The sequence below is a fragment of the Oncorhynchus mykiss genome, chromosome 22 (genome assembly GCF_057628025.1).
Source record: "Oncorhynchus mykiss isolate SJ-2025 chromosome 22, ASM5762802v1, whole genome shotgun sequence".
NCBI classification, from domain to species: Eukaryota; Metazoa; Chordata; class Actinopteri; order Salmoniformes; family Salmonidae; genus Oncorhynchus; species Oncorhynchus mykiss.
Genome location: NC_143043.1, coordinates 9,308,257 through 9,452,435, shown reverse-complemented (window position 1 = coordinate 9,452,435; position 144,179 = coordinate 9,308,257). Strand labels below are relative to the sequence as shown.

Here is a 144,179-nt window from a genome sequence, read left to right as displayed (position 1 = left end):
CGGCCACTTCCAGAGCTTTCGAATCTCCGGAGCCCAGAATCAATAACCCGCCGTGTTACTCTGGGGAGCCCACTGAATGCCGCTCGTTCCTCACCCAGTGTGATATTGTGTTTTCTCTCCAGCCCAACACTTACTCCAGGAGCACTGCTCGTGTCGCCTACGTCATATCTCTCCTTATTGGACGGGCTCGTGAGTGGGGCACGGCAATCTGGGAGGCAAGGGCTGAGTGTACTAACCAGTATCAGGACTTTAAGGAGGAGATGATACGGGTTTTTGATCGATCTGTTTTTGGGGAGGAGGCTTCCAGGGCCCTGTCTTCCCTATGTCAAGGTAATCGATCCATAACAGACTACTCTATTGAGTTTCGCACTCTTGCTGCCTCCAGTGGCTGGAACGAGCCGGCTTTGCTCGCTCGTTTTCTGGAGGGTCTCCGCGCAGAGGTAAAGGATGAGATTCTCTCCCGGGAGGTCCCTTCCAGCGTGGATTCCCTGATTGAACTCGCTATTCGCATTGAGCGACGGGTTGATCTTCGTCACCGAGCTCGTGGAAAGGAGCTCGCGTTCTCCGTTGCCCCCCTCTCCGCATCACTACCATCTTCCTCTGCCGGCTCGGGAGCTGAGCCTATGCAGCTGGGAGGTATCCGCATCTCGACTAAGGAGAGGGAACGGAGAATCACCAACCGCCTCTGTCTCTATTGCGGTTCTGCTGGTCATTTTGTCACTTCATGTCCAGTAAAAGCCAGAGCTCATCAGTAAGCGGAGGGCTACTGGTGAGCGCTACTACTCCTGTCTCTCCTTCAAGATCCTGCACTACCTTGTCGGTCCATCTACGCTGGACCGGTTCGTCAGCTTCCTGCAGTGCCTTAATAGACTCTGGGGCGGAGGGCTGTTTTATGGACGAGACCTGGGCTCGGGAACATGACATTCCTCTCAGACAGTTAAGGGAGTCCACGGCCTTGTTCGCCCTGGATGGTAGTCCTCTCCCCAGGATTCAGCGTGAGACGCTACCTTTAACCCTCACTGTTTCTGGTAATCATAGCGAAACCATTTCTTTTTTGATTTTTCGTTCACCTTTTACACCTGTTGTTTTGGGCCATCCCTGGCTAGTTTGTCATAATCCTTCCATTAATTGGTCTAGTAATTCTATCCTCTCCTGGAACGTCTCTTGTCATGTGAAATGTTTAATGTCTGCTATCCCTCCTGTTTCCTCTGTCTCTTCTTCACAGGAGGAGCCTGGTGATTTGACAGGGGTGCCGGAGGAATATCACGATCTGCGCACGGTGTTCAGTCGGTCCAGGGCCACCTCTCTTCCTCCACACCGGTCGTATGATTGTAGTATTGATCTCCTTCCGGGAACCACTCCCCCCCGGGGTAGACTATACTCTCTGTCGGCTCCCGAACGTAAGGCTCTCGAGGATTATTTGTCTGTAGCTCTTGACGCCGGTACCATAGTCCCCTCCTCCTCTCCCGCCGGAGCGGGGTTTTTTTTTGTCAAGAAGAAGGACGGGTCTCTGCGCCCCTGCATAGATTATCGAGGGCTGAATGACATAACAGTTAAGAATCGTTATCCGCTTCCTCTTATGTCTTCAGCCTTCGAGATCCTGCAGGGAGCCAGGTTTTTCACAAAGTTGGACCTTCGTAACGCTTACCATCTCGTGCGCATCAGGGAGGGGGACGAGTGGAAGACGGCGTTTAACACTCCGTTAGGGCACTTTGAATACCGGGTTCTTCCTTTCGGCCTCGCTAACGCTCCAGCTGTCTTTCAGGCATTAGTCAATGATGTCCTGAGAGACATGCTGAACATCTTTGTTTTCGTTTACCTTGACGATATCCTGATTTTTTCACCGTCACTCCAGATTCATCTTCAGCACGTTCGACGTGTCCTCCAGCGCCTTTTAGAGAATTGTCTTTTTGTGAAGGCTGAGAAGTGCACTTTTCATGCCTCCTCCGTCACATTTCTCGGTTCTGTTATTTCCGCTGAAGGCATTAAGATGGATCCCGCTAAGGTCCAAGCTGTCATTGATTGGCCCGCCCCTAAGTCACGCGTCGAGCTGCAGCGCTTTCTCGGCTTCGCAAACTTCTATCGTCGTTTCATCCGTAATTTCGGTCAGGTGGCAGCTCCTCTCACAGCCCTTACTTCTGTCAAGACGTGCTTTAAGTGGTCCGTTTCCGCCCAGGGAGCTTTTGATCTCCTCAAGAATCGTTTTACATCCGCTCCTATCCTTGTTACACCTGACGTCTCTAGACAGTTCGTTGTCGAGGTTGACGCGTCAGAGGTGGGCGTGGGAGCCATTCTTTCTCAGCGCTCCCTCTCTGACGACAAGGTCCACCCATGCGCGTATTTTTCTCATCGCCTGTTGCCGTCGGAACGTAACTATGATGTGGGAAACCGCGAACTGCTCGCCATCCGGTTAGCCCTAGGCGAATGGCGACAGTGGTTGGAGGGGGCGACCGTTCCTTTTGTCGTTTGGACTGACCATAGGAACCTTGAGTACATCCGTTCTGCCAAACGACTTAATGCGCGTCAGGCGCGTTGGGCGCTGTTTTTCGCTCGTTTCGAGTTCGTGATTTCTTATCGTCCGGGCTCTAAGAACACCAAGCCTGATGCTTTATCTCGTCTCTTCAGTTCTTCAGTAGCCTCCACTGACCCCGAGGGGATTCTCCCTGAGGGGCGTGTTGTCGGGTTGACTGTCTGGGGAATTGAGAGGCAGGTAAAGCAAGCGCTCACTCACACTCCGTCGCCGCGCGCTTGTCCTAGGAACCTTCTTTTCGTTCCCGTTCCTACTCGTCTGGCCGTTCTTCAGTGGGCTCACTCTGCCAAGTTAGCCGGCCACCCTGGCGTTCGGGGTACGCTTGCTTCCATTCGCCAGCGTTTTTGGTGGCCCACCCGGGAGCATGACACGCGTCGTTTCGTGGCTGCTTGTTCGGTCTGCGCGCAGACTAAGTCCGGTAACTCCCCTCCTGCCGGCCGTCTCAGGCCGCTTCCCATTCCCTCTCGACCGTGGTCTCACATCGCCTTAGATTTTGTCACCGGACTGCCTTCGTCAGCGGGGAAGATTGTTATTCTTACGGTTGTCGATAGGTTCTCTAAGGCGGCTCATTTCATTCCCCTTGCTAAGCTTCCTTCTGCTAAAGAGACGGCACAAATCATCATCGAGAATGTTTTCAGAATTCATGGCCTTCCGTCAGACGTCGTTTCGGACAGAGGTCCGCAATTCACGTCTCAATTTTGGAGGGAGTTTTGCCGTTTGATTGGGGCTTCCGTCAGTCTCTCTTCCGGCTTTCACCCCCAGTCTAACGGTCAAGCAGAACGGGCCAATCAGACTATTGGTCGCATCTTACGCAGTCTTTCTTTTCGCAACCCTGCGTCTTGGTCAGAACAGCTCCCCTGGGCAGAATACGCCCACAACTCGCTTCCTTCGTCTGCGACCGGGCTATCTCCTTTTCAGAGTAGCCTCGGGTACCAGCCTCCGCTGTTCTCATCTCAGTTCGCCGAGTCCAGCGTCCCCTCCGCTCAGGCTTTTGTCCAACGTTGCGAGCGCACCTGGAAGAGGGTCAGGTCTGCACTTTGCCGTTATAGGACGCAGACTGTGAGGGCTGCTAATAAGCGTAGAACTAAGAGTCCTAGATATTGTCGCGGTCAGAGAGTTTGGCTCTCCACTCAGAACCTTCCCCTTAAGACGGCTTCTCGCAAGTTGACCCCGCGGTTCATTGGTCCGTTCCGTATTTCTCGGGTCATTAATCCTGTCGCAGTTCGACTTCTTCTTCCGCGATACCTTCGTCGCGTCCACCCGGTCTTCCATGTCTCCTGTATTAAGCCCGTTCTTCGCGCCCCCGCTCGTCTCCCCCCCCCCCCCCCATCCTTGTCGAGGGCGCACCCATCTACAGGGTCCGCAGGATTTTGGACATGCGTCCTCGGGGCCGTGGTCACCAGTACCTCGTTGATTGGGAGGGGTACGGTCCTGAGGAGAGGAGTTGGGTTCCCTCTCGGGACGTGCTGGACCGTGCGCTGATCGAGGATTTCCTCCGTTGCCGCCAGGTTTCCTCCTCGAGTGCGCCAGGAGGCGCTCGGTGAGTGGGGGGGTACTGTCATGTATTGTCATGTTGTGTCTTTCTGTCCTTTCCTTTCACCCTGTCTCCCTCTGCTGGTCGTATTAGGTTACCTTTTCTCCCCCGCTTTCCCCCAGCTGTTCCTTGTCTCCTCTTGACTACCTCGTCACCCCTTCTCCCACCTGTTCCCCTTTTCCCTCTGATTAGTCCCCTATATCTCTCTCTGTTTTTGTTCCTGTCCTTGTCGGATTCTTGTTTGTTGTGTTTCATGCCTGAGCCAGACTATCGTCATGTTTGCTGTAACCTTGTCCTGTCCTGTCGGAATCTGCCGGTCTATCTGAGCCTACCTATGTTTGGTTATTAAAGAAGCTCTGTTTAAGTTAGTTCGCTTTTGGGTCCTCATTCACTCACCGTAACACTGCCTCTGATTGAGAACCATACTAGGCCGAAAACATAGAAATGCCCCAAAACATAGAAAAACAAACATAGACTGCCCACCCAACTCACGCCCTGACCATACTAAATAAATACAAAACAACAGAAATAGAGGTCAGAACGTGACAGTACCCCCCCCCCAAAGGTGCGGACTCCGGCCGCAAAACCTTGACCTATAGGGGAGGGTCTGGGTGGGCGTCTGTCCGCGGTGGCGGCTCTGGCGCGGGACGCGGACCCCACTTCACCATTGTCTTAGTCCGCCTTATTGTCCGCCTCCCTGGCTTACTCACCATGGCCACCCCTCTCAATGACCCCACTGGACAGAGGGGCTGCTCGGGACAGAGGGGCAGCTCAGGACAGAGGTGAAGCAGCTGCTCGGGACAGAGGGACAACTGCTCGGGACAGAGGGGCGATAGCAGCTCGGGACAGAGGGGCGATAGCAGCTCGGGACAGAGGGGCGATAGCAGCTCGGGACAGAGGGGCGATAGCTGCTCGGGACAGAGGGGCGATAGCTGCTCGGGACAGAGGGGCAGCTGCTCGGGACAGAGGGGCAGCTGCTCGGGACAGAGGGGCAGCTGCTCGGGACAGAGGGACAGCTGCTCGGGACAGAGGGACAGCTGCTCGGGACAGAGGGACAGCTGCTCGGGACAGAGGGGCGGCAGCAGCTTGGGACAGAGGGGCGACAGCTGCTCTGGACAGAGGGGCAGCTGCTCGGGCGGCCCCTGGCTGACTGACGGCACTGGCGGCCCCTGGCTTACTGGCGGCCCCTGGCTGACTGGCGGCACTGGCGGCCCCTGGCTGACTGGCGGCACTGGCGGCCCCTGGCTGACTGGCGGCACTGGCGGCCCCTGGCTGACTGGCGGCACTGGCGGCCCCTGGCTGACGGGCGGCACTGGCGGCCCCTGGCTGACGGGCGGCACTGGCGGCTCCTGGCAGACGGGCGGCACTGGCGGCTCCTGGCAGACGGGCGGCACTGGCGGCTCCTGGCAGACGGGCGGCACTGGCGGCTCCTGGCAGACGGGCGGCGCTGGGCAGACGGGCAGCACTGGCGGCGCTGGGCAGACGGGCAGCACTGGCGGCGCTGGGCAGACGGGCAGCACTGGCGGCGCTGGGCAGACGGGCGGCACTGGCGGCGCTGGGCAGACGGGCGGCACTGGGCAGACGGGCGGCGTTGGCGGCGCTGGGCTGACGAGCGGCACTGGCGGCGCTGGAGAGGAGGAAGGCTCTGGAAGCGCCGGACTGAGTAGCTCTCGTAGCGCCGAACAGGCGGGAGACTCCGGCAGCACTGGAGAGGAGGAAGGCTCTGGTAGCGCCGGAGAGGCGGGAGACTCCGGCAGCGCTGGAGAGGAGAGAGCCCCTGCAAGGATGGGCCGGAGAGACAGCCTGGTACGGGGAGCTGCCACCGGAGGGCTGGTGCGTGGAGGTGGTGACGGATAGACCGGGCCGTGCAGGCGCACTGGAGCTCTTGAGCACCGAGCCTGCCCAACCTTACCCAACCTTACCCGGTTGAATGGTCCCGGTCGCCCTGCCAGTGCGGCGAGGTGGAATAGCCCGCACTGGGCTATGCAGGCGAACCGGGGACACCGTGCGCAAGGCTGGTGCCATGTAAGCCGGCCCAAGGAGACGCACTGGAGACCAGATGCGTAGAGCCGGCTTCATGGCACTTGGCTCGATGCCCACTCTAGACCGGCCGATACGCGGAGCTGGAATGTACCGCACCGGGCTGTGCACCCGCACTGGGGACACCGTGCGCTCCACAGCATAACACGGTGCCTGCCCGGTCTCTCTAGCCCCCCGGTAACCACAGGAAGTTGGCTCAGGTCTCCTACCTGGCGTAGCCATACTCCCTGTTAGCCCCCCCCCAAGAAATTTTTGGGGCTGACTCCCGGGCTTCCTTGCCAACCGAGTTCCCTCATATCGCCGGCTCCTCTCTCCGGCTGCCTCTGCTCTCCTCGCTGCCTCCACCTGTTCCCATGGAAGGCGATCCTTTCCCGCCAGGATCTCCTCCCATGTGTAGCAACCCTTGCCGTCCAACACATCATCCCAAGTCCATTCCTCCTTGTGCCGCTGTTGCCCGTTACCACGCCGCTTGGTCCTGTTGCGGTGGGTGATTCTGTAAGGGCGTTGTCTGTAGGAGGAAGAGAAGCGGACCAAAGCGCAGCGTGGTGGTTATTCATGTTTTACTAAATCACTACACATGAACAAACTAACAAAAACAAGAAATGTGAAAACGCAAAACAGTCCTATCCTGTGTTTGGTGTCACAGGATAGGACTGTTTTGCGTTTTCACATTTCTTGTTTTTGTTAGTTTGTTCATGTGTAGTGATTTAGTAAAACATGAATAACCACCACGCTGCGCTTTGGTCCGCTTCTCTTCCTCCTACAGACGAACGCCCTTACACAGTCATAGCTCTCAGGCACCTGCGCAAGCACATGGACACTCACTCAAACACTGTCCCAAGTACTCACAAATTACAATAGATACCTAGTTAGCGAGCTTGGTGAAACTTGTTAACATAAATCTTTATCTTGTCCACATTGTATCAAACTTATGGTTGCATAACAGCACATTGTGTAACATTACCACTTTTATATTGAACAATTTCGGAGCCAAGGACAACATACCTTGCTATGCCGAAGGTCAAGCAAAAGAGAACAAAAGGGGGGGTACGGAAAAACAGATAACCCGCGATGGGCCAAACCAAAATATACAAAACTTTTACAATCACATGTATGTACAATGTTGATATGAAAAAGTGTTTGTACACCAAATAATAACATTAGCTATGCAGCTGTAATTAAATAAAAAACACACTGAATAATAATTATTATTATCAAATTATTAACATTCCTTCTTGACCTGGCCTATTTGAATTGGTCCTTGTGTGCAACTTGGTGCATAATCTTGGGGAACAACTGCTACAATGACACAATCTTAAAAATATTCTTATTATAACCAGACTAGTAGAGTGATGTGTTGAGTTTTGTGTGAATTCCTTAGTGGGAAATCAAAGTGTTTGGAGTGGGTGAGTGACTGGCTGAGCAAGGACCTTTATTTAAAGCTTGTAAGTGAGACTTGCAAAGTTGCTCCGATGTGTTTCTGAGAGGGTGTCACATTAAATCTGTGTGAGGAAAGAAGGTATGTCTCATCAGTTCCTTGAGTAAATGTGGGTATATGAGGTATTTATTAGTTCCACCCTGTGTCACAGGAGGACTGGTATTTTATTAACTTCTTGCACTTCCTGCACGTCCGTGACAGAGTGTTTTTTTATCACTTCAAAATGTATGCCAAACAAAAACTATTGATATCAAATTAAAATGTCCCTTCGTTTTTTATGTGACCAATTTCTCCAAAAACTCTGCTTCAAAGTAACAATTAAATATCTGCTTCAAATTAAGATTCAAAAATGTCTGCAGAAAGAAGGTGGTGTCAGCTATGACACGAAACCTTGAGTCTGAACAAAACTATTATGGTTTTGGGGTATTATTCTACACACAGGCTATTATTGTAATGAGCTCCGCCCCCAAACAAGACCGCATTTGGTTAGTCCGGACAAGACCAAATCTGAAACAATCATAGATATCAATGTTTCACAAGTAAGGAGAGAGAGAGAGAGAGCGAGAGAGAGAGAGGTTCTCAATTTGCATTAATTATTTAGTAAATTGGATGCAACCAGCAAAGTTACATCTATATACAGATGATACAGTCATATATTCATGTGCTCCTTCTCTGGTTCGGGCTGTTTAAGAGCTCCAGACTGATTTTCAGTCACTGCAGGCCTCGTTTCAAAATTCATAAATTTTACAGGAGCTCGAACTCTGCCAGAGAAGGTTAGCATTGACACATCTGGTGGCTTATTCATTGAAAAAGTGTCATCCTACCAATACCTAGGTATATGGTTCGATGACAAGTTGTCCTTTTAAAGTTCATATGGATTATATTGTGTGGAAGCTTAAATTGGCTAGAAAGAAGTTTGTTCAGGCTACTTTTCAAACTGTAATTGATTATGGTGACATGTTGTATATACATGCAACCTACTCCGTCTTACAGAGTCTGGACTCTGTTTATCATGCATCCTTGCACTTTATTACAAATGCCAAGTCAATCACCCACCATTGCACCTTGTACCAAATGATAGGTTAGACCTCACTTTATGTGCGCAGAAAGCTACATTTGTATGTATACATCTACAAAGCCCTTTTGGGTAAACTCCCTCTTTACCTCTGTAGTCTGGTCTCCTTCACCAGTTACCATACCTGGTCTGCTAGGTGGTTGCTACTTAAAATCCCCAGGACATTCACAGTATTAGGCAAGACTGGCTTCTCTTCTTGCACACCAAAGGCATGGAATAGTCTACAATCCGTGCTTCATCTAGATTTCTTAGTACAAATGAATGAATTTAAAATATTGATGGGAGACTTGGTAACAGAGGAGTGTAAATGCTTTTTTTAGGCTGGATCATGTTGTTGTATGTTTTAATTCTGTAATGTATTGATGGTTGCTGCTGCCTTGGTCAGGTCTCCCTTGAAAAGAGACTGGGTCTCTGTAACGGTTTTCTTCCGTTGAAGGAGAGGAGGACCAAAATGCAGCGTGGTTAGTGTTCAACATATTTAATAAGGACAATAAACGTGAACACTACAAAATACAAAACAACAAATGTGAAAAAAACTAAACAGTCCTATCTGGTGCATAGACACAAAGACAGAAGACAACCACCCACAAAACCCAACACAAAACAGGCTACCTAAATATGGTTCCCAATCAGACTCAATGACTGATTGAGAACCATATCAGGCCAAACATAGAAATGGGAAAACTAGACACACAACATAGAATGTCCACTCAGCTCACGTCCTGACCAACACTAAAACAAAGAAAACACAAAAGAACTATGGTCAGAACGTGACAGTCTCAATGGGCTTTTCCTGGTTAAATAAAGGTTAAATAATAAAATAATGTTTTACGGTCTTGCTTTAACCACCAGACGCCAGAAAGAGAAAAAACGGTTATGATCTGAACATAACAGTATGCCAGTGGAAGGGAGGACAGTAGCAGGTGACCCAGCTGTGGTTGTGACTACTATGATTTCCCATTGTAGCCAATTCAATTGCAGTAATTTCTTTGAAACATTTTTGGTAATTCCTTTCCATATTTTCCACTGTCCAATGCACCAACAACCAGTGAAAAATTAAAGAAAACATCAAGGCCAACTGTATACTTTCCAGTGCATATGTGGCACTATGTGTCATGATCGTTATAATAACTTGACCACATCTTTATAAGCAAAACAAAACAAAACAAACCAATAAACGAACAGAACAAACTGCTACAATAGTGCTCAAGGGCAACTAAACATAGTCAAGATCCCACAAAGCACAATGGGGAAATGGCTGCCTAAACATGATCCCCAATCAGAGAAAACGATAAACAGCTGCCTCTGATTGGGAACCATACCAGGCCAACATAAATCATTAATCACCTAGATAACCCACCCTAGTCAATGTCACGCCCCAACCAACATAGAGAATAAACAGCTCTCTATGGTCAGGGCATGACACTGGGTGTGTGTCCGTTTGTGCGCACATCACAACAAAATAAAATCAATTTGTATTTGTCACATACGCCGAATACAACCTTACCGTGAAATGCTTACTTACACACTCTTTAACCAACAATGACATTTTAAGAAAATAGAGTTATTTACTAAATATTATTATTTACTAAATATACTAAAATAAAAAAATACAAATAATAATTATTTACTAAATATACCGGGATACCGGTATTGAGTCAATGTGCGGGGGTACAGGTTAGTCGAGGTAATTTGTACATGAAGGTAGGGGTAAAGTGACTATGCATAGATAATAAACAGCGAGAAGCAGCAGTGTAAAAACAAAGGGGGGGGGGGTCAATGCAAATAGCCCGGGAGGCCACGTGTGCATTTGAATGCGAGTGTGGATATATGCATGTGTACATGCGTACAAGCACCCGTGCGGCATCAGTCTCAGGCAAATAGGCATTGGGTGTAACAGAGTTGCCCCTCAGCGTCATTCAAACTTACTTTTGTGTTGTTGTTTATTTTGACTTTATTTTTTACTTTTATCTTTGACCATTATTCTGTTCCCTGCCCAGCAACTCCACTCCCGCTTGTCTCCAGTTCCACATCCCAACCTTCAGCCCATCCCAATTGTCACGACTTCCGCCGAGGTCGGTCCCTCTCCTTGTTCGGGCGGCGTTCGGCGGTCGATGTCACCGGTCTTCTAGCCATCGCCGATCCACCTTTCATTTTCCATTTGTTTTGTCTTGTTTTCCCGCACACCTGGTTTGCATTCCCTCATTACTCATTGCATATAACCCTCTGTTTCCCCCCATGTCTGTGTGTGGAATTGTTATGTGTAAATGTATGTGTACTCCAGGCTGGTTTGCACCGGGTTATTGTAACCTGTCTGTGTTTAGTTTTCTGAGTGCCGTGTTTTGTTTGCCTCAATAAAGAGCTCTGTTTGCTACCCATTTCTGCTCTCATGCGCCTGACTTCCCTGCAGCCAGTTACGCACTCCATTACACCAATTATCTCTGCTGTTCACCCTTTTCAGATTTATATGCACCATATTTCTTTCAAATATGTTTTGATGTTTAACATACAATTTGAACCTATCTTATGGAATAGAATCCAATGATAGCGAGTTGAAGATAAATACTTTTACTGAGAGTTTTAGTATATTAGCAATTGACTGATGAGTTCTCTCCAGATCTCCCAACAACACTACTTCTAGGGTAAATTTTAGATTAATTTTATGCTTTGTCAGCCATTCCTGAACTTGAGACCAAAAACAGACTAACTGAGGGCAATACCAGAACAAATGGTCTATTCATTCTGTATCCTCACAACAAAATCTGCTAAGCTGCAATGACTGTATGCCCACAAATATTCAACCTTTTGTTGGTGGCAAGAATTCTATACAATAGTTGTAGCTGAAAAGCATGACGTCTTGATTCTTGTGTTGTTTTATATATCAACTCATACACCCTGTGCCATGGAATCGGCACATCAAACATCTCTTCCCAGCTATTTTGTAATCTGTAAGACACAGCTGTCAACATCCTGGTCCTCAAATGAAACTGGTGTACTTTCCTATTTATGCTATTTTTGTTCCTCCACGATAACTCCATGAAAGGCATAACTGTACCATTCTCATTTACAATATAATTTAAAAACAAAATATCCTTTTCAAACAGATTTTCCATAAATACAGGTATTTTATAAACGAGCACATTTGAGTACAACTATTATATTTGTTGTAATATTTGTTCTATCTTATAAGGGGGATGACATTGAAATTGTAACCAGCATGTTTGAAAAAGAGAGATACTTTGAACAAGGTTTCATTTTCAATTAATCGAAAATTAAATATGGCAATCTGCACTAAGGCAAAAAGGACATTTTTAAACAATGGATGAGCTTTTCTTAGTCATCTACTTGAGAACCATTTTGGGTTCAAGTAAAACTTTTGTATAAATGAAGCTTTTAGAAAGAGGTTTAGTACTTTTATATTTAATAATCTCAACCCACCCAGTTCCTATTCATTATATAGATAGGCATGCTTTATCTTGTCTGGTTTAGCATCCCAGATAAAGCTAAATATTTTTTGCTCATATGATTTGAAAACGAATCATCAGAAGTAGTGGGCACCATAAGTAAGTGAGTAAACTGAGATGACTTAGGAGTTAATCAATGTAATTTCCCCATAAATAGACAGGTATTTTCATCTCCATGTTTGCAGGATCTTGTCTATTATTCTATTGAAATTCATTGTGGAGAGCTCATTTACATATTTTGTGATATGAATACCAAGTATGTACATGTTCCCTTTTGGCGAAGTCCAAGCCAAGTCTTTTTCACACACATGAATACGTGCACGCACCCGTGCACACACTATTCGTTCCAGATGGTTGACGATCACTCAAGGGCAAACTTTTCCTCTCTTTATTCTCCCCTACTCACTATGTCCTTACCTTTTCACTGCGCTCTTCAGCTATCTTGTCTCTAACAAATTCCCAGACTGTAAGTGGCCCGTCACTCAGTAATTACCCAGGCTCAACTTGACCTTTTGGAGGAATAACTCTGGGTTATCTCCTCCACTTCTTGTTTTGGACTTTTATTAATGGACTCAAGCAGAAAGCCTTTTCTTCCAATCCAAATGTCAACTGACATCATGAAACACTTAATGCAGCACTTTTATCCAGCTAAATGTCCTTGCAGGTGTACATACTGTGGTGAATATGTTATAGATGCTAGATGAGATATTAACTTCCCCTACAAATGAGTTGTCTGTTTTGGTGTGTAACCTTATGTTGTCGATGTGAAATAGGTAGCTAGTTAGCGGTACACTAGTTGCGTTCAATCGGTGACATCACACGATGTGAGACTTACAAATAGTTGTTTCCATTGCTCAGCAAGGGCCTTAGCTTTTGTGGCACAACTGGTAATGCTACATGATGTGTTCCGAAGGTCCCTGGTTTGATCCCAGGATAGGGTAAGAAGAGGGATGGAAGAAACACTGTTACACTTACATCTGGTTATTTTGTTGTCATCCTCAATGTGAATTTTGTTTGTATTTGGTGTAAGAATGGCTACTTCAGTTTTTTATATTTCTCATTGCCCGACCTGCTTACTTAAGAAGAGGGATGGAAGAAACACTGTTACACTTACATCGGAGTCTTGGAGCTCGAGGGTTACAAACAGGGGTTCAGGTCAATGGACGTACGTCTCCAGGATTTGTTTCTTTCCTATCAGTTTTTTTGCGGTGTACTTTTTGTGTCCAGTGACTAATGTATTGTTATCTGTGTATGAGGAGGAATAATAATGACGGTTTATGCCCTGCTATTGTTTTAATTTGGATTTTATTTTTGTACCCAAATATACTTTATTATTTTTGGTACAGTTATGCCCTGGTTCTTTTCATATTTGTGTGTACCATCAGGACCACCAATATCTAGTCAGGTCATGTGGGAAAATTCAGAGGGGCTGTCTTCACAAATCAGTCTGGATTTGGCCGTACAAGCTCAAGAAATATTGATTGGCAGTGATCAGGGTTGCAAAGGGAGGGTATATTCCTGAGAAACAGTGGGGCAAAAAAGTATTTAGTCAGTCACCAGTTGTGCAAGTTCTCCCACTTAAAAAGATGAGAGGCGCTTGTAATTTTCATCATAGGTACACTTCAACTATGACAGACAAAATGATAAAAAAAATCCAGAAAATCACATTGTAGGATTTTTAATGAATTTATTAGCAAATTATGGTGGAAAATAAGTATTTGGTCACCTACAAACAAGCAAGATTTCTGGCTCTCACAGACATGTAACTTCTTCTTTAAGAGGCTCCTCTGTCCTCCACTCGTTACCTGTATTAATGGCACCTGTTTGAACTTGTTATCAGTATAAAAGACAACTGTCCACAACCTCAAACAGTCACACTCCAAACTCCACTATGGCCAAGACCAAAGAGCTGTCAAAGGACACCAGAAACAAAATTGTAGACATGCACCAGGCTGGGAAGACTGAATCTGCAATAGGTAAGCAGCTTGGTTTGAAGAAATCAACTGTGGGAGCAATTATTAGGAAATTATAAGACATACAAGACCACTGATTATCTCCCTTGATCTGGGGCTCCATGCAAGATCTCACCCCGTGGGGTCAAAATGATCACAAGAACGGTGAGCAAAAATCCCAGAACCACACGGGGGGATCTAGTGAATGACCTGCAGAGAGCTGGGACCAATGTAACAAAGCCTACCAATGCAAGGGCATTGAAGATGAAACGTGGCTGGGTCTTTCAGCATGACAATGATCCCAAACACACCACCCGGGCAACGAAGGAGTGGCTTCGTGAGAAGCATTTCAAGGTCCTGGAGTGGCCTAGCCAGTCTCCAGATCTCAACCCCATAGAAAATCTTTGGAGGGAGTTGAAAGTCCGTGTTGCCCAGCAACAGCCCCAAAACATCACTGCTCTAGAGGAGATCTGCATGGAGGAATGGGCCAAAATACCAGCAACAGTGTGAAAACCTTGTGAAGACTTACAGAAAACGTTTGACCTCTGTCATTGCCAACAAAGGGTATATAACAGATTATTGAGATAAACTTTTGTTATTGACCAAATACTTATTTTCCACCATAATTTATAAATAAATTCATTAAAAATCCTACAATGTGATTTTCTGGATTTTTTTTCTCATTTTGTCTGTCATAGTTGCAGTGTACCTATGATGAAAATTACAGGCCTCTCTCATCTTTTTAAGTGGGAGAACTTGTACAATTGGTGGCTGACTAAATACTTTGTTGCCCCACTGTATGTCTAAGTTTACCAGTTAACTACCAGAGTTTATGTAACTTTCAAGGTTTTTTGGAACAACGTCATGTTTTTGTACAATAAGAGTGTATAGAATAAGATTATTTAAAAATGTAAAATAGAATGATATATCTGTAAAACATTATCCTTAATATGAACCTTCAACATAGTGAATACCATTGGTGTTTATTTTAGGGTTTCAGCAAGAAATATCCTTTATATGTATATTTTCAAAAATTACACACTTGTATTTATTTTAACATGTGTCTTTGTTGTAAATGTGTCTCAATATGTCTTTGTTGTAAATGTTATGCCCCCAAACTGATTGCAGCTGTGAAAAAAGTCAATAGTTGGGAGAGTTGCCATTGTTGATTAGATGCTTTTTCTTTTACTGATTTGCCTGTTTTCTCTTGAACCATATGAGCTATCCACCAAAAACTAATTGACAATATGGACACACATACTGTATACAAATATTATTCAAGTATAAATTACTAAAGTTACCATAGACTGCCTTAGATTACCTATGAATTAAAAAAATTACAGAACATTCCGGTACTAGCTTTGCAACCATAGTACTGATGCATAATGGAGAGGAAGTGGAAATGGTCCCTCTCTCTTTACTCAGCCTCAGGCAAACTCAAAAACACTTTTTTTCTATTCCGTCTTTCTCATTTGAGGCTTGAGTAACACATGCAAAACATCTGGTCTCTCTTGGTATATCATAAGACACATGATCGGTGAACGAGATCAATTGACCTTGAATCTTTAATGCTATAAAGATTTCATCTTAAATCTTTTGACCACTTCAACTTGTATCCATACATTTCCATGTGAAGTGGCACGTCCACGAGCTGCCTGTGTTGGAAGACATATTCCTTGTTTGTCGGGTCATCCCGATCCACGATAGCAGGCACCACTGACAGATAATGACGAGGCATCGCCTGCTTATTGAATAACGCTGCCATTGCTCGTGGCTAAGCAGGCTTGTGATCGTTCAAATTTAAATTGATGGATCATGACGGAAGGTGGAAAAATGGATTTGGTGTGTTGGGAGATGGGGCCCTCTGAAAAGAGATTTCCATAACAAATGTGACAGAAAACTCATGAAATTATGATAATGATTGTAGCGTAATGAAATCTGTATATATCAAATGAGCTTTATATCGCTGTGCTGTGGGCCAAGGATGGCTTCTGAGGAGCCTGGTTGAAAGAAGAGAAATTTAGTCTAAATTAAATCTGAGAGTAAGGGTTTAATTGGATAATTTTTTTAATAAGAAATGGATTTTTGATGCAAGTGAAATATAAATCTTACCTAAAAACCTCATCACGTAGATTCATAATATGTGTATATACTGTATTTTTTGAAAATGTAATCCATCCTACTTTGGATATGAATCAGTTCTTAAATCAGTATAATAAGAATATGATTTTCCAGACATGTGAGTATTATACATAATATACACTCCCAGGCAAGCTTATTAGGTATACCCATCTAGTACGTTGTCGGACCCCCCTTTTTCTCCAGAACAACCTGGATTCTTCAGGCATGGATTCTACAAGTCAGAAACATTCCACAGAGATGTTGGTCCATGCTGACGCGATAGCATCATGCAGTTGCTGCAGATTGGACGGCGGTACACCACCACCAGCCTGTACAGTTGGCACCAGGCAGGATGGGACCAAGGACTCATGCTGCCTAAGCCAAATCCTGACTCTGCCATCAGCGTGATGCAACAGGAACCGGGATTCGTAGTACCAGGCAACGCTTTTCCAGTCCTCAATTGTCCACTGTTGACGATCGCGTGCCCACTGTAGCCGCTTCTTCTTGTTTTTAGCTGATAGTTGTGGAACCCGATGTGGTTGTCTGCTGCAAGAGCCTATCAGTGACCAGGATCGACGAGTTTTGCATTCTGAGATGCCGTTCTGCACACCACTGTTGTATTACTTGTCTGTTTATGGCACGTCTTTTAGCGTGCACAATTCTCCTTCGGTCTCGCTCATCAACGAGCCGTTTTCACCCATAGGACTGCCACTGACAGGATGTTTTTGTTTTGTTGCACAATTCTCAAGAAGCTCTACAGTGTCGTGCGTGAAAAGCACAGGAGGGCTGCCGTTTCTGAGATACTGAATCCGGCATTCCCGGCATCGATGATCATATCACCCTCAATGTCACTTAGGTCACTTGTTTTGCCCATTCTAACCTTCAATCGAACAGTAACTGAATGACTCAATGCCTGTCTACCTGCTTCATATAGAAAAACACAACCATGTGACTCAGTTGCGGTACATTTTCTTGAACGGAGTGGTGTACCTAATAAACTACTGGTGAGTGTATATGTGGCACATTAAATGCATTATGTGTTCAGTGAAAATGTATTGTTACATGGTGTGTGTCAACACACGCTGCAGAGAGAGAGAGAGAGAGAGAGGATGGGAGCATGAAGAATGACAGGACAAATTCTTCCACTGAGTGACAGATCTCATAAAAAAAATTGTGTGTGATCTCCAGGGAAACCACAGCTTTGCAGGTGTCTTATAGAAAAAATGAGTGCTGGAGAGAGAGGGAGGGAGCAGAGGAAGAGAGACTATTTTTGTGATTTGCCGCATGGCTTCTGCTTTCTTTGTGATAAATATGGCCTTATCTGTGTATCTAATCGACCAATTTTTCTTTTTTGTTTAACCTGTATTTAGCTAGGAAAATCAGTTAAGAACAAATTCGTATTTACAATGACGGCCTGCTATACCATAATTACTCTCATTATTTTGGTCTTTACAATTTAATCATCATTACACAGTAAGTAACTGATGACCTGTTACACACTCTTTATTGTTTTATATTAATTCAAAGTATAGGTGCTATGTAACTGAACAAAAATATAAACACAACATGTAAAGTGTTGGTCCTGTGTTTCATGAGCTGAAATAAAAGATCACAGAAATGTTCCATACACACAAAATCCTTATTTCTCTCAAAATGTGTGCACAAATTTGTTTACATTCCAGTTAGTGAGCGTTTCGCCTTTGCCATGATAATCCATCCACCTGACATGTGTGACATATCAAGAATCTGATTAAACAGCGTGGTCTGCGTCTCGCACCGGAGCTCCCACCGAGAGTAGATGCCCACCCAGCGTGACAGCGCTCTGACCTTTATCGTTGTCTCTGATTGGGGATCATATATAAGTTGTCATTTTCTTTTTGGGTTTTGTGGGGTCTTGTTTTCTGTTTAGTGTCTGTGCCTGACAGAACTGTTCGCTTTCGCTTTGTTATTTTGTTTGAGTGTTTTTTGATAATAAAATCATGAACACTTTCCACGCTGCACTTTGGTCCACTCCTTTCGACGAGAGCCGTTACATCCACAGATATCTCAAGTTTTGGGGGAGCATGCAATTGGCATGCTGACTGCAGGAATGTCCAACAGAGCTGTTGCCAACCATTGTTTTAGAGAATTTGGCAGAACAGCCAACCGGCCGCACAACCGCAGACCATGTGTAACCATGCCAGCCCAGGACCTCCACATTCGGCTTCTTCACCTGCGGGATCGTCTAAGGAGCGGCGGGTGCTGCTGAGGAATATTTCTGTCTGTCATAAAGTACTTTTGGGGAAAAACTAATTCTGATTGGCTGGGCCTGGCTCCCCAGTGGGTGGGCCTATGCCCCCCAAGGCCCACCCATGGCTGCCCAGTCAGGTGAAATCCATAAATTAGGGCCTAATAAATGTATTTCAAATGACTGATTTTCTTCTATGAACTGTAACTCAGTATAATATTTGAAATTGTTGCATTTATATTTTTGTTCAGTATAGTTACACAAGTATGAGGAAAAATACATCAACAAAGAAGCAGTATTTAGTGTGTGACCTCCACCACCAAAATATTTCTTCCCACAGACTGGCACATCATGCACATAGCACATTTGGTACATAGGAGTACTTAGCTCCGTGCTTAGAATAAAAAAATAATTAAATTTTTCCTGAGACTGTATTCCCTGCTCATTATGCTATCATCAAAAGTAAGTGGAGCATATTTCAGCGAGATCGGTTTTAACCTCTCTAGGGTAGGGGGCAGCATTCGGAATTTTGGATGAAAGCATGCCCAAATTAAACGGCCTGCTACTCTGGCCCAGAAGAGATGTGCATATAACTGGTAGATTTGGATAGAAAACTCTAAAGTTTCCAAAATTGTTAAAATAGTGTCTGTGAGTATAACAGAACTGATTTGGCAGGCGAAAACATGAGAAAAATCCATTCAGGAAGTAGTTTGTTTTGTAGTTTTCTATTCAATGTCATTACAGTATCCATTGACTTAGGACTCCATTTGCGGTTCCTATGACTTCCACTAGATGTCAACAGTGTTTAGAAATCGTTTCAGGCTTGTATTCTTATAAATGAGGGAGTAAGACCAGTCTGAACGAGTGGACCCTAACATGATGCAGAGTTTTTTCAGATGCATGTGCATTTCTTGTTTACCTTTTATATTGACAATGTTATTGTCCGGTTGAAATATTATAGATCATTTAGGCAAAAAAAACCTGAGGATTGAATATAAACATCGTTTGACATGTTTCTATGAACTTTACAGATTCAATTATGATTTTTTGGTCTGATTGTTTTGACTGAGTTTGAGCCTGTGGATTACTGAAGAAAATGCGCTAACAAAACAAAAAGGTTTTTAATATAAAGAGACTTCATCGAACAAAAGGAACATTTATTGAGTAAATGAATGTCTTCTGATTGCCACCATATGAAGATCATCATACCTTAAGGGAACATTTTGACATATAGTTAGTGAGAAAGTCCACATTGCAAATGTAAACTAGACGTCCAACAATGTTTCTAAAATTTGCGGACGGCGTCGGGCCGTGCGGCAGGGCCGGATCTTCCAGGAAGTCATCAAACGAACTCTCGGACATTCGGTTTCCATTTTATACAATTTTCACATTTTGGTCATTTTTCCGCTCTCCCGGTATATCCCACAAGAGGGCGAATGGAATCATATTGCAAATGTACAAAACGTCACCAATCACGACGTGGCCTTATCTCCTAAACGGAAAAGATTTCGAAGACGAAACTTGGTGAGCATAGGTTTGGCATAATTGGCAGTTGGCCACGAACAAGATGGTGTCTAGGCCTCAACGGTTTTTGAGTTATGGCCATTTTTCTGGGATTAAAGGTCAATGTTACGAATCCCTTTTGGCCCGACAGTCTAGGGGGGATGGTAATGAGGCCCGTAACATAACTCATGCAATTTATAATAGTGACAAAGTAAAGTGAGAACGAAATAACCACGACAACTGAAATCTACCGTCAAACTCAGGGTTTATTGGAAAACACACGATAATGGGGGGAGCAGGAAAAGGGGCTGAGCTGGACCCAAGGAAAGAAACAATAAGCATTCAAAAACACCCCTAAGCTAGACTAGCCTACTTTAACAACAGCTAACTAACTAACCAAAAATACAGTGGGTGGTCCGCCCAGTTCTAACTAGGGTATTTAACAAAGTTTACCTACGGGTAGTGTATGCCCATGGGCGACTTGTCTTGGTTCCCCCTTTTCCCACCAGCAAACAAACAAACACCATAACCAAAAACAATACTCACAGGTGATGAAAGTGCTATGGAGGTGCTCAAACAAAAGATAGCTCAATACACAAAGAGAGTGAAACAGAGCGATCTACAGACATGGCATTTTCAGAGAGAGCTCTACAGCAAACAACTGACAGGGTTTTTAAACAAAGGGAAAGGAACGGTGATTGGGTAAGAAACAGGAGGAGGTGTGTCTTCTGATTGATGATTGATGACTGATTGGGGAGTGATGATTTTCACCTGTGAGGGGAGAAGGAGAGAAAAGAAACACACACACAGGATACACACACACAGGATACTTGTATCCGTAACAGTCAACAATGAAAATAGAGCAATAATATTTCCGCTTCACGTCAAAGTAAATGAACCTACGGTGTCAATAAAAAAAGAACAAGCCATTTATCTATCGTCCTTTAAGAGAAATCGTACAATGTCAAATTGGCGATGTTCAAACATATTTTAAAATATAAAATATTTAAAAAATATATATATATTTTTTTAAAGTTACAGATCCAGTCTTTTTAAAGTGTGCTTCGGAGCTCTGCGAGATTTCTGTGATTTTCTGAAATAACACACACTCACTAAACTCTCCGTAAATAAGTCAGTTCTTAACCTGTTGCGTCGAGCAATCCCGTATCCGGGAGCGTAATTATAGCCTCAAGCTCATTACCATAACGCAACGTTAACTATTCATGAAAATCGCAAACGAAATGAAATAAATATATTGGCTCACAAGCTTAGCCTTTTGTTAACAACACTGTCATCTCAGATTTGCAAAATATGCTTTTCAACCATAGCTACACAAGCATTTGTGTAAGAGTATAGCTAGCATAGCATTAAGCTTAGCATTCAGCAGGCAACATTTTCACAAAAACAAGAAAAGCATTCAAATAAAATAATTTACCTTTGAAGAACTTCGGATGTTTTCAATGAGGAGACTCTCAGTTAGATAGCAAATGTTCAGTTTTTCCAAAAATATTATTTGTGTAGGAGAAATCGCTCGGTTTTGTTCATCACGTTTGGCTAAGAAAAAACCCAGAAAATTCAGTCATTACAAAGCCGAAGTTTTTTCCAAATTAACTCCATAATATCGACAGAAACATGGCAAACGTTGTTTAGAATCAATCCTCAAGGTGTTTTTCACATATCTATTCGATGATAAGCCATTCCTGGCAGTTTGGTGTCTCCTCTGAAAAATGCACGCACCTGGAGATTACGCAATAGTTTCGACGGAGGACACCGAGCAGACACCTGGTAAATGTAGTCTCTTATGGTTAATTTTCCAATGATATGCCTACAAATACGTCACAATGCTGCAAACACCTTGGGGAAACGACAGAAAGTGTGGGCTCATTCCTTGCGCATTCACAGCCATATAAGGAGACATTGGAAAACAGCGCTTTCAAAATCTGGGGCATTTCCGGTTTGAAATTTTATCTTGGTTTCGCCTGTAGCATCAGTTCTGTGGCACTCACGGGTAATATCTTTGCAGATTTGGAAACGTCAGTGTTTTCTTTCCAAAGCTGTCCATATTTTCGTGAAAAAATATCGCGCATAAAACGGGAATGTTTTTTTTATCCAAAAATTAAAAGAGCTATATTAAAGAAGTTAAATCTGGAGTATTTCTTCTGTCTTATCCAGTGTCCTGTGTGAATTTAAGTATGCTCTCTCTTAATTCTCTCTTTCTTTCTTTCTCTCTCTCGGAGGACCTGAGCCATAGGGCCATGCCTCAGGACTACCTGGCATGATGACTCCTTGCTGTCCCCAGTCCACCTGGCCGTGCTGCTGCTCCAGTTTCAACTGTTCTGCCTGCGGCTATGGAACCCTTACCTGTTCACCGGATGTGCTAACTGTCCCAGACCTGCTGTTTTCAACTCTCTAGAGACAGCAGGAGCGGTAGAGATACTCTCAATGATCGACTATGAAAAGCCAACTGACATTTACTCCTGAGGTGCTGTGATTATTATTATTTGACCATGCTGGTCATTTATGAACATTTGAACATCTTGGCCATGTTCTGTTATCTGTTCTGTTATCTCCACCCGGCACAGCCAGAAGAGGACTGGTCCACCCCTCATAGCCTGGTTCCTCTCTAGGTTTCTTCCTAGGTTTTGGCCTTTCTAGGGAGTTTTTCCAAGCCACCATGCTTCTACACCTGCATTGCTTGCTGTTTGGGGTTTTAGGCTGGGTCTATGTTCAGCACTTTGATATACTGTATCAGCTGTTGTAAGAAGGGCTATATAAATACATTTCATTTGATTTGAACTGTAAAGTTTGGTGGAGGATGAATAATGGTCTGGGGCTGTTTTTCATGGTTCGGGCTTGGCCCCTTAGTTCAAGTGAAGGGAAATCTTAATTATACAGCATACACTGACATTCTAGACAATTCTATACTTCCAACATCTTGGCAACAGTTTAGGGAAGGCCCTTTCCTGTTTCATCATGACAATGCCCCTGTGCACAAAGCGAGGTCCATACAGGAATGGTTTATTGAGATTGGTGTGGAAGAACTTGACTGGCCTGCACAGAGCCCTGACCTCAACCCCATAGAACACCTTTGGGATGAATTGGAATGCCGACTGCGAGCCAGGCCATATTGCCCAATATCAGTGCTCTTGTGGCACTAATGCTCACCTGGCTGAATGGAAGAGTGGAGGCTGTTATGGCAGCAAAGGGGGGACTAACTCCATATTAAGGCCCATGATTTTGGAATGAGATGTTTGACAAGCAGGTGGTGACCACATACTTTTGGTCATGTAGTGTACATAGGGTTTATACATCACAGAGTCTTCATAAGCACATAGATGCTTCACACATTATCTACAAGTTTATGGCATACTGTATAACGGGTGAATAAAGGATGTAGGGCGCATCGAAGAGGAGTCTCTGGAGTAGAGGTCTTCACGGGTCTGGGTGGACCCAAATAGCAGAGACCTGGGCCCGATCTGACAATGCTGTTTGATTGAGTGGACCTGAATCCACCCGACCACGACTCTGCATAGCCTATAGCGTATTTATTTTACACTAATAACACTGCATTTATTGACATATAGAATGCCTAGCCGACATATAAAAACCTATTTGTTAACCAGAAGAGCAAAATTGCTGATAAAGATCAAATCGGGTCTAGGACGAGTTGGAGAGGTTTGTCCGTATTTTCAGAGCACGCCCCCATCCTAAGGTAAGTGCTGTGTGTGAAGAGGGTGGCTGTCATCAGTTGTGATAGTGTCCATTTCTCCATTTCTCAAGCACACCACAACCCTCAGCTCTTAAAAACTGCCTGTGACAACCATTGGCCTGTGGATTAATGCAGGGGTTTCCCGGTGATGAAGCACCTGGTGGGCCCAAATGTCAGAATAAACAAAACAACAAAAAAAAAATATATATATATATATATATATATATATATATATATACAGTTTCAGTCAAAAGTTGACACGCCAACTCATTCAAAGGTTTTTCTTTATTTTTACTATTTTCTACATTGTAAAATAGTAGTGAAGACATCAAAACTATGAAATAACACATGGAATCATGTAATAACCAAAAAAAAAGTTAAATAAATCAAAATATATTTTGTATGTGAGATTCTTCAAAGTAGCCATCCTTTGCCTCGATGACAGCTTTGCACAATGTTGGTATTCTCTCAACCATCTTCACCTGGAATGCTTTTCCAACAGTCTTGAAGGAGTTCCCACAAATGCTGAGCACTGAGCACACATAATAACCTATAATGACGAAGCGAAAACAGGTTTTTAGAACTTTTGGCAAACTTAGAAAACATAAAAAAACAAAATACATTTGTTACATAAGTTTTCAGACCCTTTTCTATGAGACTCGAAATTAAGCTCAGGTGCGTCCTGTTTCCATTAATCATCACTGAGATGTTTCTACAACTTGGTTGGAGTCCACCTGTGGTAAATTCATTTTATTGGACATGATTTCAAAAATATATATATTTTACCTTTCTTTAACTAGGCAAGTCAGTTAAGAACAAATTCTTATTTACAAAGACGGCCTTGGAACAGTGGGTTAACTGCCTTGTTCAGAGGCACAACAACAGATTTTTATCTTGTTAGCTCGGGGATTCGATCTAGCAAACTTTCAGTTACTGGCCCAATGCTGTAACCACTAGGCTATCTGCCACACCTGAGCTTGAGAGGCACACACCTGTCTATATAAGGTCCCACAGTTGACAGTGAATTTCAGAGCAAAATTCTGTCTGCAATAAAGCCTTTTTGTGGGAAAAACACATTCTGATTGGCCGGGACTGGCTCCCCAGTGGGTGGGCCAATGTCCTCCCTGGCTGTGCCCCTGCCCAGTCATGTGAAATCCGTAGATTAGGGCCTAACACATTCATTTCAATTGACTGATTTCCTTCTATGAACTGTAACTCAGTAAAATTTGTGAAATTGTTGCATGTTGTGTTTATATTCTTGTTCAGTTTAAATCTCTATTGTAGCCTAATACCTCTGAACAGCTCACATACAGAATCCATTTCTCAATTGTCTGAAGGCTTAAAAATCCTTCTTTAACTTGCCTCCTACACTTTATTTACACTGATTGAAGTGGATTTAACAAGTACAGTGCAGGTGTCCATAATGTTTTGTACACTCTGTGCAATATACACCATCTGTGTGTCGCTTCACTGTCCTGGGCTATTGTTTGTTTGAATTCAAGACCAGATTGATCTCAGTTCGTCAGTGTCTGAGCAGCCACTTATTTCAGTCATTTGTGTGGTATTAAAAAAAGATTCAGCTACTTCCTTCTGTCATGTAAATTCCGTAGAATTGCATGAAATGCATTTTTAAAAGGCAAACAAAATTTCAGGACCTTGGTAAAAAAAAAAATCCCCATGTGTGGAAATCCTATAAGCGACACTGCTTAACTGTAACGCATGCCACATCGCAAATTGGGGGGGGCTAGTTTGCAGACAGAATTAGCATGACAGTTTGTATTTTTACCATCATATCAAAAAGAGGAAGATCAAGGAGTGAGTAATGTAACAGATTTCAAGAGCTCATTTTAGACCCGAGAACATAGGAGCTGACCTTGACATACTTCTTGTTATAGCAGGTACGGTTTCGCCTACTGTGTCCTTTTCTCACATGTAACTAAAAAGCAACGAAAGTTCCTCCCATTTGACAGATGTGTGTTTCTCATAGCCTTTGGGAGATAATGTTTTACCTCTTGTCATTTGGTACTATGCAACTTATAGTTGACAACTTTATCTAACAGCAAAGTAATTTCCCTAACAACAATATATGGGTTACAAATAACTAAAACACTACCTTAATCTCAAGAAAGCAGATTTTACACAGGGTACCCACTGAAAGGTCTGTGCACAGCCCTGGCTGTAGGCTATCGCTGGTGGTGGAGTTGCTGGTGGGACTGCTGTGTTTGTGGGTGGCTGGGTGCGAGCAAGCATTTTGAACTGACATTTATTCTGTATCCGGTATTGTTTTTGATAAATTAGAGATAATAGTCAAGTTCACGTGTCACAGCATTAAGACAGGAGGTACCCAGCGATTGTGAGACAGCTAACTGTCCCCAGTTTTCTCTTTCACCAATTCTTATGTGGACATTGTCAGCACCCTTGACACGACTTCCCTAGAATGCTGAACCCCCCCCAGAGGCCGCTTCTTGGAGGACAGCCATTACCAACAGCACTCCTTGGGCCGACTGGACACCAGTCGGGGAGTGTTGAACAGCTCAGGACTTTTCATTCTTGGTTTTGTACCACAGACCTTTAGGGACATTCACATACTGGAGTAAAATACCAATTAAAATGTATCAGCCTCGTCTGGGTTACTTGCTCCCACCAGAATTAAATAACCTGTGTATTTAGTGAGAGTATTGCGTAAGAGTCCTAAACTCTATAAACTTGGTTGCTGACAGTATCAGGTATAGTGAGGTTAGCTGGTTAGTCGAGAGCCAGCGTGAGCATCGTGCGGTGACATCACCCAGCCTGACTTGAAGTAGTGTCGCCCCGTGGCTCTCGTTCAATTAAGAAGTCTGGTTTTGACTAGGGATAGATCTCAATTGCATACTCCTCACATCCTCTTATCTTTCTCCTTCTCAAAACCCATTGGATGAGAAAGCCAGAGATCACCCCCCTCTGACCTCCTCCAATGTGTTTTGAGGAGACGAGGATGCTAGGTTTTTTGACAAGAAGGAAAAGATGGCGGAATTGGACGCTGATGTGGATCATCTAATGGCGGTAGAATCATGAAGAATTGGACTATTGTCTAAAGGAATGGAGCAAAGTAGCATACAGTGGTGAGAATGTCCCTTGTTTTATAGGGTTATGGTTTGTTAATGAGGAACAGCTGATTGGTAATCCTATCTTGAAGAATCCATTTGAGATCTCAAAACTGTTGGAGAGCATAAGGGGTAAAGTGAAGGCTGTGAGGATCACGAGAGGCGGGCTTGTTAAGATCTTTTGTACTTCTGAGGATCAGGCTGAATGTGTTGCGTCTCAACCGATTTGAAAACTTTGACGTGCCGTGTGTGTCTCTTCAGGAACAGGGCAACGCCAAAGGGGGTAATATCTGGTCGATGTTGCAGAGATGAAAAATATTATTGGATGGATTGATGCATGTCGGATGACTCGTGTGGTGAATAAAGAAAAAGTGATGAGTATCTGTTATTTTGTTTTCTAATATGGAGTCTCTCCCTCAAGTGCAGTTGGTTGTATAAACTAGAGTGTAAGCATTTATCCAAAGACCAATGCAGTGGGATCACTGTAAAGCTTTTGGACATGTTCCAAGTGTTTACAGAAGGGGGAAGCCGAGATCATATGTGTTTTAAAAGTGATGAAAATGTGACATGTTGCAATTGTGGTGGGAAACATGAAGCCATGTTTTTGGAATGCCCAACAAGGGTGAAAGAGAATGAGGTGGCCAAAGTCAGGGCTGCCCAGAGCATTTCCATTTTCAGCAGCTGTTAAAAAGGTTGAGGGTTGAATGGTGCTCCTGAAGAGTCCATGATGGTGGATAGTCCTTCACTGCAGGCTGCTGAGGTTGCCTTTCCATATCAGGACCCAGTTATTTTAAAGGTGGACTTTGTGGCCTTTATAGCTATGGTGATTAATTGCACTGCCAAGGTGGAGAGGAAGTCCAGGAAAATAGAGATCGTTGATGCGGCAGAAAGGTTTCTGGGACTGAAAGACTTCACGGTGGAGGAGTTGCACAGAGTATTGTCACAAGCCGTACCACACTCTCAGGCCCTAGAACAGGCCTTGAGAAGAGAGATATGGAGATTTGAAGGATGGAAGAAGTGGGAGTTTTGTTTTTGTCAGTGTACTATTTTATTTGGGGTGGATTAAGTTCGTTTTCCCTATCACGTATAGATTTTATTTTAATATTTTTAACTCCGTCCAGTTGGTGGTGGCAATAAACCCACAGAAGAGAGGATGTGAGGAGTACGCAATTGAGATCTTCCTAAAGTCTTCAATCACAAAACAGACTGGGAAATCCTTGAGCACCCTATAATTTCCAAAAGATAGCATTGGCTCCTCGAGCGCTGCTGAGGTCAATGGGTCACATGGCCATCCCCACCAGATATTTTTGTGGTGTTAAGCAACATCTTCCACACTTGTAAATCAGGTATTGCGTGAATTCCGTAGACCAGCATAAACCATTCCGTTGACCCCTACAGAAGATTTGCAAAGTGCATTGGTGAATGGTATTTGCACATACCCATCACTGAGCTATAATAAGAACTAGACAACCTCCAACTGTTTTCATCGTAATCTACTCATGGTCGCATACGCCAATCTTGCTAGTTCCAGTTTTACTGGGACTACTCTGCCTGCGCACTAGTACCGGAGCAGTGCGTGCATGAGCAGCAACATCATCACAGGCATGAGCGCAGGAAGCTTTTGGCCATTCTGCCATTGTTTCTGGATGTGAATCTGTGTGGATGTGACAAGTTGGGGAGGGGAAATCTGCTTTTGCAGCACCACTGGTGGGGACCACAACCATGCACTCTAAACATACAAGTTGTATGCAAGTAACTTATTGAGGACTAAATCAAACTTACTCTAGCTAGCTCTATATGTGCACTTCAGGAGCCCTTGCATTTGTATATGTTCTATTCATCACAATGCAATCACAACAATGGATACTTGTTACACAATGAAACATTTGTGAAAGGTTTCTGCAAAAGTTCTGCAGTGACGATTTGCCTGTTAATAATTTGATCTGTGTCCCAACTAATCAATAAGGTTACCTAGTCTATAACATGTACACAAATTCAAAATTATACAGTATTTGATAAAAGTTTTATGTACAAGAAGTATAATATACAAACTCCAGGATTCTAGAAGATGATGACAACATGATATATTTACAGAGCCACTGACATGGTGAGTTATGGCAAACAAATATTAGGAGTGAAATCAGACATACTGCCTTTTCAACATGAGTACGGCACGAGGTCCTTTATCTCTGTTCTGCTATTCAAGAACAAGTGCTGCATCAGAGTAAAAAGGACAAGATAAAGAACCCCTTACAGAAGTGAAAGGTTGTGCACCCTGATGTAAACTACATGCTAATCTGCTTCTACACGTTATCAGTAAATAGTTCAATAAAGTTTTATACTTGTACTGGTCACCTGATTGTTTTCTTTCTTGTTCTACACAAATGCCATCAAGACCTCCAGTGGGGTCAGGTTACTTACCGACTGCTGCTGGTCCGGTGTCAGTTGATATAAGAGAATGGAGTTGGACGTTTAACATTGCAGCCCTGAGGGATTGGTGGAGGAGGAACTCCACTTCACATGACTACAGGAGATTGTTTAGTAACTCTCCGACCAATCATAATAGAGTGAAATTCCACAGATAATCTATTCATATGTAATAAATAACCAATTATGAGCAGATATTAAACAATGAAAATGTTTAAACTTCAAAACAGCCCGCCAACTAACCTGCCAGCTTCTACGAAACACACACAAAATGTAAAAATACAACAGCTAAAGGATTTGTGCATAAAAACTTTAATCCGTTCGGCTGGGTAGCAAACAGGCCAAATCAAGGGAAAATTGAGCAATGTCTGTTGTCCCTTCCAGAGATTTGACAGTTTGATGAGCTGAACTGGTGATGGCTCTTCTCTGTATCTGGGGGCATAGTGTCCATCAACAGGGCACGGATATGAGAAGCCAGAAGGAGGAGGAGTTAAGGGCTTCCCCAGGCATGCGTGTAAAAAATATACTGGATGGAAATTATAGTGAGCAGACTACGTCATTGTAAGTAAGACATTTGTGCAACTAGAAATATATCACACATCTAAACAGCTGAAGTTGGAAGTTTACATACACCTTAGCCAAATATATTTTCATAATTTTCACAATTCCTGAACTTTAATCCTAGTAAAACTTCACTGTCTTAGATCAGTTAGGATCACCACTTTATTGTAAGAATGTGAAATGTCAGAATAATATTAGAGGGAAGGATTTATTTCAGCTTTTATTTCTTTCATCACAATCCCAGTGGGTCACAAGTTTACATACACACAATTAGTATTTGGTAGCATTGCATTTAAATTGTTTAACTTGGGTCAAACGTTTTGGGTAGCCTTCCACAAGCTTCCCACAAGTTTGAAGAATTTTGGACATTCCTCCTGACAGAGCTGGTGTAACTGAGTCAGGTTTGTAAGGCCTCCTTGCTCGCACACGCTTTTTCAGTTCTGCCCAAAAATGTTCTATTGGGTTAAGGTCAGGGCTTTGTGATGGCCAGTCCAATACCTTGACTCTGTTGTCCTTAAGTCCTTTTGCCACAACTTTGGAAGTATACTTGGGATCACTGTCCATTTGGAAGACCCATTTGCGACCAAGCTTCAACTTCCTGGCTGATGTCTTGAGATGTTGCTTCAATATATCCACATAATTTTATTTTCTCATGATGCCATCTATTTTGTGAAGTGGACCAGTCCCACCTGCAGCAAAGCAACCCCACAACATGATGATGCCACCCCCGTGCTTCACGGTTGGGATGGTGTTCTTCAGTTTGCAAGCCTCCACCTTTTTCCTCCAAATATAACAAGGGTCATTATGACCAAACAGTTCTATCAGACCAGAGGACATTTCTCCAAAAAGTACGATCTTTCTCCACATGTGCAGTTGCAAACCGTAGTCTGGCTTTTTTTATGGCAGTGGCTTCTTCCTTGTTGAGCAGCCTTTCAGGTTATGTCAATATAGAACTCGTTTAACTGTGGATATAGATACTTTTGTACCTGTTTCCTCCAGCATCTTCACAAGGTCATTTGCTGTTGTTCTGGGATTGATTTGCACTTTTCGCACCAAAGTACGTTCATCTCTAGGAGACAGAATGCGTCTCCTTCCTGAGCGCTATGACGGCTGTGTGGTCCCATGGTGTTTTTAATTACGTACTATTGTTTAGATTAATGTGGTACCTTCAGGCGTTTGGAAATTGCTCCCAAGGATGAACCAGACTTGTGGAGGTCTACAATATGCGTTTGAAGGTAGGCCTTGAAATACATCCACAGGTACACCTCCAATTGACTCGAATGATGTCAATTAGCGAATCAGAGGCTTCTAACACCATGACATAATTTTCTGGCATTTTCCAAGCTGTTTAAAGGCACAGTCAACTTAGTGTAGGTAAACTTCTGACCAACTGAAATTGTGATACAGTGAAATAATCTGTCTATAAACAATTGTTGGAAAAAAATACTTGTGTCATGCACAAAGTAATGTCCTAACCGACTTGCAAAAACTATAGTTCGTTGACAAGAAATTTGTGGAGTGGTTGAAAAAGTTTTAATGACTCCAACCTAAGTATGTAAACTTCCGACTTAAACTGTATATCCACCATATCTACCATTATGAGCAAAAATCATGTTAAGAATCATCAGAGAATACTGAACACTTTTAACTTGATCAGGAGGGCTGCAATATCCACGTCCTGTAGAGTCTTATTACATACAGCCGGGAGGAATTATTGGATATAAGAGCAACGTCAACTTACCAACATTACGACCAGGAATACAACTTTCCTGAAGCGGATTCTCTGTTTGGACCACCACCCAGGACAATGGATCGGATCCCAGTAGGCGACCCAAAACAACGGCTCAGAAGGGGCAGACGGAGAGGGGCAGACGGAGAGGTCTACTGGTCAGGCTCCATAGACAGGCACATCGCTCACCGCTCCTGAGTATGCTACTCGCCAATGTCCAGTCTCTTGACTACAAGGTATACGAAATTCGAGCAAGGGTTCCCTTCCAGAGAGACGTCAGAGATTGTAACATTCTCTGTTTGTCACGATCGTCGTATGGAGTAGACCAAAGCGCAGTGTGGTTAGAATACATTCTTCTTTATTGAAGGAAGAACACGAAGAACACTTAAACAAAACGATAAGACGACCGTGACCGCTAACGAAACACTGAGCTAACGGGCAACATAACATAGACAATAACCCACGAAATACCCAAAGAAGATGGCTGCCTAAATATGGTTCCCAATCAGAGACAACGATTAACACCTGCCTCTAATTGAGAACCAATCTAGGCAACCTTTGGCATATATAAACACCTAGATGGTAAACAACCCCATAAACCTACAAAACCCTCAGACAGTACAAAAAACACATACATCACCTATGTCACACCCTGACCTAACCAAAACAATAAAGAAAACAAAGAATACTAAGGTCAGGGCGTGACACTGTTTCACTGAAACATGGCTCAATCGGGATATGTGATCAGAGTAGCTACAGCTACCTGGTTTCTTCAGGCATCACGCCGACAGCAACAAACATCTCTCTGGTAAGAAGAAGGGCGGGGGTGAATACCTTATGATTAACGAGTCGTGGTGTGATCATAACAACATACAGGAACTCAAGTCCTTTTGTTCACCTGACCTAAATTCCTTACAATCAAATGCCGACCACATTATCTACCAAGAGAATTCTCTTCGATTATAATCACAGCCGTGTATATCCCCCCAAGCAGACACATCAACGGCCCTGAAAGAACTCCATTTGATTCTATGTAAACGGGAAACAACATACAGTGAGGGAAAAAGTATTTGATCCCCTGCTGATTTAATGACTTGGAGAAAATCTGCAAAGAGGAAGTGGGACAAAATCCCTCCTGAGATGTGTGCAAAACTGGTAGCCAACTACAAGAAACATCTGACCTCTGTGATTGTCAACAAGGGTTTTGCCACCAAGTACTAAGTCATGTTTTGCAGAGGGGTCAAATACTTATTTCCCTCATTAAAATGCAAATCAATTTCTAACATTTTTGACATGCGTTTTTCAGGATTTTGTTGTTGTTATTCTGTCTCTCACTGTTCAATTAAACCTACCATTAAAATTATAGACGGATGATTTCTTTGTCAGTGGGCAAACGTACAAAATCAGCAGGGGATCAAATACTTTTTTCCCTCACTGTATCCTGAGGCTGCATTTATTGAACCTGGGGATTTTAACAAGGCTAATCTGAAAACATGGCTCCCTAAATTTTATCAGCATATCGAATGCTCGACCCGGGCTGGCAAAATTCTGGATCAATGCTACACTAACTTCCGCGACGATACAAAGCACTCCCTTGCCCTCCTTTCGGCAAATCTGACCACGACTCCATTTTGTTGCTCCCAGCCTATAGACAGAAACTAAAACAGGAAATGCCCTTGCTCAGGTCTGTTCAACGCTGGTCCGAACAATCTGATTCCACGCTTCAAAATTGCGTTGATCACGTGGACTGGGATATGTTCCGGATCGCCTCAGACAACAACATTGATGTATATGCGGATTCGGTGATCGAGTTTATTAGCAAGTGCATCGGTGATGTTGTACCCACAGTGACTATTAAAACCTTCCCAACCAGAAACCTGGATTGATGGCAGCATTCGAGTAAAACTGAAAGCGCGAACCACTGCTTTTAATCATGGCAAGGCAACTGGAAACATGACCGAGTACAAACAGTGTAGCTATTCCCTCTCCAAGGCAATCAAACAAGCTAAGCGTCAGTATAGAGACAAAGTAGAGTCGCAATTCAACGGCTCAGGCAGTGTCTACAGTGAATTGCGGATTACAAAAAGAAAACCAGCCCCGTCACGGACCAGGATGTCTTGCTCCCAGACAAACTAAACAACTTCTTTACTTCTTTGCTCGCTTTGAGGACAATACAGTGCCACTGACACGGCCCGCTACCAAAACCTGCGGGCTCTCCTTCACCGCAGCCAACGTAATTAAAACATTTAAACGTGTTAACCCTCGCAAGGCTGCCGGCCTAGACGGCATCCCTAGCAGCATCCTCAGAGCATGCACAGACCAGCTGGCTGGTGTGTTTATGGACATATTTAATCAACCCTTATCCCAGTCTGCCGTTCTCACATGCTTCAAGAGGGCGACCATTGTTCCTGTTCACAAGAAAGCTAAGGTAACTGAGCTAACTGAGCTAAATGACTCACTTCCGTCAACATTAAGTGCTTTGAGAGACTAGTCAAGGATCATATCACCTCCTCCCTACCTGACACCCTAGACCCACTCCAATTTGCTTACCACCAAAATACGTCCACAGACGACGCAATCACACTGCCCTAACCCATCTGGACAAGAAGAATACCTATGTAAGAATGCTGTTCAGCGATTACAGCTCAGCATTTAACACCATAGTACCCTCCAAACTCGTTATTAAGTTCGAGACCCTGGGTATCGACCCCACCCTGTGGAACTGGGTCATGGACTTTCTGAAGGGGCGCCCCCAGGTGGTGAAGGTAGGAAACAACATCTCCACCCCGCTGATCCTCAACGCTGGGGCCCCACAAGGGTGCGTTCTCAGCCTTCTCCTGTACTCCCTGTTCACCCATGACTGCGTGGCCATGGCAACTCAATCATCAAGTTTGCAGACGACACTACAGTGGTAGGCTTGATTACCAACAACGACGATACGGCCTACAGGGAGGAGGTTTGGGCCCTCGAAGTGTGGTGTCAGGAAAATAACCTCACACTCAATGTCAACAAAACAAAGGAGATGATCGTGGACTTCAGGAAACAGCAGAGGCAGCACCCCCTTATACACATTGACGGGACAGTAGTGGAAAAGGTTTAAGTTCCTCAGTGTACACATCACGGACAAACTGAAATGGTCCACCCACACAGACAGCGTGGTGAAGAAGGAGCAACAGCGCCTCTTCAACCTCAGGAGGCTATAGAAATTTGGCTTGTTAACAAAAACACTCACAAACTTTTACAGATGCACAATCGAGAGCATCCTGTCGGGCTGTATCACCGCCTGGTACGCAACTGCACTGCCATCAACTGCAAGGCTCTCCAGAGGGTGGTCCCGTCTGCACAACGCATCACCAGGGGCAAACTACCTGCCCTCCAGGACACCTACACCACCCGATGTCACAGGAAGGTCAAAAAGATTGTCAAGGACAACAACCACCGAGCCATTGCCTTTTCACCCCATTATCATCCAGAAGGCGAGGTCAGTACAGGTGCATTAAAGCTGGGACCGAGAGACTGAAAAACAACTTCTATCGCAAAGCCATCAGACTGTTAAACAGCCATCACTAACATTGAGTAGCTGCTGCCAACATACTGACTCAAATCACTAGCCACTTTAATAATAAAAAATGGGATGTAATAAATGTATCACTAGTCACTTTAAACAATGCCACATTATATAATGTTCACATACTCTACATTACTCATCTCATATGGATATACTGCACTCTACCATCTACTGCATCTTGCCTATGCCATTCAGCCATAGCTCATCCATATATTTACATGTACATATTCTTATTCATTCCTTTACACTTGTGTGTTTAAGGTAGTTGTTGTGAAATTGTTAGATTACTTGTTAGATATTACTGCATGGTCGGAACTAGAAGCACAGGCATTTCGCTACACTCGCATTAACATCTGCTAACCATGTGTATGTGGCCAATAAAATTTGATTTGATTTGAGGAGACAGGGGAGAGCACAGAAGAGAGAGAGAGGAGAGGGGTGACAGAGAGGATAGGAGTGAGAAAGACAAGAGGACATCATTTAACCTCATCATGACTTGCCCAAAAGTCTGATGACATCCAAGCTATTCCATATCTAGGCTTTCCACAAAGGTCACTTAGATCACAGTGTGGGTGTTTTGACAGAAACCGGTAGTCCAATTCAGTTTCGAGATGGATTATTTCCTGTAGGAAAGGGACCAACACAGTTTTAAAATAACTTTCAGAAAACAGTATGTAAGATTTATGGCTAGCATGATGAAAAGTTTCTGTGTTGTACTTCTAAACCCATATGATGATGGCTCTCATCAAAGATCATAAAACATTTTAGATGCACACAAGCACCATTGTCAATCCAACTGTAGAGAGTAAAAGAGAATCTTCGTATTTAACCAAGAAGCTGTACTACTGTGCCATTGAAGATCTCCAGCATGGTTTGTCGGTATTGGATCCTTTGCTCAGCTGAGGTGTGGGAACATTGCCTGGTGACATCAGCTGTAGTCAGCCAGGTAGCTCTCTAGTAGAGGCAAGGAATCAGCAGCAGCTGGCCTGGAACTGGCATGCGATTACCAATTTTAGCTGGAACACACTCAGTTAAGTGGCATGTGAAAACAAAAGGTAAATGACACCCATGCAATAAAGAAGCATGGAAAAAAAAAAAAAATCACAGCCAAATGAGATGGAGAGCAATGGTTTGTCGTCATTGGATCCACTGGGGTGTGGGAACATCGCCTAGTGACGTCAGAGGCCTGCAGCACCACTGTAATAAGCCATGTAGTTCTCTGGTAGAGGCAAGAAAACAGCAGCGACGGCAGTGTTACTTCGAGACTGAAACACACAGGAGGACCTCGGGTGAGTGGCATGTGAACACAACTGACACTCACAACAATGAAAAATCTTCCCTCTGCAGGGCTTCCTCCTCGGCGGCGTCCTGCCAAGGCAGACACCAGTCAATTCCAGGGCACCTGACTATAACAAAAGTACCTCAGCTTCATCTCCGCTACTTACACAGTAAGTGCGATCCTGTGCAGCAGATGATTTTGCATGATCAATGTAGCTACTTACCTCTGTACCTACTGTATTCCTTGTCTTTCCCTGGGGAATTGTGACCACTCAGCGAAGGAAAAAAAATGGTGGGCACAGCAATCGGGATGAGGTAGAATTTTCTCTTGTTATCATGCCCAAAACATTCCTCTTCAAAGTGATGGGCAGAGAGCAGAGTGTTGGGTTGGTTTCCAATTCATCCACCTGACATTTGCTACCAACTGCTGCACCCTGGGATGGTCATTAAATGGGAACCTGTGGAAAAATATTATGTATTTAATAGCAGGCTAGTTCTTAGCCAAGTGTAAACAGTAAATGACAAATATACTAAATATTCCCTATGAACATCATCCCAAGGAACAAATTAAACCACCATCCACTTTTCCTCATAGGGGAGTTTTGTGTAGGCTTTTACCGGGGGGGGGGGGGGGGGGGCTCTATTTACTATCTACTCTGATTAGAAAAATAGCATCAATGTAGACCTCATGCAAAACTACAAATCCCTGCAAGCTCCTGCCCATTATCGCTAGCTGACACCTGACACCAACAGGTATTGTGTTTATTATATAACTTGCAAGAGGCAGTTCACAGAATTGTCCATTTAAAGAAATGTAGCCAATTTATTAATTACTACATTTAGCTAACAGATAGTTATCCAAAGATTCTTACCTTTGCCTCGATTCGGCAGTCTCGTCCAGATTATCATGGCATTTGTAGTTCTTTATGATAGCCACATCAGCATTTAATTGTTGTGAGGTAAATACATACAGTGCCTTGCGAAAGTATTCGGCCCCCTTGAACTTTGCGACCTTTTGCCACATTTCAGGCTTCAAACATAAAGATATAAAACTGTATTTTTTTGTGTAGAATCAACAACAAGTGGGACACAATCATGAAGTGGAACGACATTTATTGGATATTTCAAACTTTTTTAACAAATCAAAAACTGAAAAATTGGGCGTGCAAAATTATTCAGCCCCCTTAAGTTAATACTTTGTAGCGCCACCTTTTGCTGCGATTACAGCTGTAAGTCGCTTGGGGTATGTCTCTATCAGTTTTGCACATCGAGAGACTGAAAATTTTTCCCATTCCTCCTTGCAAAACAGCTCGAGCTCAGTGAGGTTGGATGGAGAGCATTTGTGAACAGCAGTTTTCAGTTCTTTCCACAGATTCTCGATTGGATTCAGGTCTGGACTTTGACTTGGCCATTCTAACACCTGGATATGTTTATTATTGAACCATTCCATTGTAGATTTTGCTTTATGTTTTGGATCATTGTCTTGTTGGAAGACAAATCTCCGTCCCAGTCTCAGGTCTTTTGCAGACTCCATCAGGTTTTCTTCCAGAATGGTCCTGTATTTGGCTCCATCCATCTTCCCATCAATTTTAACCATCTTCCCTGTCCCTGCTGAAGAAAAGCAGGCCCAAACCATGATGCTGCCACCACCATGTTTGACAGTGAGGATGGTGCGTTCAGCTGTGTTGCTTTTACGCCAAACATAACGTTTTGCATTGTTGCCAAAAAGTTCAATTTTGGTTTCATCTGACCAGAGCACCTTCTTCCACATGTTTGGTGTGTCTCCCAGGTGGCTTGTGGCAAACTTTAAACAACACTTTTTATGGATATCTTTAAGAAATGGCTTTCTTCTTGCCACTCTTCCATAAAGGCCAGATTTTTGCAATATACGACTGATTGTTGTCCTATGGACAGAGTCTCCCACCTCAGCTGTAGATCTCTGCAGTTCATCCAGAGTGATCATGGGCCTCTTGGCTGCATCTCTGATCAGTCTTCTCCTTGTATGAGCTGAAAGTTTAGAGGGACGGCCAGGTCTTGGTAGATTTGCAGTGGTCTGATACTTCTTCCATTTCAATATTATCGCTTGCACAGTGCTCCTTGGGATGTTTAAAGCTTGGGAAATCTTTTTGTATCCAAATCCGGCTTTAAACTTCTTCACAACAGTATCTCGGACCTGCCTGGTGTGTTCCTTGTTCTTCATGATGCTCTCTGCGCTTTTGATGGACCTCTGACACTATCACAGTGCAGGTGCATTTATACGGAGACTTGATTACACACAGGTGGATTGTATTTATCATCATTAGTCATTTAGGTCAACATTGGATCATTCAGAGATCCTCACTGAACTTCTGGAGAGAGTTTGCTGCACTGAAAGTAAAGGGGCTGAATAATTTTGCACGCCCAATTTTTCAGTTTTTGATTTGTTAAAAAAGTTTGAAATATCCAATAAATGTCGTTCCACTTCATGATTGTGTCCCACTTGTTGTTGATTCTTCACAAAAAAATACAGTTTTATATCTTTATGTTTGAAGCCTGAAATGTGGCAAAAGGTCGCAAAGTTCAAGGGGGCCGAATACTTTCGCAAGGCACTGTATATATATAAAAATAAATAAATAAATATAAATAAAAAACAAAAAATGACAAAATATGTAGTGTTCATCCCATGTTTCATGAGCTCAAATAAAAGATCCCAGAAATGCTCAATACGCACAAAAAAACGTATTGCTCTCAAATTTGGTACACAAATTAGTTTACATCCCTGTTATTAAGCATTTCTCCAAAGATAATCAACCACCGAACTGACCCCAAACTTTTGAACGGTAGTGTATATATCACATAAGTATTCAGACCCTTTACTCAGTACTTTGTTGAAACACCTTTGGCAGCGATTACAGCCGAGTGCCATCTTCTGTATGACACTACAAGCTTGGCACACCTGTATATCCCATTCTTCTCTGCATATCCTCTCAAGCTCTGTCAGGTTGGACGGGGAACGTCGCTGCACAGCTATTTTCAGGTCTCTCCAGAGATGTTCGATCTGGTTCAAGTCCGGGCTCTGGCTGGGCCACTCAAGGACATTCAAAGACCAAAAACCACTCCTGCATTGTCTTGGCTGTGTGCTTAGGGTCGTTGTCCTGTTGGAAGGTGAACCTTCACCCCAGTCGGAGGTCCTAAGTGCTCTGGAGCAGGTTTTCATCAAGGATCTCTCTGTACTTTGCTCCGTTCAACTTTCCCTTGATCCTGACTAGTATCCCAGTCCCTGCGGGTGAAAAACATTACCACAGCATGATGCTGCCACCACCATGCTTCACCGTAGGGAGGGTGCCAGGTGTCCACCAGACTCTTGGCATTTAGGCCGAAGAGTTCCATCTTGGTTTCATCAGACCAGAGAATCTTGTTTCTGTTTCCTTTAGGTGCCTTTTGGGAAACTCCAAGCGAGCTGTCATGTGCATTTTACTGAGGAGTGGCTTCCGTCTGGCCACTACCATAAAGGCCTGATTGGTGAAGTGCTGCAGGATGGTCGTCCTTCTGGAAGGTTCTCCCATCTCCACAGAGGAACTCTGGAGCTTTAGAATGAAGGAGGCCACTATGTTCTTGTGGACTTTCAATGCTGCAGACATTTTTTGGTAGCCTTCCCCTACACAATCCTGTCTCAAAGAAGTATGGGCAATCTATGGGCATTCCTTCAACCTCATGGCTCGGTTTTTGCTCTGACATTCACTGTCAACTGTGGGACCTTATATAGACAGCTGTGTGCCTTTCCAAATCATGTCCAATCAATTTAATTTACCACAGGTGGACAATCAAGTTGCAGAAACATCTTAAGGATGATCAATGGAAACAGGAGCTCAATTTCAAGTCTCATAGCAAAAGTTCTGAATACTTAAATAAGGTATCTGTTTTTTATTTTTAATACATTTGAAACATTTCTAAAAACCTGCTTTCACTTTGTCATTATGGGGTAGTATGTAGATCAAATTTAATCAATTTCAGAATAAGGCACGTAACAAAATTTGTAAAAAGTCAAGGGGTCTGAATACTTTCCGAATGCGCTGTATAATCATATTCACTCCATTGTAGGTCCCCCAGGGCTGTTCCAACACAAAATAAAGACGTCAAAGTCCATTCTAATAAACATTTTATATATGTAATTTGTTTGATAACATTACAGATTTTACCAGGGGTCTGACCCCGTTTCCATTTTAAGGGACCCCGACCCCACGTTTGGGTAGAACTGGCAGTGGTCTAGTTTATCAGGATATCTACTCCCCCTAAGACCACGTTACCTGATTCTTCTAAAATAACTTTGCCGTCAAGCAATTTAGACACAATGATCAATGTAACTACACTCTGTCTTATTTTTACTTTACATTTGAGCTATACTGAACAAATACCTGAAAGGCAACATGAAACCATTTAAAAGATCTTACTTATTTACAGTTCTAATAATAAAATCATTACATTTAATTAATTTCACCAGGCACTAATCTATGGATTTCACATGACTGGGCAGGGGTGCAACCATGGGTGGGCCTGGGAGGGCATGTGTGTTTTCCTCCCACAAAAGGGCATTATTATAGACAGAAACACTCCTCAGCACCTCAGAATCCCTTCATATACGATCCCCCAGGTGAAGAAGCGGTCTGTGGTTGAGGCCAGTTGGACGTACTGCCAAATTCTCTAAAACGACGTTGGCGGCAGCTTATGTTAGAGAAATTAACATTAAATTATCTGGCAACAGCTCTGGTGGACATTTCTGCAGTTGCAATGCCAATTGCATGCTCCCTCAAAACTTAAATCTGTGGCATTGTGTGACAGAATGGCACATTTCAAGTGGCATTTTATTGTCCCCAGCACAAGGTATTACACACCTGTGTAATGATCATGCTGTTTAACCAGCTTCTTGATATTTCACACCTGTCAGGTGGATGGAGTATCTTGGCAAAGGAGAAATTCTCACTAATAAGTGAGGTAAACAAATTTGTTCACTACATTTGAGAGTTAAGCTTTTTGTTGATATGGAAAATGTCTCCGATTTCATTTTCCAGCAAATGAAGCACGGTACCAACATGTTGCTTTTATATTTTAGTTTAGTGTAGATAGTAATGGTGTTTACCTAGCCAACTATAGATACATAGCTATCCCAAATCAATGACATTCAATTTGGGCTAACAATGTGGGCTAAGACAGCTGTGTGTTATGTTATGCTATTAGTTGGTTGTGTTGTACTTACCAGTACCCAGTGTTCACGGGGTCCAACATGCCAATCAACCTGCTATATGTCAATCACGGGAATGCCTGGAATGTTCTGATGCCGGGCATCCTGGTGGTTGGTGGAATGGCGTGGTTTGGCAGGCGAATGGAGCATTGCAAGTTAAGACCATGTTTAGCCATTGTTCTCTCTCTTATGTCTGGTCTTCACAAGAGAATGTCACGGTTGTTTTATAGGGTACCTTTAATTCATTTGCCGTGAGCTACAGCCAAACAGCCTGTGTGGTGTTGGGTTAACAAATCGTAAACTCAACCCTCTGGACAATTGTTCCTTTAGGATCTAGCCAGGTCATTACATTGGTGTCAGAAGTAAAAACAAGTTAGCCAGCTAGCTAGCTGACTACCGTGGCTCGCTTACGTACGTGAGAACGGGGGTTTAAAATGCCCTCTCTCGGCAGGCGTATGCTCACATGCCCCCCTCCGTGCAGAGCGAGCTAGCACGGGACCAGTAGATACAGGTGCTCTCTCCTACGGAGCTGCGCATACAGACCAGCTGACTCATCCTGAGTCACTGCAGATAGCCTCGGAGATGGCTTTGGAGAGGGAGCTTGTGTGGGCTGGGGCTTCGGTTGGGGTGCAGGGAGACAGACCCACTGTGCGGACTTGGGGCAGAGCAGCCCAGAGCCAGAAAAACCTGCATGGGTGGCTGAAATGACTGAACTAATTTGTGCTGTGTCGCTACAGGCGGGACGAAACACACACCCTGGTCCCGGGGGTCTGCTGGGGGTGTAGCCAGCCAGGCTATCTGCGCCGCGATTGCCCAATGTCCCCCAGGGAGGGCTGGCAGTCACCATGCCCCTCCTAATGTGACATTCACACAACAACCCCTTTACTCCAACATTTAAAGCAGCAGAGATTAATGGCTGCCCTGCCTCCCCCACATATGTGTGTGACTTTTCCCCCCAGCCCAGCTACCCCAGATGGGAGAGGAGAGGACACTGTCTGCAGTGAGGGAGATATGGGGGAGGAACTGTGTTGGTCTTGAACCTGAGCAGCAGAAACAGTTGTGGCAGTTGCTGTTTGAACTCAAAGACAGCTTTGCACTGAGTGAGGAAGTGGTGGGTCAGACTCATCTGGTGCAGCATGAGATCGACACAGGCGATGCTCGGCCCATCAAGATGCGTCCCCGTCATATCCTGCTGGCACGCCAGCAGGCGGCAGACAAGGTTGTGTTGGAGATGCAGCGGGCAGACTTCATCAAGTCCTCAGGCAGCCCCTGTCGTCATGGTTCCTAAGAAGGGGGGCAAGCTGAGGTTCTGTGCGGACTACAGGCAGCTGAATGAGGTAACCAGGAAGAACTCATATCGATACGTGGTATGGGGTGAGTTGATGGAACTGGTTAGGGGGTCCTCTTGGTTCTCCTCACTAGACCTCCACAGTGGCTACTGGCAGGTGCCCCTCTCCCCAGAGGCCAGAGCCAAAACTGCGTTCTCCACTAAGAGAGGACACGGGTAGTTCAAGGTCCTGTGCTTCGGCCTGTGCAACGCTCCAGCTACTTTTGAGAGTTTGATGGACAGGGTTCTGGATGGCATCCCCCGACAGCAGTGTCTGGTATACCTTGACGACATCCTGGCCCGCGGCAGCTCCTTCCAGTCAGCCCTGGGGGCGCTACAGCGTGTGCTGGAGAGGGTGGCTGCCGCAGGCCTGAAGCTTCACCCCAAGAAGTGCCACTTCATGAGGAGAGAAGTGTCCTTCTTGGGCCACCGAGTGGGGAAGGAGGGTACCAGCACCATGGAGGACAAGGTGGGGGCTATCCAAGACTGGCCCACCCCCACTGACCAGCATCAGCTGAAGAGCTTCCTGGGCCTGGCCTGGTACTACAGGAGGTTTGTACGGTGCTTCTCAAGCGTTGCTGCTCCCCTGAACCGCCTGCTGCCGAAGGACAAGGCCTTCACTTGGACAGCGGAGTGTGAGAAGGCCTTCAACAGCCTCAAAGGTGATCGAGGCCCCCGTGCCATCGCCTTGCCCTTTATCCTGGACACAGTCGCGAGCAATGTGGGCATGGGTGGGGTGCTGACCCAGTTGGGGCCAGAGGGGGAAGAGAGTGGTGGCGTACTTCAGCAAAACATTTGACAAACATGAGCGCCGCTACTGTTTCACCCGGCGGGAGCTCCTTCCTTTTGTGGCTTCCATCAAACACTTCAAGTACTACCTGGGAGGCATGCCCTTTACTGTAAGGACTGACCACTCTGCTCTCCAGAGGCTCATGTCTTTCAGAGAGCCAGAGGGGCAGGTGGCACATTGGTTGGAGGAGCTTCAGCCGCACGACTTCACAGGGCAGGGGCACGTCACTCCAATGCCATGTCCCGTCAGCCTTGTACTGTAGACGGGTGCCACCACTGTGAGCGGAAAGAGGGCCATGAGAGAGAGCTGTGTGCAGAGGAGGGGGTCTGTGCCACAGTGTGTTGGGCGAGCGGGCCGGTCTGCTGTGAGCTGCAGACTGTTGACGTGGCGGAATGGGGACAGCAGCAGAGACGGACACAGACCTACAGACAGTGCTACAGTGGGTAGAGGAGCAGCTGAGGCCACCGTGGGAAGGGTTGGCAGCTCTCTCACTCGCGACCAAAAGGTTCTGGTCAAAGTTTGAGAGACAGCGGCTGGCTGATGGCATACTACAGCGGGCATGGAAGGAGTCAGCTACGGGAGAGGAGACGTGGCAGGTGGTGGTTCCAAAAGCATTACAGGAAGCTGTGCTCCAGAGCACTCATGGGGGGGTGGGGACTGGACACTTTGGGGTCACAAAAACACTCCGCCGCCTCCGTCAGGACTTTTACTGGGGGCAGCACAAGAGGGATGTGGAGGACTTTTGCCGCCGCTGTGACAACTGCACAGCGAGAAAGGACCCTCATGCTCAGCTCCAACAGTTCCCAGTTGGGGCTCCCATGGAGAGGGTGGGAGTGGATATAGTTGGGCCTTTCCCCACCAGACACTGGAAACCGCTGGGTGCTCACGGCCATGGACTATTTCACAAAATTGCCCGAGGCCTATCCTCTGCCTGACCAGGAGGCAGAGAACATCGTCGACGCCCTGACAGCGGGGATGTTCAGCAGGTTTGGCGCTGCGGAGTCCATCCACAGCAACCAAGGGAGAAACTTTGAGTCCTGTGTGTTCGCCACCATGTGTCAGAGGCTGGGTATGCACAAGACCCCACTACTCCTCTCCATCCTCAAAGTGATGGCCTTGTGGAGCTCTTCAACAAAACGCTTGGACAGCAGCTGGCCATCGTCTCTTCCAAACACCAGCGTGACTGGGACAAGCACCTGCCTATGGTCCTCATGGCATGCAGCTCCGCTGTCCAAGACTCCACCTCCTGCACACCTGCCCTCCTCATGCTGGGGACAGAGATCCGCACCACTGCAGAGATGGCGCTTGGTCGTCCCCTGAATAGCCCTCCTGTTACCTCGGGGCCCGGAGACTCTAGGACCACCTGGAGACAGCCCACACCTTCGCCAGAGAGCAGCTGGTGAATGCAGGTGTGAGGCAAAATAGGAACTATGACGTGCACACCCGGGGAAGGCACTTTGTGGCTGGGGAGCTGGTCTGGGTCTATAGCACCCTAAGAAAGAAAGGCAGATGCCCCAAGTTGGACAGCCACTGGTTGGGGCCCTGCAGCATCCTGGAGAAGGTAGGGGAGGTTGTTTACCGGGTGCAGGAGGAGAAAGGTGGCACTGCACTGGGACAGGTTAGCCCTATACAGAGGTGCCTCTTCTCCCCAAACCCCAGGGACCCCCACAATTCCCCTCTCTGGCAATGACATTCTCCAGGCACCCACCCCCAGGCACCACTGACAAGGCTCCAGACAACAGTCTCCCTCCCTGTGTTCCAGTGTGGTTCCCCGTTCCCGCATCCTTGTCCCCCATATCCCTGCCTTCATCCCCTGGGCACCAGAGGGGCAGCCCCCTGCCACAGACTGAGCCCCGTTTCACATCTGGACACTCTGCGACCACCACGGCCATGCAGGCAAAGGAGACCTCCGGGTTGCTTCAGAGACTTTGTTTGTTCTTTCAGGGACGAGGGACTTTGTGGTGGGGGGGCTGTGTAGCGACCCACACAGACAGAGTTAATGATTAGTTATTGGAGAAACGAGACCAAGATGAGACTCTGGACAAGGCGGATACGGTATATTAAAGCCCGTTTATTCAAGTGTAATAATATCTGGCAAAACGTGCTGCACGGCTCCTATTCGTCCAACTCTTAGGGAGCTTTCGGAAGAAGAAGAGCTACAACATATTAGTGCAGTTCATTTATACATTGAAATGACGTAGGTAGATTCTGGTAGTCCTGGCTCCTGGTAGGTTGTTCGTAGGTGATAGACAGTCCTCTCCAGCCTGGTGTCAGTATCCCATTGGTTCTCGACAGAGTTCTTTGTCTTTGGAGCCCATCCCAAAGGGTTTTGAGCATGTGTATATTTACAGTGCCTTGCGAAAGTATTCGGCCCCCTTGAACTTTGCGACCTTTTGCCACATTTCAGGCTTCAAACATAAAGATATAAAACTGTATTTTTTTGTGTAGAATCAACAACAAGTGGGACACAATCATGAAGTGGAACGACATTTATTGGATATTTCAAACTTTTTTAACAAATCAAAAACTGAAAAATTGGGCGTGCAAAATCTAGCAAATCGTAGCCTCAACCCAGATGGAATCACTCCATGTTTCACCATTGTTAGTGCAGTGAAACAAATGTGAAACTGAGTTTTTTCCCATTCCTCCTTGCAAAACAGCTCGAGCTCAGTGAGGTTGGATGGAGAGCATTTGTGAACAGCAGTTTTCAGTTCTTTCCACAGATTCTCGATTGGATTCAGGTCTGGACTTTGACTTGGCCATTCTAACACTTGGATATGTTTATTATTGAACCATTCCATTGTAGATTTTGCTTTATGTTTTGGATCATTGTCTTGTTGGAAGACAAATCTCCGTCCCAGTCTCAGGTGTCTCTCCCATCTTCCCATCAATTTTAACCATCTTCCCTGTCCCTGCTGAAGAAAAGCAGGCCCAAACCATGATGCTGCCACCACCATGTTTGACAGTGAGGATGGTGCGTTCAGCTGTGTTGCTTTTACGCCAAACATAACGTTTTGCATTGTTGCCAAAAAGTTCAATTTTGGTTTCATCTGACCAGAGCACCTTCTTCCACATGTTTGGTGTGTCTCCCACGTGGCTTGTGGCAAACTTTAAACAACACTTTTTATGGATATCTTTAAGAAATGGCTTTCTTCTTGCCACTCTTCCATAAAGGCCAGATTTGTGCAATATACGACTGATTGTTGTCCTATGGACAGAGTCTCCCACCTCAGCTGTAGATCTCTGCAGTTCATCCAGAGTGATCATGGGCCTCTTGGCTGCATCTCTGATCAGTCTTCTCCTTGTATGAGCTGAAAGTTTAGAGGGACGGCCAGGTCTTGGTAGATTTGCAGTGGTCTGATACTTCTTCCATTTCAATATTATCGCTTGCACAGTGCTCCTTGGGATGTTTAAAGCTTGGGAAATCTTTTTGTATCCAAATCCGGCTTTAAACTTCTTCACAACAGTATCTCGGACCTGCCTGGTGTGTTCCTTGTTCTTCATGATGCTCTCTGCGCTTTTGATGGACCTCTGACACTATCACAGTGCAGGTGCATTTATACGGAGACTTGATTACACACAGGTGGATTGTATTTATAATCATTAGTCATTTAGGTCAACATTGGATCATTCAGAGATCCTCACTGAACTTCTGGAGAGAGTTTGCTGCACTGAAAGTAAAGGGGCTGAATAATTTTGCACGCCCAATTTTTCAGTTTTTTGATTTGTTAAAAAAGTTTGAAATATCCAATAAATGTCGTTCCACTTCATGATTGTGTCCCACTTGTTGTTGATTCTTCACAAAAAAATACAGTTTTATATCTTTATGTTTGAAGCCTGAAATGTGGCAAAAGGTCGCAAAGTTCAAGGGGGCCGAATACTTTCGCAAGGCACTGTATGAGTTTTCAGTGTGTTTATCTTATTCCGCCACCCTGGTGGGGGTTTCCCGTGCAGTTAGTATATTGAGAAACAGAGAGATGGGGAAGGTATAACACAGAGTACAAGCCAAAATTGCATGGTTAAGCCCAGGCAGACAACAGTCAGTGAATGCGTCATTACATGTTTTAATATGTTATTACAACAGCTGTGCCACCACCAGTCATGCCGCCTGTTTGGTTGCTTATTGACAGCATTTGAATAGTCACTTAGATAATGTCATAATTATCTTATCAAGCATTGTGTTTATAACTACAATAGCACATATTACAAGTAAAACAACCATGAGCGTTTTCAAGATGCCTTGTCAAGATGCTAAAGCTAGCTAACACAAACCACCCATCGATCTTAAAACAGATGCATGACAACATTCATAATAACAAAAAATGCGATCACCAATTTGTGTGTAGATTTTAGACTGAAGTTGAAAGCTGAACATGACAGTACATTCAGGTTTTTGCTGCTTCTCTTCCTATTGCTTTATATTCTTCTGGCAATGTTCAACAGGTGCAAAGAATCCCTCCTCACGAGAACGCGTGAATGATTTCCCTTCAGCGTGTTCATGTGACAGAAGATCGCAACTTCACAGCATGAATCTAAAATGTTAATGACTTAGTCTGTGAATGATGGGGTAAAACCTGCCTCTGAGACAATTACTTGAATAATTCAATTAATGTTTTGTTCACAAAGTTGATGACTAAAGTGTCTTATTTGGAATTAAAAAACGTGACTTCTCTTTCGGGCGGTCTATGAGAATTGTCTTTCTAGGCCTGTAAACTGCAGTACCGAAAAGGCCCTCTTGATTGTCGTGGGAAGCAGGCCCCCTTGGGAACCCATTGGCTGTTTGTGCGTCGCTGCTCAGTGAACGGGTAGCTTTTTTTTTTAGTACGGGGCTGAGAGGAGATGCACACGGCACTCGAGTGAGGTAACTATATAAAAAAAACATTTGTTTTCTTTCACTCCCACAACATGGAACCGGACAGAATTTGCTACAACATGCAGATGTAGCTAGTTGGCTAGCTACATTCATTTATATGTTAAATTAAATAACGTAGCAGAAGTCTTAAACGCCCAGCTTTGTTTAAATGGCTAACGTTAGCTAGCACATTTCATGTGCGTTGTCTGCTAGCTAACCTTAGTTAGCTATTTGGAATTTTGCCTATTGTAGTACTTTGACGTCTTGAAACTAAAATGGCTAGCTTGCTAGCTAACGTTGTCAACTAGGTACATTCATTTACCCAGTGCCACTACGGTATGAGTTGCAACATATTGTGAAAGTAGCTAGCTACGTCTTGTAAAAATATTTAACAGCAAGCTAACTTAGGCACGCTGTGTTGCATGCAGCCATTGCCGGGACCAGACTACGCGTGGTGCACCATAGCTAATGTTAGCTAGCTATTTTACCGGCCTAACTGGTTCCGCTTGGGAGATTAACGCAACTAGCTGGTTAACTAACCACCACAAACTACGTTTCAAACTTTCACCGACCTATGATGGGAAGCCGATAAACTAAAACGGCAACTAACGTAAACTAGCAACCTACGTTGGTGGCTTGTTTAACGTTATGCAGTCCATGTGTACGGCTGTGCTTGTCTGAACGATAACATTTCCGTTAAATTAAAACGTCGAATAATTTGTTGGTAGGTAAATCAGTCCTTGTTAAAGTAGCTAAGCTAGTGTGCCATAAGCCTGTGTTGTGATTCAGTATTAGCAATGCGCGATAGTTCTATTTGGCTGGCAGCCTAATTTATTAAATGTAGCTCATTTGGTGAGAAATTACAATAGTATCTACGAACTATTAACTGCAGGTAAGTATTGGGCCTGGTAGACAGGCACTGAATCAATGTTTGCCTTGCATCTAGACCACTGCAGTGGCTCACAGCCTTTTTCTGAACCGCGGCACAATGATGGGATAAATTGTGGCACACACACTTTTCTTAATTTAGTTAGTGGCAATGACCTCATTCGAATCCGTACTTTGTCATAGATTAAGTATGGTTTAAACTATTTGTTTCCTTACTCGTGATGGTTAATTTGTGTGTACCCGTTTAAAACTGTCCCGCTAAAGGTGCACATCTCTAATAAAAATATATGTAGCGCAGGTAAAATAGGTCGGGACGGTCTAGATATGAGCATTGTAAAGGTGCTACCACAGATACTTTTTTCTGTAGCAGAGGCTGTGCCCAAGCACAGCGGTTTTCAGACTAAGAAAAATGATAATTACTTTGTTCATGATGCACACCCCTCAAATGTAAGAACTGCTTCAGTGCACTGAACTTGAAACAACAATACAGATGTACATTTTATTTTACTAGGCAAGTCTACACATTCTTATTTTCAATGATGGCCTAGGAACAGTGGGGTAACTACCTTGTTCAGGGACAGAACACTTTTTTCCCCCTACACCTTGTCAGCTCAGGGATTTGATCTTGCAACCTTTCTAGTTACTAGTCCAATGCTCTAACCACTAGGCTACCTGTCGCTCATCTGCATAATCATATGTTATTCAATGTATTATCTGATTGATTTTCTTTCTTGCTGCGCTGGTGCTCAAGTCAAAATCCCACGTTCATTCTACAGGCCACTTTTTTTTAAATGAGTGTTCCGAAGTTGAACCATTTGTCTAGACACAGGTCTAGTGGCTATTTAAGTCTGTTACAAGGTCACACTCAATACCCCACATTTAACTGAAAATGTTCCCAGAAATGTTAAAGGTTCAATGCAGTGTTTTTTTTACTCAATATCAATTAATTTCTGGGTGACAATTAAGTCTCTTACTGTGATTGTTTGAAATTAAAATGGTCATACAGACACAGCTTCTTAGCAATGAACAATTTTGCTAGGGTTGTTGGTTTACGTGGGATGGGGGTAAACTGAAAATTAGCTGTTATTGGCCAAGCGGTTTGGAACTCTCTAATTGGTCTAACTTATTTACAGCATGGCAACAACACCATGGAATACCAAAACTGGCAGAAATGTCAGGCAGTCTTTTCAATCCGCTCTTACATTGAAATGGCATTATCATCACCATTTCACAATTTCATTGTATTTTTTTCCCCAACCTCGTAGTGTGAAAATATACTCTGCGTGTACAAAACATTAGGAACACCTGCTCTTTCCATGACATCAACTGACCAGGTAAAAGCTATGATCCTTTATTGGCGTCACCTGTTAAATCCACTTCAATCATTGTAGATGAAGGGTGGGGGACGGGTTAAAAGATTTTCAAGCCTTGAGACAACAGACATGGATTGTGTATGTGTGACATTCCGAGGGTGAATGGGCAAGACAAAATATTTCAGTGCCTTTGAACGGGGTATGGTAGTAGGTGCCAGGCACACCGGTTTGCGTCGAGGACTGCAACACTGCTGGGCTTTTCACGTTCAAGTTTTCCACGTGTATCAAGAATGGTCCACCACCCATAGGACATCCAGCAAATTTGGCACAACTGTGGGAAGCATTGGAGTCAACATGTGCCAGCATCCTTGTGCAAGGATTTTGACACCTTGTAGAGTCCATGCGCTGATTAAATTGAGGCTGTTCTGGGGGCACAAGGAGTTGCAACTAAATACTATTATTTAGTTTCCAATGTATTCCCAATGTTATGTACACTCGGTGTGTGTGTATATAGAACAAAGTTAAATCACATTTTTGACTCCACTGTGCCTTTAAAAGCAAAGCCATACGTGCATTACCATTATCTACATAAGGAGATAGCCCGATCAAAAGGTGTAAGGCTACCGTACAGGTGTCGTTAAATTTCAATGAAAGCCATTATGTTGAAATTTCAGTTGTTTGTGGGAATATGTCTTCTAAAGTCTTAAACCTTGGAAGCCGATAAGCCTACCGTACCCTCCCAAGACCTATGCGTTATGGAACATTCCAGTAGTTTTGCAACCCTACACCGTAGCCATCTCTGTGGTTATTTGTGAATGTGAACATATTTGTTCTGGTATTGACGCTACCGACTAATGTATTTCGTACAAATGGCACCCAGAATGTTCTGTTAATTTGCCCTATAGCTTAGAAAATGCTTCAAAACACAAATACTGCCTTAAATTGTTGTAGTAAAATGGTCTATTTTGTTTCAAATTACATTTACATTTTGTGCTTACTGAACATTACCCGGCCGGGTGGTGATCTCGCCACAGAGTCATCCTAAGCATGTCAGGTGCTTGCACTGTACATGGAGGGTCCATGCTTAATGGTTGCGTAATACATATTTTCTTAACACTCGGCACATTTATTTTTGTGTGGATTTGGAAATCCCACAAGCTTAGGCCTATGTAATGACAAGGTGGGGTATTGGCAAACATTTCCACCATGTCTAGGCCTATGTTTTTGTTATTAACAGCAACTTTTTACCTAGCCCTATATAACATGAATATATATATTATGACTTTCATAACTTGCATTTTGTGCAGTGTCTGTATTGTACTTCTTACGGCTGAATGCAAATTTCCTTCAACAGTGGCAAACGCGCATGTACACTGACCGGCCTGGTAACTAGATGCAATAGAATTAATGGCAGAAGTGATGTCAGGTTCAGTTTTACAGAATAGCCTTATTCAGAATTACTGTAACACTGCAAATCAGGTGCAGCTGGACAAAGTATTGTAAAATGCACAAGCAGCAGCTCTAATGTTAATCATGGCTTGTAAACATAATTTCCTTCCTCTTTTAGTATGTCTGAGGGATTGTATAGGGGGAAATATCTATGTGTAGCCTGTGTAATGTGGATATCATATTGGGCCAGTATATTTGACTTTTGAGTCTAATTTCAGAATGTGTTCTATGGATATTGTCATTCCAGTCGGTTTCTTAAAGTACACCAATGCGAAACAGCACAATTCCAAAGGTCAACTTTGAAAACGAGTCTTTGACGAAACTGTGAACAGGACATGAGTAAGCAGTCCAAGCTTCCTCTAGCCACAAATATTTTCCACGAAGATTCACAGTATGCCTAATGACATATCCGGTTTTCCAGACGCCAATATAAAACCCCATATCCCTGGACTGGGCCTTAGACATGAGCCTCTTTGCCCATAAGAGTTTTGCACACAAACCCCAAAATGCAGTCTGTTTCCTCCATATATATCACCTCAAAAGGTTCTCACAGACTAGCCCCCCCCCCCCCCCATTTTAATTCTGACTCGTTCTCGTGCTCAGTTAGGCAGTTCTCAACTTTTTTTAAATTCCCTGTTTAGGTGGTCGATCAGGCGCCCACATCTCCTATGACCCTATGGCGATGTCTCATGATTAATGCTGTGACGGTCTTGGAATTTGAGGTTACAGTAATTGGACAAAGCCAATATACACGGTCACTGACACCCATTCAGTGGGGGTCACAATTTGGTTTGTACACTTGTTTACATGGATATGCTTCCTTAGTAAAAACCTATTTGAAACAAGCCATTCCACTGCATTATTATCATGGCATTTCATTATTATTCAGGTTATTACTTATAAATATTAAGAAACAAATTAAGAAATGCCAGGTTGGAGAGGATCTGTTGCATTTTAGTATTGACACACAATATTAAGAGTCAAAATAAAGATATATATATATATATATATATATATACAGTGCCTTGCGAAAGTATTCGGCCCCCTTGAACTTTGCGACCTTTTGCCACATTTCAGGCTTCAAACATAAAGATATAAAACTGTATTTTTTTGTGAAGAATCAACAACAAGTGGGACACAATCATGAAGTGGAACGACATTTATTGGATATTTCAAACTTTTTTAACAAATTTAAAAACTGAAAAATTGGGCGTGCAAAATTATTCAGCCCCCTTAAGTTAATACTTTGTAGCGCCACCTTTTGCTGCGATTACAGCTGTAAGTCGCTTGGGGTATGTCTCTATCAGTTTTGCACATCGAGAGACTGACATTTTTTCCCATTCCTCCTTGCAAAACAGCTCGAGCTCAGTGAGGTTGGATGGAGAGCATTTGTGAACAGCAGTTTTCAGTTCTTTCCACAGATTCTCGATTGGATTCAGGTCTGGACTTTGACTTGGCCATTCTAACACCTGGATATGTCTATTTTTGAACCATTCCATTGTAGATTTTGCTTTATGTTTTGGATCATTGTCTTGTTGGAAGACAAATCTCCGTCCCAGTCTCAGGTCTTTTGCAGACTCCATCAGGTTTTCTTCCAGAATGGTCCTGTATTTGGCTCCATCCATCTTCCCATCAATTTTAACCACCTTCCCTGTCCCTGCTGAAGAAAAGCAGGCCCAAACCATGATGCTGCCACCACCATGTTTGACAGTGGGGATGGTGTGTTCAGGGTGTTGCTTTTACGCCAAACATAACGTTTTGCATTGTTGCCAAAAAGTTCAATTTTGGTTTCATCTGACCAGAGCACCTTCTTCCACATGTTTGGTGTGTCTCCCAGGTGGCTTGTGGCAAACTTTAAACAACACTTTTTATATCTTTAAGAAATGGCTTTCTTCTTGCCACTCTTCCATAAAGGCCAGATTTGTGCAATATACGACTGATTGTTGTCCTATGGACAGTCTCCCACCTCAGCTGTAGATCTCTGCAGTTCATCCAGAGTGATCATGGGCCTCTTGGCTGCATCTCTGATCAGTCTTCTCCATGTATGAGCTGAAAGTTTAGAGGGACGGCCAGGTCTTGGTAGATTTGCAGTGGTCTGATACTCCTTCCATTTCAATATTATCGCTTGCACAGTGCTCCTTGGGATGTTTAAAGCTTGGGAAATCTTTTTGTATCCAAATCCAGCTTTAAACTTCTTCACAACAGTATCTCAGGCCTGCCTGGTGTGTTCCTTGTTCTTCATGATGCTCTCTGCACTTTTAACGGACCTCTGAGACTATCACAGTGCAGGTGCATTTATACGGAGACTTGATTACACACAGGTGGATTGTATTTATCATCATTAGTCATTTAGGTCAACACTGGATCATTCAGAGATCCTCACTGAACTTCTGGAGAGAGTTTGCTGCACTGAAAGTAAAGGGGCTGAATAATTTTGCACGCCCAATTTTTCAGTTTTTGATTTGTTAAAAAAGTGTGAAATATCCAATAAATGTCGTTCCACTTCATGATTGTGTCCCACTTGTTGTTGATTCTTCACAAAAAAATACAGTTTTATATCTTTATGTTTGAAGCCTGAAATGTGCCAAAAGGTCGCAAAGTTCAAGGGGGCCGAATACTTTCGCAAGGCACTGTATATATATATGCCTACCTTGTCTGTTGGCTTTTCTGTATATCTTTTTATATATATATATATATACACACACACACAGAGATCCTATTTTCTGCATATACGGTACAGGTCAAACATTTGGACACTTACTCATTCAAGGGTTTTCTTTATTTTTACTATTTTCTATATTGTAGAATAATAGTGAAGACCAACTATTAAATAACATGTATTAACCAAAAAAGTGTTAAACAAATCAGAATATATTTTAGATTCTTCAAAGTAGCCACCCTTTGCCTTGACAGCTTTGCAAACTCTTGGTATTCTCTCAACCAGCTCATTTGGAATGCTTTTCCGGCAGGCTTGAAGGAGTTCCCACATAGAATGAGCACTTGTTGGCTGCTTTTCCTTCACTCTGTGGTCCAACTTATCCCAACCCAATTGAGATGGGTTGGGATAACTCTCCTTCTTGGTCAAATAGCCCTTACACAGCCTGGAGGTGTGTTTTGGGTCATTGTCCTGTTGAAAAAGAAATGATAGTCCCATTAAGCGCAAACCAGATGGGATGACATATAGCTGCAGAATGCTGTGGTAGGCATGCTGGTTAAGTGTGCCTTGAATTCTAAATAAATCGCAGACCGTGTCACCAGCAAAGCACCATCACACCACCACCTCCGTGCTTCACGGTGGGAAATGTACACGTGGAGATCATCCTTTCACCTTCTCTGTGTCTCACAAAGACAGTGGTTGGAACCCCAAAATCTGGACTCATCAGATCAAAGGACAGATTTCCACTTGGCCCAAGCAAGTCTCTTCTTACTGGTGTCACTTAGTTGTGGTTTCTTTGCAGCAGTTAGACTACAAAGGCCTGCTTCATGCAGTCTCTGAACAACAGAGGTAACTCTGGGTCTTCCTTTCCTGTGGTGGTCCTCATGAGAGCCAGTTTCATCATAGTGCTTGATGTTTTTTGCGACTGCAATTGAAGAAACTTGGTTAATTTTCCTCATTGACTGACCTTCATGTCTTTAAAGTAAGGATGGCCTGTCGTTTCTCTTTGCTTATGTTAACTGTTCTTGCCGTAATATGGACTTGGTCTTTTACCAAATAGGATTATCTTCTGTATACCACCCCTGCCATGTCACAACACAACTGGCTCCAATGCATTAAGAAGGAAAGAAATTCCACAAATTAACTTTTAACAAGACACCTGGTTAATTGAAATGCATTCCAGGTGTCTACCCCATGAAGCTGGTTGAAAGAATTACAAGTGTGCAAAGATGTTATGAAGAATCTCAATATATTTGGTTTGTTTAACACTTTTTTTGGGAGGGGGGGGTTTGATGTCTTCACTATTATTCTACAATGTTGAAATAAAGAAAAACCCTGGACTGAGTAGGTGTCCAAACTTTTGACTGGTACTGTGTGTGTGTTTAGATATAATACTAATCCTATTTCGACCCACAAAACCATTCAAATGAAGTTTGCAGGGTTTTCTCCCACTTCACAAAATATTTGCATAACATCACAAACCCTGCTGCTGCGGTCATTCGATGACCGTGGCATTTACACTTTATGTACACAAGTATGTATATATGTGGACACCTTCAAATTACACGTAGCTTTTTCTGCGACAACCGTTGCTGACAGGTGTAGAAAATGTAGTCAAATCTCTTCCCTGCTAGCGATGCCCCGGTCAACTAAGTGCTGTTTCCACTTCACAATAACATCATCTAGGATCAACAACCGCGGTAGACCACACAAACTCACAGAACAGGACCGCCGACGCGTGTAAAAATTGTAATTTGCAACACTCGCTACCGAGTTCTAAACTGCCTTTGGAAGCAATGTCAGCGCAAGAACTGTTCGTCAGGAGCTTCATGAAATGGGTTTCCATTGCTGAGCAGCGGCACACAAGCATAAGATCATCATGCGCAATGCCAATCGTTGGCTGTAAAGCTTGTTGACATTGGATTCTGGAGTAGTGGAAATTTGTTCTCTGAATGATAATTTACGCTTTGCCGTCTGGCAGGCTGACGGCTTAATCTGTGTTTGGCGGATGCCAGGAGAATGCTACCTGCCCGACTGCATAGTGCCAGAAGAGGAATACTGGTCCTGGGCTGTTTTTCATTGTTCAGGCTTGGCCCCCTAGTTCCAGTGAAAGGAAATCTTAACGCTACAGCATATAATGATATTCTAGATGATTCTGTACATCCAAGAGAATTCAGTGCCTGACCTCCCTAATGCTCTTGTGGTTGAAGCAAGTTCCCGACTGCAACATTCCAACATCTACTTGTAAGCCTTCCCAGAAGAGTGGAGGTTGTTATAGCGGCAAAGGGTGGACCAACTCCATATTAAAGCCCATGATTTTGGAATGAGATGTTCATTGAGCAGATGTCCACATACTTTTAGTCATATAGTGTATTTTCTTCAAAGGCAGGACACCTTTTAATGATAAATAATGTAGCTTAAATCATGACCAGGACCGTTTGATTCTTATTAAAGCGATTTGTGTCCAGACAGACTACTTAGGAAACTTTCTTAATGGGCCTGTAGAGAGAATCGGCAAACTCAAACAAGCACACCCTCGTAAAAGTGCCCATAAATCAACACCAACCGTGTATGTCAGATGAGCAAACATTCCTCCATTCATTAAACTTTTTAAAAAAATGTATTTTAATTTTTATGCTTACCATAGATTATTTTAAAGTAGATTATATGATATTGGAAGTATGAAGGGGACGAGTATGAAGATGAACTTGGCAATCCTTCAAATAGAAACAAATAGGCTATGGACAAGTTGCGTGTTATTTCAGTGCCACTGATTATTGAGGGGGAGAGTGTTGGAAAGATTTTTCAAATACTGTAAGGAACTATTATATTTTTGAAAGGATAACATTTTGGAAAAAAAAAAAAGTATTTGCTGACTTAATGTCTGAGGTGAAGAAAAAATGACAGAAGCCCGGCTGGGCACTTTCCTAGATTTGACATTTGCAAGAAGCAGGCCAGGTACTTCTATGTGTGCCCAGGTGCGCACTCTGTCAACATTAACAGGGCAGAGAAACCAGATGCATGCGCATTGCTCACATGGAGCGCGTAAATGATGGGAGCCTATGAAATAAACCAATACTTTTTTTTCTCAAGTGTAGCCGGTTTTGAATTCTGTAAACAAAGTTTCCACTCTGAGAATGAAATGGTAATCTACTGAGCACATGCAAGAAATTAACGTAACCCAATGACTAATAAACGGAAATTGCCTGTTTTACAAACTGTAGGCTACCGCATGGGCATTCATGAAAGTGCATTGCTGGCTGTGCACTAACCTAGGCTACTATTCTACTTTGCATCACCTAGGGCATCATACCGGGCAGGATCATTGCTGATTAGTCGATACATTAAGAATTATACCATGTCAGGTTGGAGAGGAATGGCGCCTTGTCCATTTGACCCAACATCAGCGCATTCTAGCTAAAGCATCAAAGGAAAGTTGGAAAGAGATGTAGAAAGTTTAATAGACAAAGTTGGCTGAACAATTGCATATAATCATTAGTCAACACTCCCACCATTAAACTTTACCTATCTACATGAAAATAAAGTTAATAAAACATTTTAAATGTAATCCTAAAATGAATGTAGGCCTATTTTTAAATGTTTTTTACAGTTATTTTCACGAGTCTTCATCCATAACCAACCACGGTTATTCAATAACTGTCTACTCATCATATCGTTTGGTTCTCTCTTTCTCTCTGTCAGTTTCCTGGTCTCTTTCTCTCTCTCCCAATGATATGTCAGCATGTTGCCTCACGAATGTGATGCCCATTTTGTGCCCCCAACGAGAGGCCCTCTTGCGTAACTCACCAGACTCTGGCTTCTTGCTCAGTCTGTATACGCACGCACAAATCATCTGGACCCCCACCCCTTCCAGAAAATGTCCGGTTCATTAACTCTGATCCCATCTCCAAGACATGCACACACTTTGTCCCCTCCCTTTGTACACCACGTCCCACACACAAACGAGTTAGCCTACGTCAACTGATTTAAAGACTTTTTAAAACAGCCAACCAGTTCCAATAGTAACCCAGAAGAGCATTGGGTGTGAGAGAGGATTCCTTCTTTTGTTCTTCTAGGTCTTGAGATAAAGGTAAGCTGTACCTTTTTGAGTCCTCCCCAAGTGCTGTTTAGGTTTCAGTCGTCCCTGTTTTGGCATTGTTTGCTAATAAGTTTTTACCTGGTTGCAGGCGTAGCCTCCGTCCGTCCCTCTCATCCTGCGGTTAACTCGTCCCCAGCCTGTAGCATCACACATACGATCAGTTTTAAAGATCTCATGCTGATCTGCACCAGCTTACGGTGGGACTCACGCTAGGAGCCTGAGTCCATCCACCCCTTGTTAAAGTAACCACGGGTCATTGCCGTGTTTCTAACTGGATGGATTGGTTGTGAATGGACGTGCAATACTGTGCGTGGAAAAACTAGCTATCCATGTGACCAATTGCAGTTGATAAGTGAACACGTCAATGTTGAACAAATTTATGTTGCTTCTCCAGTGTATAGTGCATTCGTAAAGTATTCATACCCCTTGAATTTTCCACATTTTCTTAGGTTACAGCCTTATTCCAAAATGGATGAAATAGTTTCCCCCTCAATCTACACACAATACCCCATAAGTTTTATTTTTTATTTTTAATGTTTGCAAATTTATGAAGAAAAAAACACATTCCCATAATTATTCAGACCCTTTACTCAGTACTTTGTTGAAGCACCCCTGGCAGAGATTCCAGCTTTGAGTCTTCTTGGGTATGACACTACAAGCTTGGCACACCTGTCTTTGAGGAGTTTTTCACGATCTCCTCTTCAGATCCTCTCAAGCTCTCAGGTTGGATGGGAAGCACAGCTATTTTCAGGTCTTTCCAGAGATGCTCGATCAGGTTCAAGTCCGATCTGTGGCTGGGCCACTCAAGGACATTCAGAGACTTGTCCAGAAGCCACTCCTGCGTTGTCTTGGCTGTGTGCTTAGGGTTGTTGTCCTATTGGAAGGTAAACCTTCGCCCCAGTCGGAGGACCTAAGTGTTCTGGAGCAGGTTTTCATCAAGGATATCTCTACTTTGCTCTGTTCATCTTTCCCTCGATCCTGACTAGTATCCCAGGCCCGGCGGCTGAAAAACACCCCCACAGCATGCTGCTGCTACCACCATGCTTTACTGTAAGGATGGTGCCAGGGTTCCTCCAGATGTGATGCTTGGCATTCAGGCCAAAGACTTCAATCTTGGTTTAATCAGACCAGAGAATCTTGTTTCTTATGGTCCGAGTCCTTTTGGTGCCTTTTGGCAAACTAAGCGGGCTGTCGTGCCTTTTTTTACTGAGGAATCGCCTTCATTTGGCCCCTCTACCATGAAGGCCTGATTGGTGGAGTGCTGTAGGATGTTTGTCTTTCTGAAAGTTCCTCCCATCTTCACATAGGAACTCTGGAGATCTGTCAGTGACCATCGGGTTCTTGGTCACCTCCCTGACCAAGGCCCTTCTCCCCCGATTCCTCAGTGTGGCCGGGCAGCCAGCTCTAGGAAGAGTCTTGGTGGTTCCAAATGAATTCCATTTTAAGAATGATGGAGGCCGCTGTGTTCCTGGGGACCTTCAATGCTGCAGAAATGTTTTGGTACCCATCCCCAGATCTGTGCTGCGACACAATCCTGTCTCGGAGCTCTACGTTCAATTCATTCGACCTCATTGCTTGGTTTTTGCTCTGACGTGCACTGTCAACCGTGGGACCTTATATAGCCACGTGTGTGTGTGACTTTCCAAATCCTGTCCAATCAATTGAATTTACCACAGGTGGACTCCAAGTTGTAGAAACATCAAGGATGATCAGTGGAAACAGGATACTCCTGATCTCAATTTAGAGTCTGCGGGGTCTGAATACCTACACTACCGTTCAAAAGTTTTGGGTCAATTAGAAATGTCCTTGTTTGTGAAAATCACTTTTTGTCCATTTAAAATAACATCAAATTGATCAGAAATGCAGTGTAGACATTGTTAATGCTGTAAATGACTATTGTAGCTGGAAAGGCTTTAAAAAAATAAATTAATGGAATATCTACACAGGTGTACAGAGGCCCAATATCAGCAACCATCACTTCTGTGTTCCAGTGGCACATTGTGTTAGCCTTTTTTAAATGTCTACATTTGGATTAGCTAATTGATCATTAGAAAACTCTTTTGCAATTATGTTCGCACAGCTCAACTGTTATCCTGATTAAAGAAGCAATACAACTTGCCTTCTTTAGACTAATTGAGTATCTGGAGCATCAGCATTTGGGTTTGATTACAGGCTCAAAATGGCCAGAATCAAGGTACTTTCTTCTGGCAATTTCTCGCATGTGAAGTCTTCATTTCTCTGAACAAGAATAGACTTTGTTTCTGGCCACTTTGAGCCTGTAATCACACCCACAAATGCTTATTGCTTCAATTAGCACAACAGTTTTGAGCTGTGCTGACATAATTGCAAAAGGTTTTTTTAATGATCAATTAGCCTTTTAAAATAATAAACTTGAATTGGCTAACAACATGCCAGTGGAATACAGGAGTGATGGTTGCTGATAATGGGCCTCTGTACGCCTGTGTAGATATTCCATGAAAAAAATCAACTGTTTCCAGCTACAATAGTCATTCACAACATTAACAATGTCTATCAACACTGTATTTTGATCGATTTTAATTTGCATTTGAACGCTAGTGTATGTTTTTAATTAATACATTTGCAAAACATTTCTAAATCTGTTTTCCCTTTGCCATTATTGGGTATTGTATGTAGATTAATGAGGATTTAATTTAATTAAAAAAAACATTTTAGAATGATGCTGTAAATTAACTGTGTAAAAATTCAAGGGGTCTGAATGCTTTCTGACGTCACTGTACCATATCCTCACTGTGCCCACGCAGACCATCTGGTGTGTGTAGTGTCCATGTGGTATCAGACACCTGCCTCTGTCTCTCTGAGCTCTGACTTTTCTAGATAACTGCAACCTTTTACATAGGCGAAGGTAGTTATTTGAATAGTATAAGTACTATACCAGTTTAGTTGCCCTTTCTGCTCTGTAAAGTCTGGCTCACAAACCAGTCAGATATACAGTAGAAAAGTAGCCTAGTTAAAACCCCAAACATTTCTTAGTCTCTACTTTTTTATAGGAGTTAATTTTCTATTGTTGTGGTCTGTTCAATTCAGTTTGACATGACATGTCCACTTTGGCAGACTACATCTTTAAAATGTAAACTGTGAATCTACATCTTATGAAGGCTGAGATGTATTATTAGTAGTGAGAGCTAACCAGGGGCATGATTCCGTGACAGGGCACTACCCTTGTCCTGACTTCACCCCCCCCCACAGTACTGTCTGCAGAAATGCAACAACAGACCTGGACATGTTTCGTACACACACACACACACGGTGAAGGGGCTCGAGCACTTCAAGTTCCCCCGTGTCCACATCGTTAAGGAATTATCATGGCCCACACCAACACTGTTGTAAAGAAGGTACAACAAAGCCCTTTCCTGCTCAGGAGTCTGAAAAGAGTCGGCATGGGCCCTTACGTCCTCAAAGTTCTTCAGCTACACCATTGAGAGCATCTTGACTGGCTGAATCACTGCTTGGTATGGCAACTGCTTGGATCCGACCGCAAGGGTAGTGCGTACAGCCCATTACATCACCGGGTCCAAGCTCCCTGCACTTCTGGACCTCTGTACCAGGCGGTGTCAGAGGAAGGCCCTAAAATGTTCAGATTCCAGCCACTTAAATCATAGACCGTTATCCCTGATAACGCACGGCAAGCGGTACCGATGCAGCTAGTCTGGAACCAACAGGACCCTGACCAACTTCTACCCTCAAACCGTAAGACTGCTAAATAGTTAGTCCGGTAGCTATTTGTTAAATAGGTAACCATCTTCTATGACAATTTTTGCCCCAACTCTTTTGACTCCTCACATACAGTGGGGCAAAAAAGTATTTAGTCAGCCACCAATTGTGCAAGTTCTCCCACTTAAAAAGATGAGGCCTGTAATTTTCATCCTAGGTAGACTTTAACTATGACAGACAAAATGGGGAGAAAAATCCAGAACATCACATTGTAGGATTTTTTTAATGAATTTATTTTCAAATTATGGTGGAAAACTTTTGTTATTGACCAAATACGTATTTATCTCAATACTTTGTTATATACCCTTTGTTGGCAATGACAGAGGTCAAACATTTTCTGTAGGTCTTCACAAGGTTTTCACACACTGTTGCTGGTATTTTGGCCCATTCCTCCATGCAGATCTCCTCTAGAGCAGTGATGTTTTGGGGCTGTTGCTGGGCAACACAGACTTTCAACTCCCTCCAAAGATTTTCTATGGGGTTGAGATCTGGAGACTGGCTAGGCCACTCCAGGACCTTGAAATGCTTCTTACTCATTCGTTGCCCGGGTGGTGTGTTTGGGATCATTGTCATGCTGAAAGACCCAGCCACGTTTCATCTTCAATGCCTCTTTGTGCTCCAAACACGACGAGTTGAGTTTTTACCAAAAAGCTATATTTTGGTTTCATCTGACCGTATGACATTCTCCCAATCTTCTTCTGGCTCATCCAAATGCTCTCTAGCAAACTTCCTGGACATGTACTGGCTTAAGCAGGGGGACACGTCTGGCACTGCAGGATTTGAGTCCCTGGCGGCGTAGTGTGTTACTGATGGTAGGCTTTGTTACTTTGGTCCCAGCTCTCTGCAGGTCATTCACTAGGTCCCTCCGTGTGGTTCTTGTGATAATTTTGACCCCACGGGGTGAGATTTTGCGTGGAGCCCCAGATCGAAGGAGATTATCAGTGGTCTTGTATGTCTTCCATTTCCTAATAATTGCTCCCACAGTTGTTTTTCTTCAAACCAAGCTGCTTACCTATTGCAGATTCAGTCTTCCCAGCCTGGTGCAGGTCTACAATTATTTTACTGGTGTCCTTTGACAGCTCTTTGGTCTTGGACATAGTGGAGGTTGGAGTGTGATTGTTTGAGGTTTTGGACAGGTCTCTTTTATACTGATAACAAGGTGCCATTAATACAGGTAAGGAGTGGAGGACAGAGGAGCCTCTTAAAGAAGTTACAGGTCTGTGAGAGCCAGAAATCTTTCTTGTTTGTAGGTGACCAAATACTTATTTTCCACCATAATTTGCAAATAAATAAAAAATCCTACAATGTGATTTTCTGGATTTTTTTTTCTTATTTTGTCTGTCATAGTTGAAGTGTACCTATGATGAAAATTACAGGCCTTGTCTTTTTAAGTGGGAGAACTTGCACAATTGGTGTCTGACTAAATACTTTTTTCCCCACTGTATGCTGCTGCTACTACTGTTTTATGTATCCTGTTGCCTAGTAAATTGATCCTTACCTATATGTACAGATCTACCTCGTACTGGTACCGTGTGTATACACCTAAGTTATACTTGTGTATTTGTTCCGCATGTTATTATTTTTCTAGTTGTTTTTGTTTTCTTCTGCATTGGTGGGAAGGGCCTGTAAGTAAGCAGTTCACTGTTAGTCTACACCCGGTGTTTTTATTATTTTTATGAAGCATGTGACAAAATTCAATTTGACTCACACACAGAGACTGAGATGAGGAGGAAGCTGTAGCCGTGTGGGAGTCATATGACGCGGCTTAAGGGCTCCCGTCTCCTCTCCCACCGCCTCGTGTCTAAAGATGAGCGATAGAGAAAAAGCCTTGACTGTCTGCACGCCAGGAATGCACCGCTGCTTCTGCCAGGCCCTCTGATAATTTTCACTAGACTGCTAGTTATTGGACCATGTTGTATAAGCCTAGGTCGTGTATAAGTCAAAGCCTGTGAGGCTTAGATGTTTGCATAACCATCAGATAATAAACTGTGCTAGTTTGAATGTGGAGGCCTGTGGATTTGTGCAGAAAGTACAGAAAGTATTCAGACTCCATGAATTTTCCCAAATTGTATGTTTCAGCCTTATTCTAAAATTGATGAGGGGACGAAAACGATTTAATCAATCTATAGACAATACCTCTTAATGATAAAGAACAGTTTTTATTTTTTAGACATTCTTTCTACTTTTTTACATTTACATAAGTTTTGAGACCCTTTACTCAGTACTTTGAAGCACCTCGACTCTTCTTGGGTATGATACTACAAGCTTGGCACACCTGTATTTGGAGTTTCTCTCAAGCTGTGTCGGGTAGGATGGGGAGCGTCACTGCACAGCTATTTTCAGGTCTCCAAAGATGTTCAATCGGGTTCGAGTCCGGGCTCTGGCTGGGCTGCTGAATGACTTTCGGAGACTTGTCCAAAAACCACTCCTGCGTTGACTTGGCTGTGTGCTTAGGGTCATTGTCCTGTTGGAAGGTGAACCGTTGCCCAAATCTGAGGTCCTGAGCGAACTGGAGCAGGTTTTCATCAAGCATATCTCGGTACTTTGCTCCGTTCATCATTCCCTCAATCCTGACAAGTCTCCCAGGCCCTGCCGCTGGAAAACATCCCCACAGGATGATCTGCCACCACCATGCTTCACCTTAAGGATCGTGCCAGGTTTCCTCCATATATGACGCTTGGCATTCAGGCCAATAACTTCTTCCTTTTAAGAATGGAGGCCGCTGTGATCTTTGGGACCTTCAATGCTGCAAACATTTTTTGGTACCCTTTCCCAGATCTGTGCCTTGAGACAATCCTGTCTCAAATTACATTTTATTTGTCACATGCTCTGAATTTAACAGGTGTGAACCTTACAGTGAAGTCCTTAACACATTTTCTTCTTAAAGCATTGTTGGTTAACCTCTCTAGGGTACTTGGGATGCTAACGTCCCACCTGACCAACATCCAGTGAAAGTGCAGGGCGCAAAATTCAAACAAATCTCATAACTAAAATTCCTCAAACATACATGTATTATACACCATTTTTTAAAAGATAAACTTGTTGTTAATTCCACCACAGTGTCCGATTTCAAAAAAGGCGCATAGGTTTTGCCTCCAAAACATCCAGTGATTTTGAAGAGAGCTACGTCAATTTACAGAAATACTCATCATAAATGTTGATGAAAATACAACCATTTTGCATGGAATTAAAGATGTACTTCTCCTTAATGCAACCGCTGTGTCAGATTTCAAAAAAGCTTTATGGAAATAGCACACCATGGAATAATCTGAGTACAGTGCTCCGAGACCAAAATAAGCAATACAGATACCCGCCATGTTGAGTCAACAGAAGTCAGAAATAGCATTATAAATATTAACTTACCTTTGCTGATCTTCATCAGAATGCACTCCCAGGAATCCCAGTTCCACAATAAATGTTAGTTTTTTGTTTGATAAAGTCCATAATTTATGTCCAAATAGCTAGCCTATCCTCCGGCAGGATTTCCACCCCAAAGCTATTCTAACACACTTGCTTCAACTGATCAGCTGCTTCTCTGTGAACTGATTAGCTGATTCAGGTGTGTAGGTGTAGGACTGGAGCAAAGCCTGCATATACCCAGCTCTCAAGGAGGAGATTTGGCCACTCCAGCTGGACATCAAATAAGCCATTTGATATCTGTCAAAACCCTGCATTTCAGTTGTCATTGACGTTTTTGAGAATATGGGCTATTGGTCACACTTCTCTCTTCAGCTCAACAGTTGGTATTTCTGAAGAACTGGAAAAGGCCCTATCACGTCAGGATTGGGGCCAAGGCGGAGCAGTATTACTACAGTAAGTTTAATGTTTCTAAACAGAGTCATTTATTTTGTTTAATTTGGTTAACTAGGAAATGTGCTTGCTACCAAAGATGGGTTATGTTTAGTCTTTTCTTGGAACCCAGAACCAGATCTCTGGTGCGCTGGCCAGTCATTCAATTTGACTTTGGGGGTTGGTGTTCAAACGTGTACTGAACGGAAGCGGACAGTCCCCCCCCCCCCCCCCGCAAAGCCAGTCCTCGGCCCTTCTCCTTATGTAAAGTCCACCTGTGTTTACAATCCTTTGCTGTTAAAATCCAACAGCTACCTCTGAAATCACTTTTTTGGTCTAAAATAGCGGATTAACATCATTCAATGTCTGTCACAACAGGCTAGGTATAGCGGAGTCAAAAATCCCTAATTGTTGTGGAAATTATGGTTTAAATTGTATAACTTAAAAGAGTAACATGTGAATTCACGAGCTGGGTTGTAGTGCATTCGGTTACATCACTCGCTGACCTTTTTCATTGGCCGTCTGAAAAAAAAAAAAAACACTGGTTGTGGTGCCTGACTAAATCCTGAAAATACACTAAGCCTGAGGGGTCTCGAGTTGTGTGTGTGTGTGTGTCAAAGTATATGTGCTTTATACTAAACAGAGAATTGGTCTTTTCATTCACAGTTGAATTGAAGAACGCACCCTTGGATATGGTGAGTTAATGACCCGCTCCCCCTGTACAAGTACAGTATTCTTTGGCTACTGTAACCAAAAGCTTTACCTTTACACACAGCAGGGTATACTATCAATGAGTTAGCTGGCAAACTTTGATAAACAAGAAATAACTTGATTTTCTTGTTCGTTAAGAAAGCAATACTTGTCTGTTTTGGTTGTTGGGTCATTTAGGTCCTGTCCATTTCAAGCTTTCAATAAAAATAAAAACTTTTCAGAATATTTAGGCAAGTTGGCTAGTGTACCCCTCCCCAAAATATATATATTTTTTAAGGTGTTCTTGTTTGTATCTCATAAACAAGAATGTTTAATTTAGAATAACTAGGTACTTTTTAGTTGCTTGAGTTTAGGGGTCCCTGAAAAACAAGGATATAATGAACAAATTAAAATTAATAGCTGCACAGCCAAAACATCTCACATTTTATGAAACAAAAACAGTTTGACAGATAAAAAAATATTAAGTAATTTCATATTTTGAGTGTCGATTAGAGTAAACTGTTGGCACGATGTTCCTTAGAGGGCCCAGTGGTATCGAAAGGTTTGTCTTGTGTATGTCTCAATAAACCTTTAAGAGGTGTGGATATGACTTATAGGTCATAAGTGTTTTTTTTTTTTTCCCCAGCACATTTTTTTACAAATTTTGTTTGATTTATTTCACCTTTTATTTAACCAGGTAGGCCAGTTGAGAACAAGTTCTCATTTACAACTACGACCTGGCCAAGACAACAGAGTTACACATGGAATAAATAAATGTACAGTCAACACAATAGAAAAGTCTATATACAGTGTGTGCAAATGAAGTAATATTAGGGCGGTAAGTAAAAGGCAATAAATAGGCCATAGTGGTGAAATTACAATTTAGCAATTACACTGGAGTGAAATATGTGCAAGTAGAGATACTGCGGTACAAAGGGTAAAAAACAAAATTATAATATGGAGATAGTTGGGTGGGCTATTTACAGATGGGCTATGTACAGGTGCATCTGTAAGCTGCTCTGACAGCTGATGCTTAAAGTTAGTGAGGGAGATATGAGTCTCCAGCTTCAGTGACTTTTGCACTTTGTTCCAGTCATTTGCAGCAGAGAACTGGAAGGAAAGGCGGCCGAAGGAGGAATTTGCTTTGGGGGGGGGACCAGTGAAATATACCTGCTAGAGCACGTGCTACGGGTGGGTGCTGGTTTGGTGACCAGTGAGCTGAGAAGGCAGGGCTTTACCTAGCAAAGACTTATAGATGACCTGGAGCCAGTGGATTTGGCAACGAATATGAAGCGAGGGCCAGCCAACGAGAGTCACAACATACAGGTCGCAGTGGTGGGTAGTATATGGGGCTTTGGTGATAAAGTGGAAATTATTGTAGTTCACATATCTCAAACCTTGTGAAAGCACTCAACAACGAATGTATTCAGTAGACACACACCATGCTCTGTTAGGTTAGTCTTGCCCTATTTTAAGAACACACCTCTATCTCCACGTGGGTTCATAGGTCAGCCCAGACTCATGTTTATAAACAGTGTCTTGTCGGAAGCAGCTGCGACGTAGCCTTGTAATCACATTGCCGTTTGCAACTGAAAAGCTGCACCGCTGTCACACACTCTGCCTTAAATTGATTTCACGCATCGCTTGGGCAAGCAAGGCACTCTGTGGTAAGTAGCCTACTCTGCTTTCCTTGGATTGTTTGACTGGGAAAGGTTAGTGTCACATTGATTTGACTGTACATCATTTTTAGCAGTTCATTCCCACTTTAATTGTTACATGGTTATATAGTGTGCAACAGGCTGCACTTGGCAATATGTTATTTCAGTGTCTTGAAATAATTGTCAGTATATTGCTTATGTTTGCACAAGTGTATAAAGTCACTCATATACATGTTTTATATTTGGAAGTATCATGCATTAGATGCATATTATCGAGCAGCCCTTTGGTACCACTTAACGAATGGGTCCTAGTATTTGCACCTCCTTATCCTAAGTCTGGTATAAGGAAGTTAGTCATTGATTAGCTCTGGTATTGGCAGGATTATCGACTGCTTGGGTAGAAGACTAGGGCTCTGTACCAGGTTATCAGAATTGACTGAGATATGCATGGTGATCTGACATCAACACTACCACAAACATATGTTGGCCTAAATATGTTGGTAGTATTGATATAAAGTAGCCTGACGTAATGAAGCATGGGTACCAGACAGTCTTTCTTGCTGTAGAATGTTTACAAATAATTGTATGATGCAGTACTCTACCCTAGGAGGGACAGATTACTCTACCCTAGGAGGGACAGATCATAGCAAAAATAACATGGCCTGTTTAATCTCAGTTACTGATATATAAAAATGAGAAAAAAATCTTTATGCACCGGTCCATCAATTTAAGTACCACAATAAAAAAATTAAAATCGGTCAGTTCAAGCTACAGATACCAGTTTCAATTGCAGTCTCCGCATCTGCTTATGTCGCCCTTCTGCATCTGCTGTCAAAAGTGGTAGAACTACAGGTCTGTTTGTCGGACCAGGAAACACCCCGAAAATTGGTCTTCTCACAAACATCTGTAGCAGTTTTGCCTACAAACTAATTTAACCACTCTATAGAAAGGATTATGAACAAGATGTTCTCTGTCTTGCTCTTACAGCTAAACCTACTCTTGTCTCTGCTCAATCTTTTTAAATATACTCGGACTACAGATCTATAGAGCATGGATTGTTGAGTCTGTCTCTAGCCTTCTTCATGTCAGTCTCTGTCCTTACACGTGCAATCTGGGATCTGGCAATATGTTAGATGCCTCATGAGATTAGCAAAACTATATTTCAGTGGTTTAGATGGTACAATGATTCTCTACACTATACTTATTTTGTCACATGAACAGAAATATTAGAATTTTAGCAACCAGGAAATAGCAGAGCGATTTATGTGTAGTGCAACGTCAACCTTTATTTTAAGCCCACATGCAGTCTTTATAATTGTATGTTTTAATCACTCTGTCTAATAAAATCAGTGTGTTTATTTCATGAAAATAACTCCAAATATGTTTTTGATCATTTATTTCCCTGAGCCTTTTGTCATCGAAATGCTCAGTCTGATCGTGTCAAACAGATTTATATACACAGCCATGATTGGCATACAGGATCCTCTAGACCAGGGATGGGCAATTGGCGGCCTTTTACAGGCCATCGGATCAATTTCCCCCCCAAAAAACATACTGTTAAAGAGTGAGAAGAGTTAGAATGCACAAGGGGAAATTTTTCAATTTGGTTGTGTATAAGCGGTTTCTCTCGTTATGTCAGTAACTGAAAGGCACTCAACTAGCTTGTGTCAGCTAACATTTTTTTAGATTCAAGGGAGCCCTGCATGACAAGATCAGCAGCAAGTTACCTGTATCGAATACATTTAATGTATTTAGCATTGGTTATTGCTAGGCTACTTATCTACAGATTCAAAGTGTGGGAACTCCTTCAAGAATGTTGGAAAAGCATTACTGAAGCTGGTTGAGAGAATGCCAAGAGTGTGTCAAGGCAAAGGGTGGCTACTTTGAAGAATCTAAAATGTTTCTTTTTTTTTTGGGTTCTGCATGATTTCATAGTTTTGATGTGTTCACTTTTTCTACAGTGTAGAAAATAGTAAAAATAAAGAAACCCTTGAATGAGTAGGTCCAAACTTTTGACTTGGTAAAAAGTGTAAATATATGAATTCTGTATAAAAGACATAGAACACAGCCCACTACCAATGTTTTGAAAATGTAATAAAAATAAGTGATTGGGTAGTGTTGTGTACTTTCAATATGGTTGCTGGTCTACGGGTTTCAATGCTCTGTAGTTTGGCTTCTTCAGTTTGTCTGGGGTCTGTCCCAAGCACTGTCTGTGTGTCTAGCATCAAAGCAAAGGTACCCTTGCTAACAATCCCCATTGCCTTACCCTCTTTCTAACTCTGGTCTTTGCAGTTAGTTATTCCCATTCAACTCCCTAGCATCCCCCTTACCCCCAGGCCTCTCTGGAGATCTTATGAAGATCATTTGACTGGAATGCTATGTCTGCCTCTGGCGAAAAAACATGAGGGGGAAAAAAAGCAAATTTCTCACTTTCTCCGGCTAGCTCTTTGGGGAGCTTATTGTGCTCAGGCTGCAATTAGATGAAAGCCCATTTGTCCAGTCTTTTTTATTTTAAATCAGATTGGTTATTATTAGATCAGTTGGGTAGCTACTTCATCAATTTCTAGGCTTATAACAAAGTTTCTTACAGGTGTGTGTGTGTGTGCTCTTTACCCATTTTAGGGGTGTCATAGCGGGGAGACGATGCGGGTCCACACTCACACCAAGTTCTGCTTCCTATGTGTGCTCACCTTCCTGTTCCACCAGTGCAGCCACTGCCACGGCGACAGCCAGCACCATCACCACGGCCATCACCAAGGCGACCATAGCGGTGCTGGCGACCATGATGGTCATGAACACGCCCACAGCGACCTGCAGATCTCCCAGGCTCCTTACGTGGGCGGAGGAGGGTCTGGTGGGGAAATAGATGCGCAGAACAAGGGTCCTGGCGAGGTGTTAGAGCTGGAGCAGCGCTTCTACATCCACCAACTGTTCCGGCGTTACGGCCAGCGCGGCCAGCTGGACTTCCGTGGCTTCCAGAGCCTGCTGCTCAGCCTGGGTCTGGGGAAGGTGAAGGTGGTGGGCTTGGAGCATGAGGAGCTGGGCCACGATCACGTTGCCCACCTGGACCTGCTGGAGGTCCAGGAGGGGCTCCACTCACACTCGCCCACCCACGAAGAGCCAGGGCATGGCCATGGGCATAGACACCAGCATACACGGGGGAGGCCCCACGTACACTACCACCCACACACAGATCCAGGGCCAACTCATTCCCCCTGCAACCAACTGGCGACCGGTGCCAGTCCCACTGTAGATGATGGTCCATTGGAGGATCACGACCACAAACATGACCACGGCCCAGTAAAAGACAGTGATGATCATAAACCAAATCATGACCACGAACAAGACAAAGAGCACAAACGCAAAGAGAGCCAACAGCTCAACCATGAAGACCACAGCAACAAGACTCAGCCTCATCATGATCATGAACACTATCATGATCATGACCTCAAATCCCACACACACCCCCATCACTCACAAAACAACACGGACAGTCCTCAAGCACATCAAGAGCAGCCATCCACAGCCCCGGCACAGGCCCGCCAGGAGCAGCAACCAGGGGCCGAGGCTTCAGAGGTCCCTATTTCCAAGCCCTCTGCCCCACTTACCCTACCTCCAGAATCCAAGCCCAAGAGGCCAAGGAAACCCAAAGGCCAGTGGGCACGAAACCAAGACCACCATAACCACAGTCAGGAACATGACCACGTGCATGGTCACAGTCTTAGTTATGCGCCTAGGGGGAAGAGGGCGGCAGGTGAGCCCCACTTGAGCCCCATGTTACCGGTGCCAGCCCTGCCCAGGCATCAAGAGGACGTGGTTCATCAGCATGAGGAGGTGGGGGTTATTTATGTTATGTATGATGAATACACAATGTTATATATGAAATGGATTTGCATAAACTGAGTAGTAAAGGATGTGTAATGACATGGTACTGTTTGAACCTTTTCACCCATGTCCACCATCTCTTCCTCCCTCCTTCCTCAATCGCCAGTGTCTGAATCTGACCCAGCTCCTCAACTACTATGGCCTGAGTCCAGACTCCCGCATCTCGCCCAGCCAGTTCACCTACCTGTGCCCGGCCCTGCTCTACCAGATTGACAGCCGCGTCTGCATCCGCCACTATCACCAGGTGGACTTGGGGCAGGCCGCCCTGGAGCCAGCCAACTCCGGTAAGACCCTGTGATTTCACTCGGTGACAGTAATGCATTTATGTATCTTACCTCATCCACTAACAAGGTGCCCATTGTGACTTTTGTGTCAATAATGTGACAATTGCGGTACTCATGTCCAAAAGCCTAGATAATATTATTGGATTGTTCTGTGGATGTAAGGCTTTGAATCTGTTTTGAATGGTGCAACTCACACATGGGTGGCAGTATTAGGGCCTATTTACACAATAGATGTGTCAGTCACACCCTTCTGTACACACTTAGCTTCTGTTGCACGCAAACAAAATGAGCACTGCAAACAAACTACAGTATTTTTTTTTTCAGCAAATACAACCCTGCTTTAGGTAGCACATAGTGAGCTTGAAGGCTCTTCTGTGTCGAGTGAGAACTCATGCGCAGAAACATGTCAATAGCTTTGTGACAGTCTCGTGATTTGACGTGTGCCTTAAACTTTGGCATAAAAGTTATTTGCCATCAGCATTTCCCAAGGCTCTGCAGAACTTTGCCAAAACATAAGGGCTGCACAAAGGTTGATCTTACTTATGTTTTTGTCCTTTTATTGGTGTGGTGAATTGATACTACTTGGAGCTGGATAGGCCTAAGTGTTTTTCTGTTTTGACATGCGTATGATGCAATGGCACTCTCAGTACTGCAATTTAGCTTTTAGCTGCCAAGTACTACTACTAAAGTGTTCTTACCCATGACAATACATTTAAATGGAAAAGGCATTGGACAACAACATTTAGCAAAACTGCCAATCAGGGAATACTTCCCGTCGAACGTCATTTGAAACTGTGAAGAATTATCTTCCAACTGGCTTAATCATATCACATGGTCTCCATTGGTCATTTCACAGTAGCTCCATCATTTTATGTTTGAATATTAAAAGAAAAACATTTTGAAGAGTGAGCATAGCCAAAATATTATTAAAATCAGCAAGGCCAATTCAGTTGTATGTCTCAATGTTCTTTAAATGGCAGGGTTCCAAACTGTTTCATGAGGGATTGGAAAAGGCTGTCAAACCACCACACTGAAGTGCAAAGGGTGTCCCATTTTTTTTTTTTTTTTTTTTGCTCATATTACATAGTTTATACATTCTGAAAATACCTCCATCTTTTGACTACTTAGCATGTCACACCTAAGCATGTAACTGTGTTGACAGTCATTGTTCTAAAAGTAATTTTGCATGGTGAAAAACTCCAGGCAATATCAGTAGCATACTGTAATCAAACTGCACACTGTGCCCAGCTTTTGAGCGATGACCAGCGAGCGGTAGATGGCCTGTTCTTGCACATCTGCGAGGCACCTTCATCATTCAAATGCAAAAATGGTTTGTGATATTAGGCTTTATTAGTTGAGTGACAACCTACAGTATGTAATTTGCTAGGTTATTGTCTATGCACGGTTGAAAATGTGTGTTTTACTGGAATGAAAGTAAGCTCTCATCTGGCTACACAGTGCCTTCAAAGTATTCATACCCTTGACTTATTCCACAGCCTGAATTACCCATCTACCCATCAGCCATCTACACACAAACCCAATAATGACAAAAATGATCATGACATATTTTTAGTACGTTTACTGAAAATGTAATACAGAAATACACTGCTCAAAAAATAAAGGGAACACTAAAATAACACATCCTAGATCTGAATGAATGAAATATTCTTATTAAATACTTTTTAAGTGGAAAACTACACTACAGGCTGATGTAATGTCCTTAAAACAAGTCAAAATAAGGCTCAGTAGTGTGTGTGGCCTCCACGTGCCTGTATGACCTCCCTACAACGCCTGGGCATGCTCCTGATGAGGTGGCGGATGGTCTCCTGAGGGATCTCCTCCCAGACCTGGACTAAAGCATCCGCCAACTCCTGGACAGTCTGTGGTGCAACGTGGCGTTGGTGGATGGAGCGAGACATGATGTCCCAGATGTGCTCAATTGGATTCAGGTCTGGGGAACGGGCGGGCCAGTCCATAGCACCAATGCCTTCCTCTTGCAGGAACTGCTGACACACTCCAGCCACATGAGGTCTAGCATTGTCTTGCATTAGGAGGAACCCAGGGCCAACCGCAGCAGCATATGGTCTCACAAGGGGTCTGAGGATCTCATCTCGGTACCTAATGGCAGTCAGGCTACCTCTGGCGACAACATGGAGGGCTGTGACTGACCCACCGCCAAACCGGTCATGCTGGAGGATGTTGCAGGCAGCAGAACATTATCCACGGCGTCTCTAGACTGTCACGTCTGTCGCGTGCTCAGTGTGAACCTGCTTTCATCTGTGAAGAGCACAGGGCGCCAGTGGCGAATTTGCCAATCTTGGTGTTCTCTGGCAAATGCCAAACGTCCTACACAGTGTTGGGCTGTAAGCACAACCCCCCCCCACCTGTGGACGTCGGGCCCTCCCACCTGTTGTCTATTCCATTTGCACAACAGCATGTGAAATGTATTATCAATCAGTGTTGCTTCCTAAGTGGACAGTTTGATTTCACAGAAGTGTGATTGACTTGGAGTTACATTGTGGTGTTTAAGTGTTCCCTTTATTTTTTTGAGCCGTGTATATCATTGCATAAGTGTTCACACTTCTGAGTCAATACTTTGTAGAAGCACCTTTGGCAGCGAATAGAGCTTTTAATCTTTCATGGTAGTTCTTTAAGAACTTTCCACACCTGGATTGTGCAACATTTGCCCATTTTTATTATTTAAAAAAAATCTTCAAGCTCTGTCAAATTGATCATTGCTAGACAACCATTTTCAGGTCTTGCCATAGATTATCAAGTAGATTTAAGTCAAAACTAACTATGCCCCTCAGGAACATTCACTGTCTTTTTGGTAAGCAACTCCAGTGTAGATTTGGCCTTGCTTTAGGTTATTGTCCTTCTGAAAGGTGAATTCATCCCCCAGTGTCTGGTGTAAAGCATACTGAACCAGGTTTTCCTCTATGATTTTGCCTGTCCTTGGATTTATTTATTTATTTTACCCTGAAACTATTTTTTATCAGTTTTACTTTAGTGCCTTGTTGCGAACAGGATGCATATTTTGTAAAGATCAAATCTTTCAAAAAAAAGTTAGCAGAATGTTGGTCAAAATCCATCTCATTCCATCCTCTCCCACTGCCGGCCGCTTCCTCATCACCATATTTGGGAGTGAGTGGAAACGCCAACCGTATGCTTCACGTTTATACATCCGGTGAAATATCTGGATTATAGGGGGTTTTGCCGGATGTGACAAGTAAGATATTACTCAACAGTAGCAACTGCCTCTGGCAAGAGGATACATTTCAAAACAATAGACATGTTGCAAGAGTATGAAGAAAAAAACACTTCTCCAGGAAAAACATCAGGGACTGACTGATATTCTGCAAAAGGTACAGGGATTGGACTGTTGAGGACTGGGGTAAAGTCATTTTCTCTGAATCCCCTTTCCGATTGTTTGGGGCATCCGGAAAAAAGCTTGGCCGGAGAAGACAAGGTGAGCGCTACCATCAGTCCTGTGTCATGCCTACAGTAAAGCATCCTGAGACCATTCATGTGTGGGGTTGCTTCTCGGCCAAGGGAGTGGGCTCACTCACAACTTTGCCTAAGAACACAGCCATGAATAAAGAATGGTACCAACACATCCTCAGAGAGCAACTTCTCCCAACCATCTAGGAACAGTTTGGTGACGAACAATACCTTTTCCAGCATGATGGAGCCCCTTGCCATAAGGCAAAAGTGATAACTAAGTGGCTCGGGGAACAGAACATCGATATTTTGGATCCTTGGCCAGGAAACTCCCCAGACCTTAATCCCATTGAGAACTTGTGGTCAATCCTCAAGAGGCAGGTGGACAAACAAAAACCCAAATTCTGACAACCTCTAAGCATTGATTATGCAAGAATGGGCTGCCATCAGTGCCATGTGGCCCAAAAGTTAATTGACAGCATGCCAAGGCGGATTGCAGAGGTTTTGAAAAAGAAGGGTCAGCACTGGAAATATTGACTTTTTGCATCAACTTCATGTAATTGTCAATAAAAGCCTTTGACACTTATGAAATGCTTGTAATTATACTTCAGTATTCCATAGTAACATCAAAAATATCTAAAGACACCTGAAGCGGCAAACTTTGTGGAAATTCATGTGTCATTCTCAAACTTTTGGCCACGACTATATACCGACTATGTCCACATCCCCCCATCAGACTATTTTATTGGTAAACTACACAGTAATGTAAAAGTTTGATTAAAAAAAAATAATATGGTCCAATACGTAATATAGTACACGCCGTCATTTCCTTTTAATCCAGAAAATTAAAAGTTAGAAAAAGTAGGAGGGATACTAAGAGTGGATTTAAAAGAGAACATGAATCAGCGTACAATGACACATTTTTGTTTTTAAGCCCTGGATTTCTAATCCCTTCATATTGTTGCATCTGTTTTTAACAACTAACATTTTGATGGCAATAATAAATAGATTGGAAAACCCTGGAAAACCCTGTCTTACTACTATTGACTTTATTATTATTACTATTTATTTTTTATTTTTTTTACTTTCTGAGATGCAGTTTGCCAAAAGGCACCTACAAGTGGGCTGTCATGTGGCTTCCATCTAGCCACTCTACCATAAAGGCCTGATTGGTGGAGTGCTGCAGAGATGGTTGTCCTTCTGGAAGATTCTCACATATCTGCAGAGGACCTCTAGAGCTCTGTCAAGGTGACCATCGGGTTCTTGGTCTCCTCCCTGACCAAGGTCCTTCTCCCCTGGTTGCTCAGTTTTGCTCTAGGAAGAGTGTGGTTCCAAGTGTTTTCCATTTAAGAATGATAGAGACCACTGTGTTCTAGGGGACCTTCAATGCTGTAGTAATTTGGTACCCTTCCCCAGTGCTGTGCCTCGACACAATCCTGTCTCGGAGCTCAATGTACAATTCATGGCAAGAAAGACTTGGCAAGAAAGGACTGTCGCAGTCCACCCTTGACATCAATTGTCTGGATGATGAGCCTGCATTTTCAGTCTTCGACACCTGCCAGATCTGAATGCTGGTGGCAGAAGCTAGTATCAGTCTAGCGAATGCGGCACACGTTTGTGTGACATTGAATTTCACACTACATTAAACATCTAAATTGTTCTTTAGTTTCTCAGTTTTCTAGAGCCCTGGCCCCAACTATGACTGTCAAACTGATCCTGTCATGACCATATACTTTTATGACCTTTTTGATACATTATGTTTCTGTTTTAATTATGGGCCTCTGTTTTGAATAAATGTTCGAGGAGCAAGGACAAAATGAACTCCTAATGACATCTACCAACGTGGCTCTGTGTGTAGCTATTGCTTTCAACAGCGATGGAAGTGGTTGTTACAAAATCTCACTCAAGAAAGTAAGCCTATGAGTAAGCCTAAGCCTATGCCATCAGCTTGTGGACAGTAGACATTTTTCTCTGCAGGGCGACAGGTTTCTGACTATGGTGTCACCCCCCCTTCACAATATTTTTGGCAGTCGATGCATAATGCTCCTTCCCTTACGAGTTGTGGTATGACTCTTTCGGTCTTTCTCTTTCTTCACTCTCTCTCTCACCATCTTTGTCTCTCTCACCCCCTTTCTCTGTTTGTGTGTGTGTAGTGTGGGTCTGGATGTGGGGCTTTGTCTCCATCACCATTATCAGCCTGCTGTCCCTACTGGGTGTAATACTGGTGCCCATCCTCAACCAGGGCTGCTTCAAGTTCCTGCTCACATTCCTGGTTGCCCTGGCTGTGGGCACGCTCAGCGGAGATGCCCTGCTCCACCTGCTGCCACATGTGAGTACTTCTGGCTCCACTGACCCTGTGACACCTCAGTTTCTCAGCCACCCAATCTACACACATCCACCAACAAGTTCAGAGACTTGTTTGGGTTGGTGCATTTTTTGCTTTGTCATTAAGGGGTACTGTGGACGGATTGATGAAGGGGGAAAAAACATTTTAATCCATTTTAGAATAAGGCTGTAATGTAACAATGTGGAAAAGGGCACTGTTAGTACCTTACTGTAATAGATTCCATTTAAATGGATTTTTGCTGTGACTTTCTGGGAGTGGTCTGAGTGGGGAGGGGAAACTGAAAACTAGCTGTTACTAGCAGAGAGGTTTGGATCTCTCTTGTTATTGGTCTATCTATCTATTTACCGCATGGTGATTTCACCTTGGAAAGCTGAACCCCCCCCCCCCCATGCAAACCTGCTGATTAGGGCCTGTGTAGATTGTATTTTCAACCAGCAACTTTGAGGAAATAACACTGATTTTAACTTCAAAAAAAAATACTTCTACAGTGTTTGTTTCATCAGCTGTACAATATGTTATAATACACAGGAAACGCTATACTTGGAAGAGGGGAGCGGGGCATCCCCACAACAAGAATGGAAATATCTATGCGGGCCCCCCAAAAATAAAGATATTAACATCCGGCACCCCCAAGAGTCAATGTCAGGGCCTAAAACTTTTTAATGACTACCAGACACTGGCATGTAGATTAATACATCTACCAGCCACTTCACCAACCAAAATATTTGTTTTGCGTTACACTAAAAAACTGAAAACAAAATGGATGAGCATGCTTAGTAACATTTCTAAAACAAGATATGTATTACTAGAAAGAAGTAATGTGGTATCTTTCTCAGTTTAATGTAATATTTTGTGACCCGAGTCTTTTAACCAAATATCACAGATTTTGCTGCCCCTTTAAGGTTACTGTGGAATTTCGGCTCTTTTTGCTGACTGATCTTTGACTCGTTCAGTCATAACAAGTCATCTTTTGACTAATTTAGTTAATTTGAGTCAGTCATGCCCAGAGCATTCAGGACCCTCTACTGGGCATCGATGAACTGAACTCTCGAAGTCGTGAACCAGAGTCTTAAGAATCAAATGTCGTTCACCATGGGTTGCTCATTGGAGCTGTCATTTGTGACTGAAACTTGTACATTGTTTAAAGTACGTGTTTACATGTGTGTATTGCTGGGCATGCAAACATAATATTATTTATTGATGCGTTTATTACAAGGTCTACACTAGTTGTGGCTGCAACTGGACTAGATTTTGAGCAACTCTTGGCGAAATGCATTCCTTGACTGCCGTGAGGGTGATGAGCACAATGTTTGCGAGCTGCAGCGCTCCAAATGTTTCATTCTCGAGTTTGAATTTGTTGAGCTGTGTATGTTTTGGTTCTACAAAGCTGTTTCCAGCATTACATTCAATAATCAATTAATGGCGTTCATTAATGCACCATGCAATCAATTGTCAGTTCCTCCACACATATGCCAGACAGTTGGTGGTCGGAGCACGTCTCTGGAGTTGCTGTGCCGAGGAACGTGTATTAATCGTGCTTTAGGACTCATTACGGCCGGCACAAGCAGATCAAACGAACGACTTAAATTAACAAGTCACTCATGAAAAACAATTCATGACTCTTGAGTCAGTAAAAATAGTAGTTCAAAAATAATAAAAACATTTGCGAACTGCACATCACTAGTGTGCCTGAAAGAATCTGACTAGTAGAGGCTGACGACATCTCTGTTTTTGCTTCCACTGCAGGCAATGTAAATATCCAAGAAACACAAGTCTCACTTTACTAGTTAGACCAACTGTGTGCAGCCCCCCAGACAGGCAGTGTTGCTACGCGAGGTGGGGCACAACGTTTGGATTAAATTGTGCATTAACATGTATGAAACAGAATGGCATAAATACAGTGCCTTGCGAAAGTATTCGGCCCCCTTGAACTTTGCGACCTTTTGCCACATTTCAGGCTTCTAACATAAAGATATAAAACTGTATTTTTTTGTGAAGAATCAACAACAAGTGGGACACAATCATGAAGTGGAACGACATTCATTGGATATTTCAAACTTTTTTTAACAACTCAAAAACTGAAAAATTGGGCGTGCAAATCTGGACTTTGACTTGGCCATTCTAACACCTGGATATGTTTATTTTTGAACCATTCCATTGTAGATTTTGCTTTATGTTTTGGATCATTGTCTTGTTGGAAGACAAATCTCCGTCCCAGTCTCAGGTCTTTTGCAGACTCCATCAGGTTTTCTTCCAGAATGGTCCTGTATTTGGCTCCATACATCTTCCCATCAATTTTAACCATCTTCCCTGTCCCTGCTGAAGAAAAGCAGGCCCAAACCATGATGCTGCCACCACCATGTTTGACAGTGGGGATGGTGTGTTCAGCTGTGTTGCTTTTACGCCAAACATAACGTTTTGCATTGTTGCCAAAAAGTTCAATTTTGGTTTCATCTGACCAGAGCACCTTCTTCCACATGTTTGGTGTGTCTCCCAGGTGGCTTGTGGCAAACTTTAAACAACCCTTTTTATGGATATCTTTAAGAAATGGCTTTCTTCTTGCCACTCTTCCATAAAGGCCAGATTTGTGCAATATACGACTGATTGTTGTCCTATGGACAGAGTCTCCCACCTCAGCTGTAGATCTCTGCAGTTCATCCAGAGTGATCATGGGCCTCTTGGCTGCATCTCTGATCAGTCTTCTCCTTGTATGAGCTGAAAGTTTAGAGGGACGGCCAGGTCTTGGTAGATTTGCAGTGGTCTGATACTCCTTCCATTTCAATATTATCGCTTGCACAGTGCTCCTTGGGATGTTTAAAGCTTGGGAAATCTTTTTGTATCCAAATCCGGCTTTAAACTTCTTCACAACAGTATCTCGGACCTGCCTGGTGTGTTCCTTGTTCTTCATGATGCTCTCTGCGCTTTTGATGGACCTCTGACACTATCACAGTGCAGGTGCATTTATACGGAGACTTGATTACACACAGGTGGATTGTATTTATCATCATTAGTCATTTAGGTCAACATTGGATCATTCAGAGATCCTCACTGAACTTCTGGAGAGAGTTTGCTGCACTGAAAGTAAAGGGGCTGAATAATTTTGCATGCCCAATTTTTCAGTTTTTGATTTGTTAAAAAAGTTTGAAATATCCAATAAATGTCATTCCACTTCATGATTGTGTCCCGCTTGTTGATTCTTCACAAAAAAAATACAGTTTTATATCTTTATGTTTGAAGCCTGAAATGTGGCAAAAGGTCGCACAGTTCAAGGGGGCCGAATACTTTCGCAAGGCACTGTACATTGAAAAATAAATGCTCAGTATCAGTTTTCTATTAATCACAACTCGCATGTGCCCATACTTGACTTGTGACTATTTTTATAAAATTGCCGCACTGTAGAGCCCTGAGGAACTACCCGCCAAAACCTACCTGCATTTGGTGTGTGGCGGGTGTTTAATTTTAGGCCTTGATCCATATGCAATTCGAACACTGAGTAGATCAACTTCTCTGCCCTGTACCACCCACACATCCACCTTGCATGCCATCTGTTCCCGCGTAGCCATGGCACCCAATCCACACACACCCACTTACCACATTCTGGCCCAACGTTAGAGCGTTCAGATAGAAGTGGATTGCGTAGAGCAGACATTATTTAGTTTTCTTGCAGAATAAGAAATACGGTGTTGATTCTTCATGACGTTTTCAGCTGCAAAGTTCTAAACATTGCACCCCACTGCGTAAACCCCTGCCATTGCCAGACCAACTCATTCACTATAAGATCCTGTTCCCTTACCACTGGTGCCCTCGGTGGAATGCCAATATAGTGCCACACATACAGTGCCAAATCCCCTCACAGCCCGCAGCCTGACAGCTCCTTGTGAAGTTTCACACACATGACTCATTCAGATTTTTTTTTCTATCTGTGTAATATCAGACTGCTTTAGTTGAGTTAGCCTTTTGCATTATCCCAGATAATCGTTCTCCACAACCTGCATTCAGACCACCCCAGAAAATCAGCTCCCTGCAAACTATTCCATCCAGACTTCCTCACCTCTGAGTTTCATGCCAGTCATCAACCCATCACCCCTAGTAGCGATGAAATAATTGCCTTGACATTTCATACTGTTATCAAGTTCAGGAATCCTGGCCATGAAATTAAAAAAAGTTACTAGCTAAGCATTTTCTAAAGTTTCTCTGTTATTTTAAAGAAACAGTACGTTTGTTGCTAAATGGCACTATGCTTATCCTTGTAATTCCAATCATAACTATTTTATTAACATTCTTTTGGCCAAATATTATATTCACAAATGTAAATTGAGTTTATTTCACTGTTACAATTTTATAAGTCCCTCAAACCTCAAAGTATTAGAAGTCATGTCTGTTAATGTCTCACTGCCTTGTCACATCTAAAAATGTCCCGAATTGGTGTTTTTATTTTTTCATTGTATACAAAGAAATGTCTCTGTCTTGATGTGTAATATTGATATTATTTTTGCAATAAACACACAAGTTTTTCAGCACTATGCTAAAATAGTTATATTCATTGAATTTCGAAAAAAAGTACACCGCATCTAGTCTGGTACCAACCTTTTTTAGCCAACATTCCACGTTCAGCATGCAGCTGGATGTCCGGCGGGGTTGCTAATTGGTTTTTGGAAATTACATTCATATTTTCCATGACAACGTGCAGCTTCAAAATTAGAATTATACAAAGTCAAAAACAACAAATTAGCTGTTAGCTAGGCAAGTTGTTGCATTTTAAAATCAAAGCTACAATGTTCTGTTTGAATTGCAGTATATCTTTAGTTTGAGAATTTAATCAAATCAAGCTTTATTTATACAGGCAGCACATTTCAGACATGGAATGCAACACAATGTGCTTCACATGATTTTTTTTTTTTTTTTTTTTTTTTTTTTATGAAAAAAATGAAAATAATAGCTTAAATATTTACTACACAACAAACATGTGGTGATAACACTGAAAGGAGCGAAACTGAATGACTAAAGATGCGTTTTTAAGTTCTCTTTTAAACCGGTCTACAGGTTCGGCCCCTCTGGTTCTCTGGCAGGCTATTCCAGAGATTGGGGGCATAATAACTAAAGGCTGCTTCTCCATGCCTCTTGTTCCTAGGATATGGGATAGTTAACAGGCTGCCAGAGGACCTGAAGGACCTACTGGGTACATACATGAAATGTATTGGGGTGCACAATCATGGATTGATTTTAAAACAATAGAAGAATCTTAATGTATTATATTTTATTAGAAAAATTCTGCAGAGACCTTAACCAATGTAACGTGTGCTCCATCTGGTCTTGGTCATTACCCGTGCTCCAGCATTCTATGTTTTGCAGTTGACTAATGGCTTTTTTTGGGTAGACCAGACAGGAGAGCATTACAGTACTCAACCCTGCTTGTCCTAAATGCATGGATGAGTCTCTGTATCAGCCTGAGAGAGAAACGGCCACACCTTGCCAATGTTCCTCATGTGGTAAAAAAGCTATTTTAGTCACATTCCTAATGTGTGATTTGAAATTTAGATCCGACTCTAAAATAACATGTAGGTTTTTCAACCTGGTGTTCTTTATTACCTGTGAATTAAAATGTGAGGCCAGATTCTTTCTGTCCGTCCCGTCCGCAAGTACCTTGGCCTTTGTCTTGATTTAGCTGGAGAAGTTGTGAGCCATCCAAGTATTTATCACTAATACAGTCTAATAATTTATCTGTGAAGTTGAAATCTTCTGACACTCTAATGTAAAGTATGCGTAGCAGTGAAAATCGTGTGTGAGAGTAAAAACTGACCGGTACCATTTTTTTTTTCTCAGTTGCTGTATGTTCACCAAGGGTGACAAACTTTATACTGGTTCAATAGGTTCTAAACTAATTTACTTCTCCAGTATGTCCAGAAGGACATCATGGTCAAAAATGTAGACATGAGCTAGCAACTTTTCAGACAAAAACGCCACAGAACAATGAGCCATATGTTTCACCGAATGTATACATCTGAAGCATCTGGTTGGCATTTCCACTCACCACGGAATATAGTGGCCGACAGTCGGAGAAGATGGAGCGAGACGCATTTTTTTTTTTTTACCGTTTTGGAGCGTAGGCTATATCACCTGTTTTAAGTTCATTCGCACATTTTTCATGCCTCTGACATACGGTAATGATGATTAAAAAGTGGTGTAATAGCCTACAGTTTTCTTGACCTTTTGTTTTAATTAATGTGATAGGCTCATGTTTTACCGCTACGCCGTACCACACTTTCTTTTGCCGTGACACTGTAGCGGACCGCCTTATTTTAACCCATGGTTATTGCACATGTGTACTTCAGAGTAGGCATTTGCCAATAGGTTTGTGCTTGGCTCTGCCCACCTCGATTGTTCTGCCCACTGATTCATTTTCTTCCATTGGAAACGACAGGATGTGGTCTCTTGTGTTAGTTATAAAAGTCTTTGCTTACGTGATCTGTGAAGAAAATAAATGTTTATGTAGTTCCAATATTTGCATAACTTTTGTGATTTGGAGTACAGCTATGAGGGTTATCGACTCAGGATCAAATCCTCATCTCCTCGGTCATTAATGAGAATGTTCATATTTGAAGATTGAAGAAAGGCCAGTCTCTTTGACAAATGACAGGAGAGGCGAGGAGTGGAATGTTAGCTAAAAAGACTGGTACTCCGGCTACACTATACCACAATTTCCTATTACATACCAGTGGAAACAAGACTGTAAAATAGTGCAACCAATGTTTTTTTGTTTTCATCTCGCAGGCTCAAGGGGAGCACGACCACAGCCACGGTGAGTCAGGAAACAAGAGCAACACTAAAGAGGTGGACATGCTCACTGCCTTTGACGGGGTCTGGAAGGGCCTGACAGCGCTGGCTGGAATCTACTTCCTCTTTATTATTGAGCACTGCCTCGGCATGTTCAAACACTACAAAGACGCAGGGGTAAGGAGAAGCCATGCACCCATACCTGATTGAATGCTATGGAAATAACTTCATAACTAGGTGTTTACCAGAGGTGGGACCAAGTCATTGTTTTAGAAGTCACAATTAAGTCTCCAGTCTTAGCACTCAAGTCCCAAGTCTAGACAGTCAAGTCCGAGTCAAGTTTCAAGTCCTAAACAAGTCATGTGCTCTTCACCAAATGTAATACAATTTCATATTTATAACAAGAGTAATAGTTAGTATATTACATTTACAAATCATGAATGACTTAAAATATGTATCCCCCCCCCCTAATCGGGCGATGTAGGCCCGGTTACGAACTCAGGTCTCCGGTGTGAGAAAATCACTTAGCAAACTGAGCCACTAATAGTCGGAGAACCCAGAAGATGAGGCAGACACAGCAGTTCTTGAGACGGTGTTTTAATAAAGTTAAAAGGAAAGTTCTTCAGGCAAAAATATAAATCCACAACGTCAAAAGTAATTCCAAGAGAAAAAGGTAATCCTCCAAGTCGAAAGGTAAATCCACAAGGTGGTAGGTACAGCAGACAAAAGCCTCAAAAGATAATCAAAAATAAATAAACGAGAACAAAAACCGAGTACCACGAGAGTCCAACTGGAGCAACAAATGTTCACAGCATCGCCGGGGCTGGGTGCTAACATTCAAACACAGAGCAAAGAACTGAGGAAAACTAAGGGTTTAAATACATTCAAGGGAAACGAGGCACAGGTGCAAATAATAACTGGAAACAAGGGAAAACAAAAGGGTCAAAAAACACTGAGTGCATCTAGTGTCCAAAACCGGAACAATCCTGACACCACGCGCAACTTTTTCTCAGCTGGCACAATTTGATTGGCTGCTGTCTAATTCAAACTGTAATCCGTTAAATGAAGAGTTTATGCGCTGCACACTTTTTCCTTTTATTATTAGGTTGGGTTTGTGTAGCGTGTCAAGTCAAAAGGCTCAAGTCCAAGTTAAGTCTCGAGTCATTGGTGTCAAAGTCGAGTTGCAAGTCACCATATTTGTGACTCGAGTGCACACCACTGGTGTTTACTATTGTGAACTGGTATTCAGAATACCTGGTAAGTAAGACATACCTTATGACGTGAAAGAGTAGATTGTAGGAAATACCGTGCCTTAAAGTATTCACCCCCCCCCCCCCCCCCCCATGACAGTTTCCACATTTTGTTGTTAGTCTGAATTTAAAATTGATTCAGTTTTGATTTTTGTATCAATGATCTACACATAATGTCAAAGTGTAATTATGATTTCAGAAATGTTTACAAATTAATAACAAATGAAACGCTGAAATGTGCTTAACAAGTCACGGATTCACTGTGTTTAACATGATTTTTAAATGATTACCCTGTACAGTTGAAGTCGGAAGTTTACATCACTTAGGTTGGAGTCATTAAAACTTGTTTTTCAACCACTCCACAAATTTCTTGTTAACAAACTATAGTTTTGGCAAGTTGGTTAGCCTCTCTGGGATATGTGGGACAGTAGCGTCCCACTTGGCCAAAAGCTAGAGAAAATGCAGAGCGCCAAATTCGAATAAATTCCTATAAAAATCTAACTTTCATGAAATCACACAGGTAAGATACCAAATTACAGCTACACGTGTTGTGAATCCAGCCAACATGTCAGATTTAAAAAAGGCTTTTCGGTGAAAGCAAACGATGCTATTATCTGAGGATAGCACCTCCGTAAACAAAAGAGAACATTTCAACCCTGCAGGCATTTCAACAAAACGCAGGAATAAAAATATAAATCATGCCTTACGAGCTTCTTCTGTTGGCACTCCAATATGTCCCATAAACATCACAAATAGTCCTTTCGTTCAATTAATTCCGTCCATACATATCCAAAATGTCCATTTTATTTGGCGCGTTTGAGCCAGAAAAACACCGGTTCCAATTTGCGAGAAATGCAACCACTCACAGACAGTCATGGCCACAGACCGACCATCCACTGGACCAAAAATAAAGTTTACAATGCTTTAAAATATAAATATATATATTTATATATATTTATATGAGAAACATTTAAATATTAATTCCCAGAAACCTGACAGTTTGACAGCCCCAAAACATATGCAACAGTGTGGCTGGTTCCACTTTACATCTGACACAGGTAGGATCAAAATCAGAGAATATTCTTCCAAGTTTGGCCCCCGACCAGTGGATACGGTGAACCACCTTGAATTGAATGAGGCTGTGTCTAGTGCTAAAGTTCCTCCCCCAAATCCTTTTCCCATCAAGTCTTTAAAGGCACCAAAGAAGGGTTCTTCTGTAAGTCATTAATGATTGCATATACATCTGAAATTGCGCCCCTAGGAAGCTTGTTCAACTCCAAGATGCTCTCTATAGCTGTATTCTCAGGCCTATTGGGAAATCCAGGTGTGTTAGCTCTGACAAAGTTTCTAGTCTGGAGATAGCGGAAAAAGTGGGATTTTTCGGAGATTGAACTTTTCCTGCAGCTGAGAAAGAGGCAAATGTATCATCAAAGAATAATTGGGCTAGCGAGGAGAGTGCCTAGTGAGTGCCAAATGCCAAAAGCCCCATCATTCAAAGATGGAGGAAATAAAATGTTCTGATTGATTGGGCCTGATAGAGAAAAGCCTCGGAGGCTAAAGGCTAAACGGAACTGATTCCGCATTTTAAGAGACTGCTTTACAATTGGGTTGACACACCTTTTGCCTAGGGACACTGGGAGAGACGAGCACAACACAGAGGAAAGTGCTGCAGGTTTACACGATTCAGACTCCATCTGGACCCAGAGTGGTCTAGGGCCAGTAGGATCAGTCTGCCGCCAGTACAGAACGGCTCTGAATTTTGCAGCCCAGTAGTATGTCTGAAAATTTGGTAGAGCTAAAGTAAAAGTGGCAAGGAAATATTCAGGGAAATATTCAAATTTGTTTCAGGAAAACTTTGACCTAGGCTTCTGTAAATGTTTTCTACTAATCTGTGGTACCTTGCCATCCCAAATAAAATGCATGAATGTTTGATCCAGTGAAATAAAAAAAGATTTTGGAATAAAAATGGGTAAACATTGAAATAAAAATTTAAATTTGGGCAACACATTCATTTTAATGACATTAATCCTTCCGATAAGAGAAAGGGGTAGCGAATTCCAAAAATTAAAAGATTGTTTCAAGCTGTCTGCTAGAGCAACAAAGTTTTCCTGAAACAAATTTGAATATTTCCTTGCCACTTTTACTCCCAAGTAAGTGAATTGATCCCGGACAATCCTAAACTGAGAACTTGTAAAAGAGCACTTTAAAGCAGCCTTGTTTACCGGAAAAAGCTCACTCTTGCCTAGATTCAGCTTGTACCCTGAGATTGATCCAAACTTTTTAAGAACAGATAGGGCACGTGGCAATGAGGTATCGGGGTTGGAGATAAACAAAAGGAGGTCGTCAGCATATAGCGAGACTTTCTGCTCCCAGCCCGCACTGATTATACCTTGAATGGCATCATTAGAGCGTAGTGCAATGGCGAGAGGCTCGATTGCCAAAGCAAACAACAAGGGGGAGAGTGGACAACCCTGTCTGGATCTGCGGTGCAAGGGAAAATAGTCAGAGGACAAGTTATTAGTCCGTACCGAAGCCATGGGGGGAAAAATAAAGAATCTTTATCCACGCAATGAATTTGGGGCCAAAGCCAAATCTGTAAAGGGCAGCGGTTAGGTAATCCCACTCAACGCGGTCAAACGCTTTTTCGGCACCAAGTGAGACCACCACCTCCGGGTCCTCCGGCGCTGGGGAGTACAGTATATTCATGAGGCGCCTAATATTGAAAAATAAATGCCTATTTCTCACAATGCCAGTCTGGTCAGAGTGTATTACTTGGTGCAGCAAGCCTTCCATACGGATGGCTAAAAGCTTAGCTAGGATTTTGTAATCACAGTTTAAAAGCGAGATTGGGCGATAGGATCCACATTCCAGGGGGTCTTTGTTTTTCTTTAGTAGTAATGAAATTGAAGCCTGATAAAGACTAGGCGGCAGCTTTGAAGTATTGAGGCACTCTGCAAATAGTTGAGACAAGAATGGGCAAAGCAGACCAGAAAACGTCCTGTAAAATTCGGTTGGAAAACCGTCCCGACCCGGTGATTTACGACTTTGCAACAGCAGTGTCCGCAATGAAATCTCCTCTAGCGTAAATTCTTCTTCTAGACAGTCATGGGAGTCTATCAATTGAAGGCATATTCAAGCCTTTAAAGAAGGAGTCAATCAGCAAAGGGTCTTGAGGGGATTGAGGTGTATAGCGCAGAGTAAAATTGTTTAAATTGATCTCTTTATGAATAACTGTGGTGGCACCAGACGGGGTCCTTATTTGTGGGATTAAATGTGAGGCCTCAGATTTACAGATCTGATGCGCAAGGAGTTTACTGGCCTTGTCGCCTTGTTCATAGACTTTGTATCGAGCTCGCAAGAGTAACTGTTCAGCTTGCCTGGTAGAAAGCTCATCAAATTCAGATTGGAGTAGTTGCCGCTCTTTATGCAGATCAGAGGAAGGATCCGTTGCATACTTCTCATCCAATGTGGCTATGGACTCGCTCAGGTCCCGAAGTCGCTGGGAGCGAACTCTGTTTTGGTTGGCTGTATAAGAAATAATTTGGCCACGTAGGTATGCTTTGAGACTCCCATATGGTAGAGCAGGACATACCTGGTGTTGAATTCGTTTCTAGGAATAAGGTGATTTCAGAAGAAATGAAATTGACAAACTCCTTATCTGAGAGTAAAATGGGGTTGAGACGCCATTGATAACACCTAGGAGGTCGCTGGGGAAACTCTAGTTCAAGCACTAATGGTGAATGGTCAGAGAACAATACTCTCGTAAGTACACTGCCGAAGGTTAGGCAGAAGTTTTTTGTCCAAAAATAAGTAGTCAATCCGGGAGTATGTTTGATGAACATGAGAATAAGTTCGCCAACTATACAAGACTAGCCTGTTATATCTAAACATAATTGTACCACAGGTGGGTTACTTGCTATCCACAGTTTGCAAGCAACGGTTGCTGAACTGTGAGCATGTTCAAGACTTCTGAATGTGACGTTGAATGTGAGCCATAGCCTCATCTGGAGATTCAAATGTGTAGTCTTTACCCTCATGAGATATCCATAAACGGGCCGGGAATCGCAGTCCATACTTCACACTTGGATGGTCCCGAAGTACTCATTTGGCCTGTCCGAAAGCTGCGCGCTGCCTGGAAACAGTGGGGGAGTAGTCCTGGTAAATGGAAAAGCTCTGTCCTTGAAAGCTCAGAGTGGTATTGCGGGCTCGTCGGAGGATCTCCATCTTCTCATGAAAGAATTATGTCACGGGGCCTCCCGGGGCTTTGGGCGCAGCGACCGGTGGGCTCGATCAATCAGGGGCTTTTCATCTAAGGCAAGAACATCCTTCAGCAGCCCTGAAACGAAATCCGTGGCGCGATGCATTTCCGCTGACTCTGGGAACGATACAAGTCTCAGATTATTGCGGCGAGAGAATCGCTCTAAACTCACACAGCTCTCCTTCACCTTTTTCAAATCCGCAGTTAGGCGTTTAACTTCAGCCTCCAGGGATGTAGTTAAGTCGGAGACATTAGTAGCGGAGGTCTCCAGTTCTGCAATCGTTGTAGTGTGTGACGCAGTTGTTTTGAGTAATGTGATTGCTGGCAGTCTCGTTCCGCAGGATGGTTAAATGTGCTTTTAAAGTATCAGAAACCTCCTGTATTCTGGCCTCAATCGTAGCAACCACTTGTGTTTTCATTTCAACTATCTCAGAGCGTAGTAGTTTGATGGCCTCGAATGTTCATTTCAGCGCCGCCAGGCCAAGCCGCACCCCCGGGTAAAGTGTGCGTCCCCGGGCCCTCAGACTCAGGAGAGGGCGGTGATGAGAGCGGGTCTTGTAGGCCAGGTTTTCTCAAAGTCATGCTTTTGGCCTTATGCTTGGTCGACATGCTGACATTCGGAAGCAAAGTAGTCTTGGTTTTTATGGAAAGGGATCACCAAATTAATATTTGAAAATAAATACGGTTCTGCTGCAAAATTCACAAACTTTAAGAATACCACGGGAGCAAACGGAAAACACGTCAGTCGCACATGGCGTCCCTCCTATCCCCCCCGACTGTGCCTTTTAAACCGCTTGGAAAATTCCAGAAAATTGTCATGGCTTTAGGAGCTTCTGATAGGCTAATTGACATAATTTGAGTCAATTGGAGGTATACCTGTGGATGTATTTCAAGGCCTACCTTCAAACTCAGTACCTCTTTGCTTAACGTCATGGGAAAATCAAAAGAAATAAGCCATGACCTCAGGAAAAATAATTGTAGACCTCTACAAGTCTGGTTCATCCTTTGGAGCAATTTCCAAACACCTGAAGGTACCATGTTCATCTGTACAAACAATAGTATGCAAGTATAAACACCATGGTACCATGCAGCCATTATACCTCTTAGGAAGGTGACGCGTTCTGTCTCCTAGAGATGAACGTACTTTGGTGCGAAAAGTGCAAATCAATCGCAAAACAACTGCAAAGGACCTTGTTAAGATGCTGGAGGAAACCGGTACAGAAGTATCTATATCCACAGTAAAACGAGTCCTATATCGACAACCTGAACGGCCGCTCAGCAAGGAAGAAGCCATTGCTCCAAAACCGCCATTTAAAAAAGCCAGACTATGGTTTGCAACTGCACATGGAGACAAAGAGCGTACCTTTTGGAGAAATGTCCTCTGGTCTGATGAAACAAAAATAGAACTGTTTGGCCATAATGACCATCATTATGTTTGGAGGAAAAAGGGGGAGGCTTGCAAGCCGAAGAACACCATCCCAACCGTGAAGCACGGGGGTGGCAGCATCATGTTGTGGGGGTGCTTTGCCCGCAGGAGGAAATGGTGCACTTCAAAAAATAGATGGCATTATGAGTTAGAAAAATTATTTTGAGACATTGAAGCAACATCTCAAGACATCAGTCAGGAAGTTAAAGCTTGGTCACAAATGGATCTTCCAAATGGATAATGACCCCAAGCATACTTCCAAAGTTGTGGAAAAATGGCTTAAGGACAACCAAGTCAAGGTATTGGAGTGGCCATCACAAAGCCCTGACCTCAATCCCATAGAAAATTTGTGGGCAGAACTGAAAAAGAGTGGGCGAGCAAGGACGCATACCCACCTGACTCAGTTACACCAGCTCTGTCAGCAGGAATGGTCCAGAATTCACTCAACCTAAGGCTACCTGAAGTTTGACAATTTAAAGGCAATGCTACCAAATACTAATTGAGTGTATATAAACTTCTGACCCACTGGGAATGTGATGTAATAAATAATAGCTGAAATAAATAATTCTCTCTATTATTATTCTGACATTTCACATTTTTACAATAAAGTGGTGATCCTAACTGGCCTAAAACAGGGATTTTTTTACTGGGATTAAATGTCATGTTTGTGAAACAGAGTTCAAATATATTTGGCTCAGGTGTATGCAAATTTCCGACTTCAACTGTACATTGGATTTGCTTACCAAGACAACCTTGAATGTTCCTGAATGTCCTAATTACAGTTTTTATGCGGAAATCGCTCCAACATTTCCTGGTTGTTAAAATTCTAATAGTTTGACTTTCAGTTTGTGACAAAAGATTGTACAATGATTCTCTACAATATAATCTAAATCACTTTGAAATATATTTTCAATAACCCTAAATATTGTATTTTCAGCATTTTGAAGCTGGTGTACAAAACCAAAAGTAAAAGATGCAAATAACAAACTTAAGCACGGGAAATGTAGTAATAGCGCACATTAAACAGATCTACCGCTTCTTAGTCTTGCTTTCATTGAGTGACAGATCTGTATGTCATTATGACCGGGTTGCTCAAAAAGTTACATATTGCAGCAGAGCTTCAAGATTTAAAAATAATAATGGGCTAATATTGTGTCTCAGCTGTAAGAGCTGCCAAAGGTGATTTTAACATGTATTGTGTCAGGTGGTTGAATACATATCCTCTTGATACTAGCCATCCCGGACCCGGGATCGTAAATACAGCCTCAAGCCCATTACCATAACGCAACGTTAACTATTCATGAAAATCGCAAATGAAATGAAATAAATATGCTAGCTCTCAAGCTTAGCCTTTTGTTAACAACACTGTCATCTCAGATTTTCAAAATATGCTTTTCAACCATAGCAAAACAAGCATTTGTGTAAGAGTATTGATAGCTAGCGTAGCATTTAGCGTAGCATTCAGCGGGCAACATTTTCACAACACGAAAAGCATTCAAATAAAATAATTTACCTTTGAAGAACTTCGGATGTTTTCAATGAGGAGACTCTCAGTTAGATAGCAAATGTTCAGTTTTTCCAAAAAGATTATTTGTGTGGGAGAAATCGCTCTGTTTTGTTCATCGCGTTTGGCTACCAGAAAAAAACAATATTATGCCTTCAAATACGTCACAATGCTGCAAACGCCTTGGGGAAAGGACAGAAAGTGTAGGCTCGTTCCTTGCGCATTCACAGCCATGTAAGGAGACAATGGAAAACAGCACCTCAAATTTTGCTCACTTCCTGTTTGAAGTTTCATCTTGGTTTCGCCTGTAGCATCAGTTCTGTGGCACTCACAGATAATATCTTCGCAGTTTTGGAAACGTCAGCGTTTTCTTTCCAAAGCTGTCAATTATATGCATAGTCGAGCATCTTTTCGTGACAAAATATCTTGTTTAAAATGGGAACGTTTTTCATCAAAAAATGAAATATTGCCCCTAGAGTTTCAACGGGATATCTAATCAATATTTATTCGTTTTTTTTATTTTCGATTAATTACAAAAAAGTTAATTTGTTCTTCCTCTTTGACAGAGTAGTTTGTCGATCGTTGACAAAAAAATGACAATCCATTTCTCATTTCCTCTTTGTAACAACAAAATATGGAAAATAAATACTTTCTAAAGGCACTGTAGTAGTACATTTACAAAGGGGGCTGAATAATTTTGCACGCCCAATTTTTCAGTTTTTGATTTGTTAAAAAAGTTTGAAATATCCAATAAATGTCGTTCCACTTCATGATTGTGTCCCACTTGTTGTTGATTCTTCACAAAAAAATACAGTTTTATATCTTTATGTTAGAAGCCTGAAATGTGGCAAAAGGTCGCAAAGTTCAAGGGGGCCGAATACTTTCGCAAGGCACTGTACAGGTAGCTGCCAAAATAAAGGAAACGCCAGCATAGCATCTTTGGGCCGTTGGGCCACCAGAACAGCTTCAATGCGCCTTGGCATAGAAGTGTCTGAAACTTTATTGGAGGGGTGGACACCGTTCTTTCATGAGAAAATCCTGGAGTCGCCTCTTCACTGTTGACGTTGAGACTGGTGTTTTGCAGTTACTATTTAATGAAGCTGCCAGTTGAGGACTTGAGGCGTCTGTTTCTCAAGCAAGACACTTATGTACTTGTCCTCTTGCTCAGTTGTGCACTGGGGCCTCCCACTCTCTTTTCTGGTGGGTCTAATCCTGGACGCTGATTGGTTAAAACCGCATTCCAGCCTGTCTATTCCACAAGTTACCACTGGCTGCAGAACAAAAAAACTGAACGACTGGGTCATGTCTCTGGCAACCAATAGAACAAACAACCAGCTGGCTTGGGTAGCAACCCTAGATTTGTGTCGGGACTATCTTGTGGAAGGATGAAATAGTATGAATAAATTAATCAAAATAAAATGTATGAAAATATGTCAATTATTTTAGTATGTTTGTAACCCAGTTTCTCAGGAATTGTCACTTACGTGTGGGTGAATTGCTATACTTGAGCTAGCAAACAAGTCTGTCTTTCTATTAATGTGTCTGTTCTTTCTTCCTTCAGGGAACCTTCTGTCGTAGGAAGAAGAGGGGTGAGGAGGCCAAGATTGGCAGGAAGCTGTCCGATCACAAGCTGAATCGACGCTCGGACGCAGAGTGGCTTCACCTCAAGCCTCTCACAGAGGGTGAGAGTTCACTTTAGGACAGGACACCCTAACACAAGAGTAGGATTGTTACCACACTTAAAATGCACCTGAGTGGAAGATTTGTGTGAGACGTGTGTAGCTTGGAATTTTGTGTGTAGGAGGATGATTATACTATGCATGACAAAAGTACCAGGTGTGTTTTTTACTTTTTATATATATGCAGGGCTGTATTGCCAGCTTGTGTTTTGTAGGACATGCCATGTACAGTATATCCTGAACTTGGCATTTAGTAACAGCTTTCTACTCCTTTCCCCCCTCAAGGTCTGGACAGCACGGCCATTTCCTGCGACAACGGCCACAATGACACCCAGCTTACAGAGCTGCAGCCACCTGACTCGCCCAGCAACAAGACGCCACTGGCCCCTGCAGACTTGCTTACCAAGGAGAATGGCCGTCGGCCCAAGAAACACGGGCACAACCACGGCGGGCATTCTCACGGAGGTGGGCATGGGCACTCACATGGCAGGAACTGCCACTCGGACCAGGAGATGAAGGACGCGGGCATCGCCAGCATCGCCTGGATGGTAATCATGGGTGATGGCATGCACAACTTCAGCGACGGCCTGGCCATAGGTGAGCAGTAAGCCACCACGTTGTAAAATATTTTGTTGTCAGTTATCTGGCTAGGTAAAGGTTGAATTAATAAAGATTAGACTGTATTATACTGTTCTGTAACATAATTAAGTCTGTGTCAATGTTCTTGTTGTTGAATGTTGTTTCTTTGACAGGTGCTGCCTTCAGTGCAAATATTACCGGTGGCATCAGTACATCTGTTGCCGTGTTCTGCCATGAATTGCCTCACGAACTGGGTAAGTGCACCATTCCTGGTCCGAGAAGCGCTTCAGAGCCATCAATCGTCAAACAACATCCATTATTTTGCCAAAACTCATTTCACAATTGACTCAAAAAGCTTGGATAATTATCCTATCCCCAAGGACAATGTGTTGGGCAATGGAGAGAATGCACAGTGCCTTCTATCTGTTAAACAGACACTAGCCCTGATCCAGTCAAACCCCCACGCTATCAACACTCGGACCAGTCATCTACTCCTAATAAATGACGCCAGCGCATTTGCAAAGTGAGCCTCTCCTCTCCCGTCGCTCCAAAGACAAATGCCTCCTCCAGGCTCTTTAACACCCCGCCGAGAAGTTCATTGGCAGTGATGGGTGTGTTAATTGCATGCAGCAACACGGTCAAGATGGGCGGCTTTGAGTGCGTGACGACAGATCAGAACCGACCGAACCATGGTCCTCAGTAAACACCAGAGGAAGCAAAGTGGAGACTGGATAGTGGTAATGGTGTGAGACCACCGCTCGGCGCTCTCTCTTTTTATTTGATGGATACGAGGAGACCGGAGTGATAATATATTCATTGTGGTAATTAGCCGGGAAAAGGGAACACTTGGTATGGCGTGGAGTAAATGTAGGTCAGCGTCTATTCATTTCTCACTGAATCGAGGGCTTTTCCGCTGAGAGTTGGGCTTTCTTCCCACAGCCGTGCTGCGCTGGCAGTGAGTGAGGAGGATGGTGTATGTGCATATGTTATCCTAGGTGATTTCAACATTCACATTGATTCAACAAAATGTTACTCTGTTACGGATTCCTGAACATGCTTGACTGTCTCAACCTGGTACAGCATGTCAATGTCTCCACACAATCGTGGGCATACACTAGTCCTCATCATTGAAGAAGTCCCTGCCTCAGACCTGGATGAACATGAGCTAGGTGTATCTGACCATAGGGCCATGACAATGTCTGAGTACTCCTGCAGGTGAGCTTCGCCCCAAGCGCACTATTAAATTCAGAAAAGTCACTTGACACATCCCTCTTCCAGGAATCTGTTCATCCTACCCTACAAGCTGACTTGAGTCCACCCCTGACGAAAGGGTCGACCTGTATAATATCACCCTAAGCAACATCTTAAACAGCCTTGCCCCTGAAAAACACATCAAGTATCCTTCCAACTATCAAATCACATTTTATTTGTCACGTGCGCAAAATACAACTGGTGTAGACCTTAGTGAAATGCTTACTTACAAGCCTTTAACCAACAATACTTTAAGAAGTTAAGAAAAAATGAGTGGTAAGTAAAAAATAGAAAATAAGTCACAAATAATTGAACAGCAGCAGTAAAATAACAATAGTGATGCTTTATACAGGAGGTACTGGTACATGTGTGGGGGCACCTGTTAGTCAAAGTAATTGAGGTAATATGTACATGTAGGTAGAGTTATTAAAGTGACTATGCATAGATAATCAGAGTAGCAGCAGCAGCATAAAAGAGGGGTCTGAGTTGCCCTTTGATTAGCTGTTCAGTAGTCTTATGGCTTGGGGGTAGAAGCTGTTAAGATGCCTCTTGGACCTGGACTTGGCACTCCGGAACCGCTTGCCGTGCGGTCGCAGAGAGAAGAGTCTATAACTAGGGTGGCTGGAGTCTTTGACAATTTTTAGGGCCATCCTCTGACACTGCCTTGTGTAGAGGTCCTAGATGGCAGGAAGCTTGGCCCCAGTGACGTACTGGGGCGGCAGGGTAGCCTAGTGGTTAGAGCGTTGGCCTAGTAACCGGAAGGTTGTGAGTTCAAACCCCCGACAAATCTGTCGTTCTGCCCCTGAACAGGCAGTTAACCCACTGTTCCCAGGCCGTCATTGAAAATAAGAATTTGTTCTTAACTGACTTGCCTGGTTAAATAAAGGTAAAATAAAAATAAATAAAACTGGGCCGTGCACACTACCATCTGTATTGCCTTGCGGGCGGAGGCCCAGCAGTTGCCATACCAGGCAGTGATGCAATTACTCCGGATGCTCTCGATGGTGCAGCTGTGGAACCTTTGAGGATCTGCGGATCCATGCAAATCTTTTCAGTCTCCTGAGGGGGAATAGGCTTTGTCGTGCCCTCTTCACGACTGTCTGTGTGCTTGGACCATGATAGTTTGTTGATGTGGACGCCAAGGAACTTGATGCTCTCAACCTGCTCCACTACAGCCCCGTTGATGAGAATGGGGGCATGATCGGTCCTCCTTTTCCTGTAGTCCACAATCATCGCCTTTGTCTTGATCATGTGGAGGGAGGTTGTTGTCCTGGCACCACACAACCAGGTCTGACCTCCTTATAGGCTGTCTTATCATTGTTGGTGATCAGGCCTAGCACTGTTGGGTCATCGGCGAACTTAATGATGGAGTCGTGCCTGGCCGTGCAGTCATGAGTGAACAGGGAGTACAGAAGGGGACTGAGCACGCACCACTGAGGGGCCCCCGTGTTGAGGAGCAGTGTGGCAAATGTATTGTCACCTACCCTAACCACCTGGGGGTAGCCGTCAGGAAGTCCAGGATCCAGTTGCAGAGGGAGGTGTTTAGTCCCAGGGTACTTTGCTTAGTGATGAGCTTTGAGGGCATGTTACGCACGCCTCTATGAAGAGGGAACGCAACACCCTGCTACAACTAAACTCTCTGTGAAGTGAAAAGGGTATGGACTGTAGGTGCGAGTAAGAATGACAACAGACAGAATGTGGTACCGTTTACAAGGACTTTATTCCTTTACACGGTAATATGGGGAAAAGGGGCTGGACAGAACCAAAGCAAAGAAAGTAAATCTCAAAGTCCCCCCTCTCCTATCTTACCTGCCTAACCACTTTTACCTAATTTAGCACCACCTGGTGCCCTAACCAAAATACAGGGGGTGGTCCGCCCAGGTCTTACCTAGTGTGCCTAGACAGTGAATATACTACGGGTATATGTATGCCCGCGGGCCTCTTGCCTAAGCACTCCCAAGGTGCCCTGGGAACAAATGAAACAGAATATTAAACAATTTCACAAACAAACTAAGCAAACAAAGGACATCAACTAAGCTCCACCTGAGCAACAAACTCACAAAACATACCAACTCTCAGCAATGAACTCCCAGCAAAATCAACCTCTATCAAAATCTCTCTGTAATGACCTCCCAGCAAAAATCTCTCTCAGTAATCCCTACCTCCAAAATCTCTCTATCACAATCAATCACTCAGCAAATCTCTAACTCCTGAACAGAACACTGGCTTTTATATAGCTTGATTGAATGGGTAATTGGAGACAGCTGCGTCTTGACGAGGGGGCGGGGTCAGCTCTCCAATTAGCCCTGGAGTCGACCAATCAGCTGCTTGAGGGATTTCAGGAAGCCATTTCCTGAAATAAAACACATGCAAATACACAAACTACAACACATAAACTGGGGAACGTAACAGGGCACTATGGTGTTGAACGCTGAGCTTTAGTCAATGAATAGCATTCTCACATAGGTATTCCTTTCGTCCAGGTTGGAAAGGGAAGTGTGGAGTGCAATAAAGACTGTATCATCTGTGGATCTGTTGGGGTGAAATGCAAACTGAAGTGGGCACAGGGACTATGGTACTCTGCTTGAAACATGTTGGTATTAGACTCTGTCAGGGACAGGTTGAAAATGTCAGTGAAGACACTTGCCAGTTGGTCAGCGCATGCTTAGAGTACACGTCCTTGTAATCCATCTGGCTCTGCCGCCTTGTGAATGTTGACCTGTCTAAAGGTCTTACTCACATCGGCTATGGAGAGCGTGATCTCAGTCATCCGAACACCTGATGCTCTTATGCATGTTTCAGTGTTACTTGCCTCGAAGCGAGCATCGAAGTAATTTAGCTCTTCTGGTAGGCTCGTGTCACTGGGCAGCTCGCGGCTTCGCTTTGTAGTCTGTAATAGTTTGCAAGCCCTGCCACATCCGACAAGTGTCAGTGCCGGTGTAGTACAATTCAAACTTAATCCTGTATTGATTTCTTTTTTTTTGCCTATTTGATGGTTCGTCGGAGGGCATAGCGTGATTTCTTATTAGCTTCCGGGTTAGAATCCCGCTCCTTAAAAGCGCCAGCTTTACCCTTTAGCTAAATGCAGATGTTGCCTGTAATTCTGTGGGGACGACATCAGCGCTTATTGATGAAGCCAATGACTGATGTGGTGTACTCCTCAATGCCATCGGAAGAATCCCAGAACATATTCCAGTGTGCGCTAGCAAAACAGTCCTGTAGCTTAGCATCTGCTTCACCTGACCACTTTCTTATTGATCGAGTCACGTGTGCTTCATGCTTTAGTTTTTGCTTGTAAGCCGGAATAAGGAGGATAGAGTAATGGTCAGATGTGAAGCTCCTTTTGGTCACAAGACACGGTGGCAGAAACATTATGTACAAAATAAGTTACAAATAACGAGAAAAAACACATGAGCAAGATTGGTTAGGAGATCGTAAAACGGCAGCCATCTCTTCCGGTGTCCTCCCCATGGTTCACAGAAAGCATAAAGACCCATGTTAGCAATTTAGAGTCTGTGGAGAAGTACTGTCCACCTACTGGCCTATAAAGACAACCAGGCTTGCTATTTCAAAGCACTAAAAGCAGCCCGATCCACCTTCTACTCTGCCATGATGGACAACGACAGAGGAAATCCCAGGATCTTGTTTTCCACCATCAGTCGCCGCCTCCACCTATAGACTTTTGCACTCCCACAGCAACTCTTGAACAATGCAACCGAGTATCTGAGTTCTTCAAGGCTAAAATCAACACCATCCGAAAGGATATTGTATCCACCCCACCCCCCTTTAAGTGACTTTGCTCTGGTTTCACCTGATGCTGTTTTAGAAATCCTCAAATGTATACTATCAGTGACCCCTAAACCCTATTCCAACTCGGTTGGTCTCATCCAATTTGTAGCCAACCTGTTCAAGTCCCTCCACATTGGGAAGGTGCCATCACTGTTCAAAATTGCTATTCACCCCTTTGCTTAAAACATCCCTTGACCAAATCCTCATCTCAAACTACAGGCCTATTTCCAACTTCCCATTTTTACTTAAAGTCCTGGAGAAAGTAGTGCAACTCCGTTTCACTCACACTTCCGTGCTAACTAACTTTGAGGCTCTCCAGTCTGGCTTTAGGACCATGCACAGTACTGAGACAGCCCTGGTGAAGTTTGTAAATTACATGTTCATGGCTGCAGTTACAGGATTCCCCACCATCTTGATTCTTCTGGACCTCTGCTGCTTTTGACACAGTAAATCACACCATTCTACTGCAGTGCCTCCGAGAGCACACTGCCATCTGTGGGACTGCCCTTAACTGGTTCTCATCCGACCTCCAACCGCAAGCAATTTTAATCTACCATAAACTGCTCTCTCCCACAAGGGTCTGTGTTAGTACCTATCCTCTTCCCACTTTACATACTCCCACTTGGCCAGATCTTCAGGCAGCAATTCCAATGCTATGCAGACTACACACAGTTGCTCTGTCAACATTGTCCAACTGGATGCAGAACAACTCAAGTGGCAAGACTGAGGCAATGCACATAGGCACCCCCCACAAGATCCCCAACTCCTGCAACGTCCACCCTGTTATAGATGGCTACATCATCCCCCTCTCCTCAGTCATCACTAATTTGGGTGTGAAATTCGACCCTGCACCTCTTTCAATGCCCACATTAGTTACGTCTGTATACTTCATTTTTTTTCACCTAAGGAACACCTCCCACCTAAGACACTCCTCAAATATTGATGCAGAAAATCGAATCCATGCATTTGTTCTCCAGAATAGATTAAGAAAACGCAGTACTTGGAGGGGCTGCAAATTCAATTAATAAACTACAGCTCTTCCAAAAGAGTGCCGCAAGGATTCTGAAACAAACAAAGAAGTCGGCCCACATCAGCCCTATCCTTACTAATCTCCATTGGCTACCTGTTCCTCAAAGATTTGACTATAATGATCAGCCTTGTCGACAAAGCCCTGCATGGCATCGGACCAGTCTACCTGTCAGACCTACTCTCTCCCTATTAACCCCCACACACCCTACGACAAGCCACGTTCAAGCCATATATACAGTGCCTTCATAAAGTATTCGTACCCCTTGACTTATTCACATTTTGTTGAATTCAAAATGGATTGAATATTTTTTTCTAACCCATCTACACACAGTGCCCCATAATGACAAAGTGGAAATATGTTTTTAGAAATTGTAACTAATTTATTTGAAAATTAAATCCAGAAATCTCATTGACATAAGTATACACACCTTGTCAATTACATGTTAGAATCACCTTTGGCAGTGATTACAGCCGTAAGTCTCGAAGCGCTTTGTACACCAGGATTGTACAATATTTGCACATTCTTTTTAAAATTCTTCAAGCTCTGTCAAGTTGGTAATTGATCATTGCTAGACAGCCATTTTTAAGTCTTGCCATAGATTTAAGACGATTTACAGGGGGGCAAAAAAGTATTTAGTCAGCCACCAATTGTGCACAATTTCTCCTTCGAAATATCAAAGAGATACAAAAGCCACTATTACTGGAACACACCGGTCTCTAGTGTTTTAACATAATTTGATGTGGACCTTTTCTTATTTTCACTCTCACCGGCCACTGTAACCTCTACTTACTGATTGGGGCAGGATTCAATAAGATTAGCATTAACCTGCTATTAACCGGGTTTTAGCTGTCATTTACAAGCTGCTCCCAGTGTTATACCCATTGCGGACACTGCCATTGGATGCATGGCATGCAAGTAGCATTTGTAGAAATCCCATGCAGTCGTGTTTAAAGTTCAAACACTGGTATGTGTTATGTAATTAATCTATACCTTGATAAACTGATAGAAATCCTTATTTTGTTTAATGACTTAATTTAAGTGCCATTATTTCTATATAGCCTACACTCTCATTCTGAACTCTCTGACATGAGTGGGATTTAAGGATGGGTGTGGTTTTGTGACAATGACCACAAGGGCAGCCACTCACCGACTTGACAGATCCAACACAGGTACACCTCTGGCATAGCCTAAACAAATGCTGCCGTTTATCATGGGTTGACACTGAAATTATTGAAACAAGGTGGATCGATTGAATCCCGGCCTGTGTTGGGTAAGGGTGGAACAACAAATGTTTGGATTGGGATTCTAACTGGTGACCTTGTTGCAAACCGGTTTTTACTCCCTCCACCACCCTCCAACCTAGCCTGTTTTAAATTTGACTCACCTGTAAGCTTTCATCCAACCAATCACATTGGTTCTGCCTTCGAGGTAATTCAGCACAACACTTTGAAAAGTTTAATTCAATGTAAACTGTGGTGTTCTGAACTCCCAGTTTACATTTGTCATTTAGCAGATGCTTTTATCCAGAGCGACATTCAGGAGCAATTAGAGTTAAGTGCCTTGCTCCAGGGCAGAGATGTTTTACCTAGTCGGCTCAGGGATTTGAACCAGTGACCTTTCAGTTACTGGCCAAAAGCTTTTATCCGCTAGGCTACCAGCCGCACCCATTTGAAGAATGTTGTGATTTTTGGTGTTTAAGGACCAGAAATGGGTTTAGAATATTTAATGGTTGTGACAATGAGGATTCAGGAGAGGAATGAGAATGGACCGGATGAAGCCAAGGGCTGCAGATGAAGGATCCGTGGTAGGGGTGGACTCTGTACAGTTTGGCTTGGAGTCTCAGGTAGACATCATTGTTAGGCCATGGTAGTTATAGGCTGCTGTGGTGATGGCAGTCCCCAAAAAGAGAACTCCAAGTTAGTCGGACCTTGGAGAGGAAATGAGCCGTTCTGGATTGCTAGTGCTGAATGGTTGGCTAAACAGTGGGGCAAAAAAGTATTTAGTCAGCCACCAATTGTGCTAGTTCTCCCACTTAAAAAGATGAGGCCTGTAATTTTCATCATAGGTACACTTCAACTATGACAGAAAAAATGAGAAAAATCCAGAAAATTACATTGTAGGATTTTTAATGAATTTATTTGCAAATTATGGAGGAAAATAAGTATTTGGTCAATAACAAAAGTGTCTCAACACTTTGTTATATACCCTTTGTTGGCAATGACAGAGGTCAAACGTTTTCTGTAAGTCTTCACAAGGTTTTCACACTGTTGCTGGTATTTTGGCCCATTCCACGATGCAGATCTCTAGAGCAGTGATGTTTTGGGGCTGTTGCTGGGCAACACAGACTTTCAACACCCTCCAAAGATTTTCTATGAGGTTGAGATCTTGAGACTGGCTAGGCCACTCCAGGACCTTAATGCTTCTTACGAAGCCAGTCCTTCGTTGCCCGGGCGGTGTGTTTAGGATCATTGTCATGCTGAAAGACCCAGCCACATTTCATCTTCAATGCCCTTGCTGATGGAAGGAGGTTCTCACTCAAAATATCACGATACATGGCCCCATTCATTCTTTCCTTTACACGGATCACTCGTCCTGGTCCCTTTGCAGAAAAACAGCCCCAAAAGCATGATGTTTCCACCCCATGCTTCACAGTAGGTATGGTGTTCTTTGGATGCAACTCAGCATTCGTTGTGCTCCAAACTTGACGAGTTGAGTTTTTACCAAAAAGTTATATTTTGGTTTCATCTGACCATATGACATTCTCCCAATCTTCTTCTGGATCATCCAAATGCTCTCTAGCAAACTTCAGACGGGCCTGGACATGTACTGGCTTAAGCAGGGGGACACGTCTGGCACTGCAGGATTTGAGTCCCTGGCGGCGTAGTGTGTTACTGATGGTAGGCTTCGTTACTTTGGTCCCAGCTCTCTGCAGGTCATTCACTAGTTCCCCCCGTGTGGTTCTGGGACTTTTGCTCACCGTTCTTGTAATCATTTTGACCCCACGGGGTGAGATCTTGCGTGGAGCCCCAGATCGAGGGAGATTATCGGTGGTCTTGTATGTCTTCCATTTCCTAATAATTGCTCCCACAGTTGATTTCTTCAAACCAAGCTGCTTACCTATTGCAGATTGTGTTCCCAGCCTGGTGCAGGTCTACAATTTTGTTTCTGCTGTCCTTTGACAGCTCTTTGGTCTTGGCCATAGTGGAGTTTGGAGTGTGACTGTACATGTCCAGGCCCGCTTTGTATTGAGGGCATTTAGTTAATTTTTTACAGTGCCTTATTGCAAGCAGGATGCATGTTTTTTTTCATCTCTGCCGGATTCCTTCACAGCCATTAAACGCAGTAACTGTTTTAAAGTCACACTTGGCCTCATGGTGAAATCCCTGAGTCTTCCCAGCCGGCAACTGAGTTAAGAAGGACGCCTGTATCTTTATAGTGACTATCTTTATAATACTTTCGGAAGGCACTGTGTGTGTGTGTGGCCTTATAAGCATTCTAGTACAGTTAAATAGTTAGCACACACACGGACGCTGCGGTCTATAGCACTACCTTTCAGTGCAAGAGGCGTCACTACAGTCCCTGGTTCGAATCCATGCTGTATCACATCCATGCCGTATCACACAGCCGTGATTGGGGGTCCCATAGGGCAGGGCACAATTGGCCCAGCGTCGTCCCGGTTTGGCCGGGTTAGGCCTTCATTGTAAATAAGAATTTGTTCTTAACTGATTTGCCTAGTTAAATTAAGGTTACACACACCACACTGACCAACAAGTTATTTTGTTGGCATTTATGTCCCCATTACCAGTAAAACATAATCAAAATCTATTTTTTTTCACTTACTTGCTGTGCTGTTGTTCATTTGTTCAGTCGTTTCATTCTCAACCAGGATTTCTATGGAACTCCGTTTGTGTCAACAAGCATATTTGACACGTCAAATAGTGTTATATAGTATATTGCTATGTTACGACATTTGGGTCTTTTGCGTATCAAAAAATATACTATATAACACTATTTGACGTGTCAAATATGTTTGTTGACCAATCAGGACCTGAATATGACTGCACGTCATATAATAATTTAACACGTTCATACATTTTTTACATAGTTATTACACATTGAAAGTCACAGCTCTTCAGTAAGGTTATTATTTTGCCAATGTTTGTCTATGGAGATTGCATTGCTGTCTGCTATATTTTATACACCCATCAGAAATAGCTGAATCCACTAATTTGAAGGGGTGTCCACATACATGTGTATAAATAGTGGTGACGCAGCCAGTTAAGATGCTCTCAATGCTGCAGCTGTATAAAGTTGAGGATCTGGGGTGCCAGGCCAAATCTTTTCAACCTGATTGGGATGAGGCGCTATTGCGCCTTCAAGACTGTTGGTGTGAGAGGACCATATTAAGTCCTTAGTGGTGGACACAGAGGAACTTGAAGCTCTCGACCTGCTCCACTACAATGTGGATGTGGGCGTGCTCGCCCTTCCGTTTCCTGTAGGCCACGATCAGCTCCTGTTGTCTTGCAGACATTGAGGGAGTGGTTATTGTCCTGGCACCACTCTGACCTCTCTGTAAGCTGTCTCATTGTCGTCAGTGATCAGACCCACCATCGTCTTGTCGTCAGCAAACTTGATGATCAGTAAGTAACACCATTTTGTGGGTATTGATGAGTATCAAATGGTTGCATACAGTAAGTGTGAGGTGAGTGACTGAGTGAATACTGTCACATGCGTGTTGGCCAGCCCATGTAATTCTTACCCGGTCATCCTTGTGCTTTTCTGGCTCCAGGTGACTTTGCGGTGCTTCTGAAGGCTGGCATGTCGGTGAAACAGGCCATTGTGTATAACCTACTCTCTGCCCTCATGGCCTACGTGGGCATGATGATCGGCACAGCCGTGGGCCAGTACACACACAACGTCACCAGCTGGATCTTCGCCGTCACCGCTGGCATGTTCCTCTATGTGGCTCTGGTGGACATGGTGAGTTTGTTTCACTGTACAACTATCTCAACCATTTCACAAAACCTGTTTTAACATGGGCAGTGCCATAGAAGGCTTTCGCCATTCTAAAGTAAGTCGGCAGGGTGGGACCTCGTGGTTTAATTACAAAATTCCATACTGGTTAGCAGGAAGGATCAGCCAATTCATTATTTATGTCCTGAGCAAATTGCAGCACTCCAGGTGGCATGAAATGACCAAACCTTGGCTTTGTGCCTTTTCAGACTAAACACATCCCAGCACCGTAGATGGTGGTAAGCACCTTTTCAGTTTGTTTACGGACCACCAATAAACTTGTAGAAGAAGAAATTGACAACTACTGTAAAATAGTGACAGCCCTTGATGGTGCTTCCCACTCAGTCACAGAAGCAAAACTCAGGGGTGGGCTCTTTCCACCCCCTAACGCAGAGATTACCAAACTGGGGGTTCTGATTTGAAAATGGGGCTGCAAGAAAAAAAATATACAATCTGTAGTCAACTGAATTTGCTGCTTAATCCATAGAACCGCAGTTACGTGAAAGCTATTAGCGGTTGGGATAAACGGAGCGGTTACAGTTTTTTCTACAAATGTGGCTTTTCATTGGTTGGAGCTTTAACCTATTATGACCTGGTTCCTGAAAGTTAAGACTTAACAACACGTACTATGCTCACAAGCGCAGGACTTATTAGAACAGTGAACGAGACTAGGCATCAAATCAGAACAAAATGACTTGGGGTGGGATTTTCCACATACAGAATTATTGCCTAATGATCTTCCCTGATGTTTTCCTTAACTTCTCAATACCTCTCTGGTGCATTTGTCACTTCAAACCATACTTCCTTCAGATTGAAATTCTGTCTGACTGACTGAAATTGTAATTGACTGTCATAGCCCCAAATAGAAAAGTAAACGCTGGCTGTTGATTACGTAACTATTTTGTCATGGTGGGGTCACAATTGTCTAAAATCAAAATGGCATCACGGGCATAAGGTTTGGTAACACCTCACCTAATGTCGAAGTCCAGTACAGTTGAATGGCCTCTATCGCCTCTAGTGTCTAACGTTAATACAGTGTAGTCCCCTCTTAATTTTCCTGTATTGTGTCTGACTACATTGTGACCTCTTGCTCCCTCTCTAGTTACCAGAGATGCTCCATGGCGATAGCGAGGAACACAAGCGCTGTCAGCTGGGCCACTTTGTCCTGCAGAACCTTGGCCTGCTCACCGGTTTCTCCATCATGCTGCTCATTGCCATCTTCGAAGACCAGATAGTTTTTGATTTTGGCTTCTAGCGGTGGAGGGTGGGGCCGGTTGGTACGAGGGAAGGCGAATGTGAGGTTGTCGCTACTTGTACTTTTTTGGCCTTTAAAAAGTGCTTTGTTTGTTCTGTGGTGGTCCAGTGTCCTGCATGCATAGTGATCGAGCTCTCATTCATGCTCCCTGTGCCTCTCCATTCCGTAGCTCAAAGCAGTGGCTTATACATATTCCCCCATTCTGTTGCCTTTCTCTGTCCCATTGAGTTATTCCTTTCAGCTCCTAGGTTCTATCCTATGCTCCTTCCCATGTAGCTTAGATGCTGTATTGAAGGTACACCTCAAGGTTACACACTCACCAACAAACACCTCTTTAGTTGATATTGATAAGGCCACCTTCCTTTCGGAGACTAGCTTATGCAAGCAACACTTTGATTACTCTCCCCATTCCTCTGAAACCCATTGTAGCAAATCAAAAGGAATGTCACATTCCAATTGGTCTAAATACATTTGTCGACAAGATAAGTTCACATATCGGCGGCTCGCCTCAGTATCAGCAGGTGTGCTCCACAACCTTTGAGCTTCTCTCTCAGATAGTGGACAAAGTTCCTCACCCGACTGTGTAAGATGGATAACCTCCTACCCTGGAGATTTCTCCAGATTGCTTCCCACCGGGCCTCCCCTACAGAGAGGAAGCTGTCATGGCCCAGCAGCCCTCTGCTCATCCATCATAACCCTGTGCAGTGTGTCGTCTTATGTCGTTCCCACTCCCTTTATCTGTTATCAACCCTGTGGCTTATCCCATTATCCATGCCTAGTGCACCTATGGTGCCTTCCCATTGCCCCCATCCATCGTAAACTTGTGAAATCTGTCCCGCTGTGTATCAACATTTATTGTCTAAAGCCGTGGCTGTGCCAAGTCCATTGTGGTGGCTTTGCCAATGAACACACTGTAATAGAGTAGCTAGGAGCTAGCTAGTCCGTAGACTCGGAAGTGTTAAAGGAAAGTGGTGCTAAAGCCCAAATTTGTCCCCAGGCATTGCATGAGTCAACAGGTCTGTATTGAAGGTCTTCGCCCTGTTGAACCACAGCTTAGCTATGCATTTTGCCAAAAATGTGAACGCTACTACCCCAACCTTAAAAGAGCGATTGAGTGTCTAATTATAATGTCTCGGTGTTCATTTGCAGCAGTCTCCATATTTATATATTTTTTGGTCTTGTTTTTATGGCTAATTTGAGAAGCATTGTGGGTATTGAGGGTACGGTAAAAAAATCAGGTACGACTTTAGGTACTCACTTGGATGTAGGCTCCAGTCCGTTTCATTTCATTATGAGTGTTCAAGACCGATGTTAAATGTAGACTCAGCGACGCACAAAGTAAACAGAATATTAACTAAATTTCCACAACAACTAAGAGTGTTAAAGCATGGGCCTCAAGTTCTCCACTGCTTTGGTCCTGTAGCTACCATGTTATAGTGGTGTAAAGTGCACCCGAGCACATGCTCAGATACTCTGTGTGACTATTGGAGAGCAGTCTAGCATCGCGCTCATCTCAATATCTGCGGTACTGATTCATAGCGCTGAGTCGATCTCTGAAATGATATGGGAGAAAAAAAGTTGGATTACCTAGATATATATTAAGAACCAAGAAAGATTGCCCAACTGCTTTTGGAGGACTGATGATAGTCTGTAAACAAACATTTGACATTTTACAAAATGAAACTTTGCATGCCCTAAGTCCTATGTGAATTTAAGATAGAAGAAAATACTATGTCGAAGAAACAGTGTTACTTTGCATTTACTCCATTATTGAGGGCACTAGCTTGTTTTTGTAGCCAAATACATGACCCATGCATTCTGTTGTGGTATTTTCTTATTTTTAAATGGGTTACTGTAAGTCTTGATTACCCCCATCGCAATCGGGCAAAGTCAGAAGTCAATTAGATTGAGAGCGAATTAAGTATATTAACTTTGCTTATTACATGGGGGTTACACTAGTTACCTTACCAAAATACCCAAGTTAAGACTGTTTTCAGCATCATATAAGCACAGGAACCGTGCAAATCTAAAGAGTGTCACTTGTATTGTTAAACCCTGAGATGTTTGGATACTGTGTTGTGTATCATTTCTCCCAAATCAGTTTAAGAAAGTACTTGTGTCAAATAATACATTTTCCTGTGTCATTTTGAAATTGTCAGAGAACAATCTGGAAAAGAACAAGCATGTCAATGGCCTTTTTATCACTGCTAAAAATATGCTTTGTCTATATATTTGAATATGTTCAAATTAGCACACTTTGCACTTGTGTAATTGATATTCGACTTGTAATCAAACCGTATAACTATAAGGTTATCAGATGTTCCTTTGATTTGTTTATTTTTATTTTTTATCAATCATTAGTTGTATATCTTTGGTTAAATGGGTGTATGAGATAAGACACCACGCCGACTGTGCCAAAAGTGGCCCATTTGGGTTTTCTTTACCATAATTCTGTGCTTGCCGTCGCCTCCTGACATTCCATTGGCTGTCTGCTGCTCGAGTGCTAAGCTAGCCAGCCTGGCTGCTTCACCTGCTGGATCACATTGAAATGTGCAACCTCCATTTATCCTGTCACTGTGTGACATCCATCGTCTTGTCTTATTGGCTGTGAATCATCGTCAATCACATTAAACTAATGTACTTGATTGGATCGAATCATGCATGAGGCATGAGTGAAATGGAACAGGAAAATGTTTTGGATGTAATTGTTTCTCTGCTTTTGTATAGAAAAATGTAAATTAAAAAGACTAGTCAAATGTTTTGTTTATTTTTTAAATAAACCAATCAACTGTAGCGATGAGGAATTATTTGGGGCCTGCTGAGCCTACTGGTAGAGCTTTAGTGTTTTAGAACATTAATGTTAACTCATTTTCATAGTCAGTTTTTCAACATGAGAAAACAAATAGAAATATGTTCTTAATGGGCTGAATAGGTGCCTGCAATGTCGCTATATTCTTTTAACAATACATTTTTCATGCAATGGAGATGGTTACAAGTGTCTAGCCACCATTTAGATTACCATGCCCCAAGGAATATCAGAATCTCTTTACTGGACTAGGAGCAGCAAATACAAAATAATATGAAGGTCCATGGTTAATTAATTTGATACATTGTTTACAAAAGGAAAATAAAGTTTGCAAAGAGCCCCTTTTGTGTGACCTTTTTGCAATAACCAGGAATTCTGGAATTTCTAAAAATGAAATTGCTTGATTTTAGAATAATATATCTTCCTGAGACTAGTACAACAGTCTTCAAGAGAACTTACAATGTCATTGTTGCTCAGTTGAACTTTCTTGTTCTAAGGGCAAGGGTGTGTTCCGTTCATTAAACGCTTTGCTATGTTGCGTGATCGTTTGTACTGAACAGCACGATACCCGTGTACATCGTTCTTCAACCGTCTTCAAGGTAGGTTTGCTCCTGTTGATGGTGTTATGAATCAACACTAGTTCAGGAGAGAGGACCTGGGGGACCATCAAACGGCTGCTATGAAACCCTTAACAAGGAGTTGCAGTCAGTTTTGGAATGGGTGGCCAGTCATAAACTGGCCCTGAACATCTAAAACAAAGACCATTGTATTTGGCACAAATCATTCCCTAAGCTCTACACCTCAGCCCGATCTGGTAATGAATGTTGTGGCTGTCGGTCAAGTTGAGACCAAATTACTTGGTGTGACAAGATTGTAAACTCATGTTCAACACCTATAGATTCAAAGTTGTAAACATGTCCATAATAAAGAGATGCTCTGCTTATTTGACACCACACTCCAAAAATGCAAGTCATGCATGCTTTTTTTTTTTTTGTTGCCTTATCTTCATTTATGTCCAGTCATGTGCTCAAGTGTTGTAAAAAGACCCAGTTCAACTGCAGCTGGCCCAGGACCGAGCAGCATGTCTTGCTCTTCATTGTAATCAGAGGGCTAATATAAATGCTTTGTAGACCAGTCTTTCTTGGTTAAGTTGAGGAGACACTTTTTATAAGAAACAATGTGTTGAAAATTCCAAATTGTTTGCATAGTCAACTTACACACAGCTCTGACCCCACCAGACATGCCACCAAGGGTCTTTTCACAGTCCCCAAATCCAGAACAAATTCATGAGAGCCATTATTGCATGGAACTTCCATCTCATATTGCTGAAATGAACAGCAAACCTGGTTTCAAAAAATGGATAAAGCCACACGTCACGGCACAACGTCTCTACCCTATTTGACCTAGATATTGTGTGTATGTATTGATATGTTGGCTGTTTGTGCCGATTTTAACTATGTCGTTCTGTTCTTGCCTATTAATGTTCTGTATTATGTCGTGTTTTGTGTGTACCCCAGGAAGAGAAGCTGCTGCTTTCACAACAGCTAATGGAATCCTAATACAATACCTAAAATACCAAATGCACAAAAAAGCTTATTTCTCTCATTTTGTGCACAAATTTGTTTACATCCCTGGTAGTGAGCGTTTTTCCTTTGCCAAGATATTCCATTCACCTGACAGGTGTGGCATATCAAGAAACTGATTATGAAACAGCATGATCATTACACAGTTGCACATTGTGCTGGGGAGAATAAAAAGCCACTCTAAAATGTGCAGTTGTGTCACACAACGCAACTGATGTCTCAAGTTGAGGGAGCGTGCAATTGGCATGCTGGCTGCAGGAATGTCCACCAGAGTTGTTGCCAGAGAATTGAATGTTCATTTCTCTACAATAAGCCACCTCCATTGTTTTAGAGAATTTAGTATGTCACGTGTATGGCGTTGTGTGGGCGAGCGGTTTGTTGATGTCAACGTTGTGAACAGAGTGCCCCATGGTGGCAGTGGGGTTTTGGTATGGGCAGGCATAAGCTACGGAGAATGAACACAATTGCATTTTAGCAATGGTAATTTGAATGCACAGAGATACCATGACTAGATCAAGGGGCCAATTGTCGTGCCATTCATCCGCCGCCATCACCTCATGTTTCAGTATGATAATGCAAGCCAAGACTCCAAGCCAAACTGTACAGAGTCCACCCCTACCACGGATCCTTCATCTGCAGCCCTTGGCTTCATCCGGTCCATTCTCATTCCCCTCCTGAATCCTCATTTTCACATCCATTAAATATTCTAAACCCATTTCCCATGTCTGGTCCTTAAACACCAAAAATCACAACATTCTTCAACTGGGTGCGGCTGGTAGCCTAGCGGATAAAAGCTTTTGGCCAGTAACTGAAAGGTCACTGGTTCAAATCCCTGAGCCGACTAGGTAAAACATCTCTGCCCTGGAGCAAGGCACTTAACTCTAATTGCTCCTGTATGTCGCTCTGGATAAAAGCATCTGCTAAATGACAAATGTAAACTGGTAGTTCAGAACACCACAGTTTACATTGAATTACACTTTTCAAAGTGTTGTGCTGAATTACCTCGAAGGCAGAACCAATGTGATTGGTTGGATGAAAGCTTACAGGTGAGTCAAATTTAAAACAGGCTAGGTTGGAGGGTGGTGGAGGGAGTAAAAACCGGTTTGCAACAAGGTCGCCAGTTAGAATCCCAATCCAAACATTTGTTGTTCCACCCTTACCCAACGAATTGCAAAAATCGCTGAAGTTGGAGACTTTTATCTCCCTCACCAACTTCAAACATCTGCTATCTGAGCAGCTAACCGATCGCTGCAGCTGTACATAGTCTATTGGTAAATAGCCCACCCATTTTCACCTACCTCATCCCCATACTGTTTTTATTTATTTATTTTTATTTTTCTGCTCTTTTGCACACCAATATCTCTACCTGTACATAACCATCTGATCATTTATCACTCCAGTGTTAATCTGCATAATTGTAATTATTTGCCTACCTCATGCCTTTTGCACACAATGTATATATAGACTCCCCTTTTTTTCTACTGTGTTATTGACTTGTTAATTGTTTACTCCATGTGTAACTCTGTGTTGTCTGTTCACACTGCTATGCCTTATCTTGGCCAGGTCGCAGTTGCAAATGAGAACTTGTTCTCAACTAGCCTACCTGGTTAAATAAAGGTGAAATAAAAAAATAAATAAATAAAAAAAATAGGCCGGGATTCAATCGATCCACCTTGTTTCAATAATTTCAGTGTCAACCCATGATAAACGGCAGCATTTGTTTAGGCTATGCCAGAGGTGTACCTGTGTTGGATCTGTCAAATCGGTGAGTGGCTGCCCTTGTGGTCATTGTCACAAAACCACACCCATCCTTAAATCCCACTCATGTCAGAGAGTTCAGAATGAGAGTGTAGGCTATATAGAAATAATGGCACTTAAATTAAGTCATTAAACAAAATAACGATTTCTATCAGTTTATCAAGGTATAGATTAATTACATAACACATACCAGTGTTTGAACTTTAAACACGACTGCATGGGATTTCTACAAATGCTACTTGCATGCCATGCATCCAATGGCAGTGTCCGCAATGGGTATAACACTGGGAGCAGCTTGTAAATGACAGCTATAACCCGGTTAATAGCAGGTTAATGCTAATCTTATTGAATCCTGCCCCAATCAGTAAGTAGAGGTTACAGTGGCCGGTGAGAGTGAAAATAAGAAAAGATCCACATCAAATTATGTTAAAACACTAGAGACCGGTGTGTTCCAGGAATAGAGTGGCGTTTGTATCTCTTTGATATTTTGAAGGAGAAATTGTGCACCAATATTGTATTTTAAAGGCCTGTTATAAAAAATGAACTACCCTTTAATATAGACCACATAAAAAAATTATATAAAATCAGACTTGTTCTATGAATAAAGACTTGCAAGTGTCAACAATAAGCATTTTTTTCAACTTCTATGTAGATTTTAACCAACTTTTAACCCCAACATTTCCCAAAGTTTCACCATTATTGTAAAGGGCTGGATTCGATCCCAATCGCTGAAGACCCGTGTAAAAATATAAAGGTCATTTCCGATTGAGCCGTCATATCCATCTTTTGCCGTGAATGCAGTCTCCGCGAACGTGGGAACGTAGCCTTTAAATTTCAATCTTGCGCTGTAGTGCAGGTCTTCAGCTCTACAGATTGAATTGAGCCCCAAGTTACTTTGTTCCAGTAACAAAGAACTGCATTAAATCCGTAGCGCCGAAGATCAGCGTTGTAGCGTGATTGAAATTTAAAGGCAATGTTATAGCGGAGACTGCACTCACAAAAAAACGCTGCATATGCCAGCTCAATCGGAAATGACCTTGAATTTCAATCACGCAATCTAATGCTTCAGCGATACATTGAATTGAGCCCAAAGTAATATTTTAAGATTAGTTATTTCACATCATTAGTGATTCATTTACGTTTGTCCCTCATTTTAATGTAAACACTGTTACGGGAACTGAACACTCATTTTAATATGGTGAAACTATTCCTTTTTTAATGTTTTTTATATATATATATTGTATAATAATCAAATCCTAGTGTAAAAGCAGGTGGCTGGTTCTAATCTCTTAGGCCATTTTCTGGTGTTTTGTGCTGAAAAACGGAGCGGGTCGAGCAAAACCGATTTGTGTTTTTGGTTTGTTTATCTGCGTTGTTTATCATTTATTTTTTTACTCTTTTTGTACATAATGTTGCTGCTACCGTCTCTTATGACCGAAAATAACTTCTAGACTTTGGTTACTCACCACGGACTAGCAGAATCCTTTTTCTTCTTTCACGATTCTGACGAGGCAGAGGATATACGGCTCCCTCGGGAACAGGCCCCGACCCCAGGGATCTGCGAGAAGAGGATGCCGAGAAAGAGAAGCCGGAGAGCAGGCTGCCTTCTGAGAAGTAGGAGTTGATCGAATAAATCCCCACTTCCCTCAATTCTGCTAGCAAACATGCAGTCTTTGGACAATAAAATGGACGAGTTACTGGGAAGATTAAACAACCAGCGGGTCATTAAAAACTAACATCTTATGCTTCACAGAGTCGTGGCTGAACGATGACAATATCAACATACATCTGGCTGGTTATACGATGTACCGGCAGGATAGAACAGCGGCGTCTGGTAAGACAAGGGGAAACGGTCTATATATTTTTGTAAACAACAGCTGGTGCACAATATCTAAGGAAGTCTCAAGGTTTTTCTAGCCTGAGGTAGAGTTTCTCACGATAACCTGCAGACCACATAATGTACCGAGAGAGTTTTCATCTATAGTCTTTGTAGCTGTTTACATACCACCACAGTCAGAGGCTGGCACTAAGAGCATTGAATGAGCTGTGTTCCGCGATAAGCAAACAAGAAAATGCTCACCCAGAGGTGGCGCTCCTAGTAGCCAGGGACTTTAATGCAGGGAGATTTCTATCAGCAAGTTAAATATGCAACCAGAGGGAAAAGAACTCTGGACCACCTATCTCCACACACAGTGATGCATACAAAGCTCTCCCTCGCCCTCCATTTGGCAAATCTGACCATAATTCCATCCTCCTGATCCCTGCTTACAAGCAAAAATTAAAGTCTGGTCAGATGAAGCAGATGCTAAGCTACAAGGCTTTGTTTCTAGCACAGACAGGAATATGTTCCGGGATTCCTTCAATGGCATTGAGGAGTACATCACATCTGTCATTGGCTTCATCAATAAGTGCATCGATGACGTCGTCCCCACAGTGACCGAACGTACATGCCCCAACCAGAAGCCATGGATTACAGGCAGCATCTGCACTGAGCCAAAGGCTAGAGCTGCCGCTTTCAAGGAGCGGGAATCTAACTCGGAAGCTTATAAGAAATCCCACTATGCCCTCCGCCGAACCATGAAACAGGCAAAGAGTCAATACAGGAATAAGATCGAGTCATCCTACACCGGCTCTGATGCTCGTTAGATGTGGCAGGGCCTGCAAACCATTACAGACTACAAAGGGAAGCACAGCCGAGAGCTGCCCAGTGACACGAGCCCACCGGACGGGCTAAACTACTTCTATGCTCGCTTCGAGGCAAATAACACTGAAACATGCGTAAGAGCACCAGCTGTACCGGAAGACTGTGTGATCACGCTCTCCGCAGCCGATGTGAGTAAGACCTTTAGACAGGTCAACATTCATAAGGCCACAGGGCCAGACAGATTACCAGGACGTGTACTGCGAGCATGCGCTGACCAACTAGCAAGTGTCTTCACTGACATTTTCAACCTCTCCCTGTCCGAGTCTGTAATACCAACATTTTTTAAGCAGACCACCATAGTGCCTGTGCCCAAGAACACTAAGGTAACCTACCTAAATGACTACCAACCATAGCACTGACGTCTGCAGCCATGAAGTGCTTTGAAAGGCTGGTCATGGCTCACATCAACACCATTATCCCAGAAACCCTAGACCAACTCCAATTTGCATACCGCCCCAACAGATCCACAGATGATGCAGTCACTATTGCACTCCACAACACCCTTTCCCACCTGGACAAAAGGAACACCAATGTAAAAATGCTATTCATTGACTCAGCTCAGCATTGCCATAGTGCCCTCAAAGCTCATCAATAAGCTAGGACTATACACCTCTCTCTGCAACTGGATCCTAGACTTCTTGACGGGCTGTCCCCAGGTGGTAAAGGTTGGTAACAGCACATCAGCCACGCTGACCCTCAACATGGGGGCCCCTCAGGGGTGCGTGCTCAGCCCCCTCCTGTGCCTCCTGTTCACTCATGACTGCATGGACAGGCATGACTCCAACACCGTCATTACATTTGCTGATGATACAACAGTGGTAGGCCTGATCACCGACAACAATGAAACAGCCTATAGAGAGGTCAGAGACCTGGCCGTGTGGTACCAGAACAACAACCTCTCCCTCAACGGGATCAAGACAAAGGAGATGATTGTGGAAAAAGAGGACCGAGCACACCCCCATTCTCATCGACGGGGTTGCAGTGGAGCAGGTTGAGAGCTTCAAGTTCCGTGGTGTCCACATCTCCAACAAACTAACATGGTCCAGGCATGGCCCAAATCTATTCCCCCTCAGGAGACTAAAAAGATTTGGCATGGGTCCTCAGATCCTCTAAAAGTCCTACACCTGCACCATCGAGAGCATCCTGACTGGTTGCATCACTGCCTGGTATGGCAACTGCTCGGCCTCCGACCGCAAGGCACGACAGAGGGTTGTGCGAACGGCCCAGTACATCACTGGGACCAAACTTCATGCCTACCAGGACCTTTATACCTGGTGGTGTCAGAGGAAGGCCCTAAAAATTGTCGAAGACTCCAGCCACCCTAATCATAGACTGCTACCACATGGCAAGCAGTACCGAATTGCCAAGTCTAGGTCCAAGAGGCTTCTCGACAGCCAAGCCATAAGACTCCTGAACATCTAGTCAAATGGCTACCCAGACTATTTGAATTGCACTCCCCCCTCTCCACACCAACGCCACTCTGTTGTCATCTATGCATAGTCACTTTAATTAACTCTACCTACATGTACATACTACCTCAACTAACCGGTGCCCCCACACATTAACCCTGTACCTGCACCCCCCTGTTTATATTGTTATTTTTCACGGCTTACTTTTATCTCTTATTCTTATCCGTATTTTTTTTTAAACTGCACTGTTGGTTAGGGGCTCGTAAGTAAGCAATTCACTTTAAGGTTGTATTCGGCGCATGTGACTAATAACATTTGATTTGGTAACACATCAACCCTGTTACCCATAGATAGATAGGCAAAAAAATGTGGGAAGCTTGCATTTTATTGCCATTCTCTGTTCCATTCCTCGTGTCACAATGGGAGTTATGGCTGATTTAAGATGACAACTTCAATGCTGTTACTTTAATTGGCTCTTAAAGGGCGACTGCACTTCCTGATTTGGCATTGTTATACATTTGGTTCATTAAGAGACGCTAACTGCCATGACTGAATTCAAACGTGAGTTGGTTTTGGGGTGTGGTTTGATGTGGGTGTCGTGTGTGTGTGTGTGTGTGTGTGTGTGTGTGTGTGTGTGTGTGTGTGTGTGTGTGTGTGTGTGTGTGTGTGTGTGTGTGTGTGTGTGTGTGTGTGTGTGTGTGTGTGTGTGTGTGTCCGCAGGCGGGAAGAGTTGGATAAATTATTTAGCAAATGTATCTCTCTTCAGCCAGCTTGTGTGCGACCGTGGCAAAGTTGGTTTCTTTGGATTGCCTATCTCCGGAGCTACAGAGGGGAGAATGGATGGAGGACAATAATGGAGAGAGGAGGGGGGTACAAGCAGAGAGGGAGTTATGGCTGATTTAAGATGACAACTTCAATGCTGTTACTTTAATTAACACAAGGAGTAGACATGAGGACAATGATGAGAAGAATATAAAAGGTGGGATATCGGTTTTAGTAAAGAGGGAAAAATTAAGGTGGGGAAGGAAGTTGGGACAATAGCAGAGGATGAAACAGTTAGGTAATTGTACTTCATGTCATTTTACTGTCCAAATGTTGAGTCGCTGTAACGTTTGTCGTCCTCGTCTGAGGAGTATGAAGGATCGGAGGACCAATGCGCAACGTGGTACGTGTTCATGATGATATTTATTAAACTCAGAACACTAAAACAGAAATAACAAAGAGAATGACACGAAATGAAACAGTCCTGTCTGGTGAAGACACAAAACAGAAAACAATCACCCACCCCACACAGGTGGGAAAAGGCTACCTAAGTATGATTATCAATCAGAGACAACGAACGACACCTGCCTCTGATTGAGAACCATACCAGGCCAAACACAAAACCACAACATAGAAAACCGAACATAGACTACCCACCCAACTCACGCCCTGACCATATTAAAAGAAAGACATAACAAAAGAACTAAGGTCAGAACGTGACAGTCACCAGTAGGAAATTTGGGGACATAAAATGTGATACAATAGCAGTGAGTGAGCAAGTCCCCAGGGCCCATTAGCAGGCCTGGTAAAACAAAAGGGATAAACTGGGACACTGAACTTCTCACAAAGCGAGTTTGTTGAGTTCCAAAAAATAAACCCTCATTCATTTCAATAGCGGGAGCTGCCGGTTAGATTAGCATTTCAAAGCTGACTGTGTTGTGTTTTCCCCCACAAATAATAAACACATTTTTAATTAAGTTCCGCTCTTGTCAAGAACTGATTTTGTTAATAAGATTGCCCTGAAATGTCTGAATATTAAAAACAGAAAGCTTGTGCATTATTCAACAGTCTGCATTGTGAGAGTAAAGAAAAAATCAACTGAGAACTTACAAAGCAATCAGTTATACTGTGTGTGGGAGCTTCTTGCGTGAATCTGCCACTAGCAATCTACTTTAATCTCTTACTTAATACACTATTCATACACCATATCAAGTTGTAATTAAGAAGCCCCCTAGAAAACTAAGGGAGGATGAGAGTGAACAAACTTAGTTATTGCACACGCCGAGTTTGGGCTGAATTTGGTGCAACTGCATGAGAGCCTGAGATAGAACTTTGAGTACAAAGCTGGGAACAATCTCCTGGGTTGAACTGCGCAGAATCATTTATTCTGCTGTTTGTTGTTGTTTGTACTCTCCTCGGCACCTATAGGGTATTGTAGTCTGATAAAAAGAGCTGCCTCGTAGGAGTAAAAAGAGCTGCCTCGTAGGAATTAAGACACAGAATATAGATAGAATGTGCTCTGTTTTTCTGCAGTCAGATCCACTGATACATGGGAAGATATTATCCGTCGCTCTTTCTGCCCGGTGGAATTAATGGGAAAAGGAACCATGATTCTTTATCCCCTCAAACCACTGTGAGTCATATGTCAGTATGCTATATACACAAGTATGCTGACACCCCTTCAAATGAGTGGATTTGGCTATTTCAGCCACACCCGTTGCGGACAGGTGTATAAAATCGAGCACCCAGCCATGCAATCTCCATAGACAAACATTGGCAGTAGAATGGCCTTCTTGAAGAGCTCAGTGACTTTCAACATGGCACCATCATAGGATACCACCTTTCCAGTTTGTAAAATTTCTGCCCTGTTAGAGCTGCCCCCAACTGTAAGTGCTATAATTTTGAAGTGGAAACATCTAGTAGTAACAACGGCTCAGCCACGAAGTTGTAGGCCACACAAGCACACAGAATGGGACCGACGGGTAACAATCATCTGTCCTCGGTTGCAACACTCACTACCGAGTTCCAAACTGCCTCTAGAAGCAATGTCAGCACAATAACTGTTTCGTCGGGAGCTTCATAAAATGGGTTTCTATGGCAGAGGAGCCGCACACAAGCCTAAGATGACCATGCGCAATGCCAAGCGTCGAATGGAGTGTAAAGCTCGCGAGCATTGGACTCTGGAGCAGTGGAAACGCGTCCTCTGGAATGATGAAGAACGCTCCACCATCTGGCAATCCGACGGACAAATCTGGGTTTGGTGAATGCCAAGAGAACGCCACCTGCCCAAATGCATAGTGCTAACTGTAAAGTTTGGTGGAGGATGAATAATGGTCTAGGGTTGTTTTTCATTGTTCGGGCTAGGCTCCTTATTTCCAGTGAAGTGAAATCTTAACGCTACGGCATACAATTACATTATAGACGATTATGTGCTTCCAACTTTGTGGCAACAGTTTGGGGAAGGCCCTTTCCTGTTTCAGCATGACAATGACCCCATGCACAAAGCGAGGTCCATGCAGAAATGGTTTGTTGAGATCGGTGTGGAAGAACTTGACTGGCCTGCACAGAGCACTGACCTCAACCCCATGGAACACCTTGGGGATGAATTGGAACTCTGACTGCCAGCTAGGCCTAATCGCCCAACATCAGTGGCCGACCTCACTAATGCTCGTGGCTGAATGGAAGCAAGTCCCCTGCACCAATGTTCCAACGTCTAGTGGAAAGCCTTCCCAAAAAAGTGGAGGCTGTTATTGCAGCAAAGGGTGATCCATCGCCATATTAATGCCCATGGTTTTAGAATGAGATGTTTGATGTGCAGGTGTCTATATACTTCTTGTCATGTAGTGTATATTATTTTTTAACATTTTATTTAACTAGGCAAGTCAGTTAAGAGCAAGTTCTTATTTACAATGACGGCCTACCCCGGCCAAACCTAGACGACGCTGGGCCAATTGTGTTCCGTCTTATGGGACTCTCAATCACGGCTGGTTGTGATACAGTCTGGAATCGAACCAGGGTGTCTGTAGTGATGCCTCAAGCACTGAGTTGCAGTGCCTTATACCGCTGCCCCACTCAGGAGCCCAACAACAAGGGAAGAAAGAGACATTGTCCTGACTTGCAGTGGGAACTCAGCTGACATCGAATCATTTGCAGGAAACATCAGGATGACAAGACTGAGGCCAGGATTCAAACACACTAATACCTTATAAAACAGATATTTACTGATAAGGTCCCTCTTTAAATTAACAACAACTTATAAAGGCTTCATATAGCACACATAAAGTCTTCATAAGCACATAACACTTATTTCAAACTGTATAAATGGATGCATATGTCACGACTTCCACTGAAATCTGTTCCTCTCCTTGTTCAGGAGGCGTTCGGCGGTCGGCGTCACCGGTCTTCTAGCCATCGTCAATACACTTTTCATTTTCCACTTGTTTTCCTACACACCTGGTTCTCATTTCCCTCATTTAGTGTTGTGTATTTAACCCTCTGTTCCCCCCATGTCTTTGTGTGGAATTGTTTGTTGTAAGTGCTTGTGCACATGGTTACTGGTGCACGTCGGGTTTTGTACCCATGTTGTTATTTTCTTTATGCTGTTTCGTTTTGAAATTAAACTGCTCCGGCTATTACCTAGTTCTGCTCTCCTGCGTCTGACTTCACTGCCACCAGTTACGCTTACAGTATAAAGTGTGACATTCCCCAAAAAGCTGTGCTTTATAGTGTGAAAGATTGTGTTCTTGTCTGGAGCAGTGCAGGTGTTACTTTCACATGAGGCCTATAGCATGTTTCATGCTAAGCTCAACCAATAACACCAGTCGGTTATTTCACATTTTGCACCCTCCCCTCAAGTTTTCAGACAACATACCTAAAGTAAACTGTGTGAAACTCGTGATCCAACTGCCATACCTGGCCTAGAGTGTGTTCTTGCCTGGAGAATCTGTTATGACACACTAGAACTGTACCCGTCATGTACTGGGCACATGTGAATATAACATTAGTGTATATATAGACAGCTTTCGAAAGACAGCATTAGTGTATATAAAGAATATTACTTTATTTATTCACTACTGTCTTTATTCACACAAATGTTCTTTATTAGTTACTTGCCTAATGATGGAACATTGACTGTAGATGGGAATCCAATTTTATACAAACTGGTGTTGGGTAGGTTTAGCCTATTAGTAACAACATTATGTCATAAAATAATGTTATGTCACCCTTTATAAAGCACAGCGTTTTTGGGAATTGACATAGTGATTTATGCACCATACATAAGGAACTGTTATATCACACTTTATGTAGCATTTTTAATACAGTATAACATAAGCTAGATGATTTGTGAAGCATTTACGTCAAACTTTATGTACTGTATGCTAGTTAAAACTTGAACACAGGATGGTGCACACCAGTCAAACTGTTTTTATATATATACAGTACCAGTCAAAAGTTTGGACATACCTACCCATTCAAAGGTTTTTCTTTATTTTTACTATTTTCTACATTGTGGAATAATAGTAAAGACATCAACACTTTGAAATAACACAAATGGAGTCATGTAGTAGCCAAAAAAGTGTTAAATAAATATTTTATATTTGAGATTCTTCAAAGTAGCCACCCTTTGCCATGATGACAGCTCTTGGAATTCTCTAAACCAGCTTCACCTGGAATGTTTTTTAAACAGTCTTGAAGGAGTTCCCAAGAGCTGAGCACTTGTTGACTGCTTTTCCTTCACTCTGCTGTCCAACTCATCCCAAACCATCTCAATTGGGTTGAGGTCGGGTGATTGTGGAGGCCAGGTCATCTGATGCAGCTCTCCGTCACTCTCTTTCTCGGTCAAATAACCCTTACATAGCCTGGAGATGTGTTGGGTCATTGTCCTGTTGAAAAACAAATGATAGTCCCACCAAGCGCCAACCAGAATGCTGTGGTAGCCGTGCTGGTTAAGTGTGCCTTGAATTCTAAATAAATCACTGACAGTGTCACCAGCAAAGCACATCACACCTCCATGCTTCACGCTGGGAACCTGTGTTCAAGATACCATTAAAAATCTGGATTTTGGCTAGGGAACAGTTCAGTTTCAATGAATGGAGGATTGTGTCAGAAAAGCAGAATTCCTGATTAATCATGAGAAATCTCATCCTTCATCTCTTTTTAAACTTCACCCCTTTACTTCTTCCTGCCCTCTCTCACCCACTCTTCCCTCCCTCCCCCTCTGTCTGTCTCACCATCTTTGGGGGGCTGGCGGTACTCTTTGTCATGGAGCACCTCAAGGTCGATGGAATAGTGTGTTTGCTGGAGCAGTTCTGCTGGCCACCCATCAGGAAGCCCTGGGTGAAAAAGAAGCCTGACATCCAGAAGACCACCAGCATCCTGTCATCGTATCAGTCCTGCAGAGGGCCAGACAGAGCACAGCACAAAGGGTTAATGCAGAGAGAATTGGTGTGTGTGTGTGTGCAAAAGACGAAAGGCTGCAATATTAGGGCAATTAACATCTACATGTGAGAAACCTGGTTTCTAATGGACTTTCTTAGCATCTGGACCTTTCAGGCAAAGCTGGGCAGGTGAAACTTTTTTGATTGATTGTATTACTTTTTATTGATTGGATTTTGTAAAAGAGACCTGGGTCTCAATAGGAGTTCCTGTTGAAATAAAGGTTGAATAAATAAACGCAATAAATGTTTTAACTGTTGTGGGTGACACTGTACAGTCGTGGCCAAAAGTTTTGAGAATGACACAAATATGAATTTTCACAAAGTCTGCTACCTCAGTTTGTATGATGGCAATTTGCAGATACTCCAGAATGTTATGAAGAGTGATAAGATGAATTGCAATTTTTTGCCAAGTCTCTCTTTGCCATGCAAAGATCCCCCCCCCCCAAAAAAAAAATAATTCCACTGCATTTTAGCCCTGCCACAAAAGGACTGCTGACATCATGTCAGTGATTCTCTCGTTAACACTGGTGTGAGTGTTGATGAGGACAAGGCTGGAGATCACTCTGTCATGCTGATTAAGTTTGAATAACAGAAAGGAAGCTTCAAAATTAGGGTGGTGCTTGGAATCATTGTTCTTCCTCTGTCAACCATGGTTACCTGCGAGGAAACACGTGCCGTCATCATTGCTTTGCACAAAAAGGGCTTCACAGGCAAGGATATTGCTGACAGTAAGATTGCACCTAAATCAACCATTTATTGGATCATCAAGAACTTCAAGGAGAGTGGTTCAATTGTTGTGAAGGCGGCTTCAGGGCGCCCTAAATCAACCATTTATCGGATCATCAAGAACTTCAAGGAGAGCGGTTCAATTGTTGTGAAGAAGGCTTCAGGGCACCCAAGAATGTCCAGCAAGCGCCAGGATCGTCTCCTAAAGTTGATTCAGCTGCGGATCGGGGCACCACCAGTCCAGAGCTTGCTCAGGAATGGCAGCAAGCAGGTGTGAGGCGTCTTCCCAGCCTGGTGCAGGTCTACAATTTTGTTTCTGGTGTCGTTTGACAGCTCTTTTGGTCTTGGCCATAGTGGAGTTTGGAGTGTGACTGTTTGAAGTTGTGGACAGGTGTCTTTTATACTGATAACAAGTTCAAACAGGTGCCATTAATACAGGTAACGAGTGGAGGACAGAGGAGCCTCTTAAAGAAGAAGTTACAGGTCTGTGAGAGCCAGAAATCTTGCTTGTTTGTAGGTGACCAAATACTTATTTTCCATCATAATTTGCAAATAAATTCATAAAAAATCCTACAATGTGATTTTCTGGATTTTTTCCCCTCATTTTGTCTGTCATAGTTGAAGTGTACCTATGATGAACATTACAGGCCTCTCTCATCTTTTTAAGTGGGAGAACTAGCGCAATTGGTGGCTGACTAAATACTTTTTTGCCCCACTGTAGCTGGCCGGTGCCTGATACAAAAAAGTTTGAGAACACTTATGGGAACTTAGTTTGATGTGTTTTTTGGGACTACATACTGCTCTGTATCCAGTATGTATTTGACCGTACTGAATGTTCAACCTCTCTAGGGTTGGCCATCTGGCCAACATCCAGTAAGGTTGCAGAGCGCCAAATCCAATTACAGAAATGCTCATTATAAAAATTCAGAAAACAAAACATATTTTACATAGGTTTAAAGATTAACTTCTTGTTAAACCAACCACAGTGTCATATTTATAAAATGCTTTTCGGCGAAAGCATACCTAGCCCAGAACATACCTAGCCCAGAACATAGCCCAGTTGACAATTTATTACAAACAGTAACCAGCCAAGCAGAAGCATTACAAAACTCAAAAATAGAGATCAATTTAATCCCTTACCTTTGATGATCTTCATATGGTGGCAATCAGAAGACATTAATTTACTCAATAAATGTTCCGTTTGTTCGATGAAGTCTCTTTATATCCAAAAACCTTGCGTTTTCTTCAGTAACCCCACAGGCTCAAACTCAGTCAAAACAATCAAACAAAAAAATCAAAATTGTATCCGTAAAGTTCATAGAAACATGTCAATGCACTCACTTGTGCAAGACATCTGACCAGCCCCTGGGATATTTCCCACGATCTCTCATTGTTAGTGTGTGTGTGAGTGATTTGGGATTAAGTTGATCCTGTGCAGTAATGAACACCAACTGCCTTTATCCACACATGACCGAGCAGCACCATGAAGGGTATTATACTAGTAGTACTCATAAGTGCCAAATTTAGAAGATTTGCTCTTTTACCACAGATAAAGCATTTTCCATATGGTGGCCTTTGTCTATTCTGTTCCATTTTGAAGTACGGAATCAATCTTATTCCATCTATTGTCCTTTCACATGGAACTTGAGTGAGATGGTACAGGAATGTACACCTACAGCAATACAGCCAAAAGCAGAAGCAACCCAAGAGCCTCCTCTTAATTAAACTACTTAGGGATGTATTCTGTCTTCAGGGATGTATTCTGCATTTGTAGACAGAACTCAAACTTCAGTGCAAATCTTGTACATTACAATGCTGCACGGTTTATGTTTTATATTTTCTTTTTAACTGTTTCTAAGAAAGCAGCAATTAAAGTTGAACCCAAACAAGGGGTTAAAAAAAACTACATTGTAAATCTCCAGCTGTAACATTTGGAACTCACAAACAATAATTTGCCATCCTGTCTGTTTAAAAAAGTGAGCCATTCTGCTTATTGCCCGGGTTGTAGTTTGCATGTCAAACAGTGGAGGCTGCTGAGGGGAGAACGGTGCAAATGGAATGCCATCAAACACCTGGAAACCATGTGTTTAGTGTATTTGATACAATTCCACTGATTCCCCTCCAGTCATTACCACAAGCCCGTTCTCCCCAATTGAGATGCCACCAACCTCCTGTGGTGTCAAATTGGTTTTTGGAGGGGTTCATTGGACTAGGGGTTCATTTGGAATTAGGCATGAATATGTGAACTGTGAAGCATGCTGTTTACCAGCTAACTCTATATGGGCCAAAGTAGCTAGCTAGCCAATTAGCTAAAGCCAGGAAGTGGCTTTAGAGTCCAAATAGGACTTGTCAACAAGCAGTACTTCCTGTTTATTTGGGAGTAGGGTGAAGCTGCTCCTAGACGCTGATCTTGGGTAGGTTTAGCATTTTCCACACTAAGGTGAGGTGAGGGATGGGGGAGGGGAAGATGATCTTAGATCTGTACCTAGGGGAAACTATGCCCGGAACATGTTCCTGTAGGAACTTGAGCCTATCTAGGAAATCATTGACGTAGCTACTCAGGGGTTTGAGGCTGTGGTAGGACTTCTTCCTCCACATGCCAGGGGCACTGCCTTTCAGAATGCTGTTCACCACCTCCTCCAGCTCAGCAGACATCACCACCAGGTCCTGACACACACACACAGACACACACATAGACTCACACAGAAAGACAGACAGGCGCACGCACAACGCGTGCACAAAAACAAACAGACAGACATATGCACACACACACAAACACACAATTAAGACGAGAGTTATGGCAAAACATTGCATCTGTAGTGTGCCAGCCTATAAAATGAATAAATCATAATACCCTCACATATACACACAGAGAAGAATTCATTCATTAGGCTCATTCATATGCAGGTATGCTGAACAGTAAACACTATAGCCCATCTCAGAACTTGGAATAGAGTCACAGACTGTGGAGTGTAGCTGCCATGAAGAGATCCAGGCTTGTCCCTTTGGAACATCCCTCCAGAGACATATGACAGACAAATAATGTGTATTCTTATCATAGATGGGTCCATTTGATAAGGGCTATGCAAGAGGCTCCACTCTACTTGAATCACTGCCACCTCCTGATAACCCTACTCGTCATACAGTTCCTTTTTGAAACCCACAGGACTAGAGCTTCATCTGAATAGTCGACTCAGACAGGGACTTAGTTCAAAAACCCCTACTTAACAGATTAGAAGGCTTTAGTATGGGAGCTCTACAGTGGCAGTACCCTAGGGAGGCTCCCTAGAGCTAGTGTCTGTCTCTGAATGGATTACTAGGCCCCACTTAGACACGGAGGGAGCACTACTGACGCCCACCACCCCTCTCAAGTACCACATCAGTGCAGAGGCGTTCACACGAAGTAGGATCCATGCAGAGATTAGTCCGGCGTTTGAATAGAAGAATGAAGAACACTCTGAGAGGCGTTGGATGGATGCAGAGCTCCGAAAGTACTTTATGGGACGCATAGGATGCATTGTTTACATCTTTCTTGTTTACATTTGTGCCGGTGGCCCATGCTTTGAGGGTATACGTAATGGAGTGCGAGTGTGGTTTAATCTAGTCAATAGAGAATTTCCCACTTGAACTCTTTTAGTCGACAAGAATCTTAAAGCTTTTGAGCCTAGCTCTGCTTTTCAGTGGGGTAGAACAGTGGCTAGCCCTTCGCATTCAAAATCAACTTTTCATCATGTCCATTTCAACCAGTTCACTTAAAACAAGCTCTATTCATAGATTGCATATCCGTGAATCTGCATTGTTCTGAACATTTTAAAGACGTCTCAGCCATAGTGACTACCAAAAGTAGAGTGGTGGAAAGTCATTCTAATGACATTATGATTGTTTAGTCTAAATTACACTATAGTGGCTTGACAATACGATGACATTGCTAAAGTAGACCAAAACAAATTCAGCGATACACTTAAAATAAGAATAAAGACTTTCTATCGCTGGATTCATATATGCAACCTTTGGGCACCAGAGGCAGATGCTTACAGTTAGAGTTAAGGTTTGGCACTAGAGGCACATGCTTATGCCCTTCCGCCATCCCCTTCCACAACGCCTTAGCAAAACCGAAACCTGCTTGATGGTAATAGCTCTCACTGTTGCAACTAGTGGCTGGTTTCCACGTCTTCTCCCGACGTCTTAAGACATGGATGGACCTCGAATACTGACTTGTATCATGGGTGACCTGGCTGAAAAATTTTAGGAAACAACTTTAACATTATAATGTTGTAAACATGTTTTATTTATTTAACCTTTTATTTACAAAGACGGCCTACCAAAAGACAAAAGGCCTCCTGCAGGGACGGGGGCTGGGATAAAATAATATATATGTCAAGGAAATATACAAAACACACATCACGACAGAGAAAGCTTGTTGGACACTAAGAAAGCTTTGTTGTACAGTCTTTAACACAAAATCCAGGGAGGGGCCAGCTGAGTATAATTCTGTATCATCTGCATAAAAATGGATAAAAGAGCTTCCTACTGCTTTAGCTATGTTTTTGATGTCAATTGAGAAGTGCGTGGGACCTAGGATCGAGCCTTGGTGTACTCCCATGGTGACAGGCAGTGGCTGAGACATCCGTTCTGACTTTATACACTGCACTCTTTGAGAGAGGTAGTTAAGAAACCAGGCCAAAGGCCCCTCAGAGACCCCAATATTCCTTAAAATACTCCTTAATTTACTTTAGACAGATGGCAATGTTGATATTAGCTAGACAAGCTCATCAAAAATACCTGCTACTAATGTTAATGCTACTAACATGAACTAAAATCATGTGCTCTCCCCTCACTCTTAGCTAGCTAGCAAACATTATCTAAAGGCCCTTTCTTACCAAGTCTGTTTTTTTCATCCAAATAATTTGAAAGCAAGACAACTGCAGCAGCAGTGTCTGTGACGTTATGTCAATATTTCGGGGAAAGTGGGAAAATGCATCAGACTTGGTGTGAATGGGTTTGTGCGTCAAAATCATTTTTTTCAGAATTCGTAAGAAAAGTCAAGAGTTGCATGTTTCCTCTGCTGATGCCATAGAAATGTTTGAGAATTATAAACCCACCTCATCTTCTGGCGCTACCAATGTGTCAGGTTGCTGAGGATGTCCACTATCACATCGTACACCATGTCATCTGACAACTTGGCGTCAACACCTGAGGAGCGAGACTGACATGACACGATGTGCAAATTTGGACAACAAATCACATTTTGTGCTACTTAGTGTATGTTCAAGCTGAAAACATTGTTAGATATTACATTTACTTTACGAGTGTAAGTCTCTTCCAAGGTCCTATCATGTAAATCCCACTATAACCTTAAAAAACACAAGATTCTGACTACCCACTTGAAACTCTCTACTTATGCCTCTACTTACCTCTATTTGCAGGTACTGTATCTATCTGCCTGTACTTAGTGTTGTTTCTCCCTTGAGTCTAAGCCATATCACTGAGGTCCAAGGCCTGAGCTGCACTGACTGTTAACTCTCCCTGCAAATACGCAGGCACGCGCATGCACACACTCACGCACAGACAAAAGAGGACAAGTTACCTGTGTCATCATGAACTTTGACATCCCTCTCGCTCGTAATTCTGGAGTGCCAGGAAGACAATTAAAAAACAATTCCTTGGACTTTTTAAAATCATTCATTCTAAAGAACGGTTACTTCCCTGCTTGCCATATTTAGGGGCGGCAGGGTAGCCTAGTGGTTAGAGCGTTGAGGAAGGTTGCAAGTTGAAACCCCCAAATCTGTCATTCTGCCCCAGAACAGGCAGTTAACCCACTGTTCCTAGGCCGTCATTGAAAATAAGAATTAGTTCTTAACTGACTTGCCTAGTTAAAGAAAGATAAATAAAATAATTTAACCGCTGGTGGCTCTGTCATGACCTAGCGGTAATCGATGATATGTGAGTTTACAGTAGTAATGACAAATAGTTGCTTCATTCCGTTTGGAGCTTCTTCCTGTTTATCGGCAATTCAGGGTAATGGTCCTGTATTAGCTGCAAATAAAGTTCACACTTGACTGCAACTATTATTAATCTTAGTGAAGACAAAGTATATCCAATTGTACTCGCAACATCTAAGTAGCGATGCCTCGGCTGGGACAATTTGTCTTGTTGAGTTTTTCTCAACAGTTGACTTCTGTATCTGTCTTTAAATGTGTTGATTTAAATGTGCATTTAAAATGTGTGTCTGTGAGTATCTGATGTGTGTATGTGAGTGTGTGTCTACTTGTGCGACACTATGCCCATTCTTAAGTTCAGAAATCCCTTATGGGAGCAGTTAGCCTTAAACTTTTGGCTGTCAAACTTTTAGCAAAGCTACCAGTGCATTAAACTCTGTGGAGAGAAAAACAACAACTCTTCTCGCTGTAGATTCTAAAAGTCTCTCCACTTCTGTCACATCATTTTGTTTGATCTTCACTCCTTTAGAGTTCTACGCGAGAGGTTGTGATATATATAAGCTAAGTTTCTGCGAGCGAGTAACCTGGGCTGACTCAAAGAAGAGAGCTTTAATGGAGTACGAACTAGGATCACAGAGTTTCTCCAAAGCCAGTGATAGTCAAACCATGTTCTCGTTCTTCGTCAAAGGCAGACAACCCAGCACATTTACACTGAAGGGAGTTTGGGTTTTCGGTGGGAGATATCCCTGTACAAACAACTTCAATATTAATGGAGTTTTTTTCTCTTCTTAATTAATGTTACATGGTACATTTTAATGGAAGTTAATAAAATATTAAAGTCTGTCAAAGATACTGATAAAATAGGTTTGAAACCGAAGGGAAGAGGGCGTTGGACGTGTGTGTGCATGCATACATGCAAGGCACCACACGCACGCATGGACACACACACACAGACTTGGATGAGAATTAATTACGTAAAAAGTTATGTGACATCTGGGATATGGGCCAAGAGGTTTGGTTTATGATGTACCACCAAACTCACTGCCAACAGAAAGAAAAGGCTGTGCTAACTTTAGCCAATGTTTCAATAGATCCCGAGCCAAAGAACACTGCTATTGAGTGTCACTTGAGTGAGTTCACAGTTGAATGGATGTGGACCATATTGCTAGCATTTTTCTCTAAGTAGCTGTCATAAAACAGAGTGGGGTAAGTTGAGTTTTGTACATTCAGCAACACTAGTATTCTATAGTATTATTTCTAACAAAGATACCTACATATATTTCAGGATGTTGTGCATCACCTGGAATTAATCAGAATTCATCTGAACAATACAGTTTTCAAAAACATAGATTGTCAAACAAATCTCACATTTGGCGTCATCAGACGAAAGGAGAGATTTCCATCGATCTAATGTCCATTGCCCGTGTTTCTTGGCACAAGCAAGTCTCTTCTTATTGATGTCCCTTAGTAGTTTCATGTTGTTGCAGCAATCAACCATGAAGGCCTGATTTATGCAGTCTCCTCTGAACAGTTGATGTTGAGATGTGTCTGTAACTCTGAGAAGCATTTATTTGGGCTTTAATATGAGGTGCAATTAACTCAAATGAACTTATCCTCTGCAGCAGGACTCTGGGTCTTCCTTTCCTGTGGCGGTCCTCATGAGAGCCAGTTTCGTCTTAACACTTGATGCTTTTTGCGACTGCACTTGAAGAAACGTTCAAAGTTCTTGAACTTTTCCGTATTGACTGACCTTCATTGTCATGTATTGTCATGTTGTGTCTTTCTGTCCTTTCCTTTCACCCTGTCTCCCTCTGCTGGTCGTATTAGGTTACCTTTTCTCCCCCGCTTTCCCCCAGCTGTTCCTTGTCTCCTCTTGACTACCTCGTCACCCCTTCTCCCACCTGTTCCCCTTTTCCCTCTGATTAGTCCCCTATATCTCTCTCTGTTTTTGTTCCTGTCCTTGTCGGATTCTTGTTTGTTGTGTTTCATGCCTGAGCCAGACTATCGTCATGTTTGCTGTAACCTTGTCCTGTCCTGTCGGAATCTGCCGGTCTATCTGAGCCTACCACAGTTTGGTTATTAAAGAAGCTCTGTTTAAGTTAGTTCGCTTTTGGGTCCTCATTCACTCACCGTAACATTCATGTCTTAAATTAATTACGGACTGTCATTTCCCTTTGCTTCTTTGAGCTGTTGTTGCAATAATATGGGCTTGGTCTTTTACCAAATAGGGCTCTCTTCTGTATACCACCCATACCTCGAATGCATTAAGAAAGACATAAATTCCACAAATTATCTTATAACAAGGCACACCATGTTAATTGAAATGCATTCCAGGTGACTACCTCAAGAATCTGGTTGAGAGAATACCAACAGTGTGCAATGCTGTCATCAAGGTAAAGGGTGGCTACTTTGAAGAATCTCAATTATAAAATATATTTTGATTTGTTGAACACTTTTTTGGTTACTACCTGATTCCATATGTGTTATTTCATAGTTGTTATGTCTTCACAATTATTCTACAATGTAGAAAATAGTAAGAACAGAGAAAAACCCTTGAAGGAGCAGTTGACAGGTACTGTATATACACTACCTTTCAAAAGTTTGGGGGTCACTTAGAAATGTCCTTGTTTTCCATGAAAACATAAATGAAATGAGATGCAAAATGAATAGGAAATGTAGTCAAGATGTTCGCAAGGTTCCCCCAAGCAGACACATCGACGGCCCTGAAAGAACTTCATTTAACTCTATGTAAACTGGAAACCACATATCCTGAGGCTGCATTCATTGTAGCTGGGGATTTTAACAACGCTAATCTGAAAACAAGGCTCCCTAAATTTGATCAGCATATCGAATGCGCGACCCGGACTGGCAAAACTCTGGATCATTGTTATTCTAACTTCCGTGACGCATATAAAGCCCTCCCCCGCCCTCCTTTCGGAAAATTTGACCACGTCTCCATTTTGTTGCTCCCAGCCTATAGACAGAAACTAAAACAAGATGCACCCGTGCTCAGGTCTGTTCAACTCTGGTCTGACCAATCGGATTCCACGCTACAAGATTGCTTCGATCACGTGGACTGGGATATGTTCCGCATAGCGTCGGACAATAACATTGATGAATACGCTGATTCGGTGAGCGAGTTTATTAGCAAGTGCATCGGTGATGTTGTACCCACAGCGTCTATTAAAACATTCTCCAACCAGAAACCGTGGGTTGAGGGCGGCATTCGCGCAAAACTGAAAGCGCAAACCATTGCTTTTATTCATGGCAAGGCGACCGGAAACACGACCGAAAACAAACAGTGTAGCTATTCCCTCCGCAAGGCAATCAAACAAGCTAAGCATCAGTATAGAGACAAAGTAGAGTCGCAATTCAACAGCTCAGACACGAGAGGTATGTGGCAGGGTCTACAGTCAATCACAGACTATAAAAGGAAAACCAGCCCTGTCGCGGACCACGATGTCTTGCTCCCAGACAAACTAAACAACTTCTTTGCTCGCTTTAAGTTCCTCTGCGTACACATCCTGGACAAACTGAAATCGTCCACCCACACAGACTAGTGAAGTAGGCGCAGCAGCACCTCTTCAACCTCAGGAGGCTGAAAAATTTGGCTTGTCACCAAAAACACTCACAAACTTTTACAGATGCACAATCGAGAGCATCCTGTCGGGCTGTATCACCGCCTGGTACGGCAACTGCTCCACCCACAACCGTAAGGCTCTCCAGAGGGTAGTGAGGTCTGCACAACGCATCACCGGTGGCAAACTACCTGCCCTCCAGGACACCTACACCACCCGATGTCACAGGAAGGCCAAGAAGATCATCAAGGACAACAACCACCCGAGCCACTGCCTGTTCACCCCGTTATCACCCAGAAGGCGACGTCAGTACAGGTGCATCAAAGCGGGAGACTGAAAAACAGCTTCTACCTCAAGGCCATCAGACTGTTAAACAGCCATCACTAACGTTGAGTGGCTGCGGCCAACATACTGACTCATCTCTAGACACTTTAATAATGAAAATAATGTAATATCTATCACTAGCCACTTTAAACAATACCACGCTACATTTCTTATCTCATATGTACAGTGGGGCAAAAAAGTATTTAGTCAGCCACCAATTGTGCAAGTTCTCCCAAAATACTAGCAACAGTGTGAAAAGTATTGAGATAAACTTTTGTTATTGACCAAATACTTATTTTCCACCATAATTTGCAAATAAATTCATTAAAAATCCTACAATGTGATTTTCTGATTTTTTTTTCTCATTTGTCTGTCATAGTTGAAGTGTACCTATGATGAAAATTACAGGCCCTCTCTCATCTTGGTAAGTGGGAGAACTTGCACACTGTATGGTGCGGCAGGGTAGCCTAGTGGTTAGAGCGTTGGACTAGTAACCGAAAGGTTGCAAGTTTGAATCCCTGAGCTGACAAGGTACAAATCTGTCATTCTGCCCCTGAACAGGCAGTTAACCCACTGTTCCTAGGCCGTCATTGAAAATAAGAATTTGTTCTTAACTGACTTGCCTAGTAAAGTTAAAAATAATATTTAAAATTATGTATAGGCACAAAACTACCTCCATACTTCCATTCATTTTTTTCAACTGGTAGTTAACAAGTGTCAAGGGAGATGAGTCCCATGACACTTGTGGGGGTCGTAGGGCAAAATAGAGAACACCATCATGTTTGGACGCTACAGATGTTTTCATGAGACGCAGCCCATGCAAAATCTTAAACAGACATATTTTGATGATGATTTTTTTTTATTAAAGTTACTTAGACTCTGGGACATATTCGGCATATTTTAACAAAGGTGTAACACCTAACAAACACTTAGCACTTTTTGTTACACTTTTAAAATAGGCCAGGCCCTCTTGTTACCTCATATCCCAGCAATAATGCCATTGGCCCAACTTACCCCAAGGCAAACATTTTGACTATATTAGCCCACACAGCTACAAGGATGCACTTTCATGCTAGGTTTAGGACCTCATTATTGAAAGGAAAGGGGATACCTAATCTGTTACACAACTGAATGCATTCAACCATATAGGTGCGGGAGTTTACCTTAATCAATATCCACGTCATCGGCACCCGGGGAGCAGTTGTTGGAGTTTAACTGCATTGCTCATGGGCAGAATGGCAGATTTTTCCAACTTTCTGTCTCGGGGATTCAAACCAGCGACCTTTCAGATACTGGCTCAACACTCTTTTCCACTAGGCTACCTGCCGCCCAAAGCTTATAGAGACCCCAACTGATGTATAGAACACTCTTCAAATGATCTACTTTGGTTTAGATACAAGCATTATGAAACCTCTAACACAATAAATGAATTTACTTGCTTTTTTACCTAACTTGCTTACCACTTTTTCCATGTGGTTTATTCCTTGACAGACTTAAATTAAATGACGACCTCTTCCTAAATATTTGGTGCAATTATACATTTTGGGTATGGTTTCCTAGAAACAAGGGGGCTCAACTTACCATTTTGGCACAACTTAACCCATTTCCCCATTACTGTCATTTGAAAACGGCCATCAGAGAGCATGGCACATAACACTGCCATGAGAATCCCATATGAGGACATGGCAGATTATGACAACAATCATTATACTTCTGACAACTGGGATTCACTGTGTCAAAAAGTTGAAGGTGAGCTCACTTTGTAAGTTGAGCAGGAGGGTGTAATGTATGTATTCCATATCTTTGCATGACTATGATAAATATGTGTGTGTGTGTTTCAGTAAAGGCACTATAATTGCGGTGTATGGTGTGTATTTTTAAAGAGTGTGCCGGCCATACCTGTGTGAACAGGCTGTTATCAAAAAGCAGCTGGTGATGGCATGGTTGGCGTTCATATCTCAGGAGACGGATTCAGAGGCAGAACCTTGGTGTTGTGTAGTTTATGTAACTGTTATACTGCATAAAACAGAGAGGGGGCACATTTTAACACAACACCACAAGACAGGAACATAGTAATTCATAATGCTCATTGAAAATCAGTCTATTCTTGAGATTGCTGACATTTATAATAATGACTATGTAAATGAAGGTTCATGAATAAAAGATAGCAGTGAGGAAAATGGCAAATAAAATTGTGCATATATTATACTTGTGCGCACAAATTAAATGGCACGATTGGCAGCGGCCCGCTGTGTCTCGTTACTGGAGTGCTATCTCTTAATGACTTTTTAAAGGTACCTCCAAAAGTGAACTTTGCTCAAACAAGTTAATGTACTGCTTAACTAAATCATTCATTAACAAATGTCATCTATAAGGAGCGAAGACAAAAGACATCATGTCACAGGCTAGGATGAATACATAATGTCTTCACATTATATTGAGTGGGAGCAATGTACATGTTTCATGCACAAATGGGCATTAATAGTAAATATGAACATGCCTGTGTGGATTAACCCCAGGCTAACCCATACTCTACTTTGACTTTTATCTCAATTGGGCTCACCTGGATAAATAAAGGATAGACTAAAAAAAGGAAATGTCCTTGAAGGGACTTTAAAAAAAAAATTAAACCTGTGCGAAAATGGGGTGTTTCTATGTTTTGTAGTAAAGAAGACACAGGAAGATGTGTTTCCAATGAACTCATCGGTGTGCGTCATGTGATTTTAACCAATTATGAGTTGGCACTAATTGAAGGCTCCCGAGTAGCGCAGCGGTCCAAGGCACTGCATCTCTGTGCTGGAGGCATCACTACAGACCCTGATTTGATCCCTGTCTGTATCACAACCGGCCATAATTAGGAGTCCCATAGGGCGGCGCACAATTGGCCCAGCGTTGTCCGGGATAGGGGAGGGTTTGGCCGGGATAGGCCGTCATTGTAAAATAAGAATTTGTTGTGATCTGACTCCCTAGTTAAATACAAATAATTGTCTGCTAATTGGTTGATGATGTAATTGGAAACACACCATTTTCACATATGTTGTTGTTGGGGGAAGTTGAACAATTTTGTAATTTCTCTTCAAGTGTTTAAAATCTAAACCATTTTGGAGTTACAGCAATTGGAATAATCATTAATATGTGGGAATTTTAGAGTGTTCTTGCTTCCAGCAAGCACACTTATACATTTCAACCACATAAGAAGTTATTCCTTACATCGCCTTGTATTGATGAATAGTACAGGCTGCTGGGGTCAAACTTGTATTCAGGGTCTTGAAACTTGGGGGTGTAGAAGATCATCAGGATGGTGTGCAGTGTCCGCCGGTCCAGATCGTCTGTCACGCATCCACCGTAGTTACATTCACCTGTCATATAGTGGATTTCTTCAAATGGCACTTTCTGTGTAGGGTGGGCAGAGGGATGTCATTAACTATATCTGACATGACGTCCTATTCCCTATATAGTGCACTACTTTTGACCAGGACTCGCAAAGGGTAAAAATGTGTGCTCTACAGTGCATTCGTAAAGTATTCAGACCCCTTGACTTTTTCCACATTTGTTACGTTACAGCCTTATTCTGACATGGATTAAATCGTTTTTCCCCCTCATCAACCTACACACAAAACCCCATAATGACGAAGCAAAAACACGTTTTTAGAAATGTTTGCACATGTATTAGATATAAAAAACTGAAATATCAAATTTACATACACTACCGGTCAAAGGTTTTAGAACACCTATGGATTAAAGGGTTTTTCTTTATTTGGACTATTTTCTACATTGAAGAATAATAGTGAAGGAATCAAAACTACACTACCGTTCAAAAGTTTGGGGTCACTTAGAAATTACCTTGTTTTTGAAAGAAAATCACTTTTTTTACCATTAAAATAACATCAAATTGATCAGAAATACAGTGTAGATATTGTTAATGTTGTAAATGACTATTGTAGCTGGAAAAGGCAGATTTTTAATGAAATATCTACATATCTACATTCTCAGCAACCATCACTCTTGCGTTCCAATGGCACGTTGTGTTAGCTAATCCAAGTTTCGAATTGAGCATTAGAAAACCCTTTTGCAATTATGTTAGAACAGTTGAAAACTGTTGTTCTGATTAAAGAAGCAATAAAACTGGCCTCCTTTAGACTAGTTGAGTATCTGGAGCGTCAGCATTTGTGGGTGGCTAGAAACAAAGGACTTTCTTCTGAAACTTGTCAGTCTATTCTTGTTCAGAGAAATTAAGGCTATTCCATGTGAGAAATTGCCAAGAAACTGAAGATCTCGTTCAACCCTGTGCACTACTCCATTCACAGAACAGTGCAAACTGGCTCTAACCAGAATAGAAAGAGGAGTGGGAGGCCCCGGTGCACAACTAAGCAAGAGGACAAGTACATTAGAGTGTCTAGTATGAGAAACAGACGCCTCACAAGTCCTCAACTGGAAGCTTCATTAAATAGCACCCGCAAAACACCAGTCTCAACTTAAACAGTGAAGAGGCGACTCCGGGATGCTGGCCTTCTAGGCAGAGTTGCAAAGAAAAAGCCATATCTCAGACTGGCCAATACAATTAAAAGATTAAGATGGGCAAAAGAACACACACTGGACAGAGGAACTCTGCCTAGACAGACAGAATCCCGGAGTCGCCTCTTCACTGTTGATGTTGAGACTGGTGTTTTGTGGGTATTTTTTTTATTGAAGCTGCCAGTTGAGGACTTGTGATGCAGTTACCAAAAAAGTGTTAAACACATTGTAGTGGAAATTCAGTACTGAGAGAGATTTGGTCATTTCTTCAAACAAACAATCATCTTTATTTAATATCGATTAATGATTGTAATAATGAGGCTGGTCAACCCCCCCATCCTTGAGTGTTGGACCGAGTAATCTAACCTTAACACAAATGCAGAGTACTATATGTAGCTGAAACTAACAATGCTCAGTCATGATTGGTTCAACCCCCCTCAGGCGGACCAAGGAGCATCATACGCCACTCTGGGTTCATCCTGTCGTTATCTGCACGTGGGTTGTTGCCTTAACCCCACCCTGGCTTAGTTTCAAAGATGCAAGGATGATTTTGAGACAATGAGGGATTGTTCTACTCCTAAGCTATCTCTAGTAAAACACATTTGTGTCTATGTAATGCAGTATTTAACCCATTTGTCAGCTCAAGCCATCTCCAGTGACCATACACCCAAATTAGCTGCAGGGAACTTCAGTGGAGACCATAAAAATACAGACACTAGTACAGTGGTTCTTAACCTGGGTTCGATCGAACCCCAGGGGTTCGGTGAGTCAGTCTCAGGGGTTCGGCGGAGGTCAAGACACACATTCGATTGATATGATTCGTGATGACACGCTCCGCTTGGCCATCATTGGCTGCAGGTGATCACGCTACATCGCTTGGCCTATCTGTGCTGCAGGGAATTTGGTGCGCTCAGTAGTCGACTTGTGATTTCTTTCTTAATATTTTAATCCCTTCATACTTACTATGTCGAGCAAAAAAAAGAAAGTAGTATGTACAATATGGATTTACATGTATAACCGAACGTGATGGGAGTCAGTGTCCTAACTGCATGATTTGCAATGCCAAGTTGAGCAATTCTATTCTAGCACCGGCAAAACTAAGAGAACACTTCCTTAAGCTGCATGGAGATGGAAAATACAAGAACACAACGCTCGCTGAATTCAAGATGAAGAGAGCCAGATTCTATGAAAAGGCTACTCTGCCTGTTCTCGGCTTTGTACCCATCAACAAACCGATCCTCACAGCATTGTACGAAGTTGCTTACCTGATCGCAAAGCAGGGCAAACCACACACCATTGGTGAAACACTCATAAAACCAGCTGCGTTGAAGATGGCGAATATCATGCTGGGAAAAGAGGCCGAAGTTAAGTTATCCCAAATTCCTCTTTCAAATGACACCATCAGCGACAGAATAGAGGACATGAGCAAAGACATCTTGGCTCAAGTAGTTGCAGATCTGATTTCAAGCCCGGCAAAATTCAGCCTTCAACTCGACGAGACCACAGACGTTTCCAATCTAAGCCAGCTTGCTGTATTCGTGCGCTATGTGAAAGACGACGTGATAAAGGAAGAATTTTTATTTTGTAAGCCTCTTACAACAACAACTAAGGCAGCCGATGTGAAGAAACTTGTGGATGACTTCTTCAAAGACAACAATCTTTCGTGGGATATGGTTTCTGCAGTTTGTTCGGACGGAGCTCCAGTCATGCTGGGAAGAAAGTCTGGTTTTGGTGCGCTAGTGAAAGCCGATGCACCACACATCATTGTTACGCATTGTATTCTACACAGGCATGCGTTGGCAACAAAAACCTTGCCTCCAAAACTGGCAGAAGTATTAAAAATTGTAGTGGAATGCGTGAACTATGTGCGAACTAGTGCTCTGCGGCATCGCATCTTCAGTGAGCTGTGTAAAGAAATGGGCTCTGAATTCGAGGTACTTCTGTACCATTCTAACGTTAGGTGGTTATCCCGGGGACAGGTGCTGAATCGTGTTTTTGCCGTGCGTGTGGAATTAGCCCTGTTTTTGCAAGAGCACCAACATTGTCATGCAGATTGCTTAAAAAATTGTGAGTTCATTCTCATTTTAGCGTACATGGCTGATATCTTCGCAGCTCTCAATCATCTCAATCAAAAGATGCAGGGCGGTGGAGTCAACATCATCGAAGCGGAGGAAAACCTGAAGGCTTTTCAAAAAAAGCTACCGTTATGGAAACGACGAACAGAGAACAATAACTTCGCAAACTTTCCCCTGCTGGACGACTGTGTAAGTAAGATCGAAGATGTATCTGGAATCGGAGACATTTCTGTACCCGCTGAACTGAAGCAAGCAATTGCCACGCACTTAGATGAGCTTGCAAATTCTCTCGACGGATACTTCCCTACAAGAGAGTCATATCCAGCATGGGTGAGACAACAGATGTCAATGATGAATACCTCGATGAAATCATTGAAATTCAGCAGAGCCAGGTTCAACAGCAACTCTTCAGAACAACAACGCTTTCAACGTTTTGGTGTCAACAAATGGTAACGTACCCTGTTATTGCTAGGAAAGCTCTGGAGATTTTCATACCATTTGTTACAACACATCTTTGCGAGCAATCCTTTTCGAGGATGCTGGACATAAAAACGAAGAAAAAGAACAGACTTTATTGCGAAAATGACATGAGAGTGGCACTTGCCAAGGTGAAGCCGCGCATTTCTGAACTGGTCTCTGAAAGGCAACAGCAGAAGTCACACTGATTTGCAGTAAATATTCATCATTATGTTTTTGTTTTTGTGTGAAAATGATCATCTGTGTGAAAATGTTTTGATGATTTTGTTCTTTGAACACAGTGATGTTGATGCACGGTTCATTTTGTGCACCAGTCAAATATATACCTGTGTTTTGAATTAGATTTTTTTTTTCAATTAAGAAGGGTTCGGTGAATGCGCATATGAAACTGGTGGGGTTCAGTACCTCCAACAGGGTTAAGAACCACTGCACTAGTAGGACAGAAATGTCTTACTATTAGTTACATATGAATTGTTAACCATTCATAATATCAAATAAAGCAGGTAAATACAGTGCCTTGCGAAAGTATTCGGCCCCCTTGAACTTTGCGACCTTTTGCCACATTTCAGGCTTCAAACATAAAGATATAAAACTGTATTTTTTGTGAAGAATCAACAACAAGTGGGACACAATCATGAAGTGGATCGACATTTATTGGATATTTCAAACTTTTTTAACAAATCAAAAACTGAAAAATTGGGCGTGCAAAATTATTCAGCTCCCTTAAGTTAATACTTTGTAGCGCCACCTTTTGCTGCGATTACAGCTGTAAGTCGCTTGGGGTATGTCTCTATCAGTTTTGCACATCGAGAGACTGACATTTTTTCCCATTCCTCCTTGCAAAACAGCTCGAGCTCAGTGAGGTTGGATGGAGAGCATTTGTGAACAGCAGTTTTCAGTTCTTTCCACAGATTCTCGATTGGATTCAGGTCTGGACTTTGACTTGGCCATTCTGAACACCTGGATATGTTTATTTTTGAACCATTCCATTGTAGATTTTGCTTTATGTTTTGGATCATTGTCTTGTTGGAAGACAAATCTCCGTCCCAGTCTCAGGTCTTTTGCAGACTCCATCAGGTTTTCTTCCAGAATGGTCCTGTATTTGGCTCCATCCATCTTCCCATCAATTTTAACCATCTTCCCTGTCCCTGCTGAAGAAAAGCAGGCCCAAACCATGATGCTGCCACCACCAAGTTTGACAGTGGGGATGGTGTTTTCAGGGTGATGGGCTGTGTTGCTTTTACGCCAAACATAACGTTTTGCATTGTTGCCAAAAAGTTCCATTTTGGTTTCATCTGACCAGAGCACCTTCTTCCACATGTTTGGTGTGTCTCCCAGGTGGCTTGTGGCAAACTTTAAACAACACTTTTTATGGATATCTTTAAGAAATGGCTTTCTTCTTGCCACTCTTCCATAAAGTCCAGATTTGTGCAATATACGACTGATTGTTGTCCTATGGACAGAGTCTCCCACCTCAGCTGTAGATCTCTGCAGTTCATCCAGAGTGATCCTGGGCCTCTTGGCTGCATCTCTGATCAGTCTTCTCCTTGTATGAGCTGAAAGTTTAGAGGGACGGCCAGGTCTTGGTAGATTTGCAGT

General features: G+C 43.0%; 1 protein-coding gene across 5 annotated transcripts; it reads left to right on the top strand.

Annotated features, from left to right (window-relative positions):
* The first annotated feature begins 48,018 nt into the window (after positions 1 to 48,018).
* On the top strand, positions 48,019 to 111,632 carry slc39a10 (solute carrier family 39 member 10). 5 transcript variants are annotated; one of them, XM_090215308.1, is made up of 13 exons: positions 48,349 to 48,435; positions 50,580 to 50,648; positions 66,317 to 66,397; positions 67,040 to 67,068; positions 71,344 to 72,555; positions 72,713 to 72,890; positions 78,485 to 78,660; positions 85,450 to 85,629; positions 95,452 to 95,572; positions 95,855 to 96,166; positions 96,322 to 96,402; positions 107,008 to 107,198; positions 108,334 to 111,632. In XM_090215308.1, the coding sequence occupies exons 4-13, from the start codon at positions 67,066 to 67,068 to the stop codon at positions 108,484 to 108,486; spliced, it is 2,607 nt and encodes an 868-aa protein (XP_090071434.1). In that variant the 5' UTR covers positions 48,349 to 48,435; positions 50,580 to 50,648; positions 66,317 to 66,397; positions 67,040 to 67,065; the 3' UTR covers positions 108,487 to 111,632. The 5 variants fall into 5 exon arrangements, with proteins under 5 accessions (XP_021434412.1, XP_021434415.1, XP_090071434.1 ...); XM_021578737.3 differs by lacking the exon at positions 50,580 to 50,648 and having other exon boundaries at positions 48,019 to 48,435; XM_036958567.2 differs by lacking the exons at positions 48,349 to 48,435; positions 50,580 to 50,648 and adding an exon at positions 58,673 to 58,822.
* The last annotated feature ends 32,547 nt before the right edge of the window (positions 111,633 to 144,179 follow it).

Bases quoted from the DNA above. Each gene is read 5' to 3' on its own strand.
- slc39a10 (XM_021578737.3), top strand. The intron at 85,630-95,451 runs GTAAGGAGAAGC...TTCTTCCTTCAG, and splicing joins AACACTACAAAGACGCAGGG to GGAACCTTCTGTCGTAGGAA. The intron at 96,403-107,007 runs GTAAGTGCACCA...TTCTGGCTCCAG, and splicing joins TGAATTGCCTCACGAACTGG to GTGACTTTGCGGTGCTTCTG.